This window comes from Tyto alba, unplaced genomic scaffold (assembly GCF_018691265.1).
Source record: "Tyto alba isolate M040663 unplaced genomic scaffold, T.alba_DEE_v4.0 Super-Scaffold_40, whole genome shotgun sequence".
In the NCBI taxonomy this organism is placed as follows: domain Eukaryota; kingdom Metazoa; phylum Chordata; class Aves; order Strigiformes; family Tytonidae; genus Tyto; species Tyto alba.
Window position 1 is genome coordinate 2,697,797 of NW_024881316.1, and position 144,179 is coordinate 2,841,975.

Sequence of the window (144,179 nt, forward strand, 5' to 3'; positions counted from 1 at the left end):
GGTGATGAGTGCGTGTGGATCCTGGCGGTGCTGGCACAGGGCTGGGAAGCTCTGCTGGGGGCTTTGGGTGACCCCAGGAGCCCCGTGGCCCTCGGGACCTGCTAGTGTCTCTCTGCAGCCAGAAGAAACCAATTGAAAGAAACTCTTGACCTCCTTTATTCTCCCACCAGCCCTTTCTTCTTGTATCCTGTCACTGTGCTTTCTGCCTTACGCTCTGTGGTGGTAGTGTTCCAGGAAATGGATGATTTTGGTTTTATTTTGAGTGAGTATAGCATATCTCTGCGTGACTCACAGGGGTGACAAGGCTTCTCTGGTTACTGCTTGTGGCTCCTAGCTGCAAGCTAATAAATACCTCATGTTATTTCGGGGCTCAGGATCTGTGCTTATCGGTGTGTTTTCTTCCACTACCTTCCCTGTTCCTTTTGTGTGTCTCTGTCTAGCTGTAGCTCCTCATATCTGTGTACCCATGAAAGAAGAGGTTAGGTAGGCAAGCTTTTTTCTCTGGAAAATTTCACCCGGAAATCCATCCTAATCCCTGCTCTGTGGAAAGCACTGTCAACGATGCTGATTTGAGAAACTTCTTGTGTTTGTAGAGAAAAATACCTGTTTAAGCCTCAGAGACGGATCAGCCTATTGTCATTCCCAGCCCTGAAAACTTACCAGTTGCCAGAGTGCTCAGAAAATGTTTATCTTGCAGCTGAACATGGGGAGAACCCTAGGCCCAGCTTTGCCACCTTGCCAAGTTGAACAGCAGGAAACTGTGAGTAGACAAAATACAGGAGGTTTTATGTCATTACCTGTAGGGATGCTGCCGTCTGGTCTAACAGCTGGAGGCGGGAACTGGGATTTCAACCCTTTCCTTGCTGCTTTCCAGGATCTGTGGGAGGACCTGTGAATCAGTGGGGGTTTCTAGGAGCAGGTTTTTACCTTCCCCTTTGCAACGCATGGCCTTTATCCATCTGGAAGTGTGGTGAGCTCTGATGCAGAGCGCAGCACCCAGAGGAAGGGTATTCTGCAGAGCTGGCTGTCACTCGGGAGTATTGGCTCAGGGTGAAATATTCTTAGCCTTTCTTGACTTTGGGCAGTGTGCTGGGTTGACCCTGGCTGGATGCCAGGTGCCCACCAAAGCTGCTCTGTCACTTCCCTCCTCAGCTGGACAGGAGAGAGAAAATTTAACAAAAGGCTCATGGGTCAAGATAAAGACAGAGAGCTCACTCAGCAATTACCGCCCCAGGCAAAACAGAATCAACCTGGGGAAATTAATTTGATTTATTACCGATTAAGTCAGAGTAGGATAATGAGAAATAAAATCAAATCTTAAAAAAAAAAAAAAAAACAAAAAAACAAACAAACAAACCAAAACCAAAAACTTCCCCCTCACCTCTCCCTTCTTCCCAGGCTCAACTTCACTCCCAGTTTTCTCTACCTCCTCCCCCACCAGCAGCACACAGGGACAGAGAATGGAGGTTGTGATCAGTTCATCACACATTGTTTCTGCTGCTTCTTTCTTCTCCTCAGGGGGAGGACTCCTCACACGCTTCCCCTCCTGTCGGTGTGGGGTCCCTCCCACAGGAGACAGTCCTCCATGAACTTCTCCAATGGAGCCTTTCCCATGTGATGCAGTTCTTTAACAACTGCTCCAGCGTGGGTCCCTTCCGCAGGGTGCAGTCCTTCAGGAAAAGACTTGCTCCAGTGTGGGTCATCCACAGGTCCTGCCAGGACCCTGCTCCAGCGTGGGCTTCCCACAGGGTTACAGCTTCCTTTGGGCATCTACCTGCTCTGGTGTGAGGTCTTCCCTGGGCTGCAGGTGGGGATCTGCTCCACCCTGGACCTCCCTGGGCTGCAGGGGCACAGCCTGCCCCACCGTGGGCTTCCCCACGGGCTGCAGGGGAATCTCTGCTCTGGTGCCTGGAGCACCTCCTCCTCCTCCTCCTCCTTCACCGACCTTGGTGTCTGCAGGGCTGCTTCTCTCACACTCAGCACTCAGAACAGTGAGGCGACTTGTTCAGCAATAACAGTGAGATTTGACTGGTAACAATGTACCTGGTGCTTCTAATGTAGTTTGTAGCTTGCTTTAACACCTGTCTGCAATTTTCTGAATTGTGTGACGAATTCTTCTTCAAGTTTGTTGCTCGTTTTTTGGCTGTTTTCATCCAAGAGTGCAATGCTGAGAAGTGCTTGGCGGGGGGGGGGGGGGGGGGGGGGGGAGGAAAAAAAACGGGCAACAGCCAAGCTGGTGGAAGGGAGAATCTAAGCCTTCCCCTTCCCAAATGCATCAGCCAAAACATTTGTGCCACTCGGGAAGCTGTACCTGCCCACAGCAGAATTCCCACAGTCTAACTGTCCTGTCCAGGGGTTTCAGGAGACCAGGGAGAAATGCCTCAGGGAGGTGGTCTAAACACTCCTCCTGACACGCGTGGTCTCTTTAGCATGTGAGTGTGTGTATAAGAAGTCACCTCCAAATATGCTCCTACGGCTAATGGCACTCTCTGGTGTGGGCTGAGAATGACTAGGAGCTCAACTAAAATGACTTCAGGGGGAACCAGGCTTTTAGTGTCAGGGTCAGCTTGGGGCCATCACTTCTTCATGAGTCATTGGGAGAAGCAACCCCAATCCCTGCTCTGGAAATGCAGCATTGACCACAGCGGGTGGAAGAGGAGCTGAGCCTATTGCTGTTCCTCGAAACCCCCTCACAGACTATCCCTAAACCCCAGGAGCTGCCAGTAATCCTATTTTTTTTCCAGATTCTTTGCTCAGAAGGGCTAGAAAACCTTACTCCCCCCCCCCACCCCCCTTATTTTTTTTTTTTTTTCTTCCCAAATCACCTGGTGCTGGAACCATATGTCTGCTTCTTCAGTTCTTTTGCTTTAATTCCCCTTGGCTTTTACTAACACAGGAACAGATCCTAGGGCTCGGGGCACACCGGGGTGGTGCTTGTGCCTGTCCCCTCTGCCCTCCCACGCTGCGGCTGCCAAGCAGAGGGGCTCTGCCAGGGGAGCCCCTGCTCCTCTCCGCACAGCTTTGTGCCAGACAACTGCTTTTCAGAAACTCTCAGGCTTGAAACTCCACAGAAGTTACGGTTCAGCAGGCTTGAGTGTGACTTTTTGTCACAGCTGTCAGTGTAGGTCAGGGAGAGATGAAAGAAACAGGGGCTGGATGGCAAGGAACTTGCTGCGCTTCAAGCCCCTGCCCTTGCTGTGCTGCCCTGGGGGAGAAGGAACATTTCTGCTTTCTTTCATAGGCAGCTTCTAAAATACTTTCAAATTTAACTTAATTTATTAAGTTACTCCAGTAACTTTCAGCCCGTGTTTCCCAAAATGTCTAGTTAGTCTGACTGCCTCAAATATTTTGGATGCTCCAACTAAAGGTTTGTTGTTTTTTTTTTTTATTTTTTTTATTATTTGGTTTGGGTGGAGTTTTTTAAGCTAATTGCTTTAAAGGACCTAGGGCATGATAATTCAGCACACTTCTAAAAGGGAAAGAAGACAAATAGTTTTCTAGAATATTAAAGACCAAAAGTGTGGCAGTGCAACCACCTGCCATATAAATCCCTGTAGTAAGCCAGAATGACTGAAAAACCTGACTTTCATGTAGTACTGCCAGTAATAAATTTACTCAGCAACGGCCAGGGTGAGTCCATCAATTTTTTTCCAGCTACAAACCAGTTCTAGACATTTAGTGTTTAAGATTTCAAAGGAAAGAAATAGCAGTCCAGCTCGATCCGCCCCATACCTTTGGGTGGGGGGGGGGAGATATCCTTCTGCTGGTTAATTATCTCTGCTGCTGGAAAACTCCACATACTCCTGACCCAGGCTTTTTGCCTTCTCTCCTGCAGGCAGGAAGGCAGTATTCAGCTTCCAGCAGTGGCCCAGTAAATGCTGTACTGCCATGGCTAGTAGGACTATGTTGTTTGGCTAGTGTCTGTTTTGGGTAACGCAGCATTTGAATCATAGTCTGCCTGACTAAAGACAGGAGGCTGGTTTTAAAGACAGAGCTGGATACACTATTCCAGCATCAAAGCTGAAGGATCTAGAGCTGGATACACTATTTCAGCATCAAAGTTGAAGGATCTGGAAGAGGAGAGTAGTAAGTGTCTCAAAATGATGATAAAAGAGGAGGCAAATCCTCATTAAAAAAAAAAAAAAAAAAAAAAAAGCTATTGGATCTTGTCTATCGTTTTAAAAAATAATAATAATAATAATAAAAAAAACCACCAGGTTTTGCATTTTCTCATTTTTTACTGTAGTGGACAAAGACAAAGAGCTGGAAGTTGAGGCCAGAGGAACTGGAAATGAGGCACTACTTGTTAGCAGCGGGTGGTCAAAACAAGCTGTCACAGAGCAGAGCATCTCTTTATTCTCAAGAGTATTCAGGCCTGATCTGAAGCCCAACTGGGAAATATGCATAAGGCAGCCAAACAAACAAGGCTCCGGTTAAAGCTGAGTGCTAAAATTCAATACAGTAGTAACTGCTCTAAATTTAATAGCCTGTGTCATGCAGCAGATCAAACTAGATAAATGACTGATACTTTTTGGCCTTGCAATTGGGCTTATTTGGAAAAAAATGGGTTGTAAGTATCTCAAGGATACGTGACGGATGGATACACGATCTCTACTCGTTACTCTTTCTGCCTAGTGCACCTTCTCCTGGTTGGTAAAATGGGAATAATGACACCACTTCATCTGCTTTGGTTTATGAACTGTTTGGCTGCTCCGGCCCAGCAAGTAACGCCCAGGGCCAAATATTGAATGGCCAGGAAACAAAAATCATCCAGCTGCGTGCTAACTGAGCATCGGCAGTCTGAAAATGTGCCCGGGGCTTGATGGCAACTACTCTGCAATCATGCAGCGGGCAGTGCTTGCAAACAAATGGGTACAGAGTAACCTGCTCTCGAGGGGACTGGTCGTCCCTGAGGTCAACAGCATTGCAGGCAGCCGATGCCACCGGGCACAGCACAGCGCTTTGCTCAACAGGTCTTTAAACTAATTAATCAGGCCATCACCTAAATGATACTGATAAACAGGAGCAGGACAGCCACAGAACGAAGGCCCTCCCCTCTGCCACGAGTTTCCTCCTGCGCGAATATGCAGGAGGGTTTTAAATAAGTAAGCAGCTTAAAACTAAATGGAATGATTTGCAACTGGGATGTTTTTATCAGGGAAAAGATCGACTGGTGTGGAGGGAAGGAGATAGATATGGAGCCTTTCATGAATTAAAGAGTAATTTTGAAATGACTGACTAGCGTCAACAGCTGTTGGTCCCCTCAGATTGCAGGAAAAGCATAATTCTTTCAAAAAAGGCTATATTTGTTTCGGCACTTGGGGTTACAGAAAGGCTGGAAATAGCTTGGAAGCATGCGTCATAAGACCTGCAGAACAGGGAAGCAGATGAACGTGCTGCGTTTGTAATGATTTCAGAGGGCTGCTGTGATTTTGATGTTACTCTGTCGACTGAATTTGGAAGCTTCCACCCAAGAATTTCTCCCTGCTGGCATGAATTAACGTTGCCATTAACGCCACGTGGCAGTCACCTCTTCTCTGCAAGGTTAGGTACTCCCTGATGATCTGTCTTTGCCTGGTGGACAAGACGTAACTTGCTGCCTTCTAGGCGCTCTGGGAGGGAGGTGTGCACGTTATCAGAGGCTAGATGGGCAGAACTGGCTGCTGCTGCTCTTCCAGGAGCTTTGCTTTCAGCCGCTCCCGGGCGCTGCTGGAGGGGAGGTTTCTCCATTTCCCCTGTTCCAAGGGCTGCTTACACCCGGGCCGTGCCCAGAGCTGCTCGCAGCTCCCCGAGGCGGCTTGCTCCTGCCTGTGCTGCCTTGCAGGGCGCTGCAGAAGTTAGATGGTGGCGTGCCCAAGGCGGTCCCCTCCCATTCCCCAAAAACTCTGGCAGGCCGGGAGCGTGGGTAACAACCCCGGGCGAGCTGTGGTCTTCAAAGAACACGCTCCGGAGGTGTTTTAGAGAAAGCCTTGTGCCCCGCGACAGGCCCAAGGAGTGGGAGATCTTGGCCACCGGGGTTCAGAGTCGCCTCGTCCCCTCTCCAGGGGAGCGATGAAACCGTTTGGCTAAAGGTTGGGAGCGGGGTGGGGACAGGACTGGATGTGATACGCCACGTGTTTGGGACGCCTGTTCATAGTTTGCTCTTTTTTGGAGGCCGTGAATTAGAGGCGGGGGTCGGGGGGGGGGGGGGGGGGGGGTAAGTAAATGAAGTTTTCTGTGACTGGAAGAGTAGATGGTGGAGCGAGGTAACCATTCGTGCAGACGTTTGTACCAATTTCCTGCCCTGTATTTAGTAGAGATGGTTACATTTTGCTATTAACCACCTATATGCAGAGCCCTGTATGGAAACAGAGGCACTGGAGCTAGCGTATACAAGCCCTCAAATATTTTCATACAGAACGATGAGCTAATGCTATCCATTTCACTAACACACTTTATGCAATTTAGAGACAGAATTTCCAGGTACTGGCAGATGACAGCACTTTCACTTCTAAAAAAGAAACAACTCTCCAAATCATTTTAAATTAGCATGTAACAGATATATGCAAGCTTACAGCTTATGGAAGAAGTAATAAAGATGGGATGAGACTTAAACACCAAACGCTTTTCATCCCAGAAAATAACCCAAGCATCTGATAACTTCAATGACCGGTGTATTCTCACAAGAGAGCAAGTACCAAAAGCTGTAATCTTGCAGTTTAATTTCCATAGCTGAATAGGGTTTAGGGTGCAATCTCTGCAGCACTGCTAGTGTGATCCAGGTATGCACTAATCATTTATCTATCCCTCCCACCACCACCAGCTCATATAACTAAACTTATCTTTTTCTGAAGATAATATCCTAAAACTAAGTGAACATAGGTGCATGTGAAAAGTCCGCCCAGTGACTGCACAGTGCTTTTTATCATGCATATAAAGAAAATCTCAAAGGCTCGCTGTAAATGCCAACGTTATATGTTTTATTTTTAATCAAGTAATTCTTTTAAACCTCACAATATCCATGACTGACGGGGAAAAAAAGACATTAGGCATGAAATGAGAATATAAAATACATGATATGTAGAAAGGCAATCAGTGCTTTAGTCCCTCGAGACAGTAAACAGGTGAAATGACCTTCAAAGCTTCAACTCACTGTCTTTTTCTTAAAACATAAAATTCAAGTGATTTTTCTTTTATTTCACCTTGTAAACAACATACAAGTCAAAATGGACAATGAGGTAATCTATCCTACAGAAGATAATTTAAAAACACTAGATAAGACACAGTATTAAAGACATATAGAAATCAGTGTTCACTTTGGTCTCTAGTATGGTTATTGTTATTATTATCACAAGCAACACATACTAGTTTAAGCCAGTCTGGTGATATTTGTCAGCCAGTTGTTGCTTAACTTAGTAATCCAAGAGGTAGTCAAAACCATTATCCTTTGTAAAGATGGTTGCTCTTACGTTTGGTTCAATGACAATGGTAGCAAATACCTTGGTACTTTTCAACATTCTCATAAAAACACTGGCGAAGCTGCTAATACGCAGCTCCAGTTTATATAAAAAAAGAAGCACGTGTTCATAGATCAACCTCTTGTTATCAGTCAACGGTTTTAACAGGGATAACACTACCAACGGATCTTAAAGAAGAGGCTGTTGATATACTAAGCAAAACAAGATCGATGCATTTAACAAGGCTCTGCTTGTTTCTAATACAATACTCAAATCTCAGTAAGACTTCTAGAAAATTAAAATCAGTGCATCTGCACATGTACATATCTTCCCAATTACTTTTATATCTAGCACAGGGGAATACATATATATTTTTAATGATAAACATTTCTTACAGATAAATTAATTAAATTAAATTTAAGACTCGATGAGATTTCCCATGTTCTTTTATAATTCTTCTTACAAAGAAAGAATGTTACAAGATCTATAAACACTTTTTACGGGGCTCTATTCACAAAACTAAGTACGATGTAGCAGGAACTCCAGGATAACACTGGTGCAGAGTAAAACTGGGCTGAAAAAGGTGGCCTGCAACGGGAAGAGGTAGGATCCAAATGTGGCGTTTGGCACTCCCTGAAAGCTGGCTAAAAGCAAAATATTGCAAATGGTATTTGTAAAGCCAGATTTACCCTCGACTGCAGCAAAAAGTTATTTGGCTCTTCCTCCAAATACAGGTCTTCTTTGTGGCCTAACTTTGGTAGCATGTAAATAAAAACCATGCCCTCTCCTTGGGGGAGAATAAAAAAATACCTCACATTGTTCCTTATGATCAAATCAAATTAAGTATTTTGGGGTGGGGGAATGGGAGGCAGACATATTCTTGTTCCAGGCTTAACCTTATCTCCACTATTGTTAGGAGAAAAACACATCTCTCTGAGCGGATATTTGAAATGCTTCTACTCAAACGAGTTTTTTTGTGAAGCATTCTGGCAAGGACAGGCTGGTGAATAGGGGAAATCTAGGCTGAGCCAACGCTGCAGAATATTAATTTTGTCCTTAGACATGACGGAAGAACCTCAAACTCCGTCTGTGCCTCCTCCTTTAAAGGGTTCTTTGCTTATTTGGAGCAGCCTATATTGAAGGAGTATAACTAGATTTTTTTTTCTACTGCAGCCCAGTGCTACGTAGTCACCTGCCACAGCTTGTGCTGCTGTATGTTTAACTCGGGAATGTACTTTTTTGTCTCTTCTGGAGATGTATTTATTTTCGTGAACAGTGCCCATAATCCTTTAGACAGAAAAATAAAAACTTTCAAAGAAATGTTTGGAAATGTCTCACAATTTCAAATGGATGCTTCATCTTAAACAAGTATTTGCCATAATGTATGCGGTGGTGAACTATCAGTTACATATTTAGTACAGATAAAAAGTATGTACCATAGATCAACAGCCACCTTTAAGGCTAGAGCAGCACAAAGGTGTGTTTATGCAGTAAATATGAGGTAGCCTTTTGCTGTAAACAGAATAATAATTTTATTGTCACCTATGTAAACAAAGTGGGCTTGATGCTTCTGTGGTTTTTATTCTTCTCCCTCCACCCCCCCTTCCCCCATCCCTCCCCTCCCAGAAAAGCTAAGCACCAGTAACTCCGACTGGAAGTCAGCGGGAGCTGCGGCTGCCCAGCATCTCTGAAAACTCAGACCCTGTGAATGTAAAGACACAAACGCTCACGTAAGCAACCAGTACAGAATACCACTTCATCATTTCACAGGAACTTATAATACAAAATGCTGAGATCTGATTATCAGAAATGTAGGTCTATGTCAACTCAGAGGTAGTTACTAATATCAGTACATAATACTTATATAGAGATAAAAAGGTCTAAGACTATTTGGTTTGTTCTGAGTAAGCAGGTCTGTAGACTATTCTGTAAAGAATAAACAACATTACATGGTATATTCCCTGAGCAAAGTTCTTTGTCCTGAGTTTGTTATGTAATAGTGATAACATTCTAATATATAAAAATAAAACCTTAAGCTTTCAACAATAAGATAGGGTTTGGTATGTGCTCTTAGCAGTTCAGTCTGACTCCGGTGCACACAGCGATTTCAAACTGCACCAATAAAAAATCTGCACGTTGAAAATATTTCCTTATCTCAGCTCTGAACTTCTTACATATAAACAGGGAATGACCAGTTTTCAAATCCACAATTGCCTATTTCTAGAAGGAACTTTGGTTTAAATTTTCAAAGTGACCTAAGTTTTGCATCTTTGCTGTTTAACCTGGTTTTTACACCGGCTAGAAGGTTAAGCAGTGCCACTTTGATTTGTCTACATAATTTAAATAAGTTTACTATCCTTACGTAAGGCAAGGAAGTTCTTCTCTATAGATATATCACATTCAATATCGTCAAAGGTAAGCTTTGCATTAGCATATTGAGAACTTCAGTATAAACCATCGAGATTCTCGCAAACACTGGCAAGGAATTCACACAAAATAATTTCCTTGAAATTGTGCCCTTCACTGAGGTGTTTGATTACTACCTGTTTACTGAAGCAGCAGCAGCAGCAACAGTAAAAGTCTCATCTGGCAGGACTAGCGGGAAGGGGAAGGCCACGTAACGAGCCAGCTGCATACCTGTTGCAACTATTGGCTGCAAAAGAGTTACCGTGGGTAGGACTTTGGCTCGCTGTAGCCTTTAATGCAGGCTGTTTCTTCAGTTTGATTATCCGAGCTTAAACCTACCCGACTCTTTCAGGCTTTAACAGCCTGTGTTTATTGCCAATGTTAAGGATCATACAGGTTTCTCTAATTAACTTACATCCGCAATGGGATTTGTCAAAGTACGTTATCTTACGTATGACTTGGTAATTCAGAAGTTACAAATGGAAAGCGACTTGAAGTTTTGATAGGCTCCAACTCTATTAACCCCGAGCAAGGGCTGCAGCCCAGGGAGTCTCACTCGGAGGCCACCAATCTTTCTCCTCTTTAATGCAGAGGTGTGTGGTCCCAACGCACTCTGGACCAAGGCCAGTCAGCAACAGTCTCCGGTTCACAAGAAGCAGATGATGCTCAGGGCTTCTGGCAAATTTGCGGGTCCCTTCACTCAGGCTCAGCCGCAGCAGATACCTGTCCTTCTTGGCTGTACACATGCTGCATCATCAGCAAGGGCGGCTGGCTGAGCAACCCCAAGTACCCATCTACCTTTATTCTTAAGAAACTGTTTATCCCAGGATCTCACTAGCTTTGCATTTTGTTTTCTTCAAAACCAAAACAGACACCACCAATAAAAATCCCTAGGGAGCTCTCTCCAGGGCATGTCAACAGAAAACAAGGGGGAGGTCCCTTCAAATTGAGGGGCACTACTTGGGACCAAGGGAAGTTGCTGCTGCTGCTGCTACTACTGCCGCCAAGGTCCCCTACATGTTCACAGAATACAAAGGGTCTGTTTGGTAACATTCTCCCCTACGCAACAGTCATCTAAATTACAGTTACAACCATATTAATTTAACAAAAAAGTTTTGAGAAACCAGCAGAGAAACTACACATTCATTGTCTTTTTCTGGAGCTTTAAACTCCTCACCAACAAGGGATGGTGGCAATGAGAGCCGTGTTGAGTCATGACACTGCCCTGCACGGGCACAGGGAGGGACGGGGTTTTGATATTTTGTGGCGATCAGAAAGAAAGTAACTCCAATTGATGGTATGGGGGATGTCTTAGTATCTTTAGTACCATATGGCAGCCTTAAAATATGAACGTATCCTTTGGTTCACAAGAGAAGTAACAGTCTTGATCTCGGTTCTCTGTGTGGTTTATCAGGTCTGGTTTGTTTCTGAGTGAGATTTCTCGGGTTCTCTTGTTTGTTTTTTCAACATGTTTAGAAACAGGTTCTAGGAATGAGTTCAGGAACATTTGTGGGTACTGTGCCTATTGCTTCACAGTAATGTCTTGTGGGAGCTGAAGAGTGGTCTGATGGAAAAAAATATATATTTATAGATATGTACACATACACACACGCGCGTGCACACTCATACACACACATACAGAAGGTAAAACGTAATGCACCCTGCTCAAATGTATTTTGCTTGGAGTGATTTGTCTATTAAAGAACAAAAATTCACAGTTCCTCAACAGTAGTTAAAATTCCAGGTCAGCTACTGATAATGAAATTATTTCCCCTGTACTTGCATGAGGTAGACATCCCAAGAGGATAAAGAAAATTGAAAGTTACGACAAATGCTTTAAGTTTTTTTTCTTTTCTGAACAGAAGGCCCCTTTCTGCTCGGTTCTTCGGGCGACGCAGACAACTTACTCGATGAGGCTTCCTGTGGTGACCTGCCCGAGCGCTCCGAGATCTCTGACCTGCCCTCCTGAGAGTATGATGGAGACGAGTAGCCGTGCGTTCCTCCCCCTTCTCTCAGGAAAGAAGCAGAAGTGGAAGGCTGCGGTTCAGCTTCGTGTCTTCCCTGAGAACTAGTGGGCTGCTGCAAGACAGTTTTATGGGGGCAGTTAGCCACCATGTGCATGATGCTCTGACAGTAATGGCACTTCTTTGGCTGTGGAGGTAGACTACATTCTTTAGCGTGGTGGTCAAGGCCACCACAGTTGTAGCATCTAAAAACAAGGAGAGACAGCCAGTTATAAAATGCACTGTCAAACGGTAGTATTTTCTACGCCGGGTAAGCTCAGCCTGAGGTCTGCCGGTGAGACAGTGGGGGTTTCTGCACCCCACTGCCGCAGGCTGAGGTACGTTTGAGTATTTCTGAGTCACTTGGGAGGCGCCCCTTTGCCGCACCGGTGCCAAAATCCACCTGGTGCTCGGGGGCCGGGAGCCTTTGGAGCCTTTTGCCGGGGACGCGGTCCCGCCGGCCCCAGCCCTCCCCTCAGGGCCCCAGCGCCCGGCCCCGCGAGAGGGCGCCAGGCGTTCGGCCATCCCGCCGCCGCCGCCGCTGACGTCTCTCCGTCTACCCCGGTATTCACAGCGTTGAACGCCCGCCGGTACCGGCGTTTCGGGCGCGATGAGCATGGCGAACGGGGGGCGAGGAGAGGAGGCGAGGCAGCCATCGGCGCCGGCCTCCTCACCCCTGAGGCGGCCTCCTCACCCCTGAGGCGGCCTCCTCACACCCCTGAGGCGGCTTCGCTTTGCTCCGTCATGCACCCATGCCGTAAAGAAAGGTGCAGAGAGGAGACCCTCGGCCCTGAGCGTGTCCTAAGCCACGCCGCTTTCAGCCAAGGGAACCCAAACGTGGCGGCGGGACGCTGTGCCCGGTCACTAGCCAGGCTCCCGCCCAGGGCCCGGTGCCTCGCCTCCTCCGGCCCAGCCGGGGCCCGGCGGGGCGCGGGTCTGGGCCAAACTTTTACAGGGCTTGTGTTGCTGAGGGCTCTTGACGGCTTTTACGGTTTCGACTCAAAAGAAAATAAATAAAGCCCCGGCAGTACTCATAAAACAGGGGTTGTTTGTTTTCTCTTGAAATTACCACGCCGCGTGCAAGTGGTTGTGACCTGGGGTGCCGTCTTCAGCGGGACATGGCTGCCCAGGAGCCAACGGTCACAGAGCGTCTCCTCGACGCCCCACGGGCAAGGCCTCCTCCCCCGTTCTCAAAAACGGCTAAAATCCACAAATACTCTTCTATTAACCTCTTTAGCCAGGGGAGCCCTGAAGAAATCTCCAGCAATTCCTTGCTGAAATCTCTCGCTTTGTAACATGTGCCGGGACTGCCAGTCCTTGCATTACATTATTCTAACACATGATACCCAGAATTACACATCTTTGGCACGGTGACCCTGTGCCAGTCGTGTTCACCACTGAGCTTTCTGTTTTGGCTGTTTTTCTATGGCTTCTGGTTTTTTGTTTTATAAAACTTGCACTGAATGCATAGACATTTAATTTATTGTAATCTGACATGCTACTGGAGAAAACTGAACCAGTAACTTAATTTGCTCTCCCTTAACCATCAACTAACTTAAAAAATGACTGCACAAACACTTAGGCCTGGTGGAGTCAACTGAAGGATTAAAGAAGACTGTAACTATAACTAACCATATGTACAAAATAGCGCAACATGTTCTACCTCGAGCCCACATCAAAATATTTTAAATTTTCAGATTCCTGGAAAGTAACACAGCACTGTTTCAGCTAGTATTTAGTGGTCACTACTGGACTATACAAACCCAAGAAGTTTAGTCCATGCAAAGCTGTATGTAGAGCTGGAGTCTCAACTACAGAATTTACTTTACCTTCCAAAGAAATGCTACTGATAAAACCTGTGTAATTTTAAAGAAGATTGCAAAATGGCTGTTAACATTTGCAAATCCACTCCAAGAAACAATCCCTCAGCTCCTCTCTCTTCACATCTCCTCTTCACTATTAGCAAGACACTAACCATATCTTCAATAGACGAATGAAAAACACAGTGTAAGTTACCCATGGCATGCTGTCGTGTCCTACAAGACTGACCCATAATTTAGAGAAGTTAAATGATGAACAGAACTTCATTATCTTTTCAGAAAACATTGTCATTAAATTGTCATATCTTCCCTAAAAATTAGTAAGAAACGAGTAACCAGACCTATTATACTGAACTCTGTACTTCTATGACAACTGCAGTAACGTATTTTAGGTGAACTGGTTCCAATTTTATGTCACCACTGCACTGAAGTTTTATGTGATTTTTCAGTGGAATTTGAAGACTATGCTTAGTCTGTCTGCATGTAATACAGAATAACCTGTGAAGAGACACAGAATATAAACCTTCCCTTGAATCAAGAAGAAAATCCCATGTACAAGCCCCACTGTCATTTAGTATTGATTTCCCTAGCATAGGAAGGGAAAGAACATACTAAATATGTTGTAAAATACAAACGTCCTGATCAAGACCAAAACATCAAGATTTTTTCTCCTATAATTAAAACAAAAGTTGTAAGTTACTAAACAATATCCATCTGACTACCTTTCCCCAAATCACTGCAGATATTTTCAAATTAGTGATCCCCACTTAACAGTAGCATTCAGCTACGTTTCCCTGAAGCGCTTTCTAAACATCTTCTGGATAAAATAATAAGGAAGTAAAACTTGCAATCAGAGAAACAGAAGAACAGCAGCAACAAAAACCCTTAAGTGTTTTACTTTCTCCTCCAGTAAATACACCCCAAAATTCACAAATGTGGTATTCACTGTAATTCAGGTTATATTAAACAGTGATGTTTATTATTATTTTCTTCATCGGTTTCTAGCAGTATACTTGTTTCTGGACTAAATACAGTGTAATACAGTATAACATGGGAGTGTGCACACATTCTGGAAATAGTGCATTTTATCTTCATTCAGAATACAGAATTTTATAGCTGTGAATGCATTTGCACTTGCTATTTCCCTTAATATCACCTGTATTTAGAACGGTTAAAAAATAAAAAGTTTGCAAATAGGTTAATGGGCCTCTGTAGCAGTGTAGGCGGTAGCCATGGACAAATCAATTTAATCAGTCACTATGGTATGCACTGTTATCCAATTCAGTGAACCATTTTACCTCACCAATTGACCAAGAACCTGCTGTCAGGGCTCCTGCTTCCACTCAAGAGGCCTCTGTCACCTTTTGCATATATATTTATCAATACATCCTATTTGCAAAATATTGTAATTCCCTGCATTTATTCAAATCACCACTAAAATGTCACCATAAAATAAAACTCTATCAGAAGCAGTTGTGATTAAACTATGATTTGGCTTTTCAGGAATGTTTTTTGTTACCAACCAACTCAAGCATCTGGCTAAAGTGTCGCACAAGAATATATATGTGCCAGCCGGGGTGTGCCTGGACTTAAACAGTGGGGTGGTATTTATTCAGTTCTTTTAACTATTTATTCATTCCTTGTCAATCACTCTTACCAGGAGAACAGATCACACCCCGCTCTGAAATGCCTTCCCTCTCAAGTGATTTACACCAAAATGGAAATGGTCAGCCACCTCAGAGTTCACAAATGATACCACATGGCATCATCCGCGCGCATTAAGGTATGGTATTAACCCTTTTGTCCAAAACGCTTCAACTCTTTGCTCCTCTCTGCCGTATGTACTTACAACATAATGCAACCTGATAGCATATGATACGGGCACACAAGCTTATACATCCACATCTCCACATACATAGATGTATCGAACAATATACAAGCTGGCTCCTGCTAAGAAACTGGCAAATTCTCATTTGAGTACGTCCGCAGAAACTCTAGGTTAGTACAACCATAACAAGTATTTCCTCACTTCAGAAGCACCATGGAAGTAATGTATGTTAGCTTAAACACACCACGGAAGTTTATATGTAAATTACATCGTCAGATGAATAAACCACAAAAAGCCCTTAAAAGTGCAATTATAGTAGAAAAAAGCAACAGCAAGAAGGCTTTGTTAAAATAGGACTGTTTTTCTCACAGTAGGCTCCCATGATTTACTAGGTAGCTTCAGGCTCAAAAAATAATGCAACAGAGTAAATAAAGAGATGGCAATTATCCTAACAGGGAATCCTTTCTTCACTACAGCACTGACAGGAAGGTGAATCAGGGTGATTTTTTTATATAAAAAAAGATGAACATTGTAATAAAGGAACACCTTGAGGAACTTGTCTAGAACTGTATTTCAGTCTTCTCAAGATAACGGTAACTTTAATACCGACTAATGAAGAAAGAAGAGAGCGTACAGCAAGGTTAAAAAACACTTCTAAATTCTCCTTCACTATGGATTTGTCACTGCACAGAACTGGAGATATCAAAGGAAACATGAATAAGCAAAAAGCGAACAGATTCCTACATAAGTTATGATGTATTAATTGCAATAAACTGATGACTGAGACTCATTAGAAGTACTCAATTTCACAACCACGTGCAAGCGCAAAATAAAATACTCTAGTTTTCAGCTTTTTCCCCCGTCTCAGCAGCCAGCTCCTACTTGGGAAGCACACCCTACCCCTACCCCTTTTAAAATGACAATACCCCTGCCTTGCAAATACATGCACCACAAAAACAGCCCAGCCGAGCTAAGCAGTAAGGAGGGTAAGCACAACTGCTTGCTTCTTCATGCGGCTTTATACTATGATTTAGATGATAATCCAGTATATACAAGTAGAGAATCATTTTTTGTGGCTCCACACTATTACCTGTTGAGACAAAAAGCTTTAAAATTACCCTGATGATTTGCCTTCTTTTGGGGGGTGGGTGGTGTAAACGTCTAACAGGGATAGCAAAGGGAAAAAAAGGGGTATAGTCAGAGGAAGCTTAAATAGTTCACCAAGATATTCCCTACACCAACTCCTCTTCTGTTTTTCCTTTTTGAATGCTATCAGACAACAAAAAAATGCACCTTGGCTAACAATGCTCCATCTAGCAATGTTAATGCTTTGAAAAATCGCGTGGTATTCTAACAGCATGTGCAAGTGAGATGTTTTTACAACACACTGAATGCCAACCAAGCAGTTAGAGCACAAAGGAAATGTTTAAAATTGTACCTAAATGTGCTGTCTTTTTTAGTAATTACTTTCTCAACATACCTAAAGAAAGGCCAGTTCTTGCAGACAGAATATACAGCAGATCACCTGAACTACCCTATTTTGCAGTAAAGGGAGGTTAAACTACTCATGATCTAACAGAAATATGGATCTTAGACAAAACTAAGACGTTTTCAAGGGCTTCAGTGACTTGTCTTGAAAATCGGGCCGTGGGGCAGTGCAGGGGGGCTACTTCTCGCTGGAGGATGTGAACACTTAGAAGAGCTTGGGGAGGCATGTGCTCATTCAGGCACCACCTGGGAGGAGTGAGAAACACCTCCAACACCTCCACAGGACTAAAGAGAGTCTTCTGGACTGCTGAGGATCTGCTAATTTCAAATCGTCTTTGAGACAAATGCAAGTATATTTGAATGGATTACTTAAATACTCCAGTAACCAAATCCTGGATATCCAATCTGTCACAGCAGCACTCCAAAAGCTGGCAGGATCACAGGGGATATCTGTTAAATGGGCACCTCTTATATGTTGCTGTATTATGAAAGGACTGATCATTTTTACTTAATACAGGTATAATACAAAAATCCTTCTTGCTGAGAAGCCTACACTTAAAAGTGAAAAAACAGCTTGAGTATTTTTTGAAGCAGGGCATTACCCTTATGCCTTAAAACTGCACATGCAGACCTCATCCTTTTAAAGCAAGAAATGCTGCAGCTAAATATGAGGCCGCAGTCACTGCACCTTAACAGGCAGCAACTGTCCCTGGGAAATAAAAAAGTTTGGTCGGCTGCCAGGGCAACAAGCTGCAGGAGCAGCAGCCTGTGGCAGGGGAGAAGCCGGGAGCCCTGTGCACCCCCCAGAAGCGGCCAGCGCCCACCAGCTGCCCCACGCTCAGCACCGACTCCTCTGGCATTTCACTCCTCCGTCCCCTGGTTTTACGGGGGGATTCCCTTGCAAGCACCGTTCCTGGAGATTTCTGACCCCACCCCCCACCCCCCCCCGAACATTTTAAGCAGCATTAAATCCCAGGAGAAATAAAGCCGGATTGTGCTTTCTAAAAAAATGTGGGGCGAAAGAGGGAGCCTCACCGCAGTGCACGGCTGTGCTCCCTCCCTGCCGAGCCGTGCCCCACAGCTGCCCCGCTCTCCGTACCCCGCGGGGAATTAACACGCAGAAACGTGGCCTGGCTTTTTGTTTTTAAATGATGAAAACTGCTGGTGAGTCAACAAGACATACACACCATACACTGAACGTACACGCTCTGCCCACACCCTCCGAGAGGGAAACTGCTGGAATGTTTTTGCTCACATGCTCGCCGCTGGGTTTTATGCCATTTTGTTATCAACCTTTAATTCTTAAGATGTAGCTGAATGCAGGAGAACTCTGAAAACACTCCAATAAGCTATTCGTATGCTAAACACTGCATACTGAAATAATACTGAAAAAATAATTTAAGGTCAAGTGACATTATCTTGTTAAACAAATTAGAGAACGGAGCATTCGGCATCTTCATCAGAGCATTTATGGTGTGTCCAAGCAAGGAGGGTCACACTAAGACAGAAAACTTCACTAGCACTCTCATTTATCAATCCATGAAAAAAAAAAGATCAGTTTAACTTTAAAACTGTGATTATTTTTAGCAAAATATGTTGGAAAATGGCATATTATCAATTCAGAAAGCAGCACGTAGGGGCCACACTGAGATTTGTGCTGATCCTATGAGTATTTGCTACCCTGAACCCCTCATTCATGCAAAACACTGTGCAGAGGCGACATGCTGGGAAAGTTAATTGCAGGCTGTTGTTCTTCAGTAAAATTCAGTTTTAAAATTTCCTATGCTTTACTAGCTTTTTGAGATTAACAGAAATACCATTTTCTTATAAAAAAAAAAACAAAACAAAACAAAACAAAAAAAAAAACACACACAAAACCAACAAACCATAAAGCCAACAACAAAAAACCAAACCAAGAAACAACAAAAAAAAAAACACACAAGAAAATCTTCTAAAGAAATGAAGATGCAGTAAAACAAAAATGCTCATCTATTTCTCTTCCAAATCCTGCAACGCATGATAATGTACCAGAGATCGGAAACTTTAAATATCGTGAGAAAAACAAGGTCCCTCTATTTCTTTAAGCTTGCCTTCTTTCATCTTACAGATAGCCCCAGCACGCTGACACAAACCCCCTGTCTGCAAGGTTTCCAATAACACCGGGTCGAATATTGATGATGTTTACTCATTACAAATAAATAAATAAATATGCTCCACTGTAAACTCATCAGATCGACTAGTTTTCTGGGGTTAGTTCTAAATCAATCTATTTCCCCTTGTGTATCACAGAAGTAATATCAATAGGTTGTGGTCTTTTGTTGCTTGGGTTTCCCTTCCCCCTCCCCCCCAACAAAGAAGCTGACAAACAACGTGGGGCATTTGCCAGATAAATCAGGCCTGACGGGATACAATTTAGCTTAAGTTTGTGAGGAAATAAATGTGTTTAAAATCTGCTAATATGATTTTATGGGAAGGTGAATTCTTTTTTTTTTTTCTTTTTTTTTTTTTGGAGAACGAAGAACAACTGTGAAACAGAAAGGTGGTTCAAAATGCACAAAATGCAGGTTTTTTTCTCCGCAGAAATGGAAGGGACTACATGGACAGTAGCTCTTAAAAAATAACCTCGACGATGTCATTTCCATTCTTGTTGTCCCTCAAACCTTATCTCTGCTATCCACTCCCCTCTTTACAGGCATTAAGGGAAATTATTTTTCACATAATCACATCAAAATCCTTATGAAATGCATCCTCACAGAGGAATGCTTTGGATGTACCTTCATTTGTTACAACAAAAGGGTTTTCTTTATATCCTGAGAGTTGAGAACTCCTGAAATAACAATTTACAAAGCAAGGTCTTTTTTTCTAAATAGCATGAAAGATGGTTTTGCTGAAATAGTATCAATATAGCATGGAAAGAATGTGTATATTTTAATGGCTTTAAGCCATATAGATAAAGCAGATACAAGATCAGTGATGGTTGAAGTAAGTTATGTTTTAAACAGACGTATATCACGCATTTCAAACACGAAATGTTATCCTGTGATTTTACATAGGTCTACTACTGTTAATCATTTTGCTTTATGAAACCACACACACGAATATTCCCAACCACAAATTTTCCCTTGTAAGCCTTAACTTCTGTGGGAGTAATAAAATAAACGGGATTATTAAATTAAAACAGTTCTGTATGCAGTACTTCTAAAACCCACTATTTTCCACAGTTCCCCCGGGTGGAAGGGCTGCCACAGAGGTTTGCTCTGGGGGTGTCCCTGCAGCGGGTCCCCAACGCCTGCACCTACCCCCAGTCAGCCGGCGTGAGGCACGGGGCCAGGACTGAGCGGACCTCAGCCGGCTGAGTTTGAAATCACTCCTCGGTGCCCCCGTCTACGGAAACACAGCTCAGTAGCACCAGAAGGTCTTCAGAGAAGGGGGCTCGAGCCTCCTGGCCGGGTGGATAAGGGCGCACGCTGCATCGAACCGGCTCGACTCTCCCTGGGTCAGTGAGGTGCTGTTGGTGAGCTAAGGGGCACGCCTCACCTTATCTGCTGCTCTGCAGAGCTGGTTGCGGAGTTTCTACATCCACTGATCAGCTAATCCGGGGATGAGATGAAAGGGTAGCAGGTAACTGGGAATTAGCTGTTAAAAACTGCTGTTTCCCTGTGGTTCCTTATTTTATCACTAATGTGAGCAGCAAATATAAGTAACAGCAACCCATCACAACAGCAGGAAACAGCAAATGGCATCCTGGCAGTAGCTTGGAGGACTGAAGCAAGCAGTGGTAGAGGAAGAGGAGGAGGAAGAAGGTGGCTGCTCTGAAAGTTCATAACTTACTTTTCTTCCCCAAATACCAGTTTTGTGTTATATGACTTTAGGTAACCCTTATAAATTGGTATCATGCACAAAGCTTCGGAAATATCTGGTGACAGGAATACTGTCCTGCATTGAGTGAGCAGTGGGGTTTTTTTTTGGTAGCAGGGGAGGGGGCTATAGGGGTAGGCCCTGTGAGAAGCTTCTCGAAGCTCCCCCAGCTCCAAGTCAGCTCCACCTCTGCACCAAAACAGCCCATCAGCTGCGCCTCTGCGATAACGTATTTAAGAAGGGATGTGGTGAGGAGCAGTGGGACTTGTGAGGAGGAGTTGCTGCAGCTGCGTGAACACCAAGGTCAGTGGAGGAACGGAGGAAGAAAGGAGGGGGGAGGTGTGCCGGAGCAGAGACCCCCCTGTATCCTGTGGGGAGACGGCAGGGCGGCCCCCCCCTGCCACCCATGGAGAGCTACGGTGGAGCAGACACTGATTTATGGCTTGTGGCTTCTGCCTGGTATAATCAAGGTGCTGTGCCCGAAGAAGGCCGGGGTCTTGTGGGAAGAAGCAGCCCCCGCTGCTGTAATTCAGCGCTGGGAGGATTGCAGCATGCGGGGGTGTCCCACGCCAGAGCAGCTCGGGAAGGGCTGCAGCCGTGGGAGGGACTCCAGTTGGAGAAAGTTGGTGACCTACAACAGAGCAGTGTGGGGAACGCTGCGGCCCATGGGAGGGACTCACATCGGAGGAGGTTTGTGGAGGACTGTCTGCTGTGAGAGGGGGACCATGATGGAGCAGGGGAAGAAGTTCCAGACACTCCCCTCACCGAAGATGGCAGAAGTGGCAGCGCTGCCTGCACCCCCCATTCCCTGCCCCTGCGCCACTGGGGGAGGAGGTAGAGATATCGGGAGCAGAGCTGAGCCCGGGAAGAAGGGAGGGGTGGGGGGAAGGTGTTCTCAACATGTGGCAATGCTTCTCACTGTCCTACTCTGTTATGTGTTGTTAGTGTCTGTGATAAATGTAAGTTCTTTTTTCCTTCCCCTAACGAGTCTGCCTTTTGCTCGTGCCCATAAAGGGGGATCTTTTCCCCATCCCAGTCCTATCTCGAACGCCAAGCCTGGCTCTCTGTCTCTTCTTATTGCTGGAAGACAAGGGAGAGAGAGTGGCTGCGTGGTGGTTGGCTGCCGACCAGGCTCAAACCACGACAAGTTCAAACTGACTTGGATCCTAGCCTTGAAATTGATTTTCCTATTACATTCACTGCATTTGATGACTTGCATGCATATAGGCTTCAGAAGTGTTGATTGCAGGATTTGACCAGCAACTCACATTGTCATTCTTCAGAACTAAAGGGATGGCTACTGTCTGACACAGCCAATATGAGGCCATGCCAGCTATCTATATAGGGGTTCCTTCCAGAGCTCATGGAATTGACAGGGTAAGTCATGTCACATGAAATACATGCAGGGCTTCCTTTCTCAACTGTATAACAAAAGGACATCAAATACAGTGGTTGGTTTCCCTTGAAATAGCACCGGTAAGTTCACATGCTCAATACCTGCAAAAACAATTAAGCCATTCAGATGCTCTACAGCCCCATTTTACTGATAAGGGAAATCTGTATCACTCCAGTGCACCAAGAAAGAAAGCAATCAGTTCCTAATTCACTTTTCCAAAGTTTCATCTTAAACTGTCTAAAATGGACTAGCTCCATATACAGACATTATTACTAAATAGTTGTGTTCAGCATTTTCTGCAACACATTTTTAAGAGGTTTTCAACCTCTTAAAAGAAAAAAAAATAATTTTTAAACTTTTCGCATCAAAATGCAGAAGCAACAGTAAAGTGTGAAAAGAGGATTTCAGCTGCAACAGAATTAAGCCTCATATGTTAAAGCATTTAATTTCCACCTGAGGCAGGCATTTCTGTTGTCCCACACTGCCTGATCCCTGAGAATGAAAAGTGAAATAATGCCATTTTCTACTATTCTGCCCTATCTCACCACTAGATTTATCTTCCTTGTTGATTCTCTCTATAATTGTGCATGTTAAAAGAAAAAACACACTTGTGCGCATAAAAACAACACTGTTAATTCAAAATTTGGTGTTTTCTTTTTCTTAGTTTGGCCTCAGGATGGCAAATCTCATGAACAGGTCCGGGTTTAGTACTTCTTTCTCTGAATTCTGTTAATTCCGTGTACAATTAAAAATAATGAAACATAACTGAAAGCATTTCACTACATGTGGTAAACTCTTGGTTGTGATTATGTAGATTAAGTGATATCACTCTAGGAAAACTGTAACAATGAGGTTAAAAAAACTTTTAAAAAATATTGCATCTTCCCAGAAACAGAGCAACTTAAGGGTCTTAATTCTGCTCTCAGCCACGTGAGTGTAAATCCAGAGCACTTCTGATGACTTCACTGAGCTTATTCTCCATTAACTTAAATAGTGTAAAAAGGAAAAGAATTTCCCACTGTGTATGAATACTGAAAAGTCACACTGCAGTAGCCGAGGCTGGTGGCAGAGGTCAGGCTGATACAACCTGCAAGGCAATGCAGCAATGCAGGCTGCAGCCCTGCAGTTCCACCTGTAAATCTGTGTTTGCTGGTTGAGGTAACACTTAAAAGTGTAATGCAGCATAAATCACAAAGTTGGAAAAAGAAAACTGAAGAATTATAGCCAAGGTAGAGGAGGGGTGATGTGTTTGATTCTTCTGCCCTTTTATGCTCAGCCTTTCAGGTTAAGGAAGAATGAATGGTTTCAAAAGTAAGGATGTTTATAGGCCAAGGATCAATTTTCCTGGCATGACTGATGAACTCTGCAGCAGGAGATTTAGATAAAATAGGAACCTTAGACTTAAATAAAATGTTTGAAAGCAAAGAACAATTCAGATAAGGGTACCCCAGTCGTGATCAATGCAAGGGGACAGCAGATTAGAAGTCGGACACTGAGTGCACTGGCCATAGAAAAAGGCAATGGATATGCTTACCAAGCAGAGCACAACCAGCTATCTGTACTTTTGATCTGAAATTCATACCCAAGCCACAACTTCAATTATGGAAGCCCTGAATTTACAATTCTGAAAGCAGTCACAAACCAGAAGAGCGATTAATGCCAGCGTTGTGTCTGTGCCTTAACAATTCATCTACACTCTAAGCCAAACCACCTTCCAGCTGTCAGTAGCCCTCACTGTGCAAGGCAGGAAAGCCGTATGTTCAGACTGGAATTGCACAGAGGCAGCAAGGGCAACGCATTTTTAATGCAAGCCCTGAAGCTGCTAGTGATGAATCTGACCTCTGGCAGGAGTGGAAGAAGGCATCTATGTCTCTGCAGCCACTTACGCGAAGTGTACGCAGGCCAGCAAGGTACTGAATTTCTTTAGGGGGAATGGTTAAGCGTTCTTCTGTTTTGGAGTGCAAATCCTGACTTCCAGCAAAATAAAGGAATATTCAGTTATGCTGGTAGCCTGTCTGCTCCCCTCCGATCCCAGGCTCTGGAGGCAGGTTAGAAGACAGAAAGGTGACTGGGACATACTGCGGTGGCTAGGAATCTAACATACAACACATCACATCCATAGGAATACAGAGGATTTCATTATCCCTGACTGAAACCCAGTTTCTTCCCGTTTTAGTGATAATTGGCCATACCGCTATGAGGTTACGGAGACAACTCTTGCTATTCATTGAGCAGTTAATTATTCCAGTACTAGATCTTCCACCAGAAAAACTGCGGGTATCCTTTTCCCACAAGACCTTACAATATCACAGGTGAACCAGCTGGGGCCATGGATTCGAAATCACAGCTAGATAGAGAACTGGATCTTTTTTTTCTTTTTTTTTTTTTCTTTTTTTTCCATTCGGGATAAATACCCATTGCTGGGCAGAGGGAGCAGGGAGTTTGCTGGCAGGCAGAGTGAGGGACCCCCTGCTCTCCAGTCAGCATCCTCCACTTGCGTGAACCCTTCCTCCCAGCTCCTCCCAAGGGGTGGCATACGGGTGCCACAACCCCCAGTCTGTGCAATAACAGATTGCATTGGGTGCCAGTGTTAGGTGTCTGTATTTACTGCGCCCTTGTAAAAAAAAAATACCACTGGCCTCAGGAGCGGCCGTACGCTTCGCAGCTGAACTCTTCACCCTGTCCTGCCCAGAGCCTCCGTCGCAGGCACAATCTCCCCCCACACCTCATGGTGCTGCTTCCACCACTGGGCATAATCCTCCTGGAAATTCTCCCTGACCCCCTGCTCCCCAGAGAGCGAAGATGAGACACCCCTGCCTCTTACCTCCAATCTACTAATCCTTCTTCAAAAGGCTGAACAACGACCATCTGGAGATCACAGCAACCTCCTGACAGAGGGAAGACTTGCATCCAAACATGTCTTTCACACTGAGCGAGGTATGTGGTGAACTCTCAGGGACCTTTTGTGGAGGTTAAAATGTGCTCGCTGGCTTGGGCCATACAGGTGAAGGGGAGGGCTCAGAGCCAACTTGATAATTTTGCAGAGCTCAGCTGTAAACTAGAGCGCTGAGTTGCTGTCTGTCCAGTAGAAACCCCATCTGACACAAGACACAGACAGCAAGTAAATTTGGGTTTTGAGGCTCTTGGCAGGACCCAAACATCTTTTGTGTGGTTACAAATAGTAACACCTGAACAGTTTTAGCCGTAGAAGACAAGGGACCTGACCTTCAGAAGTCTGACACTTCCCACACTATTCCTGGATACTTCTGGGAACAAGCCATTTGCTTATTAAATCAGCCTCACTATTGAAAACCTGGAATTCCAGAAATCCTTGCTCCTAAATCAAGACCCCTTTGGCCTTCCTCCTTACAAACCTTCTAAGTATCAAAAATAACTGGAAATAGCCAATTCCAAATAACCAGAGTGGAGAGAAACTGTCCTGCACCCAGGACTCCGGACCTCAAGCACAGCCCACAAATTTCCCTCATGGAAAGTCTCATCCTTTCCAGGCTCAGAAGCTGGTGATGCAGAGTGTGGCATCATGTTCCTCCTCTGTCACCGCCAGCCTGTGTACCCCGTCATGTGTAATCAAATGTTTACGGGTATCTAAATGCCTAAGTCCCACTGACTTCAGAGGCAAGCAAGATCCTTATAGTTTTGAGGATTTAAGTTTGTGCCATTACGGATTATATCTGGAAAAAAATGAGGGGAAAAAAAAAAAAAAGTTATGGTACACCAGAGTACAACTGTACGGTGATCAGGCCACAGGTTAACTGAACTAGAGTGGGAATCAAGCATGTTCTGGACAATGCACAAAATAACTGATTTTGAAATTGTCATCTTTGTTATGGCTATTTCACTGCTGTCCAACTATTGGGATGAAAAGTCGTTTTACTTGTGTCTACAACCCAAGCATTACATGGAAAATGAGGGCTATCAAGAGCTCGGTTGGACTTTGCACAAATGCAGAAAAACCCTCCACAGGTCTTTTTCATTCCCCGTTGGCAGGAAGCACAAAAATGAGAATCAGATGCAGAAAACACACCCTCTCTACGCGGTGCAAAAACCTGAACCAGAACGTCTTCAAATAAACTGTTGTGCTTAGCTTTCGTCCCCGTTTCCCACAAAGCTCTCCACAGCAAGCGCCACCGCTGCTTGCTGTCTTGGCAGCATCAGTGACAGCTTCTGGGGTGCCCTTCTGTTTTCACACGCCGTGCTGTGCAACAAGCCAGCAGCAGCAGCATGCTCTGCCAGGCAGGACTCGGGGAACTGCCAGCGATCCTGCTCAAGTGCTGCAACCCATCCAGAACTGTAAGCACTGACCAGCACTCCAGCTCAACCACTCTGCGTTTCATTCATAGCTTTCATGTGGTCATGTGAAAATAAACGGAAGATAATCATGCAGTAAACAGCCCCTTTTTCAAGAATAATACTTCCAAAGACAAACGATCTGCTTTCCAAAACGCCTGAGGATGATCCACGCAGTGACTGAAACTGGTAGGCAATTCTCAACAGCAAAAGTTTTCAGCTAATTCATCTACTTTTTTTTTTTTTTTTTTTTTTTTTTTTTTTTTTTTTCAGTTCGTAGTGTTTGTTTAGCTTGGTTCACATCACACTTCCAGTTTCAAGGCAAAAACATAATCCATTGCATTGGCACAACTGTGGGTGTGATAAACACTGGCAGGAGGTGGGAGGGAGTAGATTAAGCAGTGAGATTCCCATCGTCCTCAAATGCTCTTGCTAGAGGAACTGCAATGTGGTACCGCGCCCTGTGTCTGGGACTTACCCCTGGTCACAGTACATGCACAGCCTTTACACAAATCTATACTGGATTTCTACCCGGGTTCATTAATATATCAACCATAATATTTAATTTATCTGTTCTGCACCAGAAGGAGTGCGTATGTGAAGGACGGACGACAGAATCACGCATTGGAAGTCCAGGCACAAGGTACAGATGTTGAACTTAGTTTTGTAAACAGGGTGGCTGTGGCTGAATTCCCTTTCAGTTAGAGACAATGACCCGGAAAAGAATTTAACTGGCAAAAAAGTAGCCACGTTGGCTGCAAAGTGTGCACTGAGTTAAATACATGCTAAACACAGCAGACAGAGATGCATATTAAACGAATATGGTTTTACACCATTCTTCTACATATTCCCCATTAAATCAACCATCCCTATTTCAGGTTAACTAATCCTTTTTTTTGAACTCTCCCTCTACTCATGCACAGCACAGCTGGGGCACTTCCCACCTTATGTTCCAGCAAGTGCTACTTTGCAGCTGGACAATTTCCCTTCTACCTGCTTCACAAGTTCTGCCTTGCTGCATTACTCTTTCATTTCCCTTCCACTGCAATGCTTGATGTGGAACCATTGCACCTGTCCAGACTCAGCAAGAAGACCTCTCTGACTGTTTTATTTCTGAGGCTATGGTGAAGACAGGACTTGAGTCAAAAGCTGCTGCTTGTGGACAGAGAGCAGTCTGGTAGCTAAAAAGGGAGAAGGGATTGTCAATGGTTTGTGACCAACTAGTCATGAGATGACTTCTCAGCTCTATTTGCTTTGCCTGTAGATACCTCAAATGCAGTGAGCATGAAGCTTTGAGAGGACCCTGGCAATTCTGACATGCCTCTCAAATGTCTATGCCAATCATGGCTATGGACTGCAGAGTACAGTCAGAAATGGAAGTGCCATGTTTAAGGATATGCCTGTCTTTGTAAGATATGAAAGGGCAGAACTGAGGGACCATCAGGGTGGGTCGGAGTTGGACAACAAAGGAGGGAGAGGGATAAACAAGCACAGGGCCATCCACATCATCCTGCGTTTGAGTGAGTGGTGGGTTTTTTTTGGTGGCAGGGGAGGGGGCTATCGGGGCGGCCCCCTGTGAGAAGCTTCTCGAAGCTCCCCCAGCTCCAAGCCAGCTCCACTTCTGTTTGGAAACTGAGCCAATTAGCTGCGCCTCTGTGAGAATGTATTTAAGAAGGGACGTGGTGATGAGCAGTGGGACTGGTGAGGAGGAGTTGCTACAGCTGCGTGAACACCAAGGTCAGTGGGGGAACAGAAGAAGAAAGGAGGGGGGAGGTGTGCCGGAGCAGAGACCCCCCTGTAGCCTGTGGTGAGTCTGTGGAGGACTGTCTCCTGTGAGAGGGGGACCACACTGGAGCAGGGGGAAGAAGTTCCAGAAGCTCCCCCCACTGAATATGGAAGAAGTGGCAGCACTGACTGCACCCTCCGTTCCCTGCTGTCTGCACTGCTGGTGGGAGGAGGTAGAGATATTGGAAGCAGAGCTGAGCCCGGGAAGAAGGGAGGGGTGAAGGAAGGTGTTCTCAAGATGTGGTAATGCTTCTCACTGTCCTACTCTGTTAAGTGTTGTTGTTGTTAGTATATGTAATAAATCTATGTTTTTTCTTTCTTCCCCTAATGAGTCTGCCTTTTGCCTGTAATGGGTGATTTATCCCTCCCTGTCCCATCTCGAATCCCAAGCTTGGCTTATTTTCTCCTTCTCAGCTCTGGGGGGGAAGGGGAAGTGAGCGGCTGTGTGGTGCTCAGTTGCCCTCTGAGCTCCAACCATGACATACATCAACCCTTCTATGAATGGCACGTCACTGAGGCACACACACCGTTCCGTTCACCGTCAGTGACACTGGCTCACCAGCTGGCAAAGCCTGGACGGCATGAAGTAACCGCAGGGCTGTTCAGCACGGGTGAGGCCGAAGCCAACCTCCCGGCATCAGGCTTCAGAGGAAGAGTGCCCCGTCACAGCAGTACCACACAGCACACCAAGGGGGAAGCTCAGCGCGGCAGGCTGCTTGCTCGAGACCTGCCTACACAAGACTACTGACATCACCAGGATAACTGCTCGTCAGTGATATCTGCTGGTTTTATGATATACAAGTTTAATTAACTTCACGAGGAGTACGAAGTTCTGCTCTGTTATCGAACTCACGATTTGGGGTCGGAGGCAGATGAGATGGCTAGGTTTCTGCTATTTGTTGTGCAACACTTGCTCTGCTCTGTGTATTGCCTGGGGCATCTCTGCAGCCACAGCAGATGGATTCTCTCTCTGCAGATTACCTTAGGTCTTTACCACACAGTGAACTGCTCAAATGCTTGTCTTACAGATCATAAAACAGCTTCACAATTGAATTATCAACTTTGATACTCATTCAGTGACAACTGAATTTTTATTCAAGAATGGGGCAGCCTATAGGACAGCCAGGTTCCCTTGTCTTGGCTTTCAGATGCTTCAAAAAACATTATTTCTGTAAAATGCTGTGATAATTCCAGTGCTTTCTTACACTCAATGGCATAGAAATTAACAGGCCAACATACCTGTTGATACACCTCTGGCTCTCTACAGCTAAAGTGTTTTAAAGGTCATTATTTGCCATGGTTAACTATGCTATTAGCTAAGTATTTTGGTGGCTCTGAAGGCAGAATGCTTTACAACACAATAAATTTCCATGTATCAATATACCTTTTAGCTTAAAAGCGGTATGGTAACCTGAAAACTCCAATCCTGTAATGCTGGTGGTAACATTTCTCAGGTCTCTAAATTTCTGCCGTTAGCTGAATCCAGCCACCAATATTATAATGTCCTTAAAATATTTTGAGTAAACTATTTGACTGTAATTCTAGTTTGTTGACAGGAATTATGATTATTTTTTAAAATAATTTAGCCTCAAAACCTGCAGTTTCCAAATTGTACTTACAGATTATCTAAATGCTACCGCTCTGTATCTTTCAAAGAGCATCAATACCAAATGCACTCGCCACACATGTTAGGAGACCCTTGCCACGTGCGTTCAGAGCGGCACTCCCTCCAGTCCAGCTCCAAAGTTAAAGCATCTGAAGTGTAAATTGTGTGTGACACAGCCAAGGAAACCCACTTTACTTTAACCTTGTTAATGGCGAGCCAGATGGAACCGCTGAGGCCACCCATTGTTTGGGTTTGCATTTTTGTGTAATGCCATGGTGTAGGTCCATAGGGCCTCATGAATTCCCCTCTCTGAATATATACTGTGCTGTTAAAGGCACTGAAAGGATCAAGCTCTGCTCTGAGAGCAGCTGGCTTTGTATTTTTTTAATGGTTGTTAGCAGCAGCAGCAGGTCCATTCTACTCCCCCATTCTCCCCCTGCCATTCTTAAAATCCTGATCTGTTGGTTCTTGAGTGAAACCAAACGCTCTGTCCTATGTAGCACATCATACATTACCTCAGGTTCATTACCCCAAATATTCATCAAAAAAGTCTCAGATTCTCTCTCCCTTGCAGCCTCAGACCCTGTCCCAGCAGTTCTTAACCACACGAATAATCATCACCGCCTTCCTCAACAGTCACGTCGTAATTTCTTCCCTACCAAACCCAGGTAGGTGGTGCCTGCCTGATTTTTGTTACTGATTATCACCTTCTGCAAATTTGGTCACATTTCCCTGTCTTGACCTCTTTTGTGCCTTTAAGATGAAAATGGAAGCAAGAGGAGTTTTGAGTAAAGATAGCCCGCAGCAGATGACTCCGTCTGAGAAATAAGAGGGAAGCCTGCCAATTGTGACATGCCAAGACCCACCTGGACAGCACTTGTGATGTAGGAGACAACATCTCGCAGTGCTTGTGCCGCGATGCAGCAACGTCAGACATTGGCTGATGAAAAGGGGCAACACGCGATGGAACAGAGGTAGTGAAAAAACCCACGAGGCTGTGGCTGGTTGCTCAGCAGCGGCGTGAGATACCGTAAGGTTGGGAGAGGGGAGTACTGTTCTCCCTGTTCACTCCAGCTGTGGTGCACACTGGTCTGAAGGGGATGAGAAAAGCGTGAAGCCATCGCTCCAGCCCTTCCTCCCCAACGGGCCTGGCATTGGAAGAGCAAACTGCACCTTGCGAAAAGGAGACTGCAGCCAGAAATGACCGAATTGCACCACTGAGCACCAAATAACGTGTCTGCCTCTTTGGGAGAGGACTCTGACATCGTGGCTCCCGACGACAATGCAGTGAGCATAACCTGCGGATGGTATTTAAGGCATGCTGCGAACAATTATCTATTGTTACAAAAACTACACAGAGGCTTCTGCAACGCTGCGACTGATAATAGTTAATAACACTGGGCTTACTAAAGGGGCTGAGAAACCATCACCAGCATTTTAAAGCAAATTCCCTGGCCTGTTCAAAGTGACTTGCTTTGGCACTACACTGGCAGAGTAAGGAAATCCCACGACCAGATCCCCAGGTCGGTGCCTCATCTGATGTAGGAGACACGCTACTCCTTGGAATACATTATATTCCTGCCCTTCCCAGCTGGCCTATGTGCCTTTGGGAGGAAGAGCCAGGAGGCACCTGAAGCTCAGCAGCGCTGAGCCTGCTCTACTGTGAACCGGAGTAAAAAAACAAGGACCTGATTGTTTCTTTTCTTTTTTTTTTTTTTTTTTTTTTTTTTTTTCCACCAAGCTGATCAAGAAACCATTGGGAAGAGCAGCTTCCCCCTTCCCACGTGCTCCCCAAAAGGAGAAAAATGCCAGCCAAACTCCTTCCTGGGGTTCCTATAACCTGGCATAAAAGCTTTAGGGCAATCGTGGCTGGCTGCCAAAGGGGAAGACCAGTGAACTGGGGAACCACAGAAAAGACACATTGGCAGGAGAGGCAGGACATGATAACCTCTACTTTCTCTCCACAGCAAGAAGGTCAGTTTAAATTCTGTCTCTCACCCCTTTATCTTTTACATAAAAAGCAAGGTGCAACTTAGGAAAGTTATTTTTAAGTTGGATATTTCTTTAATATGGTTGCCCTTAAAGGCTGCCTAGATGCTACGAGGTGGCTCAGTGGGATACACTGCACAAGGCACAGCAGTTTTATACTCACTATATTGTTAAAAACATTTCTACTTCCAAATCATAAATCACAGGGGAGCACAGGAGGTTCAAAACCAAGTGAAGCTCTTGGGCTTAGTAAACTATTTTTTACTTATTTCAGAGTTCATGTGGTAAACCTTATTTTAACTGATAATTTTCCCTTGCATACTGCAACAGATCCTTTTTGAAGGCCAGGTTACCTTTAGTACATTTCCATTGTCTCAGAAAATAACCCAGTTAACAAAATACAAATGCTAGGTACGGTACAATAATAAAGATAAGGCACGATTAGCAACTGCTAACCTAACATTGCACTTCCACCCACTTTTTCTAATTTTTCCAGGTCATCTCTATTAGTAGGATGCAAGGCTGTCACACATATTTTGAAACTGGACTGGATTGATTGCCACTGCTTGCAGTTTTTATGTCCTTCTTTCATGAGCACTCTTTAGTCCTAAGTCTATATCCCAAAGCAAAAATTGTTAATAACCCTGGACTGATATGAAACTTGGTACTTCAGCACCCGAGGATGGAGATTTTATGCTCCCCTTGATTTCAGCATGTTAAGCTTCCTTGAAGCTTTGTTTCTTTCAGAGGCAGCTGCCTGCATTTCCATACCTTACCCTGCCTCTTGCCATCAGAGTTAAAAATCACACATGTATCAGTTAGAAAAAAAGAGCTGCAGAATTATTTTCCCATGAAGTCCTGTAGAATTAATTAGTCTATCTGGTAACTGTCCTCTGATGATGATAACAACAAGAAAACCTTAAGCTGTCTTATAGAAAGGGGAGTCATCAATAAATCAGAACTTCAGTTGTCAATAACACACTCTTTGAACAAAAGGAATTCTGAGTAACACTAATATCACTGTAGGGCTTCATCATAAATTATTTTTAAAAAATGAACTGGCTTGGTTGATTTTTTATTTATTTTGGGTTGTTTGTTTTGTTTTTTAAAGTACTTGTTTAACTTCCCTGGTAACGGAGGATAATTGAAAGATTTGCAATAAAACTAGTTTGCTATCTCAACATTGCAAATTAGCATTTCCTAACATACTTTTACACTTGATTAGTGTTTGTGAATGCTTTTTCATTGATTAATAGCAAGGAGTAGGAAAATATGCATATATGGAAATATCCTTTTTTTTGGAAGCCTGGAAAACACAACATTGAACGGATTACATACCAAGTTTCACAAGGTTACTGACACTTACGTATACTTTTCAGCATTATAGTACTACTAGATTTAAGCACTGATTTTATATAGTCCTTTCCATTTAGTGAGAAAATTTCCTTTGAAGAACTGAAATATTAACTCATTGTGTATTACACACAAACTATAATTGATGCATGTAGTAAAATTGGATGGAAATAATATGGTTTCTGCTACTGTGTGAAATTTATGTGGTGGTTTTTTTTTTCCTTGCCACGAGGAAGGCAGGTTATCATTTCAGTACATTTAAGCTCCACAGTAAAACTCTGAAACTGTAACACACAAGATAATATGATCAATGTGAAATAGCAGAACACTACAGTAACAAATGCTAGTTTTAGTACATATCTCCAATTGTCTTCACATCATTCACAGCAGTTCAAACTAAGCAGAAAAAAATTTAAACAGACTGCTTAGAGGAAGCTGGTGGGGAAGGAAGAGCTGTGGGTATACCACACGCTGCACTCCTCCAAGCCTACTGCTCTCACTTTGCAAGTTTTGAGGAACAGCTGCTGAAGGGCAGGAAAAGAACTGAGAAATGACCACTGCATATGCGCTGCTCTGCCATACCACAACACCAGACTAGAAGTTAACAGTGAATTAAGCCTGATCACTGCAGCTTTTAAAGGCTGCTCTTCAGTCCCACAGGGATGTCGGGCACAGAGCCGAGGAATGCTGCTTACCCTCCCAGTCAGTCGCCAACATCCTGGTACTGTACTTTTTAATAGACAAGTTAACGGTGTGGGGGCTCCAAAGCATTTAAAATAGGTAGGATTTGCTCTTCTCATTCTCTCTTTTTTTTTTTTCCTCTGGCCAGGAAAACCTCAAGCTGCATCCCTGCTAAAAGCACAGACCATCGTTCTTGTGGGGAACTGGTGTGCAGTGGGATCTGGTACTTCAGGTCTGTGTGGCAGGGGAAGCTTGAATAGAAAAGGTCTTGCCTGGGACACTCCCCAAGCCCCCTGCGAGGTCCTGCTGATGCCTATTTACACCTCTGGCCTTTTGGAGGCCAAACCCAACTCCCTGTTGGGTTTTGCGCTCCTGATGCTTTCCTCCAGTGAACACTGCCAGCTCTTAAACCACCACCTGCCACCAACCAGGGCAGAGCTCGCTTCACTCCTACCATAGGGGCCACAAAGGCACGGCCACGTTGCAGGGAACATCTCTGCCACGCCGAGCAGAGAACCCAACACGTTTCTTGTTGAGCCGCCCACAGGGGTTTGTACTCCAGATAAACCCACTGAACGTGGAGCTGTTATCAAGAGGCATCCCCCGCTCTGCCGCCACCATCCTATCTGTTTGCTCCTCAGTACATTTTTTTTTTTTTTTTCTCTCCCAGGATTAGTTTCTCTCAGTTACGCTCCCTGAACTGGCTCTCTGCAGGATTAGATCAGCACCAGCAACCCTGCGGGGAGAGGACCACAAAGCTGGCGGGGGTGTGTGTGGGGGTGCACGGCAGCCAGCCAGCCCCCGGTAATGTGAAACTGCACCCTGGCAGAGACCTGGCTTATGGAGCCAGGGGCAGCATCCATTTCTTTTAAAGTCACAGTTCCCCTACAGGAAAAATAACAAATGGAGATTCAATCTGTTAATGCTGCTCAGTACCTGAGAGATTCCAGTTTCTTCAGATTGTACAGCACAGTGCAGAAAAATCAACAACAAAAAATCCCTAGTATGCTTTATACTTAAAACTAGTGCAGTACTGCTTTCAGAAATGTACAATATTTTCAACTTAATAGTGTCTCTCGTTTGTCAGCCACAAAAAAAAAGTAATTCAGTTGGATTGTGAAGCGCAGCTGTCTGAATTTTTGGCTGAAGAGTTTTGGGGTGATTACTGGTGAGAGTTTTGGCAAGGCTGGATCAGATGTGGTTGAACATTAGATGTGTGTCCCCAGGGGACATCAGTGTGTGAAGAGGAAGAGCCCCAGGACCCAGCTATGTATTAATGGACCCAGACATGAGATACAGAACCAGCTGCTGGAAGTTGATGCTCTTGATATTTGGCATATAAGATTTACAAGCACGTACAAAGGGAAAAAAAAAAGTCTCAGGATATTCAATGTCTACATCAACAATGTTCAAATATGTTCACATATACTGCACGTTTAAGAACACCATTATTGATGCAAGAAATTTTAAGTTAACTGCCAAATCTGAAGGAATCTGTCTTGGATCTCCCTGAGAAAGGGTATAGCCTGGAGTTGGGCCAAGGCCATCTCTGTACCTTCCTGGTCTGCTGAGGGGTACATACCAATCCAATTGTACTTGGTAGGGGAACACTGACCCGACCAGACTGCAGACTTCATCTTTCTTCCAGAGAGGCTCTGTTCCTCTGTAGAAAGAGACTGCAGCAGAGGCAGAATTTAGTTCCTGTCGTGCTCTGCCAAACAGGTCGCTAGGGCTGCATCTAAGGCAGCATCCTCAGGAGAACACTCCTGGCCGCGTTGTTTGACCATGTCAGCAGCCTCAGCCCGCGGGCGTGCGCGCCTGCCTGTCAGAGATACCAAAGAGGGGCGTTTTACAAGCGCCTGTCTTTTCACAGGGACCGCCGTACAACCCACGCTCTCTCAGGAGGGGCCACCTGAGCCCGCTCACCCACACCCCCACGGCAGCAGCAGCAGCAGCACCCCTACCTCCAGGCCTCCTTCCTCAGACGGTCCGTGCACAGCCAGGAAAACCAGCCCACCCGCTGCCCGGGGCTCGCAGGGAGCCGGGTGCCGGCTGCGGCCGCCTTTGTGCTGGCTTTCGTGGCTAATGCACACCCCACGGACACCCGGGGCCCTGGGAGGGGGCAACGGGGTGAGCACGCGGCCTGCCCGGGCAGAGAGCTGCATTCCAGGCATGCAACCATCCCACCAGTGCAAACCCCACGGCTGCGGCCCAGCCAGCCCCAGTCACGCGTGTGCAAAGCCCACAGCCGCAGCCCAGCCAGCCCCAGTCACGCGTGTGCAAAGCCCACGGCCGCAGCCCAGCCAGCCCCAGTCACGCGTGTGCAAAGCCCACGGCCGCAGCCCAGCCAGCCCCAGTCACGCGTGTGCAAAGCCCACAGCTGCGTCCCAGTCAGCCCGTCACGCGTGTGCAAAGCCCACAGCCGTGGCCCAGCCAGCCCCAGTCACGCGTGTGCAAAGCCCACAGCCGCGGCCCAGTTAGCCCCAGTCACGCGTGTGCAAAGCCCACAGCCACGGCCCAGTTAGCCCCAGTCACGCGTGTGCAAAGCCCACAGCTGCGTCCCAGTCAGCCTGTCACGCGTGTGCAAAGCCCACGGCTGTGGCCCAGCCAGCCCCAGTCACGCGTGTGCAAAGCCCACAGCCACGGCCCAGCCAGCCCCAGTCACGCGTGTGCAAAGCCCACAGCTGCAGCCCAGCCAGCCCCAGTCACGCGTGTGCAAAGCCCACAGCCGCGGCCCAGCCAGCCCCAGTCACGCGTGTGCAAAGCCCACAGCCGCGGCCCAGCCAGCCCCAGTCACGCGTGTGCAAAGCCCACAGCCACGGCCCAGCCAGCCCCAGTCACGCGTGTGCAAAGCCAACAGCCACGGCCCAGCCAGCCCCAGTCACGCGTGGGCAAAGCCCACGGCCGCGGCCCAGTCAGCCAGTCACGCGTGTGGAAAGCCCACGGCCGCGGCCCAGTTAGCCCCAGTCACGCGTGTGCAAAGCCCACAGCCGCGGCCCAGTTAGCCCCAGTCACGCGTGTGCAAAGCCCACAGCTGTGTCCCAGTCAGCCTGTCACGTGTGTGCAAAGCCCACGGCTGCGGCCCAGCCAGCCCCAGTCACGCGTGTGCAAAGCCCACAGCCGCGGCCCAGCCAGCCCCAGTCACGCGTGTGCAAAGCCCACAGCCACGGCCCAGCCAGCCCCAGTCACGCGTGTGCAAAGCCCACAGCCACGGCCCAGCCAGCCACAGTCACGCGTGTGCAAAGCCCACAGCTGCAGCCCAGCCAGCCCCAGTCACGCATGGGCAAAGCCCACAGCTGCAGCCCAGCCAGCCCCAGTCACGCGTGTGCAAAGCCCACAGCTGCAGCCCAGCCAGCCCCAGTCACGCGTGTGCAAAGCCCACAGCCGCGGCCCAGCCAGCCCCAGTCACGCGTGTGGAAAGCCCACAGCCGTGGCCCAGCCAGCCCCAGCCACGCGTGGGCAAAGCCCACGGCCGCGGCCCAGCCAGCCCCAGTCACGCGTGTGCAAAGCCCACGGCCGCAGCCCAGCCAGCCCCAGTCACGCGTGTGCAAAGCCCACAGCTGCGGCCCAGTCAGCCCCAGCCACTCATGTGCAAAGCCCACAGCCGCGGCCCAGGCAGCCCCAGTCACGCGTGTGCAAAGCCCACGGCCGCGGCCCAGGCAGCCCCAGTCACGCGTGTGCAAAGCCCACAGCTGCAGCCCAGCCAGCCCCAGTCACGCGTGTGCAAAGCCCACAGCCACGGCCCAGCCAGCCCCAGTCACGCGTGGGCAAAGCCCACGGCCGCGGCCCAGTCAGCCAGTCACGCGTGTGGAAAGCCCACGGCCGCGGCCCAGTTAGCCCCAGTCACGCGTGTGCAAAGCCCACAGCCGCGGCCCAGTTAGCCCCAGTCACGCGTGTGCAAAGCCCACAGCCACGGCCCAGCCAGCCACAGTCACGCGTGTGCAAAGCCCACAGCTGCAGCCCAGCCAGCCCCAGTCACGCGTGTGCAAAGCCCACAGCCGCGGCCCAGCCAGCCCCAGTCACGCGTGTGCAAAGCCCACAGCCGCGGCCCAGGCAGCCCCAGTCACGCGTGTGCAAAGCCCACAGCCGCGGCCCAGGCAGCCCCAGTCACACGTGGGCAAAGCCCACAGCCGCGGCCCAGGCAGCCCCAGTCACGCGTGTGCAAAGCCCACAGCCGCGGCCCAGGCAGCCCCAGTCACGCGTGTGCAAAGCCCACGGCCGCGGCCCAGGCAGCCCCAGTCACGCGTGTGCAAAGCCCACAGCTGCAGCCCAGCCAGCCCCAGTCACGCGTGTGCAAAGCCCACAGCCACGGCCCAGCCAGCCCCAGTCACGCGTGGGCAAAGCCCACGGCCGCGGCCCAGTCAGCCAGTCACGCGTGTGGAAAGCCCACGGCCGCGGCCCAGTTAGCCCCAGTCACGCGTGGGCAAAGCCCACAGCCGCGGCCCAGTTAGCCCCAGTCACGCGTGTGCAAAGCCCACAGCCACGGCCCAGCCAGCCACAGTCACGCGTGTGCAAAGCCCACAGCTGCAGCCCAGCCAGCCCCAGTCACGCGTGTGCAAAGCCCACAGCCGCGGCCCAGCCAGCCCCAGTCACGCGTGTGCAAAGCCCACAGCCACGGCCCAGCCAGCCCCAGTCACGCGTGTGCAAAGCCCACAGCCGCAGCCCAGCCAGCCCCAGTCACACGTGTGCAAAGCCCACAGCCACGGCCCAGCCAGCCACAGTCACGCGTGTGCAAAGCCCACAGCTGCAGCCCAGCCAGCCCCAGTCACGCGTGTGCAAAGCCCACAGCCGCGGCCCAGCCAGCCCCAGTCACGCGTGTGCAAAGCCCACGGCCGCAGCCCAGCCAGCCCCAGTCACGCGTGTGCAAAGCCCACAGCCGCGGCCCAGGCAGCCCCAGTCACACGTGGGCAAAGCCCACAGCTGCGGCCCAGGCAGCCCCAGTCACACGTGGGCAAAGCCCACAGCCGCGGCCCAGGCAGCCCCAGTCACACGTGGGCAAAGCCCACAGCCGCGGCCCAGTCAGCCCATCATGCGTGTGCAAAGCCCACAGCCGTGGCCCAGCCAGCCCCAGTCACGCGTGGGCAAAGCCCACAGCCGTGGCCCAGTCAGCCCCAGTCACGCGTGGGCAAAGCCCACAGCTGCGGCCCAGCCAGCCCCAGTCACGCGTGTGCAAAGCCCACGGCCGCAGCCCAGCCAGCCCCAGTCACGCGTGTGCAAAGCCCACGGCCGCGGCCCAGCCAGCCCCAGTCACGCGTGTGCAAAGCCCACGGCCGCGGCCCAGCCAGCCCCAGTCACGCGTGGGCAAAGCCCACAGCTGCGGCCCAGTCAGCCCCAGTCACACACACTGTCTCGTTCTATCCAGTGATCCCTTTTACGTTTCCTCCCCATCTCCAGTTCCTTACACCCCCACCCTCACTTCCATCCCAGTTCTGCTCGTAACCGTCACACTTAGCTTTTACATACCGATACGTACGAACCATTTCAGAGGTCACAGCTGGCAACTTCAAGGAATAAGGATTGTTTTTATTCTGACAAACTTGAACCATTGTTTAATAAAGCAGTGCCTTTTTTTTTTTTTTTTTTTAAAAAAGGCAGATCTGTTTCAACTCTTTACACATAAACCTGTCCCTGTGGAATCTTTTGTTGTTTTGTTTTTTTTTGTTTGTTTGTTTTTCTTTAACTAAATGGGAATCTGCTTTAAGGAAACAATTCCGAGTTAACTGAAAATGTATTTATATGCCACACACAAACTGTAGTCCACTACAGGGCAACAAAATATGCAAGCTTAAGCAAATTTACCTCCTGCTACCACAGAGGGGGACCATGGTGGTATCCTGTTCCTAACACAGCATCCCATTATAGCAGCCGGATGTTTCCACTACAGTGATTAGTGTGCACAGTGTCACAATTAATTTCCAGTACTAACACCACCTTACATTCCATATACTTTTTCACTCACAGTCTCAACCATAACCTCTAATTCAGTAATTTTCTGCAGGTTTGTGGAAACTCTCAACTGACCTTACCCAGGCAAGACTGTAGATGCACAAAAGGGCATGTCATGACATTGTTACTTCTGTTGTTACCTGGCCTAATGAGAGCAAGCTAACACAGGTGTATTGGTATAGCCTTATTTTGTCTAATCCCTCATACTGCAAAAGGGGAATAAAGTAAAACAACGCACTCTAGGATGCACCAGCAGAGAGAACCGGGAGAAAGGAGAATACGCTGTGGCCCGTGCTGACTACACAGACACCGACTGGGGACTGTCGGCTGGTTAGAGGAAGATGGAACACACGCAACACCTTTTAGAAGCAGCCAGTCACACAGTGTCTTAGCTACCAGTGACTGAAATAAAACTAAACCGGGTTGCAACGCCAGGATCCGTCACATCCCACAGCGTCACTTCGTTACATGACTACCTGTACCAAGCTCACCTGGTGGAAGTTTGGAATAGAAAGGGAGTATCACTGTCAGCGTAAGAAAGAAGAACTAATCAGTTCCTGTCATTTTTACCTTGCAACTGTAAAAATGACATTTGGATTTTTTTTGTTGAGTGTTTTTTATTTTTTTATTTGATGGGGTCATCAATATGTACATCTCATTCCGAATTGACCTCTTAAGTCATCTTATTTTTGATAACCGCTTTCTTCAGTGCAGCTGAGGCAAACTTTCATAAAGCTGTTGTGCATACATTTATGTATATACTATATATGTGCATACAACACATGTATACAAGAGATTTAATAACTTTTTTTGGCTCTTCACAATTAAATCCAGTCTTCTATAAAATGCATCCTAACATTACACTAGCGTAAAAACTATTACTATTCTGCCAAATTCAAAAGCTTTCAAATTTGACTCACTCATACTTTATGCAAGAATTAAGCAAGAAGTGTGGGACATTAAGAAAAATGAGATATAACACCTTAGATATATTGCAATATACTTCTAAAGATTTTATGGCTAGCTATCACCTGAAGTCTCTCATAGACATTCATGTTCACCTGGCAGTTGGGAACAACTATAATCTCTACTTACAAAGAAACCAACACACTTCTTTGCTGGCTTCTCATTCAAATTAGCAGCTAGAAACAGATGAGGAACACAAAAAAAAACAATAGTCCCTTCAACAAAAAAGGCCACTAATAATCCAGTTTTCTGAAACACTCTGAACTCAACTGCATTACTACAAAAGGTATTTTCTGATGAGTTCTTATGTTGAAAAGGAGGGGGGCAGTGTAGGCTAAACCCTGGAAAGCAAGGCAGAAGAAATAATCTCTTTATGGGAGTTCATGGTAAGGAAGTGACTCAGCTGAGGCAAATTACAGAGCCCATTTGGAGACACTGATTCCAAGAGCACTGGGAGCTGCTGTTAGAAATCTGGCACAGCTGCACTGCCAGAAATTTCAACCTTCACAAGCACATAAACCTGAAAATACTATTTGTAGTAAATCTAATCAGTTTTGTCTAGATCTGCAGCAATTTTTTGTTGTGAAAACATGTGAGGGAACTGGAGATACATTCTCCACCTGTTTCTCATACAGATCAAGCAAAACTAAAGCAGGGTTTCATTATAAAAAGTCAAATATAATTTCTAAGTAATTCAGAAATGGTATTATTATTTCTTTGAGTTTTGATTTACCCCTTCCGCAAACTCAGCAAGCAGTCTACTCTGCCCTGCAAGCTACCACCCACAAAACTTGGGAGGCAGTTCTTAGTACGTTTAAAACTAATGCAACAGTAACTAAGGGATGAAAAACCTCCCGCACTCTATTCTCCACTAGACTGGTTTTTGATCTGCAGATCTCGGGTATCTATACACTACTTTTAAAGGGTGGCCAAAAGATAGTGAAGAAAAGCAGGCTTGTGGACAGGATGTCCAACAAAAATCCTGGGGAGCAGATCTTCCAGATTAAAAAAATGTGTGTATCACTGCTCTCTAATATAATTCAAGTAGCCACAAATCACAATTACTATTGTAATTAAAAACAGCAGTGATTTTGACTATTGTATGGACTAAGAAGGAAATTAATTCTGTGTTAGAAGTGTTTACCATCTAAACAGACAGGACAGAGGGAAGGTATGGAAAGGGCTTAGGCAAGCGAGGAAGTTACCTTAAAGCACATCAGCCACGCTATCGTTGTGGTTGCTTAACTTTTCCCCTTTATTAATTAACAAGTCCTCTGTTACCTCACAATGATTCGCCTGTTCTGACAACTGGGTAACCAAAACCATTCTGTAAAATGGAATTAGTTCTCCATCCATCGATCCTATCGATTTTTTTAACCACACAGAGGGCTGACAAGCCAGGATCACAAAACGGCTGATCAGAAGCTACCCCATTTCATCCCAAGAATTCAAATGGGGAGCAGATCTCCAAGATCCAACAGCCTTCAGGGTTGGTCCTGCCCCTTCAAATGCTCCCTGTTTCCCCTAGGCCTGTGGTGTTCCCGGGGATGCGGGCTGCAGCCGAGCGCGGCAGTGCCACCGGGGACGGGGGGCACAGCCGGCGGGCCCTCGCGGGTGGCAGAGCTTCGCCAGCCACCCCAGCGAAATGGCAGGAAGGAAACAAAGCTGTGGCTGCGCCCCTGGGCTGCTGCAGCCCACCACTGCTCCTCCTGCTTGTTCCTTCCACCCAGGAGCGAATCGCGGCGATCATGTTGCTCAGTTTCCCCTCAGGTGCAAGTCAGGGCTAAAAGCTGAAAAAAGAAGGCTTTTAGCCTTTAGAGGACGAGTTTGGAAAGTTATAAGCTTGCTAGATCTCGTATCTTTCACTACCAAATGAACCACAATAATGTCTGGAGCTTAGACTGAGGCTTACAGAGGCTGTCCTGCTCGAGTTTAGCTGTGTTTTATTTAACTAGTAACCATACTGCTAGGAGAAGTACCACAATCCATACACAGTTCGTCAGAGCCTGAGCTGTGAGATATCCGTAACTTTTTGTTTTCTTTCCTTCTAGGTGGGTTTGCGCGCTGAAACACTTGTCTGGCTTTTGCATGTGATACTGAAACCACTTTTATTTGCACTTTAAACAAGCAAGACAAAAATACGACTGCGTACACAAATGCTTGAACTTGCATAATTTTCAGATGTGGAAAGATGTCTTTTTCTAGATAATATCGCCTTCGAAATCAATTGTACAGATGAAAGATGAAGTGTTTGTTCTTCTAAAAACACACACTAATGAATTTTGAACTATAACAGACAAGAACAAACAGACAGTGCTGTGTTTTCTTGTAGATCAATTTACAATCTATGAAAGCACATTCCTTGGTGACAAGTTCGCATTGGAAAGGAATTCACATTTGAAAAGCTGCAACAAAAAGAGATGCTTACAAATGTTTTTCAGCATCAAAGTCAGGAAATTTTAATATGGGAATAATTTTTCCCATGTATGGAAAGCACCTGTATTCTCCAATGAGAACAAGGGGTCTTCAGCAGTCCACAAGCAAGATTCAGGTTCCACAACACTTAGTATTGCTGTTTGTAAGAATCAGAGCTAATTAAGTGCATACAGACTCTATGATCAGATCCTGAATTGCGATCCTAAAAAACATGGCACAAAAGCATTTAGTGTACAAAATACGTAGTGCATTTATACTGAACAGGCATTATGTTTCTCCAATAAAAAAAAAATTCTTCCGTGTTAATGTCCTCAAATAATATAAATTGCTTGCATCAACAAACACAGTACAATTAGCTTGTTACCCTTAAACTGAGTTTAAAATAAGCAAATTGTTTGATGACTTTGATGTTTTCCACCCAAAATGTGCTGGCTAATTTTTCCATTCCAGTTCCCATTCCAATCTTTTAACTGCCTTAATCTCCTGCCCTCAGATGTTGACCTCCTAAGAACAGAGGTCATAGGTTAGCACAGGCAGACCTCAAAAGATCTGGACTATCAATTCATGCTTGAAAGATTTCTCTTCCACAAAAGAATCACTAAAAAAGCAAATTCCAAAATCCAGCTCCACAGGCTGATAAAATATAAACTTGTTGATACGTTACATTCATAAATATTCTAAAAAGATTTGCTCTAAACAGTGTGAATTAATATCTGTAGGATACAAAAATAAATAAAACCAATGGCATCGCCATGGAATAGTGACTGAACTTCAAAGATAAAAAAGTAAAACTCTAGACAGGGGAGAATTAAGAGTCGGCATCTTTAACCACAGATATGTATGTTTTAAATGTTTCTAATCTCTATGCTTTAAAGTATCATTTTTCCATACCACACATTTTTAAACACGATTTGTTTTCTTGTAAGGGTGAAAGCATGAGATTAGCTAACTCAGAAAATTAAAGAGCACCAGTTTATACAAATTTTACTGATTACTAGTGAGACTACTACCTCATTTTCTTGCCATAATCAGCCATACAACAGATTCCTTGCTGCTTGTTTGGTCAATGAGCGTACAGCTCTCATTAAAAAAATGCCAGATGTTTCTTTTCTATGTATAAATGAAATGTATAGATTGTAAAGGAGAAAGATAGCTTCATGAGGCTCCAGTGAGTTAGAAATACAGGGCTAATAAGAACAAACCATTCGATAAAATTACTTCTGAGCTCCAAGTAAAATTTGTACATTACACAACGTACCTAAGGACAAAAATTCTAAAAGTGAAGTTAGTAATGATACTTTCACGTTTAGTAATATAAAATCCCATGGAATTGTTCAACAAAAAGTGAATTAAAGCGCTGTGGATTCTTTGTTGACTTAGTATGCTAAGCACTTTAGTTTTCTAAGTATTATTAAAAGGAGACGTAGTCACATATTTCTAGCCATTATTATGTGAGCAGCTAACCATGATTCTCCAAAAATACACCAAAGCACAAAAACATGGAAAAATTAGCTCGATCAACAGGAAATTAAAGATTTTTCATCTACTTACTAGAAAGAAGTGATTTACAACAACTAACTCAGGAAAAAGAATGTACACAAAATGAAACCTTTAAAAATGTAAATAAATAGGTTTACAACTGAACTATATACAATTTCTAATCCTATTGCCAACTACTGATGATTTCCTCCCATTAATGGAAGAAGTAACACTGCATAATTTTATAGAACAACTCATCTTCATTATGCAGACTCACACACACACACACACACACACACACACACTATTTTGGTCTACATTATTTGTTTAGCACAACAAAAAGGCAGAGATACTAATTTTAAACACTAGCAAATCTGAATCCGATTTTGAAACTCTGAACAATTTCAGCTTTTTATATTGGTCAAAAGATATCCATTTATCATTGAGGAAATCAAAGCATTCTGGTTAAACTTTGATGCAAAGGCTGTTGCAACATTAATTGCAGACAATGAAATAAGAGCAGTCTGTAGTTTGCTATTGTTTTCAGAGCTGTCTGAAGTAAATGAAATGCTTAGCATTTAAACTGTCCAACAGCTAAAAGAGTAAAACTCCAAGTAGCTTCTAGGCTAAAGAAAGCCATTCAGCACAAGACCAGCGCAATCAAAATCAATTTTTGTACTTTCAACTATTTATTGTAAAAGCTCCAGTGCCAGAAGACTCAACACCAATCAGATTATAAATGAATGGAGATCAAAGAAAGGAAATTGTTTAGCTCATTCCCATATTTCATAGTGACCCTTCACAACTCTTTCCTCCTTAACTGTTCCAAGGGTCTGTTACTGAGCAAACCCAGCTCCCTCTGCTCCATCAATAACGCCAGCCTCAGCTCGCTATTCCTCCAGCTCCACCATGGCCACCTTTGTTCTCTCTTGCACGTGTACGTGCAATTTCTTCTGTGAAAAACAGTCTCTACATCCTTGTTCTACACTGTCACAGTATGGTTTCAAAGTAAAAAACAGTCCAAATCTCCAAGCCTAGCTGCTAGTCAGAGGAGCATTCAGGCTGATTCCTACCCACTACCTACAAAATCAGCATTCGTAAGAGAAGAAAACAATTTATAACCTAGTAACAGCCTGTGAACCAACACGTGAGTTCTACATGGGCTTTTCTCATTTACTGCACAAAACCTGAGTTAGTTATTGTATACTTCTTCTTTAGCCTATTCCATTCAATGCTTGGACTCACCGCTAAATCCAGATAAATCTTGAACCCAGTACAGAAGTACTGACTCTGGGGCTCTCACTAAGATCTCTTAATACATTACAAATATTAATTACTTTGAAATGGCTCTATGAAATTGTGTGGTTTAATTGGTCTCAACGAAATGCACAGGATTCTGAAGCACAAGGAGAGGGGGAAAAAAAAAAAAAAATTCCAGAGGAGCCTTATTCTAGGTGCCCAATTTGAAATACTAGACCCTGTAGAGCACTTACTATTTTATAGCACCTGATACATTTAGGGCAAAGCTCAAACTGAGCAACTGTTACAGCTGGGAGCATTTGGTGGTTCTGCAAAACAAACTCCAGATGTGTCACGTTTGTCAGCCGGTAAACGAGGAACACACAATAAGTGGGCTACTGCAAAATGTCCCGTTTCAGATCAACCCTCCCAGATCGGCTGGAACCACCTCTGTCTTCTTCGCAGGGCTGCGAAGCTGGAGCTTACATCCCGCCTCCAATTCAGCTTCTTGTGCATCGGCTCTCGATTTGCAGCAATCTTTCAAAATGGAGGAAACTTGATCCAACCTCTGTTTCTGCTGGAGAGGATCCAGGCTTCTCTGAGCTCCCTGAAGAGTGCTCAAACTACCATCTTTGAGGGGATCATTTGGAGACTGGGAGAACTCTGTGCTGCTCACAGTGGCACCGTTTTCAGTGGTCTGTCCTCCCCTTCCCCAAGCCCTTCTCGTCCCTCTCCTTCCTCATCTCCCCTGTGTTTGTGTTCTCATATTCCTGCGCCGTCCTAATCCTCTCCTACCCATTACCCTTGAAATATCTCCCTGCCGCCCTGCCTGACGGATCATGAACATCACAGGGGCATTTCTATTTGAGCTCCACTGTCTCTTCTCTGAACGACTCCCCATACCAGAAAAAGCAGCTGCGAAGCCCCCCTCAGTCCTGATACTTCTGGATGGAGGATGCTGCGATGCCGTGCAGGGGCATCTTAAACCGGCACTTTTTTTTACCAAAATAAACTCACCTTTCCTTGTGTAAATATGCCCTTAAACCAACAATTTCTTTCAGGACAGAGCCTGTCTCTTATTACCTGCTTGAGAAGTGCTGTAGCACAGTGCAGGTGCACTCGGGGGAGTGGGGGTGTGCACAGTGGGAACAGCAGCAGCCCGCCTGTACCACCGTTACAGGGATGACTACCTCCGTGACACATTCCTCTTATATAACGAGCTGTTGAGCTTCTTGACACAATAAGATATTGAAGTAAATTCACATTTTTAAATGATTCATATTTAAGAAGGTTTGATCTTTAAGTGTCAAGGACAAAAAACACGAAGCCACAGCTAATAAAGGAAACAGCTGTAGTGATTTGGAATTATATTACTGCACAGACTTTATTAATTTGAAGCTAAAGTGCTCCAGAACTTTTATTCCTTCTGAAAAGCTTCAGATTCGTCAACAGTGGTAAACCAAAGGTAACATTTTGGGAATAACTAATTTAATAGCTATGCTATAATTCAGTTTTCTCCAAATTTCAAGTTCTTGGTATCTTTTTCAACTGGCCAAGATACACTGCAAATTTTTCCATCATCTGAGATCATCATTATAATCTTTCCTTAGTGTTACATATTTATCACATGCTTTAAGTACATTTGCTAGGTCATGCTGGAGTGCAACACATCAAGAAAAGAAAGGAAATGCAACTTTTTCCTAAAATAAAAGGGATTTGGGGTTTAATTACTTACATTGAATTCTTTCTGTAGTAAGATATAGCACAGACTGCGTGCATCTTTTAAAAAAGACAGTTTGCTTTGTGAGCCGTTCTGCTCCCAGTTCATTGATAGCTCATGAGCACAAAGCAGCAGTCTGCAGTCAAAGTCAACATCAACTTAAAAAGAAATTTCCACAATTGGCGAAATATTTTCAAATAATGCCTTCTTCCCTACTACTTTCAAAGCACAGGCTTAAGTATTTACTGAGTTGGGCCCTGAAAATGTATGCACTTTTTTGTTTAATTCTTGTCTACTTGAAAGTAGCATAGTAGTAAGAAATTAAACAGAGAGAAATTTGAATTAAGGAAGAAAATGCCAGCTATATTAGGAAGATTTTTAGAAACGGAAATGATGCTTTGTTAACCATTTACTGAAATACTTTTAACATACACTCTACTGAAGTTATGCATAATTTCTGTTAAAATGAGCAAAATTCTCAAATCTTTCTTGTTCCTAAATTCCTTCAGATACGGGGCATTATTGCTGCAGGTACAACTCCAGTGTGATCATTAGGCCTATCAGTACACCATAGCAAAACCCTGAATACATGCTGGTACTTTACTGTAAATGAGAGCTCATCCCTTGATGGAAGAGGGTGAAATATTCAGAAAACATGAGGCCTGAGAAGACATCCAATTAAAGAAAAATATTCTGCGTTCTGAAAACAGTGTATGTACTTAAGAAACCCATCTGCTGTGCAGGGACAGCTTTACTCTACATGAGGCTGCATAAAAACGACACCTTCCTACTCACGTCATCTGTTCCCTGTACAATTTCAGACTTGTGTCTACTTACTTTAGCATCAAATTTTGATTTCTTATTATAAACACTATGAAAAATTTGGGGCATGTCTCTTCTTAACTGTTCACGCATACAAACAGATACCAAAGACAACTTTATTCAGGCTCTACTCTGTTCTTAATACAAGCTTGCAGTGAAGAAAATTAGGCTTGGATATAACTTAGTGCCACCAGGCTCCCAGCTCTTGCTTTAGCACAGAAATTTGCATTCACTTGAAGGACATGAATACTCCTATCAGGAGGTACACCTGATGGAAAGGGAGCACAGATTTTTGCCTGTGTTGTTGATTTGTATGCCTAAGTGCAAAGGCAAATCCCCACTGGAACACCACATGGTCATCCAGGTTCACCAGCAACGCAGGGTCTCAAAAGAGCCCTTGCTTTCAGGCTGCCTTGTGATGAATTTGGTAGTTAAACTGTGTGAAACCAGAAAACGGCCTTTCAAATGAACGAGGAATTGCTCCTGTTACCACCCAGCACACTACAGTGTGCCGGGGTACCCCAAAATAACTCTAACTGATCTTGGTCTCAGCAGCAGCACAGCTGACAAGGGATCAAATTAAGCTTTCTAACCTGCATCTAACTATAGGCACTTGGCTTTGCAACTTAACGTTCTCTACTTTTAAAATTTGGCATAGGATTTCTTCCATGTCTTCTGAAAGACAAAACCTTTTATTCTAGTATTATACATATTGTTATGCACAACTGTAGCCATTTCTACACCTAGCTCCAGCACTCAAGTACTGATGTTTCGGCTCTGTATCCTGGCTCCTGACAGTTTGAGCTACAGGAATAGGAAGAGAAATCCATTATCTTTGGAGGAAGGCAACTCCTGATGCTGTGTGTTGGATCTGGGGGTGGAAGCTAGGCTAACCACAGCTTGCTCTCTCTTCTAAAAGGTGAGGCTTTCCTGCTCGTGCTTTCACTCTGGGGCACTTATTCTACCATAGCTCTGCACGTGGCATTTCCAGAAGTCTGAGGTCTAGCTGCACCCTAGGCTAGAGGTGAAAGCGTGCCAAATAGCATACAGTCCATAGATAGTGGGTGTTATACACACCAGTCAGTGGCAGTTGTTTTGTCTTTCCTCCCTTAAGCCACCTTCTTTTCATCTTTGGTGAAGAACATACTCAGTCTTGGAGATCTGATTCTATTCTCATCAGGCTGGACAGACGAAGTCCTGGAAGCACATCGTGTGTTTGGTATGTAGGAAGGCTGTGGCTGCTGAGGTCCCTTAAACATGGATGAATAATGCAGATTTTAACAAGAGCTGTCTAATGAATATATGCAGTAACACTTTTCAGAGGCTTCTAACTTAGACTTGGATGGTTCTGCACAAAGACAGGAAAGATTAACCTCCTGCCCTAGAGACCCATCTCCAAGCCAGCTTTCAAGTCTCTGATCCTCAGCACCAAGTGGCAGCTATTTTTAAATGTTACCTATTTTTTAACCCCATTAATAAAGCCCTACCGTTTTTATTCCACTCTTGGAAAAAATTAAAAAAAATTTAAAAAATTTTTTTTTGAAAAACCTTTCAGAAAGTTGTCAGCCCAAAAAAGAGAGCAAGTGTGGAAAACTTCGTCCCCAATGATTGCAGTCCAGCAAAGATAGAACCTTCTTAAAGTACCGGAGTAGTGCAAAGCTCTCATGCTTTTTTTTGTTGTTGTTGTTTTTTATTTGTTGTTTGTTTATTTTAAATCTAGCAGCATTCTGCTGCTCCTGCTAACAAGCCGTTCATATTAGTTCAGTGGTTATTACGGCACAGTCAGCAAATGTCAATAATAAGAACATGTAAGGAAGCACATTCAGACTGGTGTTACCACCCTTCCTAGCCTACTAAGTGTGCAAATTATTAACTATATAAAACTCTGCACAAATAATCTCAAATTTTGCTTGAGGATCCAAGAGGAAGTTGCATCCAGCAACTCAGGTACTTCACACACCATGTAACTGTCTCTTGCAGATTAGATGTTGATACTGAAGAAATGCTTAAACCATTAATTGCCCGAGATGGAAAGCTATACCTCCCTATTTCTTACAGTCTCTCCTTAAATACATGCTCCTGTTGGAAAGAGGAGAGTAGGCCAGAATGCCCTTGCTTCACATGGCAGTTTTCATGTAAGAGAACAAAACTAGTGTGGGTTTTGCACTCTGTAAGCCTCAGAGGAGTCTCAAACTTTACTGGAAAGAGGAACTAAACACCCAACAGAACCACTGCGAAGCAGGGAATGCAAACAGCCAAGAAAATGGCCTACGCTTGAAAAAGGAGAAAAGCAGGATGAAAACTGGAAAGAAATTCTTACCATCTAAAACCAAGTGAAAGAGTCAGAGAGGAGAAGGAGGCGCTCACATTTTAATTTCTGCAACACCATCTTCAAGTAAGGTCCTTTTGCAATGCTGTATTTTTAAGAAACCTGTGTAAAAGCCATGCACCTTCTGTGTTACTTCTGTGCCAGCTTTCTCTTTAGAAAACGGCAGAACTGTGAATGGAATCTACCTTGGACAGGAGCAGGAAGATTCAGCCCTTTGACAGTGACATGCTGACACCATTTTGTGCCAAAGACTACGACACCCTGAACTTTTCATCCATCTCCCTGGTCACTTGGGCACTCTCGCTTTGTCTGCCCCCCATTTTGCCCCAGTGCTGTTCAGGAACTGCCCAAAGTGGGTCCCCCGGGCTGGTGGAGGGCAGGAGCGGACGTGCCCCCCTGCACTGTAGCTGTGTGTGGTGACCACCAGCCTGGCCTTGCCTCCCAGCTCTTGGGTGAAGGGACTCTGATGGGCTTTCCCCATCCACCTCGGACTCATCCATCTGGTAAGCACAATTTTGATGAGCTTCTCCCATTTCTGTACTACTTCAGGGCGCTCCTTCCCAGCCTCTACCGTTCCCATTATTCACAAAAATCTGCTCAGCTCAATCTGTAGGATGCCTTTCTACAAAAATTAAATTATACACCTGGGTGCGATTTAGTCACTAGACACAGAATTGATATAATCTCAAGTTTGAAGTGGCTTTGTATCATATAACTTTGCTGTCCTAAACTAGCTCTCCTAGTCCTGTTAACTTCAAATAGCACTCCACCGTGCCGTCACCTCCACCTGCATCACACCAGTTTAGTGGTTGGTTGTGCAGATCACAAGCTTTTACAGAAGACTTTTAAGATTTTCTTATTATAGTCTGACTTCAGATCATCCACAGAATGTCTTCAGATACTAAATTTGTTTTCTGTCTGACTCGGACACAAACTAATTTTAAGTGACAATTCATCAGGGAAGTACTATATTATTTAATAACAGCCCCCTTCCATAAGTGTCTGTATTTCCACCCAATCAGTGGTTTAGAAGTAAGTTTTTCTTCATTTGAAAATTATGCTTTTGGTCATGCCCAAGAGTTGCTGGTACACACTATTACATCTTAACACAAAACCACTTCTTTCCTACATGTCTCTCCTTTGTAGAGATCTACATTGGAAAAAGTATTTTGAAGTGTTACGTCGATGCTGCAATGCTCATTACTGTTTAGCCACCTGAGCTAGAAATACACAGCTATTTCACTAGTCATATTCCCAGAACGTAATTCAGCATCACCATTTGTCCAGTGGCAATGCTTTGCTAGGCTCCCTCATTTCCAGCAGCTCCCAACGCCTTCCTTCACAGTTTACCTGGAAGGCTGCACTATAAACCAAGTGAGTGAAATGTTCCATGTCAAACCCGAAATCTTACAACATACTGATTATTTATTACACGTTTAAATCCACACCACTTACTGACACAGATCACCTGTGCTAGAAAGCTTCCCTGCCACAAGTGTGATGTTAGCGGAGAGTAGCATAGGACTGAAATATGACAAATTACAACTAGGAGATGGAGCTATACCCTTAATTATTTCTTGCTTGTCCCTTCCTTCTTGCTTTATTTTCTTACTTCCATTTTAGTGTAAATACTCAAAACTAAAAAAAAAGAAAAAGGTGTCACCCTCCCTGTCCTCCCCCAAAAGTTCCATGTGAAGCATGTGTCAAACTGAGCAGATACAGCACTAGACACTCTGCTGAAAAAGTATCCAACGCTGAGCTCCTGCTAGGAATATTTACAGATACTGGATAATACCTCTAGGTCCCAAAGATAAGTCTAGCTTCTATTCCGGTGCGCATCATACATCATCTTTTTTAATATTGTGCCAAAGGTCTGTGGGTCAAATTTATTTAAATATACACTGCACTAAAGAATATTTTCCCAGCTGTATACATTTATAAAAATAATCTTAAATAAAAAATTGCAACCGATAAAATGGTCCTTTAGCCACTTTCATTTTAGGTCACATGCAAACAGTGTCAGTGTTTGTTTGATTTTTTTTGTTTGTTTTTTGTTGTTGTTGTGGTTTTTTGTTTGGTTGTGGTTTTTTTTTTTAATAACGGCAAAGTTTTTTTTTTCCTTCCTCCCTTTTCCTTCCTCCAAACTTTATTCTGAGATGGTGGGCTAGGTTCTGATTTCATTTATTCTACTCTAAGTCAAGATTTCACAGGCTTCTCTGCAAGTTATTGAGCAGGTGATCAAGGTGTGAATTCACAGTACTTTATCTTTTCTGCATCAGCTCCCCCCAGAGTCATTCCTAGAGAGCAGAACAGTGTGCTTTTGTGTCAGCTCACTATCAAATCTGAGCAAAACACACCGTGTTTGTCATGTGTCAAGAGCTCCTACGAAGACAGCCACAGCCTGCTGCAGTGTAATGCACTGGAAATTCATCCCCTGGCCGAGTTAGGTAGACACCAGCCCCTCCACTGTGCATCTCTACCATAAAACACCACTTCTGAACCCAGAGCCTCTCAGATGCACACCCCAGCTAACAGGCTCATTTAGAAACCTCCTCTCTAGCCCAGATTACTTTAGACACTTTGAAAAAAAAAATATATACCTAAGACACATGGATATTACAATAGCTTAATGTAAGGTCTGGGAAACTAAAGCCTGCAAAAGACTTTCCCGTCCTCGTACTGGCATGCACTAGCATGCTGGCTGAGAAAGATGCCGAAGTGGCCAGTATCACAGGCAGCAATTAAAAGCCTTCACACCTATGTTAAAAGGAGAAATATTATCACAGCAACAACGCTCTGCAAATTACAGAGACCCTGAGTCTACTGTAGAAGCCCCACAAAATCTACCAACAAGCATCAATATCGGTAACCTCAGTGTCACGTCTTCTTTCCTCCTTCGCTGCACGTACCGCCGCTTTTCCCTTTCTTCTTCCCACCTCTGCTATCTCTAACTCCTTCTGTCAGTCTCCCCTTGCGCCACAATACACCATTAATAGAGTCACGGGATCCATTCAAATAGGATCCATATAAAAAGATGCACTGAGGCTGGTCCTTACATTGTTAACGTTGATAATGCAGAAAAGAGATGAACACAAGAAACTGAAATTAGCTTTCACAAACGGAGGCGGTTCTCATAGTACAACATCAGTCTTCAAGAAACTACACGTCGGAGATGCACTTTTTTATTTGGCTACACATTCAATCAAAACTAATCTTCCCCCAAGCAAAGCCACTGCTCACTGAGTGATGTCACTGCTACTTCAAACCCTTCAAATTTCACACCTTTTTGGTGTCATATGCCTTAGGCGTAAGAATTTTGAGACAGAAGCGAGTAGATGTTTTTGCCCACATTTTAATATCCAAATTAATTCAATCTAATTTTTAATTGTTCCTTCTTTAAAGGCAAACGAACATTAAAGAGTACACTGTCTCATAGATCACCCCTCCGCATTGTTTTTCAGGCTGTATCTGTTCAATTTTTTCTATGCTTTAGCTATGAAAAAACATAATTGAAATTAGGATTCATCTCACCTAACTTTGGAGATTTATAAGGGAAGTATCTACAGGATTGGAGCTAGACTCCCTTAGCAGTCCCTGAAGGGAAACAGCCACAAGGCAAGATACATCCCCAATATATTAGATGCTTGCCTAGAATGAGATGAATTGCACCCTGGAAGCACTGCTTCCTCTGCATTGACTGCACTGTGCACTATAGATACCTACGTTTGTTCAAACCCCTGTCTCCTTCAATATGTAGTTTTTCCTGTCTACTTACAACCTGTTTATTTAAATTTCAAGGTTTTTGAAGCAAGGACTGTCTTCCTTCATATACATGTGCAACGAACAGGACAACACTATCACGACTGCATGACTGTGGCCTTTATTTGCTACTGTAGTATGAAACGCCAATAACAATGGTAATGATAATACCCTAAATAGATTAGTAATTATAGTCCATGGAAAATCAACGGTTTAAATAAGAACTATATCGGAAGCCTAGCTAAAAACAAAAAGAAGAAAAAGATTGTTCACAGGCATTGCATGCAACACAACTCTGAAAGGCCAGATATGGTGAGCAATCAAAAAGAAAGCTTTGTCTGGCTTACAAAGTCTCTCCTTGTGGTTATGGACTCTGATCTGTTACAGCAGCAATAAATTTTGTTCATGGCCTTTAGCTTTTACAAAAAAGGTGAAAGAGGCACAACTATCATGTTGTCTCCAGCCTTTAATTAAAAAAAAGAGGAAGAAAGAGAAGAAGAAAAAAGAAGCAGCCTTTTAACAGAGGTGGGGACAAGTGGAGTTCATCTGTAGCCAACAAAAGCTTCTGATCCCCTCTTTCTCGAGGCTGGGCTTCACTGCCTTTCCAGGTGACCCCCTCTTTCCCAACCTACTCTCCGCTTCAGAATTTGCAATGGAAGAGACACATCTCTCAGCTGTGCCACAGATCAAATACTGCAGGCAAAAAACTTGGCTGTTTGGATCTTACTAGGATGTTTCACAAACTATATATCCCCCTTGATCGCAGTCATTACAGCCACTGGGTTGGGCAATACCATGAAGAAAAAAGGAAAATTCACCTAAATACAAGAGCTTTTGGACAGGAAGGCTGTCCTCGGGGAACTAGGTGCAGGTGGCTTCGTAGTGAAGAGAATTACAGAACCATCAGAGGCAGAAAGTAAAGCAAAGCCGTGCAAGCCAGACTGCTGCACTTGTGTATAAAGAAGTGCAGCTCTCAAGACTAACCTGAAATTTGTGAAGTGTTATTACTACAGTTCTTCAGACCACCAGGCATTAAAACCTTTGTAAACACCCAATACTCTGTTCACAAAGTAACACTATAATTAATCAAATTATGGATATCTCAACCCAGACTGCACCCCCTACACTTTCTTCCGTATAAAACTACTGATGCACAGTTTAAAACCCCACTGCACACAGCAGTCTCTTTAGCATGCACAATTCTCACCTAAACATGACATTATTTTACCTGTATTCAGAATGAACCGTTCTCAGTCTAACACAAGTATTTTCAAATAATATTACATTCCTTTGCAGGCTTCCTCTAATTCAATAAAACCTCCTCAAGTAAAACCAATCAAGTGTGTGATTTATGTAGCTGTATAGATACAGTTTCGTAAGTTTAATCAAATTACCAGGCTACATGTAAAGGCCAAATTTACATAAAAGGTTCTTTTCACAAATGAAATGCTGAAAACATCATTTCAATAAAAACTTGCACAGAAAAAAAAAAAAAGTGGGGAATAGCGAAGTAAGGTAATTACCTATCTCCCTTTGGTTTTCTTTTTTGTACTGTCTTCCCTTTGGGTCGTCTTTCACTTCCTAAACAGTGGCTCCCACCAGGGCCTGTTACCCGTATTGATTCAAGGCCTTTGGAAGATTTCTTAAAAGTAAATTCCACTGGTTCTCCTTCTTTTAGGCTTCTAAATCCTTCCATGTAAAGCTTGCTCTGTAAATAGGAAAAATACTCTTGGTTACCATTGCCTTAAAAACAATATTTACATTCATAATCAACAGGACAAATTATCCTGTCTACTATCCTAGAATACATACAGGTTGAATAATAGTTTTCTCTGCATGAGCTATAGCAGACAATACTACAAATTATAGTCCTGGATATGCTGAAAACACTATTCAACACTAGACCAGTGACAAGAACCTATTTTCAGTATCAGCAAAACAAAAATAACATTTTCCTTTTCTGTGATGAATGCTATACATGTAAAAAGCAGAGAAAATGCTGTATTCTTAAAACCCCTGTCTAACAGGCATTGGGAACTGAAAAAGCTTTTTTAATAAAATGGAAAGAGTAAATGTTCACTTCAGAGCTAATTTGTTTTTGATCAAAATTATCATCATTTATATTCTTTGTATCTGGGACATGGCTCTGCTGCTCTGAAAATGGATCAAAGATACAACGAGCACAAGAGGCAGAAGGAACGCACTCTGAACAAAGTCCACTGAAATGGGCGATTCAAATATCACTAACGAGCTGCTAAATTCCTGCTCACTACCCCAAAAACCTTATTTAGTTAGTGTGACTTCGGTATGGATTTGTATATTCATTCACAGAAAAGGAAATTATTATAATGAGGGCAAGTGAAAGAAATACTAAGAAATCGTTTGATATTACGCTGTAGCAGCAAAATCTTGGACAAGCTGAAGTCGAGCTCACCATTGATTCTTATGCAATGAAAATTTTCATCTCAATTCCTAATAAATTATGTACCACAGTAAGTCTACATCCCAGGACAAATCTGATGAATCAAACTCTTAAATAAAATTATCATCAAGTTAAATAAGACTTTTTTTTTGGGGGGGGGGGGGGGGTGGGGGGGGGAGAGGGAAGGCAAAATGATAGACACTAGTTGCACTAGGCGTTTATTTCACAAGTTACACATTACATGAATGAAATCAGTTGGACTCACAAGAAAATAAAACCAAATCCATCAATTTCCAAACACTTGTAGTTTTTGCAGGAGTTATGAAACATGCTTTCTTCCTTTGCTCATGAACTCTTCGTAGCAAAGAGAAAAATGTTTCTTATTGATTCTGAATTTCTAAAGAAGATTTATGAAGAATCTGACAGATTCTTACTCCACTCTCCAGCATTCACTTGGCCAAACCATGGAACCAAGGGGATCTTCACTGCAGGTGCCATCCCAGAGCGTCACTCACCTCTGTAAGTCACATCTACTACCCAACAAGTGCAATTAGGGAATGTGTTCAAACCAGATGTCGATCCCCGACGTGGGCCCCCTGTATTCATGTTACAGGTATGGGAGGTCTGCAGCACCGAGATGCTATTTTAGCAGAGTGCAAGAACGCACAACTACAGAGTTCCTGGTTGATACACAAAGAGGGAGCTGGTCTCTTCACAAGGATGCACGAAAAGGAGAAGAGGACAGGAGGCAACAGGCCCGAGCTGCTGCAGGGGAAACTCCATCCAGACACGAGGAGAAGTTGCTCATTACAAGAAGAATTGAACAAAGGAGCCCACAGAAGTAGTATAGTGCCTTTTGCTGGAAATAGCTAAGACTCAGTTTACCAGGGCACTGAATAACCTAATCCAAGACTGCTTTCAGCAAAAGGTTGGACCAGACGATCTCAAGAGATCCCTTCCAGCCTAAACTTTACTGTGATCCAGGTATCTTAACCTGGAGCTGAATCACACTCCCTGAGACTGGAAAACAGGATTCCAGTTCCTGGTTCTGCAGCAGAATTACCTTGGGGGACCCGTGTCACTTAATTTCTCTCTGTCTTTCTAACGAGGGACACCACTGTGAAGTCCATTTCCCACAGCACTAATAGACTAAGTTAAAAATTATAAAATAATTAGGAATATTTATTTTACTGAAACCATGTGAAAGCACATGCACCTTTGCTTCCAAAAAACCCAAAGTACTGGACCAGCTGAGTTTTCACAGTCCACCCCAGCAACCATTCATAACACAAGAAGACACTACCAGTGCCAGTCTGACTGAGGGACTCGTTCCTTCTATCTTTTCCAGCAACCAAAAGCAAGTAAGAGCACAGCTCCGCTGGTTAGGATGAAGGCTGGCTTTGCTTATCCAGTGGTGCAGCTCTAGTACACGTGGCTCTTCCACCAAGTGTTGCAACAGTGTGAAGCACGAGACACACAGCTGACTTTCTAGATGAGAGGTTCAAAAAGTGGGGGGGGATGGTACTGGGGGCCGGGGAAGAATACGCATGACGGGATAACTATATGATATCTGTTCCCTGAATCATAAACTTGACTTTTTTGAAATCAAAATTTAAGGTATGAAAAAGGAAGAATGCCAATTTTCTCACTAATACAACTGGAAGACAGCAATTCTACATAAACCAATGAAACGAACCACCCAGGAAAGCAGTATTATTTCAAGCAAGCCCTCCACTCTGAAATGTCTGTAGAGCAATAAGGGGACCTTTGTCATGATGAAGAAACATCCAAGTTCTGAATACGCCCAAAGAAGACACCACCACTCATCAACTGAAATAACAGATTCTGCCTGTAGCACAAACACATCGCCAAGTCCATCCACACCTCTTCCGCCTTCAGCAGCCACCAAGAGAAATATTGTTAAAAGGAAAAAACCTGAATAACGCGTATTTCGCCCCAAACTAAAATAAATAGTTAAATGTTTCAAAGCCAGACAATCATGACAACACAGATAGGTGCTTATCACAAGGGAAACCTCAAGGAGATAAACATAAGCCCTTTTTTCTCAGTAATACTGAACGTGACATGGATACTTTTTATTTCTTGTTTAATTACAACTTAATGAAGATGCAGTTAAGTCTCAGCAAGACTTACGCATTTTTCCTTTCCCAGTTTCACTCTAATAAAACAAACACCAAAAGACTGTCATCTGATAAGCACATAACGTTATGTCTTCTACTTTACTTCAAAAGAATGAAGTACTTCTTTTAAAATGCAACCTAAACCAGGGCATTATTAGTACTCTAAAATGTTTTTTATTTTTCTCATTTCACTTTTAGCAACAGAACTTTTATTTTCAAACAAAGTGCTACATTTACAAGTGGGATTTTAAAATATATTTAAAAGCCAAAGTAATGGAACAATTATGCTTTCATAAATCACATATTATGCAAGTGTACATTTTTTTGCATGTTTATTTTTTTCAAGCAGTTTTAACAACAGAAAATGCTGAAAAAAACCCACTCCAAATGACTTGCACAGTACTCTCTTTGAATACACCTTAACAGCTTTTCAATGTTATAGGTGGATTTGGTGCCATCTGACTGACTGTGTAAATGTATACCACTATGCTGTCAGCTAGCTCATGGTGAGATTCTCTGAGGGTGCAATAACAATTCAAAGCCATAGTGAAAAAAATGGCATTTGGAAACCAGCAAAACCAATCTAAAACCCGAATCCCTCTTAAATTGTCTGAAAAGCTGGACAAAAAAAAATGTCTCTAAAGTTGATAATTTAATGTTGAGAGACCTAGCTCAGTATTTTCCTCACATTACTTGAACAAATAAAACCCATACAATTAAAAGCAGCCAGAGTTTCAAGTCAGCGAACCATTTCTAGAGCCCTGAATGGGGTTTATGGGCACAGCGCCAATGAACAAAGGGAAAAACTTAAAAGCAACATGCTTTTCCTCCTTTCTCTCTTTCAGCTGTCAGAGACTTTGCTGTTATTTTTACCAGCAGTCAATACAGTGACTTCAGACTAGAGCTTTTTTCCTTTTTCTTTTTTACCTTGACAGGGCCATTTCTATTTTTTTTTTTTTTTTTTTTAGTAAGTATCCTATTATTTCTTGGTATTTTACCCTGTAACATAAAGTCTCACACATGTCTGTCACAAGCAATGGCTTGGTCCAAAACGCTGGCAATTTCGTAAGAGTATTAGCAATAGCAAAAAATAAGAGTGGAAAAATCCATTAGCACAAGTTCTTGGAAAGCATTTCCTTCTACAAAATGAAAATCAAAACATAACAAATATAAACTGTATTAGGAAAATGGTCCCAAAGAAAAGTACCATTTTCTGGGCAGCGTCAGGGAGTGCTTACAACTCTCACCAGGCTCCACAAAAGAAAGGAAGTTTGGAATTAAGCCTCATTACAGGGGCCCGATCACCTCCCATACATGTGCAGTACTTTTATTAACGTGTGGGGAGGGGAGGGAGAACAGGGTCCCCACAAGCACCACCTCACAAGAACTTTGCCATTTCTAGTCAGGGCTGTGAACAACCGCTGTTGCAGACACAAAATTCTTTATTGGGGGGAAAAATATTATTCAGTGACATTCTGCCTAGATTGTTTATTTTCTGTATCTCTCATTTCTGCCCCTTTTTATCTAGTGATTGATTGCTTGGTACAATGACCAGATGCCACCAGTATGCCAGGTTTCCCAAAGTAAGAAAACGGGTTTTCCTCCAAAATTATCTACAATTAAATCCAGACATGAAGGAAAACACAGCCTGAAGCCCAACTGCACTGAAGATCCTAAGAAATTCTCTCCAAAACAATCTCACACAGTTCCATCAAAAGCCAGTAGCCTTTGAGCACAGCAAGAATACAGAGTAAGAGGACACAGGAGAAAAACAATTTACACCGGATCTATACTAGTGCTCTTACCTACGTTAGGTCAAAACCAGAATTTAACTGTTGCACGCTGCAAAATAATATCAGTTGCACAACACAAGCCCTGCTGTAAGGACTTGTGCTGTTCACCAGAAGTTCATTTTAGGAGTTTTGTGAAGATCATGTATTTTTGCAGGCAGAATGCTAAAACAAACAAAAAACCCCCACTACACTGAACAACAGCCCCTCTGAGAGCAATCTGTAGCTCTGCTGCACTACCACAGGATTCGAAGGCCCGACACCCACAAGACAACTCACCATTGCTCCCACTGACCTCAAGGGTTTTTTCCTGCTCCTAGAGGCTTATCTTGCATCAAATCTGGCACTTCTCGGTCTTCCCCCTAAACCAATTTAACTCACTAATCTGACAGGAAACAAGCTCAGTTTAAAAAAAAAAATGGGGGGTGGAAGGATAAGAAGAAGAGGAAACGGGAGTAGATTTTTGTTTTTCCAGTGAGCTAAATCTGTTCACAGAAAGGCTGAATGAGCTCCAGGGCATACACAGTGGAAATGGCAACCTTTGAGATGAGAATGTGTTCCTTAATATTTTGTGTAAGAAAAAAATCTACAGTATTATGAATATTTTTTTAAAGCTCAACATAATAAAAATTAACTTTAAAAATAAAGTTATAAACAACTTTATTTCTCCAAGATTTGCACTTCACCTCTTAGGCAATGAAGAGTCATGTACACTGCATGTATACAACATTTATTGGAGTGAGCTATCGCAAGTACCTTTACAGGAGGGAAAGAACTTGCACACAGTCAGTCACTGCCATGCAGCTGGTACACTGCAATTTCGCATCCTTATTTTCTTGGAATTTGTTTCTGTCTTGAATTTCCACCTCGACCGTAGTCATGTTCATAACCTTGTTTCCATTCATCATCCTGTCACTGTCCCCACACTGTTATTCTTCTTACTGAGAAGTGTGCAAAGGTATTTATTTAGCTTTTGAACAAAAGGCGCTCTCTAATTCAAACCCCCCCTCCCTATACAACAGAAGGATTTGTTTTTTCCTCAATGTATTTATGTCTAAAGAAACATTTACTAACGACTTTCTAAAGAACTTTAAGTAAATTCTAACTCAGCTTAATATTTTAAGTTCTTGTTCCAACACAACTTCCAAGAAGTTACTTCCTTTGATAATCTACTCCTCCTTCCTTTCACATCACTTCTCTACCAATATCCCTCCCAGGGGAAGGTTGTCTGCTAGAAGGATTAGGTAATTTCCCACAATTCTCCTTTTCCTTTACTTAGGATTCAAGTTGAACCTTTTCTCCATTTAAGCCTCCAGTATTTCAGCTCACCTATGTTCACTAACCAGTTCTCCTAATTTAACAAATGCTCGCCTTAAAAAACCTGTTCCTTTTTATCATTTCATTTAACTCAAATCAAAATAACCCAGCTCATGTTTTGTCTTCATTTTTTTAAAAATCAGGTTTTCTATAAGGTCAGCAATTCCGTCCCAAGTCCAAAATAACACAGCTTCTATTCTGAATCACTTTTTTGGTAAGAAAACTATTGACCAATATTTATAGAAATATCACGTCATTATAATATTGTTTCTACTCAAATATAGATATGGCCTACTCTATAGCCTACCTATAATGTTAGTATTCCTACTAGTATTCCTCTCTCGTAATATTGTTATTACATTGTCTGTTCATAAATGCTAAAGTAGAGGTCAGGTGTACAACAGGACCTTCATAATTCCTTCCCAAAGTGATTTTGACCGAACAGATTCTGCTGCGTCCACGCCGCTGTTAGTTTCTTTACGTGGTGCCACTTTGTTGATGACACCTTACTAATTTTCTGCATAATTTTCAGTATTTGTGTTCAGGCCATGAATGCTATTTGACCATGTTTCCGCTACCTCCATATCTGGTTACACTGTCAGCACCAGCTGTTCTAGTTTTGTACACTAATGAAAAGAGCCTGGATAATAAACATCTCATTTGCTTTTCTTCCCTGACCCCCTTTTCTTGCTGTAGTAAGTATATCTTTTTTGTTAGTGTAGCACCTACACAGCTAGTCTTCTACTGCTAGTTTTCACCCTTCCTTTGCTCCTTTGCATGGACCATTTGTGTTACCGCATGTGCAGTTCTCATTTACCCCATTTTCCTGCTTCCGTGCTTTAATACCAAGCGTGAAAATCAAGCCATCCTCTTCTCTTATTTCTTATTTTAAGTATCTTCTCCTCAGTCATGCTAGGCCCAAGATAGAGTTTTAGGACTCGGTTCAGTCAATTCAAACGGATGGTTCCTCTTCGCCCACCTTAGTCTCACACTGACTCAGGAAGAAAACTGTTTATCTCTTCTCAGTAATGTCACATTTTCTGCTGGTTCTGGTCCCTGAATCAGTTCTATGCAAAGTCAAAAAAAAGCACCAGCACACCTCAAAGCTGTGCAAGTGTGCATCCATGGCAGGTAAGGCTGTCCTGTGCAGCACCGTGCCAATTTACCACTTACACTGCCTCCGTGATCTCCTGAAACCACACTGTTAATCCCAGTTTATAATACCCTCTGAAGTCCACCGACTGAAAAACGTCTTCTCCTCTTGACGGTCTCCCAATGGTCAAACACCTCCAAGCTCCCTCCTCACGAGTGCTCCCTCCTGGTTGACCCGTGGCCTCCGGGAGCCCCACAGATCCCCCCAGGATGGACGGACGCCCTTCCCTTCCTTCACTCCCCACTGAGCTATTCTACCCCCAGGCAAGCACGGCCACTTCATGCACCTGAAACCTCCTCATTTTCTGTTCCAAATACTCATCTGCTGGAAGACAGTTTTGCAAAAACCTGAAGGCTCTTTCTACAAAAATTAGTAACAAACAAACATGACCCTTTATGCAACCAATAATTAGGGCAGATGTATCCTCTTTCTGTTTCCATTGCAGGCAGTTTTTTCCCCGTTTTTTCCTCCTTTCATGAGACGACGGCCTGAGGTCCAGATGAACAGGCTCTCTCCAAGGCACCCTGATATTCGATTCATTTTAGTGAAGTCTCCAATGCAAAACTTCCCAATGGCAGAGAAAACTAGCATGACTGTGGGCACAGTGTACCTCTTCCCCTGACAACATGCTGTACACTGAAAAATTCATGACAACGGTGAGCTGCATACTTTTGTAGTGTCTACCTAGGCAGACTATTTCTCAAGCCTCCTTTCTGTTAAAAACCCAAACCTCCACGGAAGGGGGGTCAAAACAAGCCATTCTCTTCTATTACCTGAAGAAAGGAGGTGCCACACAGAGTCCTAGACCTCTTTTTTCCCCAACTTCTGGAAAAACAAACAAACAAAATAAACAGGAAAAGGGGGAAAAAAAAAAAAAAGTGTGGCCCCAGAAAATCCATGAATGCCACCAAGTCTCTCATTTCTTCTGCAAAGGATAGAAATACACTGAAACCTGCATAGTGGATGTGGCTGAGCTGTCTCCTGTCTAGCACCTCTCCTGTGAGTTTAATGGTGAGGACAGAACACAGTATGGCTGTGATTCACTCATTTTAAAAAGCACACTGAATATACTGTAACACAGTTCTCATCTAACAGATCTAAAAATCAGCCGATTTCAAAGTAGATTGTCCCATAAACACAGGTGGAAGTGCCAAAGCACAGGAAGGCGCAATGTGCAACCCACACAGTTTGCTGAATTTTGCAAGTACTGCAAACGTACTCCGGTAGAAAGCACAGACTCAACAGTAGAGTTATTTTACCTAAAACTAAACCACAATTTCCTCCAGATTTACTACACCTTTCTGGTGTCGTTAACCACATTTCCAGAAACAACTGCAGCACCTCTTTTTCCATGCCTGCCCTACGATGTCTCTAAGCTTCGTTTCTGTGCTCCTCTATACACCCCGGTGCAAGGGAATGACAATTCCCTATGCCAGGAGGTGTTTTAGCTATATAAAGGTTTCCTATCCACCTCCCTCACCACCTCCTACCCTCCCAAGAGACTGCATATAATTAAAAAGGAATTAGGCACAGGCTGTGCTCTGGTAATTCAGGTGTAGCAGGATCTCTCCCTGCACATGCACTTTTCCCTTTCCCTGCATAAAAGTTGCCTGAAAGAGTCATGTTTTCTTATTGCAGATGCTTAACATGCCTCTCCAGGAAGCTGACCTTAGCAGTTAAATTGGATACCAGTAGTGAAAAACAGTCCCGAGAAAATATTGAGAAAGGGGTTCATTCACATTGTTGCATCCCAGCTTTACATGAGAAACCTGAGTGGCTCACATCTCCCTGTTAAAACAGAAGAACAGCTAACACTGTGGGCAACTACAGAAGCCAGGAGCTGACCCTGAAAAAAGGCATTTACATATAAATTTTATATACAAATAATTCAGCAAGTCAGCAGTACAGAGGGAGTCCTGAACCTGCTGAGACAGTTCAGCTCGCCCTATTCTCATGGCAAAATATACCCCGATGATACCGACCTGCCTCTTTTTCCCCCGAAGCGTGGCGTAGCAGTTGGCAGCTCCCAACAACTCTGCAGACTAAAAGGGGAACAGCAGGTTGGGGAAAGGGTGCTGGGTTGTGTTGATAGATACCAGCTCGTACATACCCAGGACAGAAAGGATCTTCCTCCCTGTGATCAGTAAAATTGAGGTAGGCCTGTGGCGTGGGAAGAATGGAGGTGAGAGAGAGGATGACGGTTGGATCGTGCTGGAACTTGACAACTTGACTTTCTCAAGGGGCAGGGTGGTGGAAGGGCTGGGACATACTGCCAGGTGGTAGCCTACAAGGAATGAGCGGGGGCAACTGCCTGGCTGACGATTTGGGCTAAAACTGATCTGTGGAAAAGAACTGGCCGACCACTGCAGTGGCTACAGGTTCTCAAAGCCGCAAAACGAGCCAACTCCTCTCTTCCCAGGCTGCGAAGGCACAGGAGCGGCTCAAGTCCTGGAAGCAGAACGAGGGTTTAAGCCCAATCCTGACTTGGACTGCGCTAGCGGTCCACCCTGGCCACTACCTCGCTTTCTTTCTCCTTCTCCTCTGGTTGGTCCCAGCTACCTCCAGGCTGGAGCCTGAAGAACTGTCCTCATACCACCACCACCACCTCTCCCGAGCCGTGGGCTGAGAAACGGAGCCTGCCAGCCCAGCACCGTGCCATGACTGCAACCTCACGGGTCCTCGCCTCAGAAACCCGAGATCCCAGCTGTGGAGGATGCTTGCTGAAAATTACCATCAGCTGCATTAGTACAAAGCCCCTCCGTGCTTCAATGACCTCTTCTAATTGTTCAGAGAGAAAAAAGCTGTCTGCCTGAAAGCTACTGCGAGCTGGGGAGCGAAGGAATAAATGAGCACAGATGATATATTGGCCAACTGGGAGTAACTATGCCCTAAGCAATCCCAAGATAAAAATCCATTATCTTGTAAACAGGAACCTCTCTTGAACTATTCTCAAGCTTTTGGACAAATATTGGTTTTCTTTTTATGGTACAGGTGTCCTTAGTTCCCACCGAGGACTCACATTGCACTGTGCAAGGTCCTGCACAAATGATACAAATAGGCATGGTTTATCAACTGGCAATACACCAATGCTGCTACATCATTTAGAGGTTGGAACCTACATTTACTATTTCATTATTAATTAAATTTGTTTAAAATGCCAATATAAAGGAAACACAAAAATAAAACACTAGTTAGAATATTTGTTTAATAAAATCAAAATCGCCATGCACTCAAAAATAAGACAAGAATATCTGACAAAATTGGTAGGGTTCAAATGTCATTACTTGTAAAGCAAAGTAGTGATATATAGGCTGAAATTTTTATTGGGACTGGTTTATTTTAAAGTTGTAGTTTTTTTCAAAACACTTTTTCCTTCACTATAAAAGCAAAATTATACAGCAGCGTTTATACTGTATTAACAATTCCTGATGTAGGATTCAAGTTCTTTAGCATTTTTATGCATTTTTATTCTGGTTAATCTTCCTTAGCTATACTTGTACATTTACTACTTTTTTTAAAAAAAAAATTTTAATCTAGCACTAGATAATCTACTAACCCATCAGTTCTACCAATTTATAGTCATCTATATCTTAGATATAAATTTATCAGAATTACAAATATTGATTAAATATTCAGATATTTGAATAAAAGAACACTTTTGTCTTGGAGTAAGAATGAGTACGAGGTTATTCTATACTTCAAACCTGTATCACTTTTTTGGAGGGAAGGGAACGGCAGATCATCTAAATACACGACAGTGAAGGTACTAGAGAGCAGTGAAACTAGTAAAGTCTAACACAGTCTGGACATAACAGGAAATAAGTGGGTGACTTCAAATTAAATTATTTTTTAGAAATACAGAGCAACAGAAAGAGATAGCGTTGATGATTCAAAAAGTAACCTTGCAGAACCTTTAAATTATGACTTAGAAGAGTATTTAATTTGTAACTTTATTGTGAAATAGTTAAACAGCTGCATTTTAAAAGCTGACAGAAATGGTTTGGAGCCACTTCTGTTATCAAAGCGTGAGTTATATTCTGTTACAAAGGACACAACCCATGTTTCAGTGAAACACCTCTGAATTTGCAGTGGTACAAATGAGAAAAGAGCATTTAAGGCAAAACCCTTCTAGAGTAAATGGAAAGCAGATTAAAGTGATTTTTATGGAAGAGGACAAAGGATTTTAACTATAAAAGATAAACTATTTATTATCATAGGTATTGAGGAAGTACTCAGAAATGCTTGGAAAAACTTTAGCATCTTATTACTATAGTGATGTTTAGATTTATTGAGAAAGCAATTGTGAAACTGGAATATCATGCGTACAACTGCATTAATCAAATGACAGTAATGCTTGCTTCTGCTCAGATTACACAACGCGAGACTACTTAAATATTATTTAAGACTCCAATATTGAATCTGTCATTTTTATGCCCTAATTTTAGCATGCTCTGCCAAAGAATGTAAATGTTTTCTGAGGCCTCCTAAAAGAGGGTCAGACCAGCTGCAGCAGGAAGACACAAAGGGGTTCCTTAAGGACAAGTTCTTCCTCTTACAGTCTGCCGACACAGCTCCCACCAACACTCATGGGGGAGAGCAGACCCAGAAGTATCAGCCTGTTCATGCTGAATTTTGCTTGCTTTTGTGGGTTGGTTACACCTCAGACATGCCAGACACATCTCGTTAGGAAACGCAGGCCCGCGACTCATTCTGATGCTGTTGTAAGGCAAACATTCCACAGGAGAAATCCTTCCAAACACACATTTACTCTTTAGCTTGCATCACCTAGCAGTAGCCTTCCAACATCATGATTTGACCCGTAGACTCTCCCTCAATACTAGAACCACGCTGTTTTACAGGGCACCAGTGGCATACATGGCACACTCAGGTTTCCACTGCCCACCTGGGTGCAGATCCAGGCTGACAAAAGGAGCACAAACAAGTATCTTCACTTCTAAACACCCTTTCCAGGCCATCGTATTGCAAGACCAGGGACAGTGGCTTTGCTGGAGTTATGTTTTCTTAACTTCCAAAGAGTTTATTTCTATTGTTCGCATCTGTGAAAACATTAAAACAGTCTTCTACATAATGATTTTATTCCTCCCACTTCTGGCTGAAGACTTTTCCTCTTCGTAACATTATACTTTACACAGGAGAAAAAACAGAACTATATAGAAATTGAAGTCTTTTCACTACAACACATTTACGTTTCCACTCAGACTTTCTTCTGCATTACTGCAATGGTGTGGTCTCACAGACTGCCTAACACCATTGAAAGTTGCCAACCCTCCCCTCCCCACACCAATAGCTCAGTATCCGCCCCCCCCCCCCCCCCAAAAAAAAAAAACTGAAACCCATGATAAACAAAATAGAGCCTGAAATCTCAGCCATCTATATTACTCCTTTACAGGTCCAATAAAAGTTGCCTGCTCCCTGAGCTGTTTGCTTTTAATACCAGAAGTAAACAAATTCCAGGCTCTGTTTTTATTGGACTGTTTGAAAGAGAAAGCTCCAAAGGCTAAAATCAGAGGTACATCGCATAGTAACTATGATGCAAGAAACACTGCTGAATTGTGGGAAACAATAAATCCTCTGTATTATTTCTTTATTTAGACTCCTTTCAGTGACATGCCTCATGACCATATTCACACCAACATTTACTTTCTAGCCACTAACGTAAGATGCAGCCATTTGTAGTTGAAAGTACAACACACTACGTTGGAGGGGTAGTAGGTGATCATAAAATCAAGTATGTACAAATTACAGTGAGAGGAATAAAAAGGGGTTAGACTTACAGCTGTATGTGCAACTCCAGCTTCAGTATTTTCTAAGTTTTTTCCTCCTCGGTTGTACAAACTCAGTTCCACCTTACCACAGTTTATATACATGTGTATGTGCACGTGTGTGCATGTGCGAACACATGTGTAACTTAAAGCCAACTCCATAACCTGGCTTGACCAAATAGATAAATCAGAGGCCAAATTAAACACTAGGCCACACAAGATGTCCATTGCAAAGCATAATAGAAGGTTAGCTAGGAAGCTCTTGCTGACAGAAAAAAATTACTTGCCAGTAACTTGAGTTCTGCAAATGCCTGTTGTACATATCATGCTATGGGGGAGCAGGTATGTTGCAGTATTTAAAGGCTTTGTTTAATCCAGGCAGTACCTACACTGCGTGCCCGTGCCCAGCAGCTCTTGCACCAGCAGATGCTACGGAGAGCGTCTGTTGGGAGAGCAAGTGAGCAGAATGGGGAGGAGAGACGCAGGAGAAGGCAGGCTATTGAACAACTGCTCAAGCATGTTCTTAAATGAACCCTAACGGCTACCAGCAGGTTCACCTGAGCATGGGGTCAACATCCATTCGTGCCATCTTCAACTCTCAGTTATAGCTACAAATAGCTGTTGGGATGCAGTGAAGTAAATTTACCAAGAAAAGCTGAAAAAAAACTGAAAAACTATCTATGTGTGGGAATGACTCAGCTTTTGGTAAATGTGGTTTTGGAAGATGGTAGGTGAAATTGTTAGGTGAAATAACTTGAAAACCTTGAGTAGGAACACAGCGAATCCTCAGGGAAGATTTGTTGTCCCCTGCAATCCCCAAAATACCACACCACTTCCCAAAAATGTAGTAGTAGCAAGCAGGCTGTCATCAACACGAGTGGCAGTCCCACCTAAAAGGCCACTTAAGTTCCACCTTAATTAGACCCCTGAAAGTACTGTAACACAGAATTAGAGAAGATGTAAGTACCAGTGGTGAGAACACTGAGTAGACACTGTGCTCTATTTCCACCAGGCTGGGGTAGCTGGAGAACACGCTCACTTTTTTTTAAACTGAGTCAGATTTTGCTCACTTGGTCAAAAACTATCTCCACCTTCAGGTGGAGACTCCAAACTGCTACAGACAAGAAAGAAGACAAGCAGGATCTACCAGTTGTTAGGAGTCATCCAGGCTCCATACAATGATAGGGAGGAAATACAGATATGGATTGCACATCCCCCTCCTGCAGTAAGAGGAGGCCTGAGAGCCCTGGGGTTGTACAGGGGGTGCACAGGGATAAGCTGGGGAGCAGACCTGCCTGCCTTGGCCAGATAGGAGCACGAGCAAGAGAGAGTCTCATTTTCTCTTACAAGACACATGTAGGATTAAAGGTATAAATAGGTGAGCAGGTAAGAATTTAATTGGCTGAAGGACAACGAAGGTATTGATACCCCAATGAGGCTAAGACCTCCTCTGGAAAAAAAAAAAAAAGTTCCAGCAATTTTGGAGAATGCAATAAATACGTCTCTAATTAAAGAGGCAGAGTCTAAGAGAATGTTCTGTGGTAGAGCTCTTGCATTTCGGTTCACTATGCTGACAAATATAACTTAACACATCTGCTTGTTTGATATTCTAAAGGTTCTAAAAAAATAGACTACTAAGGGCTGTATCCACAAAGAAGTAGTGCACTAATTCCAGAAGCTGATCACCGCCTTACACAGCAGGGAAAAGATGACAAAGGTTTTTGCACCACCTTTTCAGTGTCAGAGAACACAATGATTATGCGGGTGTGGGTATGAGGCTGCACAGAGCACTGCATGAAGACTTGGGGGGCTGTGCAGCAACGTGCCCAGCAGGAACCGTGACATGATCACAGCTGGTCAGGAGACTGGGCACCACGAGCTTGAGGTATACTCGGACTGTGCTTCCACACCCCAGGGAAAAGCTTGCCCAGGACAGTTATGACAGAGGAACAACAACCTCTTCCAAGATGCGTATAAGTAACATGGTCTACAGGACCACGTAGGCTCAGTAAACGCTCTGCTCGTGAGCAAAATGTGCTTGTGGACAGAGACATAGGAAAAAAGCCTACCACAACCCAAACAAAAACAAAAAAACAAAACAAAACAAAACAAAGAAAACAAAACAAAACAAAGAAAACAAAACAAAACAAAACAAAAAACCACAAAAACCACCCCCCCCACCCAAAATCAAACCACCATCACAAAACTTAGGAGACTTTCCTACATCTGTTCAGGTAAACAGATGTGAATCATTTTGACGCCAATCCCACACAATCAATCTCACTTTCTTAAACATATACCCCTTCAATTAAATGGATCTTAAGGACAAATTAGTAAACCAGCTTTTTTCTTTGTAGCAACACAGTACTTCTGCACCTCCCAGACCACTTAGACATGACCACTGTGTCATGTGAATAGTTATTTTAAGAATGTCGAAGGAAAGCATAAGATTATGTTCATGATTAGTGACCTGTCAGGTTTTTGCAGTTTCTATACCATGTGGGATTTCTTACAGCTGGCTTTGTTCTGTGGACACAGGAATATTCTTCAGAAGAATCAGGTGCATAAATGTCTGTTATGTAGACAGGCAAGATATGTTTGAGATAAGAAGTTTTAAAGAAATGTTAACAATAAAATAGAAATGTTAACAAGAAAATATAAAGTCAAAACTATACAAAATTAAAGACAGACGGTTTGGTGGTTTGTTGTTTTTGGTGTGGTGTTTTGTTTTTTTTTTTTTTTTTAAAGTTAACACAAATTAGCTTGATTAATCACCCTTGGTGTTTCCAGAGAATTAAGCCCCTGGGGCTAACAACAGGCATGAGAAACTTGAGAGGGAGGGGACAGCTCCTGGCAGAGTTAGGACATTTAAACACAAAGAAAAGAGACACCTTAAAAACGGATGCAGAGCTGGGAGATGCATGATTCTCCACAGACTCGACACCTCAAGCTTTGCTCCTGTAAGCAACCAAACGTAGGAACAGCTGAAGATGCGAGAATTAGTCTTCTATCAGTAAAATGCTCATATTTTCAGTTCAGCTGTTGATTTAGAAGAGTTAAAGGAGTATAAGCCATCAAACAGATACACCAGCAGAGCTTAAAACCTGTTTTTTTCTCAAACAACATAAAGTGAATGTAAAGCTTTCTTAGAGAGTACTAATGAAGATTGACTGCTGTCCTGTAGATGAAGCTTTTGAACTAGCAGTTCCTTTGCCTTGTCTTCCAAATGGTGCAGAAGGAAAATGGGCAACTAAAAACTTTTCTTTCTCATCTAAGACGACATATACTGGAATGTACTCACAGACACCTAAGCCATGGGCATCTCTCCTGGGAAATAACGCATTTAGCCAATCCATTTTTCATTGCCTGATATGATACAGAATGAAGGCCTATCACATAGAACATCAAAACCAGTGGCAAAGTCATTTGTTATCCTGTGAAAGGGAGATAGAACCAGCTACACATGGTCGAGTAAGCACACGGCCAGGGCAGTGACAGAAAGCTCTCCAGCAGCACTCCACATAAGAAGAGCCCCGCAAAGCAGCAAGCAACAACCTGTGACAAATGCTAGGATCCAGAATGAAGTAACACAGATACTCCACTTGGAAATTAAAAGTTAGAAAGGCCCTTCTCAATGGAAAGGGCAAGGTCACTGTTCCGAAACTATAAAGATGGACTGGCCCAAAGGGACTCCACCACAGCCACCTAGAGAAACTGGGTGTTACTTAACCCAGGAAATTACATGGCATGGCACTTCATTCACATGTTCTCTGTCTTATGGCTTCTGCGATCCTTCTCTCTCTGTTGCTTTTTGTTCTATAAAAATTATACTTCTGTTTGAAGGTCCTTTCTGGTCACTGATTACCCCATCACTGCTCTCAAGGGACTAAAATGGCCGTTTATGAGCCCAGTTGCACTTGCTGGGATTGACACCATACAGGAACATTGTGGGATCCTTTTACAAGAGACAGGATGACTTGGAGCCAGGAGGCAGCCGGGTCATGGCTTCAGCCTGGAGAGACTGGCAAGACAACCTGCCTCAGTGCTTGTAACATGGGATGCTTCCCTGCTTTGGGAGCAAAAATTTTGCCAGGAGGACAGGGTTCTGAGTATTGTTAAAAGTTTCTGTATATATGGACCCCAGAGCTTGCCTGCTGGAGGTTGGGATTGCTTGTACTGCAAATATCACTGGTTTATTTCAACACAGAGAGTCCCCCTCCCCTTGCACTGGTCCTTTGGTTTTCTGACTCCTCCCTGACACCCGCCCCTGCTCCCCAAGCCCCCCTCCCCATGATTAAGACATAAAGGCAGAAACACTGGGTTTATCTACACAAAGATTTAGACAAGGCTTCATCTCAATCACAGTTGCTGATGATTGAACAACCATAGGTGTCCAAGCCCTCGACTTCATGGGAATCACTATTTTTTTAGCTGGTCAAAATGGCTCCTGCTTCAAGCCAGAGTAAAACTCAGAGCCAACAGCAGCTTCACTCAGCAAGTCTCAAATGACCACTACTAGATAGATGGCCATCAACAGCGTTTTCCTGAAACCTGAAAAACTCTCACCTGCCACAACCCATTATTAATGAGCTGTTAAATATAAAAACATTTGTTGCATTTGTGTTCCTTTTTTCTACATCAAATAGTTACGCTGCAACATTTCTGATACAGCCTGCCCCCAAGACTTGAAAACCTTCTGACTCAGTCATGCGCTATCTAAACATCAGGAATATTTTTAGCTTCCTTAATGTTTCAACTCCAGGGCTTAACTGGAATGTCTAATAAAGAAATGGTAATATACTAATGATGTTTCATGCTGCAACAACCTGTACTCACAATTGCATGTAATGTGTTGGTTTTGTCCCTGTTCTTTTCTGCTCCATTTCACTCAGTATTTTTTGGCGAAATATGACATTTTTGTTCTTAAAAACAAACCAAACCAACAAACCAAACCAAAATATTACAAATGAGCTGTTCATAAAATAAAAATAGCTGGCTCTTTAAACAGCAGCTTTAATCTACAATATCTTACTAAATTCCTAAGAATACATGTGGACAAAGACAGGGATGTGGATCTCTCTATGTAGAGAGTATCCTATTTTCAGAAACCAAGTACTTCTGGAATGACAGCAAAACTAAAATGCTAGAGTTACTCATATAAACTCACTAATGTAATTTTTAATTTAAATTATGGCCTTTTCAGGAAAAGGGAGCTGCTGCTCTCTCCTGCTCTTCCCAGCTGCAGAGGCAGGATTCCTTCTTCCACCCCCTGTACCAGGTTTGGCATTCATCTGAGTCATCACTAGTTTAAGTAGCAGTGCCAGCACAAATAAATTCTACAAAAAAAGGGTGGGTTTTTCATGACTTTTGATTGGTTTGTTTTTAAAACAGGTTTAGCTTGCTGAACTGACTCATGCTGGAGCCTGGGCCAGTGCAGAACAAGCAAAGCAGGTAGGACTGCTCCTTCTGATGCAGCTAACCTAAATGGGCTAAACTGTAACATCAAATCAGACCCTGAGAGTACCAGTCACCTTAAACTTAGAAAATAAGTGAAGCTTAGTAAATAACAGTAATTTTAAAATATTTTTCTTTGTGGGATGTTTCATTAAAGTAGTCACACACTATGGTCAGAACTCAGAGGGACTCTTTACAGAAAAATTGCAATTTGTCTCAAATCAATAACAACAAAGACCAGTACAGACCTCTACCCAAAACAGAAAAAAAATTTCCAAGTGAAAAAACCCACACTTCACTGGGAAGTAAATCTGTTTGCATTAACATAATATACCAAATCTATACAATTCGTATCTGATAAACTCATTAGCTGATGAGCTAATCAAGATACTGACTTTTTTCAGCCGCCTTCTTGCATCATCTTCATGCATCCATTGCCTCCAAAATCAAGGATTAGTAAATGCTAACGTACTGAATTAGAGACGGCAACTACTGCTGGAGTAAGTCTAGGTAAATAGCTGAGCTTCTTAGTAACTGGAAACTAATATAAAGCAAGAATTAAAAACATTTCTGAGAAAAGATCAAGCTTGCGGAGCAGTGAACCACAGGGCTTTAAAAATTATTGCCATGAGATCCCCCAAAAGCAATTAAGTGACAAGAAAATGTATTTCTACCTCAGTATCAGAACTCAGTCTACAGAAGAGCTAATCAAATAAAACGGTGCTGTGCACAGCGTGCTGATCCCTCCCACTCTGCAAAAGGTGTATTAGAGATAGCTCACACAGTATTTGGAAAATATGTGTAAAGAAACAAAAACTACCACCCTGGGTGAGTTCCACTTGGACTGTGGATGTGGCTAAAGTTAAGCACATTCTTCATTCACTGTATTATGAGGAAAATTTTCAGCCACCTGCAAGAATCAGTAACCCTGACGATCAAGTATGAACTCACATTTTAGACTGTAACTGTGGGCTCATCTTCACTACTGTGAAATCAATTGTACTTAACTCAATTACAATGAGGTAATTACATTAACATGAGTCAGTGCATCCACACATGGCATTTGCACGTGTGCTTAGTGAATTGCTGTCACCTCCCACATGGCACAAGTACTTCACTCAATCACGTTAAACAGTATGCGGCTCAGGACACTTTCACCTGTGGTACAAGCCGAGGCAAAACCACACTGCTGCCAAATGCCTCTATCCCCCTCGCACAGGGTCCCCGTCTATTGCAAAGCTGTCCTGAACCAGGTAGAAACTAACCCACGTGTGGGTTTGCCGACCCAACGTAGGGCCTCATCTTTTGAAATTTACTATGCCCTTTTTGGAAAGGGAACGAAAATACCCGTCTTTGCAATCCGTTATTATTAAACAGAAAGGTGAAGAGAAAAGGAGTAATAGTAAATAAATAAATAATAATAATAAAAAAAAATCAACAGAACTGTGTGGGCTACAAAAATTTTGCCGTTACCACATGATTCATGGGCTCCTGACTACATCTGCAGGCAGCCACATAGGCACCCATTTCAAACCCTCCCCTGCCTCGCCGTCCCTCCATGTCTCAGACTACATACATGTTGCTAATTAAACAGCTCAGGCATCATTCCCTGGCTCTGAAGCAAGGTGGCACAGCATCATTTAACATCCATCTGGCAAAATTCTTTTCTTACCCTCCCCATCAAGGGTAGCTGTGCCTCAGACTGCTGACTGGAGCAATGCCACTGGGCATGTTACCCTTCTGCCAGATGTGCCAGATGTGGTGGCTGTTGCTGTGGGGAGAAAAAAAACAATGGGGAACAACACGCTACCTCTCACGCAGCACAAAGGATCAACCTGCATTGCCTCAGCCTGCTCCTGGCCCTGGTTTAATTTATCATTAGATGCAGTCTTAGAGCCCACAGAGTGAGTAATACTGGTTGGGTTAATAAGGGAGACTTTCTGCTACTGATCGGGCAGATGTTTGCAGCAATTACGTTTAGCTAAACCATGCCTTAATTTAAGCAAGAATCTCTACCCTGGTATCTGTTAGCACAGCTCAGCAGCAGTCCTCTCTCAGCCTTGGATCCTGACAGAAACCTCTGCGCAAGTTTTTAATATAATCAACAAGCAGTTGCCAAGAAACTGAACCCATAGTCAGACGTGTAAAAAGCAGACCCACAGGTACAGAAAAATAGCAAACTAATGCAACACACATTTTCTCCTAAAGGACTTGTTTAAAGTTACTGAATACAGTATGCAGGAAATTCTTTAATCAGATACTGTACCTGTTTCACAAAATAGTGAATGCTTCCCCTCATTGCACATGGAGAATCATGACTGATAAACATGGAAATGTAATACCAACTGCAGAATACGTTCCCTGGTGTGTCCAGGTGTATGACACACTTAACAAATGGTAGTGCTAGAATCCTATCAAAGGAAAGATGAAAATCAAACTAAAGATGGATATGACTTCGGAGACGTAAGGACAAGAAGAATGTAAATTTCTTATGTCTGTATAAAGAAGCACTTTCTAAAACACTTCTAACTAGCTTCATAATCTACTCAACTAGGCAGGTATAAGCATACTTTATCACAAAAGTACAAGTATTTTCTGCTTATATTCTGTAAATGAATACACTGTTCTACAGAATGCTAAACCTAGAATACTATCGCCAAGAAATAGGTTAAATATGTTAATATATGTTTTTAAATACCATTATTAGAAAACACTAAGTTAAGGTCAACTTCTGAATGAAAAAGTATACCTATGCATAGATCAGAGATGTAATTTCTTATGAATAAATAAAAAGCATTTATTTGTAAGGGCCGATTAATATTTAAATGGTATCACATGGTTTTCAAGGATTTATTTTAGGGAAACTTGTTTGAGACGCAGAAAACTAGAAAGGAAATAATTATGCTATTTGGCGCCTGCTTGCCTTTTTAGACAGAGTGCTTTTAACTATTCTTATTTTCTCTGAATTGTGATAACAAATCACAATAGAAAAAACAGATCTTAACGAAATCTACTCAGGGATTCTTTACAAATAGCTGTGCTATCTTTCAATATTAAACGTCAAACAATCTGTACAAAACCTAAAGCCCTGATTAAGACTACTGCATTATTTTATAGCTAAAACAGTAGACCTTCACTTTGCTGCCTTTTCAGTTTTTTTCCTGACTTGGGCATTCCTGTTTTAATCAAACAGTAGTATTCTCTGATCTTACCAGTGTCCTTGTGAGGCTACAAGCTCACACAGGGGGGTCAAGAGAGAGCACAACCAGAAAACTTGTGAAAAAGGAAAACAAAATGGAGGAGGGGCACCCACAGAAGATGAAGGAAAGCCAGCACAAATGCCTACAGCATACACTGCATTTTGCTCAGCTCTCCCGAAGTAGTGCTTCCTTAACACTACTTCAGAATTAAAAAAAAAAAAAATGTTAAAGAAAAACTCTTCCTTGGTCAACCTCCTCAAATTTCCAGGGACAATTCTGAAATTATTTATTTACCATAGGTTGTATCCCATTCATAAAAAAATCAAGTTTATGGTAAAATGCTGACCCACAAATGCCAAACTGATGAGACAGAAAGTAAATCTATAGTTTCCTCTTTGTGAAATTAGAGATTTATATATTTTTGCACAGAAAAGGTAGATATTGTCTCATTTTGTAAAATAAAATCATGTGCTATGCAAATACCTTTAAATGGAAACTAAATTTACATGTTATAGTTGTAAGTTTTTAAAACATTACTTACACAGCTAATATTCCCTTAAAAAATATTTTCTCACATGCAACTTACTCTTACATTAAATTTTCCATTTGTTTGCAACATACCCTCCCCCAAGCACTGAAAAAAAAAGATCAATTGCTTATTGTTCATGTCATGGTGGTAACTTATAACTACTTGAAATTTGGAAATCAATAATGACCAGAGTAACAACCTACAAATACAGATAAATGGTATTTTGTTCACTTAACACAATCTTTGCTAGAATAATGTGTCAAATAATTAAATTTGTTACAATATACCCAATAGCGATATCCTCCTTATTCTTATCTGTGTGCCAGAAACAGCCATAACTACTTGGTTCAGTCTTACATTAAGGCAACCGTGTACAGTTGTGATCCACTTAGACCATGTACGTAGTATCAGTGCACAAGGCACACAAATTATTGTTTGCAAGAGAAAGTGCCAAATTACTTTAATCAACCATTAATCAATGCAATAAGTGGAAGTTACTGAGAGTGTAAGGATTTCCTCACCGTTACAGGTTGCAGTTGAACAGAATTTTTTGAGAGGCATTTGGCAATTTTTCTTTCTAAAATTCTGGACTTCCATTTGAAACCTGGAAGCGTTTACAAGAAAAGCAGCCACAAATTCAAACCATGCATAATTTTATGTATGAAAGACAACTTCAATGTGAGGCTCCTGATCAAATGCTATTAAACACAGAGCTTTGCTACCGGGTAGGCTCCATTCATCAGTGGCAATCTTATCTGTTTGAGAGAAGTATTGCCCCAGATTTCAGGACATACTTTTTTTTTTTTTTTTTGCATTAGGACCGGCCATGTGCAGCAGTTTCCGCCGCGCCACACCGACCTCGCCCTGCGCAGGCTGTCAGCAATGCCCTGGAGAGCTGCCAGGTCTCTTACACCCCTACCCTGCCCACCCCGGCGGCCCGAGGCCACTCGCGATGGGCTGACCGACATCACAGTTAATGCCTCAAACATCCGACGGGCAACTCTGGCGAAGGAATCCGTCTCTGGGGTCGTGCCCATAACGACAGGGAGATGCAGGGAGAGGAGGGGGGTGGGGGGGTGGGGTGTCCCACGCGGGTGGGCCTGCACCTTTCCCAGGCTGGATTGTCCTGTCTTGAGCGAGTCCGTGAAGAGCCGATGGAGAGGCCGTTTTCACCACGCGTGCGCCGAGGGGAAGAGCGCGACGGCAGCCGTACCGGGCAAGGAGCAGGAAAAAAACTCCCCACCGACCCATTTCCAGAGAGTTCTGAGGGTACAAACCACGCGGTCACCAGGGCCCAGAGGGGTCTAGAAGCACAAACTGTGCACGGCACCTAATTAGCTTAATGAATGCCTGGAGGAGGGGCAAGGCATTATAAAAAGACGCGCGTCAACGTCCCATGTGGTGCCCCCTCTGGAACTGGACCTCTAGGCTGGCTGAACCAACGCTGGAACCAGGACTGGTGAAATCTCTCTCACTCTCTTTTTCTCCTCTTCTCTCCCACTCTCCATTTTCCACATATACGGCTCACTGGTACGTGTTCTAAGACTTCAGGCTTGCTGGTATATGTTACACGTTGTACGGTTTGTTGGTGTATTTATGGTTTGTTGGTATATGCTGTAAGTTTTGCCTCAGCCACCGCTTTCATTGTATTTGCAAATTTTGGTCGTTATACAAGTTTTTGCCTAGATGCTATACTATCCATTGTGCCACTACTGAAATTCAGGTAAAAACTTGCTATCTGGAGAAACCTTTTGGGTGATTGTCATCACTCCTCGTACTGCACAGAGTTAGAAACCACCTCACCCCAGCCCACAGAGTGGGCCAGGACACCACTCGACCCTGACAGAAATTCTAACTATAATGTATACAGAATATACATATATAAGTAAAGGCTATGTCAGCTGATGTACATCTGTATTACCTCCTCACCAAACAGCGCTCCGGGAGAGGGGTGGGCTCTAACATACAGTAGCAACATACTGTATCTGTAATGTGGTGCGCCTTAGACAGCCACAGCACAACTTGTGCCATTAAACAATCTGAAGATAATCACTCTTGCTTTTTATTAGCTACAACATCCTTCTGACTTAATGTTACGTTAGCAGCAACCAGGCCTCCTCAACATTTTCAATGCATCTACTAAATCTGCCCAGGTTACGTGTATGCAGCGCCCAGTATAATTTTACCGACTCTGCAGAGACAGAATTCAGTCCCACCTGCTCTCACACAAATTGAGAGCCCGTCCTGCAACTTGCCGTGCGAGGGAGTCCTGCAGAGAGCCCAGTCTGGGACCTCGATCATCATCTGCCAAATTGAGTGAAGTCCAAGTGACTTCCTAATTCCGTAGGTATGGCACAGGTAACCCAGTGCTCTGCAGCGCTGAACTAATACCATGAATGACAAACACGGGCACGTGTGTGAAAAGTATTTATTTAAAAACATTTCTCAGTTCGTTCAGGACATTGCAGTAGTTTATTCTGGTGAAAGTATTTTTCAAGTGCCCTTAAAAGAGAAACAAAAATTACTGCTATAGCTCACTTCGAAGCAGAGCTCGGGCACCAGGGAAGAAGCTGTTTATGGCTTATTTGATGTTCACACTGGTTGGCCCCGAGCCTTAGTCGAAGTAGCCACAGAACTCAGCTCCTATACATTACATTTACATGCTAAGAAAGTTTCAATCATGGAGACTCTTCAAGGAAGCTTAACTTGATCCTCCTGTAATACTAAGTAAAAGGCGTGCCTGGTAGAGGAGACAGTTCAATTATACCAGCTAGTTATACACCAGCAGGGCAGTCACAAATGTCGCCAATGGCAACAGGAAACTCTCAAAATATTTCTATTTTTAAAAAAGTCACATGAATTGACACAGCCGCTAATTGCAGGACTGGACTGTTCTCACATCTCTTTCTAAGGAAACTGATGCCAGAGCAAGCACAGCAGTGATACAAGGTGCAGTCACCATGAGCGGATGCCAACGAAGACGGAGGCTGTGCGAGATGGAGTCGTACAAAGTCTCACTCTGCCATTTCTTCCTAGCTAGCAAGTTAAATCAACGAGGTGGAATAGAAGTTCAGGGAACAAGACCTCCCGTTTTATTTTGGCTCAGTCCCTCAAAAATTACACTCTACCCCTGTTCTGACGCCAAACAGAGTGGTTGTATTCTGAATTTCCTCAGGCTGCATGCTTCCACTGCTTTCCTCAAGTTACCTTCGATTTTCACGTAGCAAAATCAAAGTCCTGTGAGCTTGCTGATACAAATTAAACTCAAACATGCAAAGTAAGTTACTAGTTTTCGGCTCAAAGACTGTAACTCCTTTTACAGCTACAAGGCAGTGGAATTGACACTGGAGTCCAGCTGGGAACGTGGGGCCAGGGTGGAGGAAAGGGTGGGTGGGATTGCCTCTTCTAGCACAAGCCTACAGCTAGGTGGCTTAAGCAAGCAAGGATTTTGTCCAGGAAAAAAAATAAAATAATAAAAAACCCACAAAAATACTAAACAGAAGCCTAGCGTGGTATCATCTCCAGCAAACATTTTTTTCCTCAAGATTAATAAAGATGCTTACTTAATTTAAAAATAACCATGCAGCCTAATTCTGGGGCTCACAAAAACAGCAGTGAAAAGTTTGATGGGTATCAAGCAAATTGACATTAAAGCACTGGTGTATGGAATGACAATTATCGGGCTCTCTGAGATGTGTGATTTTTTGAAAAGTATTTTTACCACTTGGGTTTATAAAAGCAACATTTCACATTAACGTTAAAACCAAAGAATTTTACATAGAAAGGTTAAAATAAATTGCCAATCCCAAAGGAAATATTACCGAAACATTTCAATTATCTGACATGGACAGTAAAAAAACTGTACGTTTTGTAAAACAACCTTATGTTTAATTGAAAATCTGCAGCCAGACAGCACACATGAATTAATTAAAATTACAGAAAACCTGAGACAAGGTTATCTGTACTTGAAATGGGAAATATTTCTGCTTGACACTTTCAAAAACCATGTGTCACCTATTTGAAGCTAACTATACAAGTAAAGCAGCCTTTAATCCCTAAACTATTTTGAAACAGCCAAAGCTACCGTAGGGTTCTGTCAGTACAAATTCCCTTCATAACATGCATCTAAAAAAAATCGTTTGCAAGTAAAAATGTTATCAAAAAACCCATGAGATTCCAGCGAGCTGGATGCTGATGAGGGAGGAAGGAGCAACTGACCCACATGTATCATAGTCAGTGGCACTACCCCAAACTCATCCCACAGGAGACGGTCCCAGAGGGGTGAATCATTACACACCGTTCACAGCCTAGAAGTGCATCTGTATTTTCAAATGTAAAAAAATACTGGTTTTAATTATACTATTATAAACCACAGTCAGAGAGCTTGTAAAATAGCTTTACACAACTCGCCCACATAGATGGAAAAATCAACATATTGAGACCCACGCGACTAAAGATTGCTTGATTTTATTTCCTTTGCAGCAGAACTGTTGTTATGGAAGAAAGTATATGTATGCACATAGCGTTTTTTGCTTTTAAAAAGAAGATGCCTATCAATTATTTCTTTGACTAAGAAAGTCTTAAGTAGTGAAACTATAGTTCTTACACAGGAAAAAAAAAAATAAATATTCCCCTGTGGAACCTTGCTCAAGGCCAGACTAAAGCAGAAGACCATTTTTAAGGGATGAATGGTTATAAAAGTCGCATATTTAAGGTCCTAATCTCAAAACCTTTATTTACATGAATAGTTCTTACTTTAAAGAGCAAGTGTTTGCAAGATTGGAATCCTGCAATCATTAATCTTTTTGAATGACTTTTTAGCATGAAGGACTACGTTCACCTTCAAAACTAACAAGAGCAGATAATTCCGCTGAATATTTTGCAAAGCCTTTGTGTTGTCACATTACATTAAGAGAAATTGTAAGCCGCAAGGTAAAATGCCGCTGAAAAGTTCCAACAAGTTTAAGGAAACTTATCGGTGGCTGGTAAAAATTTATTCACTTTAAAACTGGAAATATTTCTGTAATTATGACTACGTCGATACAGCGTGCTATTTAGTAGCATGCTTTGCTTGATCATTAAGAGGGGAAGCCCAGCTACTTGCTGAGAGGTCTAAGAAAATCCCTGACTGTCTCACTCACTATCGTACCCACCAGTTTAACTCCCCATCCAGAATTCCTTCCCCTCTAAGCATCAACGAAGCGAGCAACAAATACAACGCTTAGCCCGGGTTTCACATGCTCCTTAAAAGGAGGTTGCGTTTATTTTTGAAGCCGTTTTTAATGTGAAACGGAGGGAAAAGACGTGCGTCCCTCCACCTACCCCCCCCCCCCCCCCCTTTTGTAGCGCTGCCCCCGGGCCGGGGAGCCCCGGGGGTGTCCGACGGCCCCGGGGGAAAGGAGGGGGGGAACGACGACGAGGCGGCGGTTCCCTCAGCGCCGCCGAGGCCGGGCGGGAGGCCGCCTCCGGGGTTTCGCGCCTTTCAGCCCCGTTAAAACGGGAGGTGTCGGCGAGGCGCGGCCCACCTGCGGCGGCCGCCTCAAACCTCACCTCAGCGGCGGGCAGCCGGCGGGCGCGCCGTCCCCGCCGCGGGGCGGAGGAAGGGGCAGGACACCCCCCCCACCACCACCACCTCCCTCCGCGGCCGCGGAACAAAAGGGTGGCCCTGGCCGCCCTCCCTGGGTGGGACCCGCGGGCCGAGAAGCGGCCCCGGGCGGCGGCTCAACCGTTAAGGGGAGGCCCCGTGCCGGCGGCGGGGGCCGCAGGTGGGCCGCCCTCCGCCGGGCCGCCCGCCCCGCCGCCATCTTGGTGGGCAGCCCCCGCGGGGCGGCCACGGGTGGTGCCGCGGGCCCGGCCTCCTGCGTGGGCTGCCGAGACGAGAACAAAAGCGGTGGGTGCCCGCTGGAGGAACCGCGGCTCCGTCTAAAGGTGCTTATGGCTTCCACAGCCCCCCCCCCCCCCCTCCACACACGCTCCCGGGCGGACACGTGCTACCCTGGCGCTGAGCGCCGGCATGAAGGGTTAGGTTTCCCCCCTCCGGGGGAAAACGTTTTAATTGCCAGCTCTTTAATCCGCGTTTGCTGTGTATTATTAGTTTGTTCTGATGAGGCGGGTGGTAAATCGGTCCTCCGGCATGGGAAACCGCGATCGTCCCCACCGCGCCATGCCGGCAGTCCAGCGGATGGCAAGCACGCGTTTTATTGCTGAAAAGCCACGGCGCAGCATTAAATCGATTAATTTCAGAGGCACTGCCCCTCCGGACAATTCAGACCCTCAAACTGCTGGTTCTGATCTGTCATTAGTTCGATTCTCAGAGATACTAACCAGCGTTTCCAGTTCTGCACTGCGTGCTCAATTAGCATTTCTTTTTAAAGAACAAAACCGATTTACACCGTATTACGAAAGGAACAACAAGAAAACCTTTGAATCTTTCACTTGGCTTCCTCGGGCCACAGCTAACTGCCAGGGGCGGCCCAAGGAAGCGATGGGCGATGAAGAGCGCTGACCCTGCCCTCCCCGGTTTGGCCGGGGGGGGCTGCAACCCAACACGGAACCCCCCCAAACTGGCAGCATACCTCGCTTTCAGATACCTCAATTCACCTACTTCAATCCATTAGCTAAGCTTTAACACCGGTTATGGGTTTATACTGCGACATTAAAAATATAAAGCAACACCCCACCCCCGCCTTCGTGCCTGTTTTGCCACTGGCATGAAAAAAGAACAAAATTGAATCATCTGTCTTTGCATCAGCCAACCACTTAATCTGCCTTTTATAAATCTGTAACGGAGAACAGGATTTCAGATGTTTTGCTTACTGTAGCGGTAACATTTTGCTGTTATTTATGTTCACAGTGATGATCTGTGACCAAAACAGGCATGAGAACGACAACAGAAAAAGTTCTGCAGTTACTCTATTCACGCATGTTTTAAATGAAGAGAGGTATTAGCAGCACTTATCCTGCAGTCCCTTCATTACCAGGGCAGTCCAAGACAACTTTGAGGAGAGAAGCAACCTGCCCTACTCGAATATTACCAACTGAACATACAATAAATACAATACCTATACAAGTAAAAATCCATAGCACATTCTTTGCAAGACCAGAGGTTTTCCTCCACCCACGGCAACAGCTGAACAGAGTCAACAGCCAACTGGCAAATCTTCTCAGCAAGAAGAAAAATTAAGACCTAGCACCTTTACTTTTGGCCCCTTCTAGATATTAATTACATGGATTTGCAATGCACTGATCCAGAAGGGGACTGACAAACATCAAAACCACTGTTACAATTAGCAACGGTCTCTGCCATTCCTTTGTGCAACAGAATCCAAACTGACCTACATTGTTAAACGTGTTTCCTGAAATAGGCATGAACACTGTAGAAGATGAAAACAAGGCTTGTATGAAAATATTTAAGAGATCTTGTATTAATTTTTGATTGTGTTTTTTTCCATATCGAAATTACTTTTGCTAATTTCATTTCTTAATGCTTGAATGTAGCTTTTAAATAGTAACATTTTAATAGCAACATTGTTACCAGAAAGTTCATAGTAAAATTAGTCAAATTCATGGAAACTGGACATTTCAAAATCTGAACATCTGCTTTTGACACGAAAACATTTTGTCAGGTAAGTGTGTCAAAACTATTTTACAATAACATAATCAGTATTTTTCAACAAACCAATTTTTAAAGGAAGCAAGGATTACTGTCTTTCAGATATATTTAGCATGTACCTTTATTGTTTGGTAACTTACTTCCACACAGATTTAATAAAAGGAAATAATTTGCTTTTTTTAATCCATCATCTTTAAAAATTTGGCAATGAAATATGAGTGTGTCCAGAAGAAGAGTGTGCTAGCAAGACATATAAATTCAGATTAACTTTGTTAAACAGTTGGAATTAAACAACAGAAAGCCCCATACTAAACTTTCTGCACATTAACTTAAACGGAGAAACAATTAAGACTGGTACGTATTTTTATTCTCTTATATATCCTCAGTAAATAATTATCTACCAAGTTAGTTCTCTTTCAGACCTGAAATGCTGGGAATTTAAAACTTCTCCACAAAAAGGCAAAGCTATGCTTAAACTAATGAAGACCCTGGGTGAAAGCAGACAAAGGAAGCCAACAGAATATTTTCTGCCACATAAGATGTAAATAAAGAGGAATCACGTTTCTCTTGACGCACATGGTACAGCAGAATGTGCTGTAAGAAATTTAGATGAATATTCATATATGATAATTTCATACAAATAACTATTCTATAATTCGTTTCAGGGCCATTTTAGAGGTTTCAAAGCACTCACATAGTAAAAACAAGTACACTGAATGATAGTTTATACACTTCTCCCTTACATTTATTTAATCGAACTTTTTTGCTTCAAGTATCTAAGCTCCCAAATGAAACTATCAGAAAAAAAATCCTTGAGAGAAATTGTGCATGCCCATTGACACTTCTTGATGACTATTTCACTGATTTCACCCGGCTGAACATTTCAACCCTTAGTAACATTTGATCCTTGAAGTGTAGCCACAGTATACTGTACCTTTAAATTGCAAGTCATATGGAAGAGGAGAACAGAAATTAGGCTAAAGTTTATCAGTTTTTAAGATTTTAACAAATAGATTATACTCATCATCCTAAACCCAGAAATATTACAACAAACCCAACCATTTTATGTCAATTAACTCAATACTTCTCAAGAGAATATAATATACTATAAGTGCATTTCATGACACCTATTGTGGTCAGTTCTGATTTAGCTCCCTTGTAATGGACATGCTATTATTAATCAAAAATAAATACTAAGTTACATATGGATAAAAGGAAAACAAATTTTAACTATAAAAGCGTAGTACTGATTTATATATAACTTTTTTAAAAAATACCAATTCCTATATTAAAAAACTTATATTAAGATGTAGAAGATAACTGAAAATGTTAAACAATGATTATACTATCGAATAATGAACCGTAAAACCAATTAACGTTGGCAAAATTACAATGCTTCAACTGTAGCCATTTTAAGAGTCTAATTTTGGTCCATTTAGAGTTGTCACAAGTTAAAGAAATGAGCATCCAAGGAACAACCACTCTCTGTGTGAAGACTAACAATAAACCCACATAAGCATGGAATGGGCTATCACTTTCCAATAAACTATCAATAATTGTCAGTAAAAAAGAACCTACGTTACAAAAATACAGTCATCTGCCATTTAAAAAATACGTAATCGGTTAATGAAAATAAATTAATGAAGATTTAGGTGAAAATTCTTTGGGGAAACTGAATCCACCAATTACATTATTAAACTTATTTTGTCGCTCAGAGCAGACTGCAGATTAATGTTGAAAAGTATCTGCTGTCTTGCAAAAATGTTATGCAGTCATTAAATGCAAAGACATCACATAAAATTGAAAACACATTTTTATTTTTACAGAAGTCTTTGCTAATTTCTACTGAAGACGGTGCAGACATAGATCAAATTTAAAGGAACTTTCTCAACCAGGGTGTTTTGAATTTAAACAGTTGTAAACATTTTCAGGTCTGATAGATCAGAATTTGAATTTTTTTTTTTTTTTTTTTTTAAATTCTTGAGAAAGAGAAGGCATTGCTGAGAGGAGAATCCAATAGCCTATTTTCTTAGTGTAGATAATAGACTACAGTCTAGGAGAATTATGCACTCCGTAGTGAAAGATGTGGTATTCACTGCTGCATTATGTGTTCACAAAGGCATAAATTAACACTAACAAAATCCTATTCCAATTAGTCTAAGCAAAGATTTTATCTTCAGATGTACTGTATTTTTGCCTGAAGATATTTAGTATAATTTTCATCTTGACAATGCACCTTTAAAATCTTTTGTTCTCTTATCATCTACAGTTCAATCCTACAGTCCCCTCCTCGTGACTAGTCCTTTAAAGTCAACAGTGACATGAAAAGTTCTCTTTCAAGAAACTCTTCATTTCTGATATTGTTTATTTATGCATCTGCTTCACATCCAGATCAATCACTTTGCCAGTAAAACGTCTACCTTTAGCAAGTATCACTAATTCCTGAAGCCAGTTAAACCAGCTTCGAAAGAATATTTTATCTTTGTTTCTAGGTCGCCATAGTTTCTAAACCAGGATCACACACAACGCACGGGACGCCCTGCCGAATGGCCCGGTGGTTAAAATCAGCGTGCGTGCTACGGCCACACAGACCCCCCCGCATCAGAAACCACGCATTCCTCACGGGGTCAGCTTCTGCCCTGCATTTCCCATCCGTTAAACAGTTTTTGCAGAACACGCTGCACGGAAACATTAAACAGCTTTGGTTTTGATTCCTACAAAGCAGCCGCTGCAAAAGTAACATGCTTTCGTTAATTAACACACGAGCACAAAAGCCCCCCCCACCCCCCCCCCCCCCCCAACCAAACCAAACCAAACCAAACCAAACCAAACCAAACCAAACCAAACCAAACCAAACCAAACAATGAAGCAGACAAACAAAGCAGGTTTGGCAAAGCCAAATGAGAATGCAAGCACTGCAGTGGAGAGCTATTAAGCACCGCGGCGAGATGGAAACTTTTTGCCCAGCTGCATTTACAAACGTTCGAGGACCATATTATGCTTCCAGATCGGCTACCCGTCCACCCCCTCCTGCCAGGGCAGAGGGTCCGGCTGCTTCCCCCTCCTCACAAATCAGTGCTCTCCCTTGTCGCGGGGCCGGAGCTCTCAGCCCTAACGGAGGGGCCTGGGAAAAGGGCAGATCGGGCAGGACCCTGCCAGAGGATTCCCATCCTGCCCCTTCCCAACACAGATACCCAATACTAAAGTTACAAAGTTTTCCAGCAGTTTTCCCCCCCCACACACCCCCACCCACATCCCACGACCCCTGCCAGAAGTCGAAGGCCCCGCACAGGTGGCCCCAACTGCCTCTAGGTTACCCCCCATGGCTGTTCAAGAGCTCAAGGCGCTTTCGCTGCGAGGGTGAGCTCCAGTTCCCTTCAACAGAACCTGCCTGCACCCACGGTGAGGGGTCTTTTTCACATACTACTGCTACCCCTCTTCCCTCCTGTGAGGGGATGATTTGGGACTGAGCAATTTTTCAACAGGAAGATGAAAAAAAAAAAAAAACAAACAAAAAACCACATTATCAGCCCAAAAGCCTTGCATCAAAGCAGACTGGCAGACTGCTGGTCAGGTGAATTTAGGTAAGACATTAGGTATCATACATTCGCAGTACAAAAAAAAAAAAAAAAAGTAGCGTATTGTGAAAAGTAGATACAAGTTCCATAAATGTCAAGTTCATGCATACACATTATGTTAAGGTGTATCGTTTTAAGTTAACTTTTAATTAAGCAGCACTGACCCAAACCCTAAGTTTACTACTCTGCATTTTAGGCAGAGTACAGGGAACACATCAGATCACAATACAGCCCAGCCCTCAAGTTTTAGAGCACGAAAAGCACACTTAAGAAAAGGATGTAAACTACATACTTCCAGTATGAGCATTCATTCAAGAGACTTAAAGTCCGCTCCTAATGCTGTCCAGTTTATTGAACAAGTTTCATAGGTCAGTGGGACCACTTCATGTGAGAAGATTGACCAGAATTTGGCCCATCAGGTCTTCAATATCCACAAAAAAATAAAAGAAGGGATGTCATGGTTTTTCATTCCATTAAGGAGCAGGTCTTATTTACCGTTGAAACAATTCTCAAATTCCCATTCACCTGATGTACTACTGTTTTTAACATCTGGGGGAAAGGGTAGCAAACAGGTTTGAGAATTATTCTACCTTAGTGTCAACAATGGCTAATTCTCAAGATGTGCCATCTACGTGTCTTAGGCCAGGTAATTAAACAGGGTAAGATAGCAATATATATCTGTCAAATACAGGGAGTAGTTGGGGGTCTAATCCAAAGTCTGCAGAAGTCAGCTTGGGTCTATTAGGTACATTCTATATTAAAACTTTCATATATTTCTTTTATTTCCAACATAACGAGTCTAAAAATATTCAGAAATTACTACACATGGCCCACAGAGGCTTTTTAAAACCCCGTATTTCCACTAAGATTGTATTATTAAAAATAGCCCATAAAACCAACCAAGATTTTGATTACTAGCTTGCAAAACACAGTTGTAAAACGAAATAAAACATTTTTAAAATTATAGCACACATGCACTATTAAGAGATTTTAAAATACACCTGTACTTTGGAAAAATACAAGTTCATGCTTATTCTAGTCTACTTAAAGTACACAAGGGCTATCACTTTTACTCTCAGTTTCGGCACAGGGATTATTTTGGTTCATGTATTTATATGACCATAAACAAAGAAAGTTGTAACACAAATGTTAAAAGTAGCCTCAAGTGGCAGTATAATAAAAGCAATCTAGGGGGAAAAAAAAAAAAAATCCCTCAACACTGCATACCTATAAATTACCATGACTAATTAGAAGAGGGCCTCTCTGGGAACAGATTATCTTTGATGGGAAAGCCACTATCAGCTATGTTCATGAGAAGTACAGACGAACATAACAACAACATGAGTGTTTTCTAACAGAGCATCATAAGATCCGTAGCAGTCATGGAGTATTACTTTAATTTTGTAAACAAATTCATACACTCAAAATATTGATTACATATGCATTCACTCACGTTTTACCTGTCAAACAATTTTAATAGGTGAAAATTCTAACCTGTGATGATAAGAAAGCCAAGCCAAACCTTTCAGCCTCCCTCCTTTCAAAAAATTGTAATTCTAGCACTAGATTAGAATCTGTCTGTATCTGTGTGATTTTTCTTGGCTCCTGCAGTGATAAGAGAACAAGGAGATTCTGCATACTCTCAAACAGATCACTTTTTCAAATGTATTGATGTATTTAATTTTCAAAGATATACATACGGAATAATAAAGGAGTTACACCTTTCACATTAACAACTAATTTCGCTATGCTCTCACCTATCTGCTAAAAATGATTATGAACACGTCCTGGAAATATACTTACTTCTGTTCTGTAGAAGAAATACACTTTATTGTCATGAATCGAAAATTCCTCCTAATTTTTCTTATTTTGTTTTGCAAGTAGTGCTGTTTTAAAACTGCAATTCAGTGTGTTTCAATGCCACGGCTTACTTGTAATCAACAAGACAAGAAAAAGAGAAACATGTAAGACTGAAGTGCGACTCAAAAGAGATTCCTGAAACATTCCACTCCCGAGGACAGCTCAGATGCTGGACTCATTCCAATACCCACAAGTGCCCTCTTTCTTTAAAAGCCACTAATACTTGTCTCTCCAGCCCCAGCTGAAGGTAACACCAGTATTCTGCTATTTTGCACCAAAGGAGACTGCAGTTTCATTCACATTTCTGCAGCAGCAGCTTCTGGCTCTCTTTCCTCCCACACCTTCACCTCGCCCTGGAAGCTGCTTGTTGGCATCCCTGGCTGCCCCTCCATGGTGCCAGCGTTGCTCACCCTTATTTGTTGGGATCACAGAGTTTCTCTGATAGGACAAATGATAAATATCAGACGTGAAAACCAAAATTTCCCAGCTGGGTTTGCCATGCAGCTTCACAGGCACTTATGCCAGCCCAAGAGGGAGAGCGCTATAAAAGCCCTTGAAGCTTACTTAAGCAGCAGCGCTGATGCCAAATGTAAAAGTAAAATGATGGCCGTAGGACTCCCCACCAAGAAGGGTGGCTGTAGGAGTCTCAATCTCCACCTGTTCACCACTGCTACTGCAAAGCCGACTCAGCTGCCTGCAGAGCAGCTGCTGACCTGCTGCATGCTACAGCTTTGCATCTCAGGGAAAAATTAAAATCAGGGCGAGTTTTCCTTAATACAGCAGACTGTAAAACTTACAGCAGTTTCCACAGCTGCTCTGCAAGCAGCTGAGCCATCTCTGGAGTGGGGATCTGGAATTCCCTCTAGCCATCTCCCAAGGAGTCAACCCCCCCCTTATAAATCAGGACCAGCCAGAATAATCCGAGGAAGGGCCTGGACACCAATTTCTCCAACTAATATGCTCAAGCAACCTGAAGCACTTCCCCACCTTCCAGGCAGAGGTCTTTAGCGATACTCTACTGATGTAAAAGCAATTTAAGGATTCACTGCTTTCACCAGTGATATCCAGAGCAAGCAAAAGCTAGTCCAGACCTGTCCCAAGTCACTGTCCCTTGGAAAGAGCTAAGTATCACAAAATACCTTCCTATCAGTCATGGTAACTTTCAGCTGATTTAACAAAAGGGAGGGAAAAGCATCCTTAAATACAGGGAATAAAATATGTAAATGGTATGTCCTTATTTCTTTGTGTTCATTGAAGAAACATCATAAACAGCTTTACCCTCCACTTTTTAGGATCTACTTAAATTATACCTTTACGGTCACTTTTATACACCTTCGTAGAAACTGATGGGCCTAATTTTGCTTCTGTTGATAATTACTGGGGAAAGATGACAACCCTTTACAGAGGTGGGTTACAGAAGGAAGATTAATCAAACAATATTTACATGGGAGTATACTTTGTAAAGAGTCTAAACCAAAACTCTGGATGGCTCTAGATATACTTACTACCTCAGCAATGTAGTTGCAAACCAGGACAAGCAACAATAACAACATTTTTCCCAATTTGACAATTCATTTCCTTTTAGCTTCGGTTCATGTATCTGCTTTGATATCTTATGTTTGTGCCCCAGACAAAATATCCTCTTCCTTCCAGTATCCCAACCCCCGTGCACAACTTCCTCGGTCTTGGAGAAAAGGAGGATAGCGTGCTCTGGAAAGGGTGTGCTTACAGCTCTGCCAAAGAGGGAAATCTCTCTTGAGATATAATAGTCCCAGCAGAGGCCCCAGTCTTTGGGCCGCTTGTGATTTTTGCTTGTCAACATTTCACGTTTAAATTTCTTCAGCAAAATCTGATCTGACTCAACACCATTTAGGTTTAATGGGACTTGCCGTTCACTTAAATACTGCGTACGTCTATCAATAAAAATGTGCCGTAATGTTGGGTTTAGATGTAAATAGATGAAATCTGGAAGGCACTTCCACAGATGGCAGCTCTGTAACTTAAATACCAAATTACAGGTTTCTTCAGACAACCAACTTAAAACCATCAAACTCTTAGTGAAGTATTCTGCCATCTGCCTAGGACTTGAAATGTAGGACTGGGCCTAATTAGTCGCCAAAATAAAGAATAGGAATAATAAAATCCCAAACAAGGCTGTACTGCTCCACACCACAAATCCACGGACCCCACAATTTAAAGTCAATTTTGTCTGTATGCCCCAACACAACTGGTGAGTACCGGAGCTTGGCTCTGGATCTCCAAGTTACCCATTACAGATCCTACCTGCGTTGAGGCTGCTGAGCAGACTCTGACACCCCCATTTTTAGCGTAGGTCTGATCTCTGCTGGATCTTCGATGCACATGCTCACCCAGACACACGCTTACTGCCCATTCGCTTCCTTCCTCAGATTCCCTCTCTAACTCCTGCTAACCACTTTTGTTTTAATTAGGACTGGGCTTGCCTGGTCCCCAGCAGAAGTCCAAGATGACAAGTTGTCACAGGTAACAACAAGGAGCAATGTAATATTGATCCCACTTGCTTGCCCAGAACTTCCAGTTATCCTGAGCAATTAAGTAGCTTTTTACAGGCTCCTAATAATACAGAAATGGAAAAGATGTGCTAGATGAATGAATGCATCCTTGCAAAAGCACAGGATCACATGTGTCTACAATATAAGAAAGTCAGCAATCAGTGCATCATGCCACGCCCAACTTCATCCTAGACAGAGTAGTTCAACTGTGGCTAAAATACTAGGAATTTGAAGAATAGGCACCCGAGTCACCATCAAAAAGGATGGTCAGTCAAATTAAGGGAAAAGACTTTTCAGATCCTGCTTACCTGTCTAGTTTTCCATTTATTCTTCTAATTACAATCCTAACTGAACAGTCGAGTAATTTTCCCTCCTTTTGTTATAGGTACTTGCAACAATTAGAGCAAAATTTATAACATTCAAATGATAGTGCAGTGCAGGAGGACTCAGTGAAATAAAAAAGGCGCTCTTCCATTTTTATCAAATCTTGTAAGAAAAGTAACTTGCAGCAACAGTAAGAAAGTTCAGATGAAAGTGAAAAATTTCAAACCAACCATGTTGCTTTTAACGAGGAAATAAAATACACCAACTCCTGCATGCTACTCCTCCCTTCCTTCCTCTCCCCATCTCATAAAAGAGGATCCCAAAGAAGGATCATGTTTAAGGTCCCAGTTCAGAAATCCTGTATCAATTCCTTAACACTGTAAAAATTTTGGACTACAGAAACAGATCCCAACAAACATCTTCAAAACGAACAATCCATCTCATCCTGAAAGATGACATCACTCAGTAACAGAAGGCAAAATTATAACCTTTGATATTAACAAACATGTCTTGCATCTATTTACACCCAGCACCCTACCCTTCATTATCATCTTTAACATCTGGGCTTCACGCTAAGCAAAGGAAAACAGATACACTTCTAACATTGCCCATACAAAACGTGTGCAAAAAAAGAATCTGCAGCATTTCTGCCTTACTGCCAGCATTCAAGTAAGTTGTACGCATCCAAGTTGCATGTACCATTTTGAACATGCAAAAAAATGTTAACAAACATAATCCTTCTCGCAGATTTTATAAAAACTCGAGCTCTTCTCAGTTCTTAGCAATGAAGACCTTTTTTCACGTACACCACAAAAGCTTTCACTCACTTCACCTCTCCGGTCTGCTTTACCCTTTGACAAAAAGACCTTTTTCTAAAATTTAACAAGAGCTGTTCGCACATAACTATGTGCAGAATTCACATTATAAAAGAGAAGCAAGCTATATTATTCATTCCATACTAACCTATTAAAACTCCAAATGACAATACTGAGCCAAATTCAGTAAGGTGCACATTCCTTGGATTTAACAGTTACAGAGGACTAACATTGATACTTTTTTTTTTTTTGGTAAAAGAAACACGGTGGACTAGGCACATTGCTGCATTGGGCATGGCTTGTCTTTGAAAGATCAAATAGTTTTTAGGACTTGTAATTTTTATATGACACTGAATGACTCAAACACATGACTTGAGGGTCTAAGTTGTATCAGAATAAAGCTAAAAAAGGACAAGTGTGGATGTTTCTAAGTGTACCTTATTTACACTGTACACACACACAGATGCACATATGTAATGGCTGATGTGTTTCTACCTTAAGTAATGCCTCCAGCTCTAGGTACTTCATTACCAGAAGAGTAAAAACAACCCGAAGAAGGTAGTTCAGAGAAGATCAGTCAAACTGATTAGTGCTGAAGGAAGGACTTAAAAGGTAGTTAAAAACTCGATACTACAGCTGTTTCATGAACAGAACACCTTCCTTGGGTAAAAGGGAAGAGAAATCCAAACAAAAGCATCATCCTCTAAAAAGATATCAATATATACAATTAGTGAAGCACTGGCTTTAGAAAAACATGGCTATACTCTGCACACAACCAAGGGCGAACTCCAAGAAGAAAGCTAAATTAATTATTGCAAGCTCAAAAGTCTAGGTGTAGCGAGCTTAAACTATTACAGGAATTTTGACTCGACATCCAGTAAGTTTCTGCTCATAGCAAGATCTCATAAACTTGGCATAACCTCACCAAGAAAAGATAGGATAAGGACGTAAAAATACTGCTTCAGCGTTCAAGCTAGCTTTGACAGGACTCGGACTCAGTAAGATGGAAGCTTCTTCCCTCCGCTTAGACTGTCTGATTCTATAAAATGATATTAGTAGCTACAAACATTGCAGAATGAGTGAACACACTTAAATAAACAACCAAGTGTTTTCAAAGCAGTTTTGAGCAGCAATATTTTGTTTCAGCAGATTAAGAAACTATCATATTTGCCTTGAAAAGGACTCTTCACATGAGTAAATTTTTCAAATTCATGAAACTAGTAGGAATAGGGTCCAATCACTGTTCAGGCAACAGACTGTTGTACAAGCAGCACTGTTAAATAAAATTACTGATTTAAAGACATTTTTATACTTCGGCTGTTACTGTTACCACTGTTCAGCTAGTCAGCTAACACAAAGCATTCTCTACAGCAATATAAATTACCTAAAATGTACTCTGAAACAAAATAGATACTGCTTCTCCCCATTACATTGAACAGAAAAATTCTGCTTTTGACTGATGGAAATATTCATGTCACCATGAAGTTTATGTATATCCTAGAGTTCATCAGAAAGAAAAAGGTGAGAAACATATTTTCTTTGCTGTGAGAGCAATCCATTGCAGAATACTAGTAACTTCACTCAGAAGGACGTATCTCTAAGCAGTACTTAAAATGAGTGAGGCACACAGTTTATGTGCAGTAAAACATGCTATTTTCCACTGAATTTTACACTGTGATATGTCTTAGAAACCGAAGGATATCGATAAATTGTAGATTATTGAAGTGTAAACAAAAACGTCTAACATTTCCTTCTTGTCCTCTCCTTTAAGGGACACAACGGAATAGATACTTCCGAATTTACCACATACTTTTTTTATTCTTTTCTATTACTACTTTCTGTTATGGAACATCACACCTTGTCTAGTATTACTTAACGTATCACGTTATCATGCAGTTCAACACTTCTCTATTTCCAGAGATCTAAGAATACGTTTGTTTCCAAATGCTTTTTTTTTTTTTAATTAACAACACTGCTATGCTTCCTATGTTTCTCTTCTATTATTTGAGAAGCAAAAAGAATGACATGTACTAACACAAAATTATATTGTTTATCTATAAAGTAAGTTTACAGAACTGTAAAGAGCAATTTCACAACTTAAAAAAAGGTACAAAGGGAAGAAAGGGGGGAAAAAACAGGAGGAAGACTGCTCCCTCTTTGGTAAGTTTTTCATTCATTCAGTTCTAAAAAAAAAAAAAAAAAGAGCACCAGAGAGGGGGGCACCTCGTATGCCAGTACAAAGCAGGAAGTGTAAGAATTTAGTAAGTTCACTACCGGATTCTACACTTTGTAGGCAATTCCAAATGCAAGCGCAGCTAATATTGATGTGCGGGCCCTCAGGCGTAGGGTACATCTAGAAATCCACTCCACCAGCACAAGGAGCAAGGCAACATGAGGCAGCAGCAGCGTTTTTTCTACTTTTCAGTCACCTTTTTATTAACCTCATGATAAGCGTAGCCTTTAAAAAAAGCCTGATAAAGGTTACCGCAAAATAAGACCGGGCCATCGAGTGGAACATTAAAAGGGAATCACAGTATAATCATGGAACAACCCCCCTGCCCCGTCATTGCAAACGTCATAGAAAATGGACAACCACGTAAAAAGTTAAGATGACTTTTTGCCTTCCTAACATGGCCCTAGCCAAACCCAAAATGGTCTCTTTTACCTGACACCGGCTCTTCTTTTCTCTGGTCGCAGAGAAGACGGGTGAAATTCAAAATAGCGTTGCTGCAACTGGAGACTAACAGCAGGACCAGGGAAGGTCTACACATGCTCCTTCTCTGCAAACCCACGCTACAGACCTGGGGAAAAGTTCCCTTCACTTTATAATTTCGTACGTATCTTGCATCTGAAACTCCTTTTGCGTGAAGGCATTCATGCCAGCTTCCACGCTCAAAATACCAACACCGTTCCCTCTGCGGGGCTTAAAAACAAAAACAACGTCCACATGCCCCTTCTCTCCCCGACAGCCTGACTGCTTTTGGTCTGATTCCTTAATCGTTACTTTTTTTCCCCCCCACCCGCCCACCCCCCAGGAAGGAATATTTAAAACTCAACCAACCCAACCACATGCACGCTGCAGTGTATCACCACAGGGACGCTCTCAGGTCTGAATTACTGCAAAACAACACTATAATTATGTCTTAATTTCACTAACTGATCTCAGATGAGCTTTTAAAAAGCAATTCGAGGTTTACAAGAAAAGCGTTTAAAACTGTATTCAAATGTTATCTGAATGAAAAACCGACGTTTATTTATCCTTTTCCGGGCTTAATTTTATTCCGTTTCCAAGGAAAGGCATATATATGCTCCTGATCAGTCTGGTGACAAGTGATAAGCCTTATTAAAAAGAAAAGCGTGGCATTCGAAAATAAATAAAAAGCACAGGAGAAGTTTCTAACCAGGGAGAAAACCACGGAGAAACGAGATGATCCCTTTGCAGAAATCTCCGGACACAGAGACTAAGCACAACCTGACCACCTTCCTTTACTCGAATTGTAGGCTGCCAACAAAACCACTACCTAGGGCAACTTTTTAAATACAGATGCACCTAAATACCTAGGAAAAAATAGGTTACTTCACGTGAAACCGGAGTCCCACTGAGCTCAACCAAATGTGGCAGGCTGAGATGGAAGACAAAAATGGGTCTTACTTGGTGTACAAAGACATCAACCGGAGACTCCAAGGGGCTTCCCTCTCGGTTGCTCATGGAGATGAACCCGAATCCCATTCTCACATTGAACCATTTGCAGTGGCCGGTTCCGTGCAAAACCTGGGATTCCTCCTCTTCCTCCTGCTCCGGCAACTTCCCGGGCTCGTCTCCACCTTTACTCGCCCCTGCTGAGGAAGAGGGAAAGGCGGGGGGGGGGGGGGGGGGGGGGGGGGGTGGTGGGGGGGAAGGGAAGGGGGGGGAGAAAAAGAAGGAAGGAGGGGGGAACAAGATGCAAAGCAAAGAGTTAAATTCTGGTAACATCCTTCTGCCACCGTATAAAGGAGTTACTGCAGAAGAAACAGGGAAAAAAAAGGCAAGCAAAACAAAATCAAAAAGCAAACGGCGAAAAGAGCTCATTTTTCTCTAAAGCTTACAATAATCAACCATCTCCCCCAAATACGTAAAAAAAAAGTAAAATCACCGGAGGTTAGAGAGAGGAAACACTGCGTACGGAGGCTCTCCCTCTCTCTTTGCCCAGGGCAGCCCACATTTCTGTACATACGTGTATTTTTCCATATAACTCCATCTTTCAGCCACATTACAGCACGGAACGCGATACTTTACTTGAATATTGCTGGTTTAAGACCGATCCCATTTCTCAAGAGAAATTCTCAGCCCAATTAGTCTCTCCTCGCAAGGCGCAGGACCGGGGGGCGAGGGGGCAGGCTGGCCGAGGAGGGGTGGAGGAGAGAGACTAAGCAAAATTGGGTAGATTGCACAACTGGTTATTGCACATGCAGCGCCGAAACCACTATTTTCCAACGTGTATCCATCCCTCCTTGGAATAAACTTTCGATTAAAGTTGGGACAGGTGTACGGCCGTTTTCTCATCCCACCACTGCAACTGTGCTTAATCAAACAGGAACAATTCAAACAATAGCCCCCTGAAAGCTTTTCAAGTTGTGAATCGGTGTGGGCGGTACGGAACAGTTTCTGAGCTTGGTAACAATGGGTTTGGAGAAAGCCCCCTTGCGCGAGCTGCTAAAAAAGGGTAATGCATAGTTGGGTTAAAAGGGGGGGGGGGGAAGAGGAGGGGGGGTGGGGGGGGGAGAGAGGAAGAGAGCGAGCGAGCGAAAATCATAGTAAAACAATAGAAAAAGAAAATTAACCTTCGGCCATGTTGCCCCACGGGCCCTCTGCTCCAAACTCGTGAGATGAAAACTTTCCCTGTGGATCGAAGTGGTCTTCTGCATTAATCTAACATCCTGATTTTGAACGATCGCAAATTTAGCTCGCATGGTCTAATGTGCTTTCCCTCTTTTGATTTTTTCCCCTTCTCTCTCGCTCCGTTTCTGGCCCCCTGCGCACACGTGACTCGGTCAATTACATGCTTTCTTGCTACTAATTTCACATCGGATCCTTAAGGGGTTGGCAGGAGGCAGGAGTAGCCAATCGCCATTTCAACCAGGCTGACACACCAAAATAATTTATGAATGAACAAGAAATTTCCAACGCGTCCCTTTTTTTTTTTTTTTTTTTTTTTTTTTTTTTTTTTTTTTTTCCGACAGCTAATCTGCACGCTTCCTTACGGGAAATCGAGATGACGTATATATTCTGGGGTTCCTGCACTCCCGTGCACGGCACAAACACGGAGGGAAGACCCGCGTGTTTCTAAACGCGGCGCCGGAGAACAACACCCACGGGCGGCGGAGAACGCGCGGATGAGGTTATTGGGGTGTCCGCGCACGCCCTGGGTGGGGTACGCGTACGCACCCGAGCGCAAGATGCTTACAAATGAGATACACCCATGCGTATAGACATGCACTAGGTATGCTGGGGGGGGGGGGGGGCTGCGTTACCCTCTGCGCGAAATGCCGGCGTACGGGTCACCGATCGCCGCTTCCACCTCGAGAAAAGCCCCCCCCACCCCCCCCAAAAAAAAAAAAAAAAAAAAAAAAACAACAACAAAAAAACGGGGAGGGGGGGGAATCTGCCTCTCCCTACGGGCGTGTGCACGCGTGGGTGTGTGCACGCGTGTGCCGCCGCTCACGCCTACTGCTGCACGTTAACTAATTTCGCATTCAAACTAAAAAGCGCGCCGGAAACGCGAGATCACCTTAATATGGCCCAGAATGTGCGGAGGTTTAGCGTTTCAAAACATTTCTGGAGGGGGGATGGGGCGAGGAATTGTACTTCACAGGTTTCTCCGCCATCTCTTTCCGGGGGAGGGGATGTGATTAATGACTTCCTAAATAAGAGCCCAGTTTTCCAGCCTAGTATTGGAGTGAACCTCAATCAGCAGCGATTGTTCCCCAGGAACGCGGGGGAGAGGAGGAGGAGGAGGAGGAGGAGGAGGAGGAGGAGGAGGAGGAGGAGGAGGAGGAGGAGGAGGAGGAGGAGGAGGAGGAGGAGGAGGAGGAGGAGGAGGAGGAGGAGGAGGAGGAGGAGGAGGAGGAGGAGGAGGAGGAGGAGGAGGAGGAGGAGGAGGAGGAGGAGGAGGAGGAGGAGGACTGACAGAGAAAAGGATTCGCTGGAGAGGAGGAAGGCGGAAAAAAAAAAAAAAAAAAAAAAAAAAAAAAAAAAAAAAAGCCAGAGGAAGAAGACAAAGAGGGAAGGAATAACGCTGATCGGGGACTGCTGTTTTAAGTCTTCGCTGCCAGCGGGAGGGGGGGATCCAACTCGGAAAATAAATGTGTTGCATGTAAGGGGCTCGGTGAGAGCCTGAGCGCAGCCCTGGCCGGAGGCACTCGCCCTCGGCAATCCCAGGTACACGGCCACCAGCGTGCCCGCACGCCCCTGCTATTGCTGCGCTTACGGCCAACGGCTTATTTAAAAAAAAGATTTGTAGAAACGTACCACCCCACTTCCCCCGCGCCGCAGTTGGGTGAGACTCCGTTTTCTTCACCGTCTGTCCCACCTCCTTCAGTGTAAAGGTGCGGATGAAGGCATGAAAACATTTTGCCTCTTCGGTCCTCACCACCGCCCACTCACGTATAGCCTCGCTTTACATCGAGTATTGGATAACCCTCCAAACGGTGCCTATTTCTTGTTAAAACCTGGGCTCAATTACTTCCTTATTAAAACTCCTTCCCCCTCCCTGTCCCCCCCCCCCCCCCCCCCGGCATCCTCTCTTATCCCAAGGACACACACAAACAAAAGGCAAAGCGGCAGACGGATCCGTGCAGAACCTGAATGCGAGGAGTTTATGCATTTGCAAAGCACTTGCTGTTGTTTGGGAAGTGGCGTCGATCAGTCTGCCCAATTCAGGGGGACGCCTTTGCCCCCACGGGCCTGTTTACTCCTTTTGTTGCCTTTCAGGACAGTGTAAATTCCCCTGCTAGCGCCTCATTTCTGTGTGAAATACCGAGGTGCTCGGTTTGATCGTTTGCTAGGAAGAAGCGAGGGTGGGCAAAAGTGTACAAATACGAGCAGCCAGGCGAGGGGAACAGAAGCTTTAAATCCTGAAATTCCTTTGCAGTCTTCAACCGTAAATTTCCTATAGGTTATTTCAACAGTGGAGGTCGACTTCCTACACTGACCTGCCTTACGCATTCGTGCAACATACCACTTCTTTTTACTCGTAGCCTCCCTTCCCCCTTTACAATAGCGATTATTTTACAATATTAAATCACCAGTAATTTTATAGGCTTGGATCTTATGACCGGGACGATATCCAATATATAAGAAACGTGCGAGATTTTAACACACGTGAAACCCCAGCTATGCACAAGAAATTAAGGTTACCGGAAAGGAGAAAAAAAAAAAAATGCTTACACCGCTTATTTGAAGTGTCCAAGACTACATTTCTTGTAGCTGAATAGCACATTTATAAAATACGACCCCTTTCTGGTCCTCCCTTCGAAAAGACATCAAGTATTCTAATACCGTTTTAAAAGTCTTTATTTTTTCATATTGATTTACTGACATTTGGTATAAAAATTCCTTAGAGGCTAGAATATTGGTCAAACAGACACAAACGAGTTGATTGAGTTCATTAAATGGACAAAATGTCTTGTTAGCAAATTTCAGTTAAAAGAAAATTCAGTATATTATGTTCTTCGATGAACAAATGAAAGACTACAAAAACACGTAACTAGATGAATGTAAAGATATTTGTTGCAAAGTATTTCTTACATCACAAAATAAATGCAGATTTTGTAAAATGGAGGGGGGTGGGATTTGCAAAGGGTCTTTAGTGAGATTTTCAGGCCTCCAGTATTAGTGGAATTAAGGTTGGGGTCACTGGACTGGTCACTGGTGTCAGATGTTATCGACTCATTCATTTCCTGCAAGGGACATCAGCCTTTCAAGTTTTGTGGAAGGTAGAGAGCTGTTGCCAGCTGGGAACTCTCCGGAAAAAAAAAAAAAAAAAAAAAAAAAAGAACCCAATCCACTAACACCCTTCCAAAATTCATTCGCAAAGAATCAGGGGGAGGGGAGGGGGAGCCAAGGGAATAAAGCCCTACAGAACAAGCTGATTCGTGGAAAAATTAGTTTAATGTTAATAATTCACATAGTAAAAAAAGATATTTCTATCTTTACATTTCGCTAAATAGATACTAATTTTGGTAAGGGCAATTATAGGAAGCTGGAATCGTCTGTTCAAACGCACAGTAAGAGCTCACTTGAAACTATGTAACAAAACCTAGTGGTGTTGGGTTTCCAATTTGTCACCTTCCTAAAACTTTTAAAGTCCGAACTCTGGTTTCTTCTATTCTCCAAAAAAAAGACGCCACTACCAAAAAAATAAAACTAAACAGAGGGAAAAATAAAATAAAATAAAATAAAAAATTTTAAAAAAATAAAAAACAACCAGGAATGGAAGAAAAAAAAAAAAAAAAAAGGAATGGGGGAAAAAAAAAAAAAAAGAAAAAAAAGGGAAAAAAAAAAAAAGCAGCCCAACAAACGACCGACCCGCGAGCCTGTGAAACAAAACGCGTGTTTTACACTTGAAAGCAGGGCTCGGGGTGCTGCCGCTACTTCCCATTTCAAAGCGCAGCCAACATTTCTCGCCGACGGGCAAGCAGGAAAAGCGCCGGAGAGCCCCTGCGCCCCCCCCCTCCACGCCCCCCCCCTTTTCACGTGTTGGGGTTGGTTGCTTTGCGCCGCGGCCGCCCCACGCAGGACAGCGCCGGCCCACGCGCGCCGCTCCCGTTGATGTTTGGACCGAGTAAGACACTCGTGGTGTTTCCTAGACGGTTTCTATCGAAGCCGGCTCTTCCTAAGGCTGGGGGGGGGGCTTCCTCAGGGCAGGGGGGGGGACCCCCCCCCGGCCGGGGGTCTCCGCCGGTGCCAAGCGCTTCCCGCCAAAACCCTCTCACCTACAATTTGGGCGCCAAAAACCGCCTTCCCTTTCCGCCGCGGTGGAGCGGGGGGTCTGTTCCCGCAACCCTCCCCCGGCGCGGGAATTTTTGTTTTGTTTTGTTTTTGTTTTTTTTTTTTTCTTTCGCGTTTTGTTTAACATTTCCAGAAAAACGCGGTTTCTTTCCACCGGGGAACGTGGCGACACGCCTTCCCGCGCATTTCGGAGAGAGAAAGGTCGGTCGTGCCCAACCACCGCCCGGCTCTGCCTTTTGCCTTCCTTCAGTCCCACGACCCTCCCTATTATTGCCGCAGGATTATTATTCAAAATTATTTTTGAACAAAACACGGCTCCGACCCAGCCGCGCGCTCCCCACGGCTAGGGATGATGAGGGACGGGATTTGCTCGACGTGCATCTGCGGGGTATGAAGTTACCGTGGGGGTTTTTTTGTGCTTTTTTTTTTTTTTGGGGGGGGGGGTGGTGGTGGTGGTGTTTTGTTTGTTTGTTTGTTTTTGTTTGTTTGTTTTTGTGTTTTTTGTTTTGTTTTGTTTTGTTTTTTTCCCGCCTTCGCACTGCGCCCATCTCCGAACGGCGGTTCTTTGCGGGAAATGCCCTTTCAAGGCGCAGCAGGCGCCTCTTTCCCCCTCACCCGCCGACTGCAACCCGAGCTCGGATTTTGGGAGCCTTCCCCCCCACCCCCGCCGTTCCTCCGCCGTTCCACCCGAGGCGGGCGGCAGCCTCCGCCACCCCCCGCGGGCGCGCACGGCTCCGCGCAGCCCGCCTCTGGCCTCCGTTACCCAGACGGGGCTCACGCCGCGGTTTGCCGGCGCCGCTATTTGTGCTGGACCAACGCGCGGTTTCCTGAAGTTTTCCGTGGAAATGAAACGCGGCGGCTGTCGGTGTCCCCGTCGTCGTCCCCCCCCCCCCCCCCCCCCAGCCCTCCGGCGTGATCCCCCGTGGAGCACTGCAGGCGGCTTGCCGGGCGGAATTTGTAAAATACGGGAAACTGCTCCAGTCCCGAGCGTGATCCGAGGGGCGCGGGCGGCACCCACTCGCGGAGCCACGGATGCTCTTGCCGGTGGTCGCGGGAGACCGGCCCGACGGGGCTAAATCCCCGCGGGGAGGGCCGGCTGCCCCGCCCCACGCGCGCGGTTTCCCGCGTCCACTTCCCGCGTTGCGCGCAAGGGCTCGGAGCGGGCGGGCCGGCGCCTTCACCCCTTCGACCCCCTCTCGCCCCCCCCCCCCCCCCTCCCCCGGGACCGCTGCCCTCGGCAGGGGAACCGGGGAGCGGCCCCCGCGCGGCTCCTCCCGCGGACGCGCAGGGGAGCTCCGCGCCCCCTGCCCGCCGCCCCGCGCATGCGCCGCGCCCGGGCTGCGCGGCGGGAACGGGCGGCGCCGCGGCGTGGGAGCGATTCGAGGGGTTAAAGCGGCGGTCGGGGGGGGGGGGGGGCGGTGGGGCGGTGGGTGTGTGCGTGGCGGCCCCACGGCGCGCTTACAGACGCGTGGGCCCCCGCAGCAGGCAGCTGGCGGTACGGTACGGCGCCTTCAACCTTCCCGGCGACGTCGCTGGTCGGTCTTCCAGAGGCGGAGCGCTCAGGGCTCCATCCAGCACGACCTCTCGAAACCTGCGCGCCGGAATTCGCGATTTTTTTTTTTCTTTTCCCCCCACTCCCCGCGAATTAAGTTAATCGGGCGCAAGTGCCGCAGCACCTCGGTTTGACAGATAACAAAGTCAGCCATGTAAGACGCTACAGAGAAGACTGACCTGGGCCTGAGGAGACCTTCTTGAATGACCTCATCGTCTTCTGAGGAACCTAAAATCAGAGAGCTGGAGTCAGTACTGTGTACATTCTACCCGAGCACCATATTTAATTACCTCTTCTCCAGTTTAACGGCTCATTAGAAGGCCATAAAATGCCAGGGCATGGACTCTGTGAAGTGACCTGTAAACTTATTAACTGTTTGAGACTTACCTAGCTCATCAGAACCACAATGAGATAACCAGGGCGTAAGATAAAAGTCAGCCGCCTTTTTTTTTTTATTTTATTTTTTTATTATTTTTTATTTTTTTTTAAGCGTCCATAAAGGCATTGCCCCTTTCATTGGTCTCTTAGGAAAGCTACGAAGGCAGTGGATGACAACAGAGGGAAAAGACACAGATTTGCAGGATATGGGAAGGTGTTTGTTTCCTCTATGAATATTTAATTGCAATAGGTAACCTAAGAACTAGTGAGTTGTCCTTCCTATACTTAAATTGTACAAATTAAACCGTCATACACTGTATATGACTTAAAACAATAAAAATGATTCTTCGGCATTCTGTCATGGTAAGAATTGTAACTCGATGCCAGTTTATGGGTATCAATAGAGAAACGCTTTCAATTATGTCAGTTACAAGGTTGCAGAGCAGAATATGCACTAATATTAAACTCCAGGTCTCAAGCTGAACGAAGCCCATTAATCACAAAATTACAGACGTGTGACTTGACTGAAACGAGAGGTGTACATGTCATCTACTTGAGGAAGGCCTGGCTAATTTTGTATAACACCAGTGAAAATATCACCCAGAAAATGAACATCGCAGATGGCAGAAAGCATGAAGGAAAAGACCTGGCGTTTGGAGTAAGGTTGTTACTTAGGCTGTCCAGTTTGTTTAATAAATGAAAGGTGAATAGCTAGGAGCATGCACGAACTCACCTGCTACAAGCCTGTCCTCCCGTCACCCGCTACTGTCTTCTGAATAATCTACTTTAACTAAGACCCATCCAAAACAAAGCAGGAGTTCTATTATCCTCCTGTTTAGATACAAGCCCAATTCTCTTCCAGAGAAATCTGAGATTTGTCTTCTTCCAATTTATGAGCACATCCTGACAGTTATCCTCCTCCCTTATTAAAAAAACGGGATATTCCACTAGGAGTGGGCAAAGCCAGAAGAAGAATGACCAAAGACAAATGAGAATCAAATTTCTCTAACTTCTCCCCTACAGTCAGTTACCCCGCGTCCTTTCCAACACCAGGAATAAAGAAAAGGGGATGGTACAGAACAGTATTTCTTTTTGGTGCAGCAACATTGGCAAGCTGATTCAGTTCCTCTTTGTAGCGACTAAGTTTTCTGCTGGAATTCTGTGGGCATTTGCCTTGTATTAAACCTAGATCTGCTTTTACACCTTCAAGCACTGAAGCCCAATCTCTTGTGGCTGCTGCTTTGTTCTGCCAACCTGTGGCTATGTGGCTTTTGTGGCTTTCGGATTTACTTGCATTATTTATGCAACATAATGAAATATGCAAGCATAGAGTAAAAGATCCGTTCTTGGCTTTGGCACGTGGTCTGCTTCAGTTTATGAAGGGATTAAAAATAAATATTTGGGGGAGCTGTATCAGGGCTCAAAGGGAAAAAGTACAGCTCTTAAAAATTGCGGCAGAAAACAGCACAAGCTCCAGTTATTCGTATTTCCAGTATTGCCATTTGATAACACATTTGTAAGCAACACATATTTTAGTGTCACATAAACATATCAGATTGTTAAGTAGAAAAAAGGAGACATAATTTTTTTATCAAGTAGCTATAAAAAGCTTCCCAATACGATGCACAAAACTTAGTGTAGCAAAGCCTGGGCATTCCAATTCCATTAACTCATTTAAACCAGACAGTTTAAATGAGTAACTAATTGGCACGTATCTTACTGCATCCTACTGAAAGCCATAAGAAATCGGTCCCTGATTATAATGGAAGCAGGTTCAGGCTCTGAAATGGCTCATGGTGAACTCTCCTATGGCTCTTTATGCTGTACGAGACAGAAAAATATTTTGGCATTTTCGTTCTGAAACTATCTTGGCATTTACATTAACTTTGTAACTCCAAATAACCAAATAATCTGCCACTTAGGAATTATGTACCAGACGGCAAGATGCTTTTAGAGAAAAAGTTACTTGCTTTGAAAGCAATCCTTATTTTAACTATGTATTCACAGTATCTGGAAGGATACTGTAACGGTAGGCACAAAAAATAATGCAACAGAACACCATATGGAATTATTGCAGGATAGGAAATACAATGAAAGGGGTGGTAGCAGTTAAAGACACATTGACAGAAATCCAACAAAGGTAATCTACCTTTCCTTACAGGTAGCACATTCTGATTCAACTTGCTTAACACCTTATATAGTTTATTTTATGACAATGTAGTGGTCAGTGGAAAATAAGTTTCTATGTGTGTAAAGAGAATTCTCTTTGATAAGCACTGTTTTGAATTCATTAACTTCAGCAAATTTGCTGCCAAAAGATTCAGAAACATATTTGCTTGGATGAAAGCAAAGCAGACATATGTAGTTACCCCCATTTAAACAAGTTATATGCTTTCCTCCAAACTAAGTTGAAAAGACAAAAATCAGATGTTAAACCTGTTTCTTTCAGAGTCAGTGGTAGCCAGGGGACTAATTTCTTCCACAGAATAAAGCCAGCAGTATTTTTTTGAAAGAATGCTGGATACTGTATGTACAAGCAAAGTGCAAAAGAACTAGAAAACAAACCCCATCAATACTTTTATTTTATAACAAACAAGTATGACAGTGATACAAAGGAATAGAGGAAACCATGCTGATATTAAAGGAGCTCTTTTAGTTAACTCATCAGGAGTGAAGACTTAAATGGATGAATGCTGTAAAGTATATACAAAGTTTTAAAACTCTGTGTACAGAACCTGAGCACAGAAAGAGCATAAAACGTCAGCGTTTTATATATCTATATCTATATATCACATATATACATACATGCACACATATTGGTCAGATATATTAACTTTGAAAAAGCATTTTGTAATTCACAAACTTTGCTGCCTGTCTTTTGAAGCAGGCTGTAAAAATTAGCTAAACACTATTCTCCCTTACAGTTCTTGACTGCTGGTAGGAACACTATGCACGCAGTATTTTGATTTCAAACATCACAAATTAATGTTGTCTGAGACTCTGAATTAACTTGTTTTTTAAGAGTATGCACATGGATTCCTTAATATACAATTCTAAATAATGGATTTCCTCCTGAGATGTTCTCACTGTTTTAACTCTCTTTATGTTTCGTTCAGTAAAATACAGTTTGACATGCATAAATAAGAAAAATTAAAATTTCCTGAAAATGTACACTCGGGTGTCAATGTAATTACGGGGAAAAAAAAAAAAAGTTGAAAACTCTCACAAATTTATTCTTAGTCTAGCTATAATTTTATTTTCTTCCATACTTTTCTTCTTACATCATTACAGTATTTTTCTAGCAAGTGAAGATAAAAGCAAGCGCATTTTTAAAATGCTGATTCAAGGAAATGAATTGAACAGCCAGAAAATTAAAAGTCTGTCTTTACTAATTTCACCCAATTTTGTCACTGATCTGAAGGAGGGGCAATTACAGTTTGAAGAAAATAAAATACCTTGGTAACAGTCCAGATATACTTTTCTCAGATATAAAAAGAGGCCAAGTATACCTTAGTTTTTAAGAAATGAAGTACACATTTTTGAAGATCAAGCATCCAGTCACATACCTTTTAACTGCTTATAAGAATGTAATTTGACTAGAGTGAGAACAGGAACAGAGACAGGTAAAATATGCTTCCACTGTTGCTACAAATCTGACTCTTTTGGGCGATAAAAAGGAGTAATAAAGCCCACTGTATCAGAACTGGAGCGAATGGAAGCCTGCCAACTATTTAAATAGGATTGAAGTTTCTCTTAAAAATTAAATACAATTATTATATTAACAATTATTTCAGCATTAAAAGCTAGGATTTATTTAGGTTAAAACTTCAATTATATGTACTAAAGGAACACACTGAACAAGATTATTTTTGGTTTAAGGATTGAAATTAGGTATACACAATTCTCATATTTAGTGTATTTGATTTAGTATAATCTGCAATTTCATGTAGTCTGCATTTGAATGTACATATATTAAGCAACTACAATAGCTATTTAATAAAAAGCTATATAAAATAAGCATGTTTCAAACAGTGCTTTGTAAGATTCAAAGCTGACATTTTTTAAATACACAATTTAAAAATAGAACACATCACCCTCTACTTCTATTGTTTTTCCACTTCTGTCATATGTGAAGTATTTTGTTCCCAGTTTATTGTTGGCATGGGCGTACTGAAATTGCCACACATTTACTTGCTATACAGCAGATGAAACAATGAGAAAACTACCTCAAGGATTTTTTACATTTATTTTCAGACAGATTTTTCTTTGTATTTTTAAAAGTAATTAGTATCACTACTTTGTAAGGGAAAAAAACCTTTTAAAGTCAGAATTCTCCAATAATAGGTAGATCAACAAATTTTCCAGAGCTCACTGATTTATTTTGTAGCTATTTATTTCTGTGAGAAACTATACATATATATATAGTAAGATTTTATTTCTCCACTTGAAAACTATTTGCAAACAAAACAATGCTAAACGAAGCCCTAAAAAAATACATGTTAAATGTCAAATTAAGAAAGAGCCATTATGACAAGGTGAATTAAATATTTAAGTTTTAAGTTTAAAGAAAAGATGTGGTTTTTTTTCCATTCTTCCTGATTACACTACATTGAATATGTATTGTTCACATTTAATGTAAAGATCTTACATTTTTAATCCAGAATTGTATGTGCTTTTACCTCAATGCAAAACCACTATTAAACCAAGATTAAATCTATTCTAGAAACAAATGGTGTAACTTAGAACTTTTGTTTCGGTTATAACAATACTCTAACCAATTAAGACTTTAGCATCATCCTCTCAAAACTGATGGCACTACAACAAATTTTATTTTAAAAAATATATTCTATAGATTTTTATTTGCTTTCATATCAATTTCAGTATGCTTTGTTGAGACATCTTTCTGAGATGTTTTACATTAATTTAATACTTATTTTCATGGAGTTTACACATCTTCTGCATATCCTTTCCTTTGCACAGGCTTTTTGTTTTATTTGTACCTGCCATTTACCTATAAAACGCAAAATCTTCTTTCTTTTGTTTTGTTTTTTTTTAATCACTGAATTATTACTTGAGAGAGTTAATAAAGATGATTTTTTCTTATCATTTGTAATTCATAACATGCTCACCAAACACTGCTATGGATATTGTGGATTAAAACAATCAAACCAAAGGATATAAAAGTTAAAAAAACAGATGAGTGTCTGTATTTTAAACACCAATATTCACTTTCCTAGAAGTATGGATAGTACAGGGTGTTTGACATTTTACTCATTTTAACTGGAGTAGACAGTAGTCCTGTGTGTCATACCTTCTGACCAAGTCTCTGTTTAGAGCAACTGAACAAATGAAGTAATGCAATGGTCATTTTCTTATAAACTTTAGTGCAGATAGGTCATTAATTCAAACCAGAAAAAAATGCACAGGAACTACAGCGATACATAACCAAAACTTCACAATCTATAAAATCAAAGGTTAAAATCTTTAAAATTGGTGCACGGTTTTGTATTTGAAGTAGGTATAAGATACACAGTGCCTGAAATAAAAGCAAAAACCTACTATGTGATACAAAAATACTAGTGAGTGTACAAATTTTAACAGCATAATTTGTGGGCATTATCCTTAGGTGTTACAATACTGCATGTGGTATAAATATATATCAAATGTTACCTATAGGATATTTATTAAATATCTTTAGAATATTTGTGAAAACATGGTTTAGTGTAAATGTGAAATTATCAATATAACCATTGAAACAATCCCTTCCAATTATTAAGAATCCCGAATCTTAATTAGTGAAATACTACGCTGCATATAATAAAATGATAATTGCACACACATACTAGTTAAACAGCCAGTTTTTAGGTCTGTGCAATTACCTGCACAGTGACAGAGAACACTGCAGACCAGAAGAAGGATTTTGCGGAAGGAGAGTGCTTTCCTATAAATAATAAGTATGTGCACGAATGCCAAAATGCATGGACCTGCAATTTAACTTCACTGAAATCATAGTATGTATCATCAGGATTGGCCTCTTTTTTTGCTAAGAGCACTGAAAAAGCAGAAAATGGCTACACACTCTTCATTCTCAAGTACAAATACAGATTGTAGACCATTAAATTAAGAAATGCATTTCAATGTTTAAATTTAGACAGACCTATTTTTCTATCACTAGCAGTAGCACAAACAGTTCCGTATTACAGCCACATTCAAGAGGAGAGGGAATTGGGTAAAACTATCTCTATTTCTCTGTTAAAATTGACTAGTTAAATATTACAGTCCTCGCTTTTCTGTATAATTAAGCTTTTGTTCAACCATGAAAAAAACAGAAACTGATTGCTTGAAAATGAGCTCCATGACCTTTGTCCCAGTTTGTCACCTCTGACCTTTAATTTGAAGACCCTGCATATCAATTCATTCTATTTTTAGAAGCAGAATGTTAGAAAGTCCGTGTATTTTTAAAATAGTTACCCTCCTATATGAAACACATCGGGTTGTTTCTGGGTTTTTTTAGCCTCTACACATCAAACCAGAGTAGCATATTTGCTCTTTATTATGCAACTGCATTTGAAACAGCCAGTGTGCAATTACAGAAAATGAACACTTGTCTCTGTGGTGAAAAAAAGCTTTTTTATTTTTTGTAATGTACTGGAGATGCTGAAGCACATTAAAGTGAATTTAGAAAAAAAAAAAAATCTTCAGTGTTGCATGCCTTTAGAAATTTCACTGGCTTTTCTTAAAGAGAGGAAGAAAGAAAAAAAGCTCACGTTTGTGGGTTTTATTGCTGCTAATGGATACCTGTTTTTTTTCTTGAGCCTTCCCCATACTAGCAGTGTTTTTTTCGTTCTCACTGATGACAGGCTGTTTTGATATTAGCTTTCAGAACGTCCTTTCATAAACTGAACCTGTGGTTAAAAATAGCAAATAGCAAGTTCCTGTCTAGTTGCTGGTTTCAGCTGCACTCCCATTTTACGTAGGTAACACTGTGCTCCGCAAGTCGTCTACAAAAAAAAAAAAAAAAAAAATAAAATCTTTACTGCTGGAAGGGCTCCTTTTCTAAAGAAGAAAGCGCTATAGTGTTTCTGTCCCTGCTGTAACCCCCAGCATCCAATACCGCAGCGACACCGCGCACCGGCTTTCGCCGAGAGCCTCTCCCCGCCGTGACCCCGCGCGAACCCGCGGGGAACACGGGAGGGGCGCGCCCCCCAAAGCCCCGCCGGTGCCGGTGCCGGTGGGCGGGCGGCAGCCGGGACCAACATGGCTGGCGGCGTTCAGCACCCGGGACAGCGCCGCCGCCGCCGCCGCGCCCGGGGGCGGGGCCGCCTCCCCCGCCAGGCCCCGGCCCCGGCCCCGGCCCCGGCCCCGGCCCCGGCCTTCCCCCCGGGGCCCCGGGCCCCGCCAGGCCCAGCCGCTCGTCGCCTGCGATGCCCGGCACCTCCTCGCGCTTCTGTCCGCCCGGGGAGGGTGGCCCGGGCTCCTCACTGAGGGGAAAATGGTTCCTCCGGAGACCGCCTGCCGCCCCAGCGCCCCGCTCGCAGCCTGGCCTGTTCCCTCAGCCGCCCCCTTCGCGCGGGCTCGAGCTGCCATCCAAACAAAACGCTACCGCGAAGATACCGGAAAAAAAAAAAAAAAAAAGAGGAGGAACAAATATTTTAACCGCTGGGGCTTTAAAATTCACTTCTGTGCTTGGGGATGCGAGCTGTGCTTCGTAGCAGTGGCTGAGGCAGCAGCCACCCGGGGCCTACAAGGGAGATGGTCTGGAGTTTCCACCTTCATTTATCATCATTTTTCCTCTTCTGGAATTTTTGATACATACCAGCTAATACATTTTCAGATTTAAAAAAAAAAAAAAAAAGTTTTGATAAAACTGAAATGGCAGTACATACCCTTTACAAAATGTATTTTGAAAAGAGTGCAAGACAGCTATTTTTTGTTGCATGCACACGGGCAGTCTGTACTACAGCTGCATTTTTGTAACTACTACACGGGACAAACATCAGCCATAATCACTACTTTTGCCTTACATACATGGTTCATTTCACTACAGCAAAGGAAACTTGGCTTCCTGGTATATTAATAATTCAGGTCATAATTTAATTCAATATTGATTCTTACTATTCTATACCAAGGGGAAAAAAAAGCCTTCATCATTCTTTAAAGAACTATGGCTTAGTTGCATATGTTATCAATAGTTTTCCAAACAAGCTTGTTACTGTTGTCTCCTCCAAAGCTTTAAGGTTTTTTTAGTGTGTTTTAAAAAAATAAATGACTGGTAGTTTTGTAAAGCAAAGCATACAGTTATCACTCTAAGAGTAAACATGCACTACTGCATTTGTAGTACAATATAACATCCAGATACCACTGAAACTATACACAAATTTGGTTGTAGCTTATTTAAAAGTAGCTAGCTATAATTATTTTCATAGTATCTGATGACTTGTTCATGACAGGACATGTCTCTGTACTTGCAATTATTAATAGTGTTTCCCTGCAAGATGTGAAATTCCAAAACAGGCAATTAGATGGAGGAAAAAAAAAAAAAAAAAAAAAAAAACAACACAACAAAACCCAAACCACCAGCTCTCTGTATGGCCTATTTAAAGAGAACCGTGAGATCAGTTATATAAGGAAAAAGCGTAAAGTCTGTAAACAAATTGGTAGAGTGTACTACTGTTTCATCCCAGCCCTGTAAGAACGTCATACATAATTTACTCACAACCACTAACAAGCTAACAACTGGTAAGAGAGAAACAAGTAAATGAATGAAATCTCTTTAGGCAGTATGGTTATCAGATTAAAATGGGCAATTGCCTCGTGTTAAAGCAAAAAGAGATTTAAAACTACCCTCGAGTTCTAAGGTTTATTTAGATACGCCAATGCCGCGTTGCTGTAATAGCTTGGGCAAAAATATTTACGGGCGCTGCTTCTGTTTGCTTATTTTTGAATTCATTCGCCAGCCGTTTGGCCGAGTCGCTGTGCGATTTACCACAGCCCGGCCGCTGCAAGTTGCCGGCGTCCGGCCCCGGTCGCCGCCGCCGCCGAGGCGCGGGAGGAGCCGCGGTCCCGCCCAGCCTCCTCCGCCCCCCGCCCGAACCGGCCTCCCCGCCCCGGGCGTGCAACCATACAAGGAGAAACGAGGCGTTTCGGAGGCATTTCTGCACTTTTATTTCTTCTCCCTCGCGCTCTGCGTCCCGTCGACACCGCCAACTCCGCCTCGGACCCCAGCCGTGAGGCGACGGGTGACCGTTACCCGCAACGCCCGCTCCGCCGGGGACGCGGCCCGGGCACCGCCGCCCCGTCCCTCACCCCGCGGGGCAGCCGCCGCCGAGGGCCGGCGGGCAGCGCCCGGCTGCGACCCCGCGTTCCCCGCGGCTCGGCAGGGAGCCATTCAAAATGGCGGCCCCGCCACCACTCCCGTTTAAAACACACACACACACACACACACACACCCCCTCGCACCGCGCACACGCCGCGGCGCCTGACACCCCGCCGGCGCCGCCCGGCCCCCTCGCCCCGGTAGTTACCACAGGGCGGTCAAACCCCGCGCCCTTCGGGGCGCACCGCCGCGGCCCCATCCTCCGCTTTCCCCGGAGGGGGCTGCCGTGCCGCCGTCCATCCACCTTCCTCCCCCGGCTTTCCCTTCCCTTCCGCGCCGGTCCCCGCCCGCTCGCCCCCCCACCCCGCCGCCCCGCAGGCTCCGGCCGGGCAGTCCCCGGCACCCGGCGGCGGAGCGCGGGCCGCCCCCTGGCGTCGGGCTGCCGCACCGTCCCCGCGGCCGCTGCCCGCCCGTTACCTCGGCCCCGGCGGCTCTCGGCGGAGCCCCGCGCCCCGCTCGGCGGCGAGGGGAGAGGCACCGGCCCCTGCGCACCCTCCCTCTACCGCGCCCGCGGTCGTCGTTCGCGTTTGACGTGCGGGGCGGACCGGCATCCCCCCCCCCGCCCCCCCCGGCCCCGCCGCCGCCTTTCTCCCCACGCTGGAGCGGGGGAGCCGCGGCTCAAGGCACCGACAGTGGCCCCGCTCGAAGGCGGCGGCGGAGAAGGAGGGGGGCGCGGAGCAGCGGCTAAAGGTAGGAAAAAAAAAAAAAAAAAAAAAAAAAAAGGTGCGAACCCGGAAGTACACCCGCCACGCCGCCGCCCGCAGGGAAACACCCGCGCCCAAACACAACAATGCGGAGCCGCTCCGCCTTCGCCGGGCGCAACTTTCCCCCCCCCCTCCCGCCCCCCCATTTCCCCCGCCCGACCCCCGGGCTGGGACATCACCCGCCCGCCGCAGTCGCCCGGGGCCGGCGGCAGGCGGAGCTGCCGGCGCCCCGCGGCAGGTGCCGGTGCCGGCGGGAGGGCGAGACCCGCCGCGTCCGCGGAGGAGAGGGGAAGGGAGCTCGCTTACCTCCCGCGCGCCATGGTGGCCGGGCGGAGCGGGGCTGCGCCTGCGGCTGCCGCGGAGGGGAGGCGAGGCGAGCGCGGCGGGGGGAGGCCCGGGGCACGCACCCACCGACGGGCACCCCCGGGGGAGCGGGAAGGCGGAGGGAGGCGGGTGGGTGGGGTGGGTGAGAGGAAGGAGGGAAAGGGAAAGGTTTTTGCCTTCCCCAGCCGCTGGGAGGACGGAGCGGCGGAGGAGGAGGAGGAGGAGGAGGAAGCGAGCCGCAGCGGCAGGGAGGGAACCGGTGCTCACGGCGGGGAGGCGGCAGCCGGCGAGGAGGGGCGGCGGCGGCGGCGGCCAGACGCGGCCCCAACACCGCCTCACGCCGCAGACCGCCGCGCACCTGCCCGCCGGCGGGCGGGCGGGCGGGCGGGCGCCCGGCGGCTGCGCGCGGGGGCGCTCGAGGGCAGCGCGAGCCGGCTGGGCGGGGCCGGGCGGGGCGGCACCGCCCGCGCCCCCTTTCCCGTGAGGCGCCCCGCCCGCCTCCCCTCCGCCGTCCCAAACGTGTCCGGAGCCCCGGCCGCCCCGCAGGGCTCTCGCCGTCCCCTCCGCCCCGCGGGGCAGCCGTGGGGCCCGGCTTACCTCGGAGCCCCGCGGCCTCCCGCTCGCGGAGGTCGAGGGGGGCTTCTTCCTGCGGGACACAGCCCGGAGGGGCACCGCTCGCCGCCGCCTCCCCCGGCGTTCGAAGCCGCTTCTTTGTCTCAGGGCCGCGTGTCGTGGAGCCCACTGGGCTCCCTTGGGGCGGGACGGGGGGGGTGTTGCACCTGGCTCCAGCCGCCCCGAGGACCGGGACTCCTCCAGCTGCAGCGCCTCTCGGGCAGCTGCTCACCCTCACGGGGGGGGGGGGCTCCGCTCTTGTGCCGAGGGTCTCGCACCGCCTGACGCCGCCGTAACCGGCTGCAGCCCCGCGGCCCGCTGCTGCCGCTGGGCCTCACGCGATGTGCTGGCTGTGGCCCCGAAGCAGGCACATCTGGCCGCGCAACTGGCTCATCCAGAGCTCGTCGGTTCCCAGTTACCTCACACCGCGATCGGGTTCCTTTCCCGGCGCGTGAGACTTTATTAAACCCAAAGTTTCGGTTTTTTTCTAGCCCGTTATGACTTACCCGTAGAACACCCCAATGGCAGTTTGTGTACCGTCATGAGCACACTTCACCCAAGCATATATATATAACTATATATATATATATATATAGTCCATTGTTCTGGAAATAGCAGGGTTAACAAAGCTTGGTTACCTAGGGATTAATGTTCCACATTCTTTTTCTACGTGTCCCCTTTACGTAGGCTCCCACAGTCCCCGCTTCCCACATGCACTAGCAAAATGGAGATGGTTCCCAGCGGCGTGTATGCTGGCAGGCTCACCGGGCACCTGTGCAGAGGGGAAGCCAACGGGTAAGTCGAGCGGTAGGTAACTGGTGAAATGACACCCTCTTTCCTCTGGTTGGGGACACTGATTAGCAGTCTCCTTTCTCTGACCCCTGATTTTCTTGACACTTGGTATTTTTGGGTCCTCTATGTTGAATGCGCTGAAATTGTAAAAAGGGTTCAGAAGTTATTTGGGAGCAAAGAGATCGTGCGTTTTCTTAAGAGACCAGGATAAAAATGTTGTATGTGGAAAAGATGGCTTTCTGAAGTGCTCGTTTCTTATTCAGTAGTGAGCCCAGTTCACATAGGTTTCTATGACCGGGCATTAGTATGCCTGCCTTGATCACAAATTCCCGTTCTTGGGCTCTGTGGATTTAATTTTTGAAGCTCCAGTAAGCCTTTCAAGAATTTATTAGCACTGTTTGAGTGCAATTAAGGGCACAGTCAGTGCTAAAATACTTAGCGTGCATAGCTTTTTAACTTCTTTTTCAGAAAAAATGCTTTATACTGAGTTTTGCTATGTGATCTTAACCTGTGATCAAAGAAGCTACGGAGCCTCTCGAGCCTTCAAATACTGTGCCTTACTGAGCTGAGAAAGGTTTTGCGGTGGTCAGAGAAATATTTTCAAGGCTCGGGACAGAGTCTTGTGCAGGGAGTCACCAGATTATGCCGTTCTACTTAGACTTCTCTAGGTGCAGCCCTAGAAAGTTACTTCATTTATGTTTCCCAGATGACACTGAAGTAGCCACATTTTGCTAGTACTCCTAACATTTGACTCTATTACCTAAAATTTAGCGCGCACTCTGTGTGTGTGTATATAAATCTAGCCCAATATATAGCTATATTATCCCAACACAGCTCTTGCTGTATTTTGCTAACAGTTTGAGAACGCGTGATCATTTCTGAAAAACAAAACCAAACCACGATCAGACTTGATTTCTCACTTAATTTGTTGTTTATTTCTAATAGATGAGGAAGAGTTCCTTCCTGGTCCCTGTTATTTGTGCTGGGATATTTTTGCAGAAAAAGAAACCTGCCCACCTGCTTTGTTTTTGTACCCTCAGCATCTGACATGATCTAATTTTATAGCAACTTTGTATAAATCAAGTTATATACAGGACATAAGCAGAATTGAACTCTTTCAATAAATTAGAGAACTGCAAACAGTTTGAAAGGCTGTGAAAACATTGCACATTCCTTTCTATTGCTTTCCATTTCTCAGATTTTTTTTCCCTGGGCTTGTTCATAGGGTTTCCCCTGAGAAATTGGTGAAAAATTTGTTTCTTCCTACACAGATTAAACAGTTCTAGGCATTTTCATGAGGTATGATATTTTTCCTTAAGGTGACCTGTGAAAGTGACCTGACATCCCTGGTTAAAAAGAAAAAGCACTGAAGATACTTTGGAAAAAAAATTAGTACTTCAAAAAGCAGTTTTAATTTTTCATGCTGTATGTTCCACAAAACTCAAACCATTTAGTCTGTTTGTGTTGTGCTGCTATCAAAAAATGATTTCTGGAATTGTTCACGAAAACGTGTAATCAAATCATTATATGTTTTTCTAGTGAGGTCTACTAAAGCTTTTTCACTTTTGTAAAAAAAAAAAAAAAAAAAAAAAGAAAAGATTCGGTAAATAGTGCTGTTTTCCATTCTGTAATGGTGTTTCCAACTGTGGGAAATACTCATTGAATGTTTGAAAAGAAGGAGCTGAGATGTTGACTGTGGGGAGGGAATTTCTATGGTTCCGGGTAACACCTTCTCCAGCACGTTCCAGGGTTTTGGAAACCAGTCCAAGAATGGTTGCTCCTATTCCACCCCACTGCTATTTGGACCAGAGAACACACTTACTCATTTTATCCTGCAGAGAGTTCTTTGTGCTGCCTCAGGTTTCCCATCCTTCCACGTTTATCCTCTTGGCACTCTGTTTTGGTCATGCTATGCTGCCTGTCACGACAGTATCATCTCCCAGTTGCCAGGCCTTTCCTTCATTAGTCTTGCTGTATGCCAGCTTAATCAAGGTCTCGGTAGGCACTTCTGGAGATTGTGTATAGGTTTATCTGCAATATTTCTACGAACTGTTACTTGTTTTAAGTGGGAGTGTTTGTGTCAGCTATTATTAAAATTGTCTACAAATTTTCACTTAGAAGATGGATTTCCAGTTGCTTGTATCTTTGGCAAGCTAGCTCTTTGGTATGAAATGTTTAATGCCTCCTGTTACAGGCTGTTTACATTTTTTTTCCCAGTCATTTCCAGGAAGAAGATTTAAAAAATACCTGTTTGGTCCATGTTAAGATACTATTTTATTCAAAATGATCTAGCAGTCCCAACATTTAGAGCGGGCACTTAAAATCTGGTTTAACGATAAGAAAATGCCTTCTGTTTGTGCAGGTACTCTGTCCAGACGTGGCTGAGTTATAACCCCTTGCCAAATCACAGTTTGCACGCACTGAGAGATTTCTTAACAGCTAAAATCTGACAGAGCCTTGGGTCCAACGAAAACACAAGTCACTTCCAACACTGAACGCTGAGCAGCCTGTGTGCACCGGGTCTTCTGCAGCAAATGGGTAGTTGACATACACACTGCCCCTCCTTGCCCGGGCTACAGAATCTCAGGTAAAACTTTCCATGGATGCTTTTAGCTTCTCCATTTCCCAAACAGGTTCTTGTTTGGAAACTAAGAACAGGGAATTTCTCTCTTGTCCTTTTAGTGACCCTGCTTGCTAACATCTTGGAAGCATGAAGGAAGAAGCTGTCTGAGTCAAATGGAAAAAAAGACAAATGCCAGACCAGGATGAGATAAAAAAAATAGATTAAGAGGAGGAGTCTCCTGAGATCAGGACTGTTCAAGGGGCAAAAAGCTAAGTCTAGGAATGGGAGCAGAGGCAGAGACTCACTGCCTGAGAGCATTTCACTTCGTGTCAGCGTGTGTATGTGCCAGCATAGTGTAATCCACAATATGTGAAGTATGAGTTAATGAAGACCAGGGTTACTGTTGGCTGGAGGAGCTGCCATGTGTATCTGTGGGAAGTAGCAGCATCTCTCCTCTTCGTTGTGAGGGGCAGGGACTGGGAGTATGCGTGGGGGAGACTGACTACAAAACCATGAGTGAAGCATGGGAAGTTAGTGGGCGAGCAGGATACACTGAAAGAATAAAGGAAAAAAAAGGGTCTGGGAATGCAGTGGAGAAGAAAAAAAGTGATTAGACGCTTGTCCGCAAGATGGGGGCTACAAGAGTCTTGAAATAGATTTGATAAGGAACCGTGGTAGACGAAGGCAAGATAGAAACATGGAAAAAAATTGGGAGTGGAAACAGTATACGCAGCTGATGTGTGTGTGTGGGGGGGGTCCTGTGTGCAACCCCCTTCCTTTCTGGGTGTGTGGCTGCCTGGGCTCAGGGCCAGCTTGGAGATAGTATAGCTGGTAGCCTTGACAGAAAACGCTAGAAGAAACCTCAGTGAGGGCCTGCCGCTCCTTCGCCCGGGAGCTGTTTTTAAGCTGAGGCTCTCACCCTTGTTCCCGGCTTACGCTCCACTGCAGCTGCGCTACAGGCCACGGCCACGCCTGTTGGTCTGGGCCCCGGCGGGTGACGGGCTTGACCTCGGGCCTGCCTCATCCCCATGGGCTTGATCTGGCTGGCTGGTAACTCTTGGCCGGCCTTGGTGGCCACCAACAGACCTGCTCTGTGCCCTGGTCGGCGAGGCCCCTGCCCCGCAGGCCTCTGCCGTCGCCCGTGGCTCCCGGCTCCCCTTCCCCAGCCGAGCAGCCTCCCCTCGCTGCCTCTGGCACTGTGGACGCGCCGTGGAACTTCTTCTACAGTTTCGCGTGCCACCAGTGGTCTCGGGAGCAGTAACAGAGGAAGATTGCACCTTCAGGTTTGGAAGGTGTATACCAGCTATCTACCCTAACGGTCTCAAGCCTGGTGATGCCTCATATGACTACCATTTACTCCATTTAACCCCCTTTTCATTTATTTTTTTTAAAAACATATCGAGTCTACTGTAAAACTCAATCAAAGGAAAATTACTGCAGTTGCAAAGCTAAGTGTTCCCTGCGTGTTGGCAGCAGAACTGATATAAAATGTGCTACAGAAGGACCCTGGTGAGGGTCTTGTTTTCTGTTTCCTGTTTTCTTTCCCCCAGAACTGCCCATGCGTCAGGAAGGTCCAAACTGTGCTCTGTTTCGTAGCCTGCAATGGCTGGATGCAGTTACAGAACTTTCTCTTTTCTTCTTATAGTCACTAGTCTCCTTCTTTGCTCTTTGGGATTGTTCTAATTTTTTAACGACCCAATGAAAATGTTAGTGGCACAGAAATTTCCTATTTTTCTTCTGTCTTCCTCCTGTTTTATTTGGTTTTGCTAGTGGGGCCAAAGAAAGGAAGTGATTTTTTTTTTTAACTTAGTGTGGAAAAGCTGTTCCAAAATATGCTGTTCTGCTTTATTTTGTGGCCTTGTGAAAATCATGCAGCATTTTATGAAGCTTTAATTTTTAATATAAGATTCTCAAGAACGTTCCACTTGCAAACCTAGACAGATACCTAAGTACATGATCATTCAGTGTGGTAATCAGAGAAAAGTATTTTATCATAAATGACTTTTTAGACATTTATTTAGTTGCATCTAAGTCAATTGCATTTCAGTCAAGCCTTTATTCCAGGCACACTAAGAGTACTCTGCCAAGCCTCAACTGTTGACTTCTCCACACCTTTTCTGAACCAATATTTACCACGTTTACAAGACTGCATTTAATTCCAAACCAATAGCTACTTTACCTTCTTCAAATGCTTGATCATTTCTGTCCTTGTTCAGTGGCTCAGATACACTAATTTGAAAGTTGAGCCTATGCTCGTTGTTTAAGCTGGTGCAGAAACTGCGTTGTGTGCATCCAGAAACTTGCCACGACATCAACTGGTGATGGGTTGGTCAGGAAGGCCAAACCAAAGAGGAAGCTGTGAACCCTCTCAGTCAGCGCAGATCCTGCTTTCTGCTTTGTAGACCAAGGCCACATGTGCAACTCCAGAAAAAGTGGTGTTGGCTTGGACTTTCCTATTAATGTGAATGAGTGTGCCGTGTGTTTGTGTCCTGGGTTTGAGTGACTGGTGGGGTTTTTTGGTAGCTGGGGAGGGGGCTATAGGGGCGGCCCCCTGTGAGAAGCTTCTCAAAGCTCCCCCAGCTTCAAGTCAGCTCCACCTCTGCACCAAAACTGAGCCAATCAGCTGCACCTCTGTGATAATGTATTTAAGAAGGGACATGGTGAGCAGGAGTTGCTGCAGCTGCGTGAACACCAAGGTCAGTGGAGGGACGGAAGAAGAAAGGAGGGGGGAGGTGTGCCGGAGCAGAGACCCCCCTGTATCCTGTGGTGAGATGGTAGGGCGGCCCCCCCTGCCACCCATGGAGATCTACGGTGGAGCAGACACTGATTTATGGCCTGTGGCTTCCACCCGATTGATCAAGGTGCTGTGCCCGAAGAAGGCCGGGGTCTTGTGGCAAAAGGCAGCCCCCGCTGCTGTAATTCAGCGCTGGGAGGATTGCAGCATGTGGGGGTGTCCCACGCTGGAGCAGCTCGGGAAGGGCTGCAACCGTGGGAGGGACTCCAGTCAGAGAAAGTTGGTGACCCACGATGGAGCAGTGTGGGGAATGCTGCGGCCTGTGGGAGGGAGTCCAGTCGGAGAAAGTTTGTGGAGGACTGTCTCCTGTGAGAGGGGGACCACGATGGAGCAGGAGGAAGAAGTTCCAGAAGCTCCCCCCACCGCAGCTGGCTGAAGAGGCAGCGCTGACTGCACCCCCCATTCCCTGCCCCTGCGCCACTGGGGGAGGAGGTAGAGATATCGGGAGCAGAGCTGAGCCCGGGAAGAAGGGAGGGGTGGGGGGAAGGTGTTCTCAAGATGTGGCAATGCTTCTCACTGTCCTACTCTGCTACGTGTTGTTAGTGTCTGTAATAAATGTAGGTGCTTTTTTTCTTCCCCTAACGATTCTGGCTTTTGCTTGTGCCCATAAAGGGGAACTTTCTCCCCATCCCAGTCCCATCTCAAACCCCAAGCCTGGCTCTCTGTCCCTTCTTATTGCTGGAAGAGAAGGGAGAGAGGGTAGCTGCGTGGTTGGCAGTTGGCTGACAACCAGGCTCAAACCACGAGAGTTTGTCACAGGTATTGGTTTTATATTGAGAAAAAAGACAAATATTTTGCTCTTGACTAAACAGGGTATGTTGGACTACTGCTCTCGATCCGTCTGTTCCCCCCGTTATGTTTTGTATCATGGATGGAAAATCCACGTGCCCAGGTGTTCAGTGCTGATTTACATGTTCAGGGATGTGAAGACTCTTTGGCCACATCTGCATTAGCACAATGAACAGAGCCAGGGCAAAGGCCAGAGCGCTGGTTGCGCGCAGTCCGTGAGGTGGTTTTGTGCCACCCAGGCCTCGCTGAAATGATCGGTGCCGGGCTGTGCTTGGGGAACTAGCATGGGCCAAAGCCAAGCCCTAACATGCAGCTTGCTTTTGGCCTGGTGGCGGGGATAACTGGTTTAAACCCATGTATGGCTGTGAGATGTGCCAGCTAGTTAGCCACAGAGCCAGAAAATGAGCTCTGTACTGTTTTATTTATCAGTATAGACGTGGCCTTTGGGTCTTGACCCCACAATGAGGCTGGTGGGAGGAGGGGAAGGGGGTTCTCTACTACGAAGACCCCTTTTGTAAGGGCCAGCTCCAGAAAGAGACGATTAATTAAGCGGTTGCTGGTCTGAATTGCTCCTATATTTCACATTAGACTGTCACTGAAGAAAAAGAAAAATAGCAGGGTAGGAATAAGAGCTCAGGTCTCCTCGTGTCCAGCTCACTACCCAAAGTGCTAGTCTGTGGCCAACTTTTTAAAAGTTTATTCTACTTCTAATCCCAGGATTCTGCTTCCTGTTCAATCCAGTTCAAACAGAAAGGTTTGAGCATGCTTCTCTACAGAATAATTATCAGAGTGGTAGTTATGGCACGTTTTAAAAAGAAAAAATGATATGTAGCTTTTCATCTCACGTTCATCAAAAGCACCATCAGGATGAGGGATTTATGGTAAAGCAGAATCAGTGCACAAGATCTTCAGACTTAAACAATTATTTCAAAAGGACCACAGTCATGTTCAAATACTTTTTTAGGAATTCAGTGACATATTCTTGGTTAACCATTAACATTTTAATGCTTTTTAAATCAGTATGTATAGCCTTTAAAAATAACAACCATAAGAAAATGTTAGTTTAACATTAGGAATAAATTTTATTTTGTTATGACTGAGACTGGTCTGTGGGTTTTATTGCATTACACTGTATGCAGTTTTCGGCAGCTCAAACTGTCTGGCTCCTTATAGCAGCTTGATTTAAGGAGTTTGAACTAGCTTCCTCAGGGAATGGCAGGCTCAAAAAATTGAATTGTTAGCTGGTAGGAAAAAATTACAGAACATTTTTCAAAGTATACAGTGGTGAAGAAAGGAAATGATTACGTGGAGTTGGGGGCGTAGAGTGAGAAAGTGCCTGCCTCATGCATCTGTGGGTGGTAAGCCACAGTTGGTTTATACATTTACTTTGTTTCTTCATCTACCATTACCCCAATCACAAGAACTAATTACAGTCATTCAGGTCAGCATTTCCCTATTCTACTGAATATTGAAAAAACAGGTAGAGAAGTTAACATGATTTGGAAGGAGCTTCTCTGCATCTCCACTGGACTAGAATAATATGCAATTAGAATGATAATTTCCAAGCATTCATTTTCAGCATCACTTTTATTGTTTAATCATGAATTTTCAGAGTGAAAGCTTAATTGATAAGCAAGGCTTAAAATGCTCAAAAAAATTGTCTCAAACAATTTTTGTTTTACTCCTGGCTTACCTCTGCCACTTCAGTTTGAGTCAATCAGAATTCACTTAATTGCAGAACTAAACCACATTGCTAAAGGGTGAACTGATCGAAAGCCACGCTGATTCAAATGGAGACTGCTTTCATACAAGAGAGCTTCCCTCCACATTTCCCATACCCTTTTAAATAAATTATTATTTTTAAAGACAAGGGAAAGAGAAGCATGGTGTTTTAATAGATTTTGAGCTTCTTGAAAAGTCGATATAGTTCAAGTCTCGTACTTGCTATCAGAACTGTTTTGGAAAACTATTAGGCAGACACAGTCCAAGTTAAAATGTGAGTGGGGAAGGAAGCATGGAATGGAGATCTTAGCAAATCCTACCTATTTAATCTTTTAGATATGCAAAAAAAAAAAAAAGTGACAGATAACAGCCAGAGATAAAAAACCACAGAATGAAAAGAGAAAAAGAGGTGCTCCTTGGCCCAGGTTAGAGCTGAGCTAGGAAGTGGAGGATCAGTTTGCTGTGGGAACAGAAAGATCTCGGGACTTTTTCCAACAAATTCTGGAGTATAAATAACAAAGGCATGTCTGAGGCTCAAAATAAAGCGAACAAATCAGTTAGCTACAGAATGGTGGTGGAGGCGAAGATTCTCCATGAAATCAGGGAAGAATTACTGATGATGAAAAGGAGGGCAGAGAAACTGGGGCGTTAAAAATCTGACAAACACTGAAGGACCAAATAGTGTGAGTACTGGCAATATTTGTCTGGTTAATGAAGCCACTGAAGAGAAGACTCCATGCCAGAGCCAGGTGGACATGGGGGAGACGGGAGGCGGGGCTGACAGCAGCTGGAAAGCTGCATGATGAATTGTGAATATATACAAAAAATCCAGGAGTCTGGCATTTTTATCCCCTAGGAACAGAGCACTGGCATCATCTGATTGAAATTCTGAAGTTATCAGGCTTACTAACATAGGCTACGAAGGTGCAGAGCTAAATCCATTGGTAGAAAAACTCCACTGCAAGCAATGGAAGTATCAAAGAAATTATTCTGGACCAGCAGTACAGCAATTTATATAGATTGATGCATATTTAAGTAGCCAAGTGTGTAACTTCTAGCTTTAAACCCTGTCCTTTTCCCCAAGTACTTTATCTGAATTTCAGCAACACATCCTTCATCTAAGGAGCTGAAAGCTGTTCTTTTTGTCTTTCTTTAAGTAACGTTCTTCACTTTTCACGTGATAAAGTATCCCTTCCTAATCTTAGCTCTATTTTAATTTATCAAACCATAGAGACCTGAGTTTCCTGTTCCTCTCTTATAACCAAGAGATGAAAATGGAAGTGACACAAATCAGCAGAGAGACCTTTCCACCCTTACACATACTATTGATTATTCATACTGGGAAATTTTACCCAATAAGTAAGTGTGGAAGAATCTAATTGTTTGTGAATTATTTTGATGAAAGCACATTCATGTATCATTTTCAGGTTATTTATTAGCAGTGGCTGCCTGTGACCCTAATGAAAGTAATAGTTGCGGCTGACCCAAAAGTGAAGGAAGAATGATCATTTCCTGTGGCCCAGTTTCATGAATGCATTATCTTCCTTTAAACCTAGACTTCTGCATTGGGAGCAATAACATACCAACACTGTCTAATGAAATCAGCCTCAATTGCCATGACCTTTGGTTTACTCAACCTTTTGCTTCCATCGTTAATTATACGTGTGTTATATTTAGTGTAGAGGGGATGATTCGGTCATTATTAAAAACCTGTCAAGCTTATTTTCTGCTGAAGAAAGGGGAAAAGCTAACAAACAAGCCTGGAAAGAATACAAGAGATAAAGCATTCATGAGAGAGATGAGAACTGAACTCTCTTCAGCCTGGAAGAGTGAAGAGATACAAAGCAGCTAATGGATAAGACATTCCTGGGAAAAGCAGAAGATACTTGTTGATATACGTAAGATTTGTACTTGCTTTGTTTTTTTTTTTTCCTTGCATAATCAAGTGTAACACCAATAAAAAAGCTACAGACAATCCTCTGAAAGATAATCAGGTATACGGTAGCTGCAACATGGGAAGTAGCTGGGCTCTTGCAAGACACCAACATCTTTTGTTCCTGACCTAGAGGATCTGTTTTCACAAATAAGAGTACAATTTGGAAGAGGGTGTAGTCTAGATGACATGATATCTGCCTCAGAGGTAGGTTTTTGTTCTTTTCCCAGGTCTGGTCTCTTTTCATAGTGACAGTTTCTCATGCATCAAAATTTGAGCCATTCATTAAGCTGGAAAGTGCACTGAAAAAAAAAAGTACTCTGCCTCGAGCTGTTTCTGGCACAAGTGGTGCCTTCCTTCACTGGGAATTGGCCTGGGGAATGGGCATGTCTGCAGTACCTTTTTTTTTCAGCTAGACACTTTTTACAGAGAGGTGATTTTTTTCAGCTAGATAAGTCCCGTGGTCGTGATTCACTGTGCAAGTGAACGAGAGTGAGTTGGGTGGGAAGAGGGGGAAAACAACCCCACCTGTCATGCTGATTTAGTCCCTGACTTGCTGCGTTCATAGGGCAGGAACAGATCTATTGAAGGCTGCTGTGGACACAGCAGGCTCTGAGCTGTGACAGCAGCGTGACTGGACAAACACTTGGGTGAGAGAGAGTCACAGATCTCTTCCTTCATTCCGTCGTGATGCAGCTGCTACTCAGTTTCCCTTTCAAATAAGGCAGCGTAGCTCAGTACCATAAAGACAAGAGGCCTTCAGGATGCCTTAACACTGTTCTTCGGTGCTCATTCAACAAAACAGTCCACAGACAGGGTCACAGAATGGTTGAGTTTGGAAGGGGCTTCTGGAGATCGCCTAATTCAGCTCCTCCACTCGAAGCAAGGACACCTGCACCAGGGTGCTCAGAGTCATGCGCCATCAGGCTTTGATATCTCCAAGAATGGAGACTCCACAACCTCACTAGGCAACGCGTGCTGGAGTCCAAGCACCCTCACAGTAGAAGCATGTTTTATGTTTTAAATGTAATTAGCCATGTTTCAACCTGTGCTCATTTCTTCGTGTCCTGTCACTGGATACCACCGAGAAGAGCCTTCTCCAAAGCCGAGCAACCTCAGCTCTCAGCCTCTCCCTGTATGATAGGTGCTGCAATCCCTTAATCCTCTTAGTGACCCTTCACTGGGACCTGCTCAACTTGCTATATAGATATACAGGACTATAACATCACAGAGAATAGTCACAGCTGACAAGTACTTTTTAGAAACATATGCCCTTCCCAGGTGACAACCACCTGGTTTAACTGCATACTTCAAATATGTGACCCTGTTTAGCAGCTCGCAGTGCCCTTCTCACCCTTTCAAACATACTGATAACCTCCATTGCTTCAGAACCTGCCATATGTAGAAGTTAACTGGGGTATTGCCTTTTCCAGCTTCTCTTCAAACACTGATTGTGTCCAGGAAAAGCTGAAAACCACTCTAAATATCTCTTCAGAGATCTTGGTCTCTACTAAGTTCCTTTGAGCCTGCAGGATTTTATCAAAGATTCAGTTTTACTTTTGAAAGGAGAGTTACTAAGAGAAATGACTTTATTTCCTGGCATCAGTTAGCTCCCCTGTGTAGCGAAAGACCCTTTAAGGCAGATTTATAGCTCGCAGCAGTCTTGTTTGAAGAACAGGTCATTCTAGGATTGTATCCCAGGATTGATGGGAGTTGTAAACTTGAGATGCATTCTACAAAAGGGGACGGACATAAAGAAAAAAACTACAAAAATGTCTATCCCTTTTCTACTTAAAAGTCACGCTAGTTTTGATATTGATTTTCACGGGGAGAGAGCTGGGTGGCTTTATTCTTTCTATGAGGCAAACCCTGGAAAGAGCCTGCATGGACTAAAAAGTGTCTTAGAGAAATGAGAGACTTCATAAGATTGAATTTCAGAGTGTTAGAAGAGTTGTTTTTTTTCCGCTCTAAGTGCAAAACTGGGAGGAGTGGTTGACAGATCAGATAGTTACACCGCCAATCAGAGGGACCAAGATGGGCTGGAGAAACGGGCTGAGAGGCATCCTCTAAGTTCCAGAAAGAGAAGTGACAAGTCCTGCACCTGAGAAGGAACAACCCTGTGCACCAGCACATGCTGGGGGCTGACTGGCTGGAAAGCAGCTTGGCAGTAAATGGGATGGGGGTCCTGGTGGGTATAAATTTGAACATGAGTTGATGTGACCTTATGGCAAAGAGGGGCAACGGTATCCTGGACTACATTAGGAAGAGCATCTGGAGTGCTGGATCCAGTTCTGGGCTTCCCAGTAAAAGAGAGACGTGCTGGTGTGAGTCCAGCAGCGGGCCACACAGATCAGTGCATCTGCTGTATGAGGGGAGTCTGAGAGAGCTGGGACTGTTCAGCCTGGAGAAGAGGAGGCTCAAGGAGATCTGATCAGTGGGTGTAAATACCTGATGGGGAGAAGGAGAGAAGACGGAGCCAGGGAACCAGGGTCTTCTCAGTGGTGCTTAGTGAATGGACACGATACAATGGGCACGAGCATAAATACTAGAAATTCCATTTAAACACACTCTGAAGATGATCAAATACTGTCACAGTCTGCCCAGAGAGGTTGTGGAGCATCCATCCTTAGAGATTATCAAACTTTGGCTGGACCCAGCCCTGGACACCCCACGGTAGGTGACCTTGTTTTGAGCAGAGGAGTGGGACTAGGTGATCTCCAGAGGACCCTTCCCACCTTGGTGACTCTGATTCTGTGATCCACGAAATGAGGCAATGTGCAACGTGTAATATGCAATCAGGAAATGTGTAAAAGATACCACAGTAGCTACAGTAAGAAATGCTAACCTGAGTGAAAGACGGGATATTGAAAGAAATTAGTTTGACTCTGAAAAGTTCAATGGATTACTTTAAAATTAAAGAGAAAGGAAAGGAAAATGTTAGCAAATGGAGGGAAAGAGGGAAATGCGTCAAGGTGGAAACACCTAGAAAGGCAACATAGCAGAAGCAAGACTGTTCTGTAATGAACATGGGGTGTAATAAACACTAAATAAAAGGGTCCTGCAGAGGATGGACAGCAGAGGAACGTATGCTGCAAAACCATAAATACATAATCATCAACACAAGGTAAGAGTTTGTTAATAATGAAATAGTAACAAAAGTACTTAACTCAGATGGTGCCTGTCTTCTGTTGGTCTCCAGGCACTTTCACAGAAACAAAACCCAAGCATAAACACACAGATGGGAGGGAAGAGGCTTGATGCAGAAACAGTGTTTTGCTAGAGGAAGCTCTATGACGGACTGGGTTTAGTCCTGGAAATAATATATAAGCAAAAAGTGAATCGCAACCTAGAAAATGGAGCTAAGCACAAACATAATCAGAGCCAGCAGAAACGGTATAAATCATTCAACGTTAGAAATGAAACATAAACCTGGAACTCTACCCTGAGGGCAGATATCTGCAGCTCAGCTGGAGCTGTACGTAGCTGCATGGGCTCATCTGGGTGGAACAGCTTGTGAGATCAGTGCTCAGGTAAGGCTGTGTCAAAATTAAGAAAAGTGAGAAAAAATTAAGGTTTTTTTTTAACTTAGGTTAAGAACTCATCTGGCCAAGTCACTTGGGTAACTCCATGCTGTCCGACTACAATTTGTAATGGTGGAATACGACAGAGTCAGTGCAGTTAAAGTGCATTGTGCAAATTGGAGCTGATCAAGTATGTCAGAAGTTGTCTGCCGAATTCAGACTACAGGTTTAAACTGGTCTCTCAGACACATTTTTGGGAGCAGAGGCAACAAGCATGGCAATTTTGTTCTCTGACTTTGAATTAAAAAAAAAAAAAAAAGGAAAATTGGAAAGTCCTGTGTTTTCCTCACAGTGCAGAGCAGACCACTTTCCAAAAATTCATTGCCATGGAATGGGAAACTCTTTCCTTCCTCAAATCTGCTCATATAAACCGGTGATATACTATATATTGTGGTACATAGATCTAATTTTGTCACCAGGAAATATATTAATCGGATAAGTCCTATTGGAACAGAGAAAACAGTGCACCTCAGGACCAACAAGCACCGTGTTTTTCTCTATTTCTTGGCCAGTTGACTTGGGGTAGCCAGGCCAAGGTCTGTATTATTAAACTCCCTAGATTTCAAACAGTGGCCTGATACAAACTCAGAATTGGAAATGGTGTGTATCCCCCGCTTTGCTAACTTCTGAGCTGTTCCCTGAAATTGCTGAGAAAAGAGCTAATTGGTTCAGTGTGTGTGAGTGGATGAGTAAGTTGCTGTGTTCAGACCCATCTTCTGGCACTATTTATTTTACTACTGCATGTGTATCCACATGTTTCTCATCCCAGTATCTGAATGCCTCATAGCCATTAATGGATTTTATTTCTTATGACAGCCATGAAAAAAAAAAAAGAAGTGTTCTTCTAATTTTACAGATACGAGATATAGACGGAGAAAATATATTTTCTTGTTATTGCTGATGGCTATATGCCTGAGTTGGAAAATGAACTACTATCACTTTATTTTTAGCCTAGTAGCCTACTCATTAGTCTATTTTTTCTTATAAAGTAAAACCTTAAAAAGTTAAGCAAATTAAATTTGATTATACCAATTTAGAGGTTAATTAGGTCATTAGCAAAGCTGAAGCAACTGAGCATTTAAAGATTTACTATAGATCACAGAGATCTGAATAAATAAAACATCAGCTTTGAATGCTGCTCCGAGAGAACATCTGAGCACGTCATGTGTAGGATTTTGCATTTAAGAAAGTGTTCAGTTCTGCATTAAGCCAAAAGGAATCACAGATCTGACCTGATAAAGTAAGCACAGGTTTCTGCAGCTTTCGTCACCTTTCAGTTAAAAAAATATGTGTACATATGTTTATGCATTTTGTCAGAACTTTTATACCACTGATATACTGAGTCATCATATGTTAGTTCTTCAAGTTCTCTGTAAGGATATTGTAACATCAGATTATGATCTGATTTGAAGTAAACCCCCCCAGCAGTATGATATAAATTAAAAAAGAAAAAGAAAAAGAAAATTTACAGTGCACTAAAGACAAACATATCAAACACAAGATGTCTTAAGTGAACAGGATTGAACACCACTGTAATTACATGAAATAAATGTCCTACATCAAGAGAATTGGGGTGAATATTTGAACAGTTTTGAAGAAAAATGTCAATTTTTAAAAAGGAGAGTATTCCAAAGTTATAGATAAGGTGTAACATAATAAATACACTTACTTTTACTTACTAAAAGTAAGTAAATTCACTACCTTAAGTTCATCACAATTAAATGTTCATTTGGAGTGCTTCATGAATGTAGTTCAAGAGATAATGACTGAAGAATTCTTTTTTGATGGCTGAAGAAGTTATTTTTTATTTACTGGTTACTGCTCTAAGATGATAATCAGATAAGATCAGTGTTCTCCTAATTGCACGTGCTACACTATGTGACAGTGCTACTTGTCACTTAGCATCCTTCTAGTGAGTTACTTTTAGTACTTACAAAAATATTAGCTTCGCTCTAGGGATACAGAAATTGAGACATAAAATAATAAATTGTACAGCACCACTCAGTGAATCAGTGACGATATTAAATGTAGAACCAAATGGAATTTGGGGAATCCATCCTGCCTGTTAAAAATTTTCTCTCCCATGGGAATTGGATTCCCTCACTGTTCTCTTTTTATAGCATGAGAATAAAAACATCTCTTAATGAAAGACTTCAGAGAAAGCATTTTTTCACAAAGTTTGTGAACCACAACTCTCACCTCCTGCCCCAAAAAATAATTGCCAACCTGAAGAAGAGTCAAGAAAGCCTAGAGAACTGTCTCCCTCAGCATGCTATTTTCTTAGTGACAAATACTGGGATTCACAGACTTCAGCTTGGTGACATGCTGTGTATGCTGCTTAACAGCTAATAGTGGAAACCTCAGAGGAAAATTAAATGGAAACCAAACCACAACGAAGAGTCTTCTGTAACTCCTTAATAGATACAGATACAGAACACTTCCTACCCTTAATTACAGCCCTTCCCAGGTCTGGATGTCTTAACTCTGCTTATAAATTCCTCTACCATTCAACCATAATCTGACATTTAATAAGGGGAGACAAGTCTCATACCGCTCTGCAGAGCATCTTATTGTGCTGTGCCGGACCTGGGAACATCTAAATAACAAATATGCTAACACAGCTGGAAGCCTGAAGAAAAAAGGATTCCTTTTTTTTTTTTTTTTTTTTTTTTTTTCCTTTTATTTAAGTAACCAGTCAGCAACTGTGAGGGGGGAAATAGCAAAAATAAGAAAAGGAGGAGATAAAGGCTTTATCCCTTCATTATCTCTATGGTCAGGAAAAAAAAAAAAAAAAAAAAAAAAAAAGAAAGAAAAGAAAAAGAAAAGAATCCGTTAAAAACAGAAGAGATTTTCAACTGAGCCTGCACCCTCCTGCACAGATTCGACCTTCAGGCTCTGTTCATGAAAGCTGAGCTGCAGCCATGCAAGTCTTCTACAACTTCTGTTTATTCAAGGGGACCTAGTGCTTAAAAAGTAAGTGAAGCAGGCAGAGAATAGGTGAATTAGATTACGTGGGATGAATTATTTTTCTTGCTTGTTTTTTTCCTACCTGACATCTAAGTGTCAAGTCTATTTGTGTAAGGGTTCACGCAAATAGAGAGAAAAAAAAAAAAAAAAAAAAGGCAGTGTCTTCAGTAAAGGGTTTACAATTCAAAATAAGAAAGAAGATTGATAAGAAGGTATCAGGAAACAACGAGAGAACAGTGATCATGGCACACCGGTAATCTAACTGTTGTCATATTTTCTGCAGGCATTATGGGAGAAGTGTAAGGGATGTATCTGAAAAAGGATAATGAAATGGCCTTGCAGTAGAGAGCTCCTGCTAAATGTGTGGAACAACAAGGGAAGAATCCCAGGTTTTTTTCTTTTTTTTTTTTTTTTTTTTTTTTTTTTTTTCCCCTAACAAATAGGCAATGTAGAGCCCGACCTGAGACAGGAACAGACATTTTACTAACAAATGACTTCATCACCACAAATTGAGTTCAGTGGGGAGCGGTGAGTGGAATGGCAGGCGGGGATGTGACAGTACCACCCCCTCCCAGAGCCAGCAGTCCTGTCACCTGCTCTCTCCTGCATGAATGCGCCGGCTGAATCACTGTTGACACAGAAGAAAGTAGACTCGGAGCAAATCAAACTCTTTGAAATGAAGCTGCTCTCTCATTCCCCCTCCCTCCCCCACCCCAAGGCACTCCTGACATCCTCAAAATTTTGTATAAAGCTAATTGTCCCTTCTTTCCAGTCAAACAATGCTGCTGTTGTCTCAGCCTTCCGACATGCCTAGCCCAGGACTCGGCAAGGAAAGTGAAGAGCCTTTTTTCAATGTACTTTGAAGAAACTAAATAATCTGTTATTCCTTACCTATTTACATTTTTTGTCAAATGAAGTTGGACACTCTTTCTACTGACTTTCACTGGTACTCACCAAATAAGTCCGTTCTTTGAAAAAACATGTAAGCGATGTGCAAACTGTGTAACAGTTGGTAATCCACTTTTGTCCAAAAAAACTCTACCTGGCCAGGAGGGGTCTAGCAGCCGACCAACTCTGCTGTCCTCTTGGAACCTCAGACAAAACCACAACAAAGCACAAAGTAAATGAAACTTGGGACAACCACTCGCTCTGTGTATGAAAGCCACCACAGAAATTAGAGGCAAACTTTTATGGAGTGAAGTACCATTGTTCCACTGACTTCTGAACCCATTCATCTATCAAATGTGACCTATATTACAGATTATGTCCTGACCTTTGAAGTATCACCACAGCTGTGCTCCTCTTGGCCAATTCAAAGCTCTGGTTGAAGTAAGGAAAGGCTGGAGAAAAAGCTTTCTCTGTCAAAGAGATACAGAGATAGAGCAAACTTCCAGAGAACAGAATGATCCGGAGTAGAGAATATTGCCAACCCTTCTCTTTTAAAGACATCTTTCCGTTGTTTGTGACACTGATCAAAGCCAACTTCAATTACTTTTGTCTTCAAAGGGAGCGTTAAAGAATTTTTTGTTCTGCTGTTCCCTGATAACTGTTTCACCTATCAATAAAATACTACAGGAATTAGGTTTTCCGACTACCAAATTGCTAATTTCAACAGGAAAGGAATTGATGAGCAGTAATATGTTTCATAACTGTGAAATTGCTTTCTTCCCTTTTTTAGATTTCTGGATACTCTTGAACCCGGTCTTCAGTTCTCCTTCATAAAAGAACAATGAGAAACCCCTCATTTTTATTTATTTATTTTTTTTTAAATTTACAGGAGGAGATTGGAGGTTTGGTGAAATTTACTGATTTTTTTTTTTCTTTTTAATTTTATGTGGAAAGTCACTTTCAAATTCACATTAGCAAAACTCCTAAGTTTCCTAGTTACATCTTCTGCATCACATCAGTGTCTATGCTTGTCCAGTTAGGCAGTGAAACTTTCATTAATGGACCTGTCTGAAAGGTAAGCCTATAAAGTCATCTAGAAAAGCAAAAGATATTTGCACCTATATTATGTCTGCACTTAAGACTGTCAATTATCTGGATTTATGTGGGAAAGTGTTGAAAAACATAAAACTTAAATACCAAGCATAGGATGAGTTTTCCTCCTCAGCTGAACTGTGTCTTGTCTCAGTCCCCTCGAAGAAACTCATATATGTACAAGATGCCACCTGGAAGGCTCCTTACTTTGGTCTTTGGCAAATAAAAAAGATATCAACTATTCAGAGAGCTCTTCCCTGACTGCATGTTTGGGAAGGTTCAGCTGTGCTGTTGAGCTCACCACCGGCACGGGTACACACGAGCCCTTAGGGACGGTTTATGCGCCGTGGAACGTGAAGGGAGGAGAAAACAGCACGTGCTGGAGGGAGATGCAAGGGAATTGAAAGCTTTGGGATGTCAAGGCAATATGCTTGGAGGCCTGCACATTCACAAGGCACAGCACTCATCTTGCTGCCCTCTTGTAACTCTGTGCTCGTTGTCCTCTCGGGCAGTTCTGCCCGTCCCACTGGCTTCCCCCCATCTCTGAATTAGCCAGCGCTTCCACCTTACTGATGGCAAATTGCATTGCCCTCAGCACCCGTGGGCAGATAATTTGGCACATACGTCTTTTTCTAATATGATTATTTAAGATATTAATATAGAAATGAGCTCAGGAATGGAATACATCGCAGGATGCATTTCCAGCATTTCTAGGGACTGCTTTAGTGCCATATTTGGAAATAAAAACTTCACAGGACTGCATTTAAGATGCCCTTTTTCCCTTTAACCAGGCGATTACTGTTTCCATCAAAGTATCTTTCAGTAATACACATTGTAACAGCTCTGTGCATACGTCCCAGGCTATTCCTCTGTGGACTGAGGACTCAGTAATTGCACAGATTTGTTCAAAAGAAAGTTGGGGCAATAAAGCCTAGCTGGCTGATAGCTGTAGGGCTTTAACTAAGTCTAAGGTTGCGCAGACAGCATTATTGCTTTAAATGTATATCCTACAGAGGGGAAAACGCTTAAAAAGTACAGATCTGCACAAGCTCACTGGCCAAGCTTTCAGGTGGTTAAGGAATAAAAAATCCCTCCTTTGCCTTGTATAGTTTTAGATGGTGTGCTGTTTTTCTTGTCACACTCAGAAACATATATGCTCTGCCAGGGTTTGAAGGAAGGAAGGAAGAAAAAAAAAAAAAAAAAAACCAAACCAAAACAGTATGATGAACAGATGGAAAGAAATAGGGCAAACTTGTTCTCGCTGCTCCGCTTAAAGATCTGTCAGGATATTAAATAAATAAACTTGGTGTGACTTTGTGTCTCCAGAACTTGCTACAATGATGCCCATTCTTCTGTAACTCACTTGCTGAGGGTCTAATTTAGCAGAAACAGGGTCCAGAGCTACATAAGGTCAAGCTTTTTCAGTGTTGTTACTGAAGTGAGTCATCAGCTTAGTTGGCTTGACTTCGTTAATTCCCGAATTGTGGTTGTGAGTAGAAACCGTTAGAATATCTTTTCTTCCTGTGAAACACTAATCTCCAAAGTCAAAACTCACCATACACAGCTGCTCAAGCTATTTTTGTATGCCCAAAGTTAATCCAGCTCTGAGTTACAGTAATGATGATATATCCCTTTAGCAACAGGCATTGAAGCATTACTCTGTTCTTTGAAGACTGTTCCTATCTTGCATTCAACTGCACATCTTGGATACCCGGCAGGCCAGTATCTGATGAGGTGCTACCATTCTTCATCAGTTATTTGCCTTTAAATAAGGCAAAAATCCAAACCCAAGATTTTTTTTGGATAAAGCCAACTTGAATTTTCATTAGTGCTTAAGCTCTAGTTAAGGAACATTCATTAACTAAGATGATTATATTCTAGACATACATTTTTGATTAATCATGTTTAAGGAGCAAATGTTTGAGTCATGAGACAAATATGTAAATAGTGTTTGCACTATAATTTGTAATTGCATTAATTAACACACGTTAAAACAGACTGAAAGTTTATGAAACAGCCGGTGGAAAGTCTAATGAATAAGGACAAAATGGACAATGCAAATTATGGCCTGGCAGTCATTAACAATTAACTCTGTAATTAACTAAGCAATTAAGTCTGTTGGAGAATAGACAATAAGAATGATTTTATTAATTTGAACATAAAGCCCGATATCCTAATGTCAAGCAATAGTCATCATGATTCATTTAAACAGTGGCCTCGTCCACTGGCATTTTAGGGCCAGTGTTATGTCCAGGACTTTGTGTTTAACAGCCTTTGAAAAACTTTTTCTAGGAACTTCTCTAGATGCTTTTTGAATCCATATCTACCTTGGTCTACCACAAGGTCCTGTGCTAATGAGCTCCGGTTTCCCGCGTGCTGTCTGAAATAATCCTTCCTTTTGTTCATATTCAGAATGTTGCATGGAAACTTCACTCGATGCTCCATAATCACTTAGTGTGCACCTTTTCTGTGCTATTCCTGAATTTACAGAGCTCTATTATACCTTCTTCCTCACCCCCAGCTTTGTTTTTGAGTATTTGAAAACTTTTCAGACGGGAGCAGTTTCATAACCTTGACCATCCCTGACATCCTTTTATATTCTTTCTGAGCTGGGTGAGGGGGTACAACTGCTCGCAGTATTCAGTGATGCAACGACATTTTCTATTTGTTTTTTCTTCTCTGTTGATTTACCCAGGAAAACGGGTGGTTCTCCCATGCAAATACCATGGGGTATCATTGCTGCCTGCACTTGGAAAAGTCTTGGGATTCCTTCTACCAGACCTAGCGCAGGACTTTTGTTAGGAGTCATCATTAGCTCTTCAAAATAAAATTAACTTGCATTTCATCCATGAAGGAAAGGGCTCACTAGTCAATTAATTAGCAAACTAGTAGTTCTCTGGGGCTGACAAAAAATCTGGTGTTGACCTTTGTTTCTAAACAAGGGTGGCCATGTGTATGTCCCGTTGGAAACGGTCCCTGGCCTTGGCCAGGTCCCAACTTACAGACTGGGAATTGCTTGGGAGAGGTGTGCCTGGGCAAAGCTTTTCCAAGGACTCCTTCCACAATTTAGCAATACAGACACTTCAGTTCCAGTGCTCAGCAACAGTCCTAGCACTGATTAACTCGTGCAGAGAGAAGCTCAGGGGTGGGTAAGATCAGCGCTGCGGTGTGCATGCTGCGTGGGTGCAGGTCCCCTCAAATCTGTGGCATTGCTGCCATCTGCATTTGCTCTGTACTTGGAGCAGGAGAAAAATGTTCAGAAATTAGACGAGTCCAGCCGTTTTCTTCTACAGTGTACCTAGACTACCTAGGAGACATAAGAGAGCAATGCTTAGGATTGAGAAAATGAGAGATAGGCCATATTTATGTCAAATATATATTTAAAGAAGGAAATGATTCATGGTAATAAGCAGTTAGGTATTTATAAGGTAATCCAGGAATCAAGATCAGGTGATTGCGGAGGGGAGGGGATGATTTTCTCTGATTTAAGATTAGGAATAATCAGGATTAGATACAGTCATTAAACTGTTGGAGCACACATGTTCTGCAGAGTAAGCATATGCAGAAATCAGATTTTGCTTAATAACACATTACAGAATTTTTAACATACATAACCATATACAAATCTGTCCTTGCATAGAGATAAAGATCTACCCAATGCTATATTTAAATATTTACATAAGGGCATAATTTGTGTGTAAATAGATATATATTAATTCCTTTATGGGTGGATTCTGATTCCCTTACTCACAAGGAAGAATATTCTGCTCGTTATCCGATGCCCTTGCTATAAATAGAAAACTGACAAAAAATATTGTTCAACCTCTGTTCCAGTTTTATTGAGGGGATTTTTTTAAGGACAGAGACAACAAAAATAACATATTTCTCTTGTATATATATGACTGCACGTACCTTTGTAGATGAATATGTTTAGATGATCATTTTTGTTTCTTGATGAATTATTTAGGTATGGTATGAAAACCAGTTTCAGATTAAAATAGCTATTGTCTGCTTTTACGAACAGTCAGAAACTAGGTCATTGCAAGAACTGAAAACATCCCAGTGGTCTGTCACAGGTCTGTCAAATTCTGTATTTTTACGTGTAGGTAATACAGTATATTGTTAATGTGAGATCTGGCGTGTCTTATTCTAGCATAGCCTAATTTAAGTTGTGTCAGCTGTGAAACTTGCCAAGGAAAGTAGAAGCCAAGCACAGCCTGCGGGTGCTAGGCTGCCTTAGCAATTTTTATGTGACAGCTCAGAAGGCTCTTGACCTCATGCCCTGAACCTCCTTGCAGATGCACATGAAAGTTTCAAAACTCGAGGTTTCTGCTCCATCCGTCAAGTGCAGCCCTGCAACGTAACCAGGACGTGTGGCCTGAGCGTGGGGCTCCGCTGGTAGTGTTTTGTTCCTGGGAAACTCATTCCGGTCCCTGGAAGACAGTGGTAGGCAATAAATTAAGCTCCTTTGTGGCACTCATCTCCCTGCAGCCTCCTGCTGCTGGTGTTTCCTGCGCATTCTCATCTTCTTGTCCTGCACGGCCGCTGTTATCATGGGCGTACCGTGCCCTTGCTCTTTGCTGCTGGGTGCCCTCTCTGGCATCCCATGTGTCTTACAGGCAGCTGCTTGCTGGACAGTGTCACTTTTCCTCGCTTCTGTAACTCAGGTTACAAATAACCAACGTATAAGAAAACTTTGCCAAATGGTCTGAGGCTGTGTGCCACTTTTTGGCTATGGCTAAGTCTTCCAGCACTTTACCGTAGCTGCTTTTATCATAGCTTCATTTTCCATGGGTTAATTTTTTTGTACATACATTGTCTTCAGAAGAACCAACCTATAAATAGGGAAGGTTTTTCCAAAGTGTATGAAGAAGACCATTCACCTCACTGATTTCTCTTAGGTGGCCCCCAAAAGCCCCAAAACAGGGAAATGAGTAACGGCCTAAAATAACACCTTAGGGTGATGTAAAACATTCTGCTTCTTGTCCTGCACACCACTTCTTCTTTTCCCAGGATCCACACCCCCGTCCTTGCTCCAAGGAAGTTACTGAGATAAGCAAGGGTGACAAGACTGGGTATTCTATACAGTTATTTTCCCCAACTATATATATGTTTTATTGCTTCATTTACAATGTTGCTTTCACTCCTAAAGTTTAATTGTTTGGCAGCAGACACAACTCAATGACAAACCTCTCTGATTAATAGTAGATGCTATAAGAAAGAAAAAATACTATAATTAGAAAAAATAATAATGATTATACTTGTGTTCTAGTGCTCAAAGTTTGTCAGGTGTTTAGAGAGTAACAGAGGAGGAATGAACTTCTCTCTCAAGCCTGGATATGCCAAATCATCCTTTTAAATTGATGCTTGATCAATCTCCACCCGTCCTATGCTCCCAGGCCATGGTACCAAACAATCAGCTACCTCCAGGACGTTTCCCCAAGCTAACCCGCATCTGTTTCCAGATGCCCAGAGTCCCACAGCCCTGGTGCAGCTGAAAGGCCAACCGAATGGCTGCCGATGGCAAGGAGCACAAGGGAGGCCACAAGGTTGAGGAGCAACCAGCAGTACGTGCTGGAAAACAGACTCCCCAGCTACGGTTTCACCCCTCAGCAGGTCCCTTGTTGCACGGTCCAGTGATTTAAGGAGGGAGTGAGCCACGGGAAGCTTGCCATGTGTCCAGATTTGGGGAGAAAAAAAGTGGGTGATGAAGATGTTGAGAGGTCCGAAGATTTCAAAATCCAAATATGGGTTTCATGCAGTACAGGAAAACACACACATGCAAAAAAGAAATCTGAAAAAACCAGGTTTTTACGTGATTTTTTTGGAAGCTGAAACCAGGACAATGGCAAGAATCCTACCATTCCCTGGCCTTGCCATGAGCTGTTAAAAAGAAACCTTATCTTAAAGTACACGACATCCCCACTTGGCTGGCTAGCTCTTTAGACACACTACTAAGCCACATCCAGCCCCCTGGGAAACACTCTAGTGCAAGGAGGAAAACGAGACTGCAACAGAAAACTGGTAACCTTGCATGTCTCATTGGGCTTGGGTTGGTTTGTTTTTTGCCCATAAGAGCGTGTCCTGAAGGCCCAAAGTGATACTGGAAGCTGATGCAGAGAAGGATGAGGGTAGTGGTTATGGGTGGGCAAGTTTTTAAAATCAAAATAAAGTGGCAGAAGAGGAAGATCAGGAATGTGATGGGTAAGCTTAGGAATGCAGGGCAGGAAATGGATTGTGAATTAGTGTCTTGCCATGGGGGGAAAGCATACATCATCTATCATCATCACTGTCAATGGTTAAAACCGACGTTGAAAGAAACATCAATCTATAACTTTATCTTAAAATGTTAAAACCAGAAAATCACATACTGAGAACAGGTGAACAAGTGAACATTTAAGAAGCTGATTAAGCATCAGGCAAGGAAAGAAAACTCTCTTAATGGAATACAGTAACTCTATTAGCTGTCTTCAGTGAAACCTGAGCTCAGGTTGTACTGACTAATGTAAAGTTACCCTTGAAACCAAGTGTTCTAGGAGCTTCTGGTGTAAGAGCTGGGGAGTTACACTAATCAATTTTGTGACATGAACAAGCTCTTTAAATGGCAAATTCTAATAGACTGTGTTTAGCAACATTGAAAAATATAGATATAATTGACTGGCCTGAAAATTTTATTTTTGTATGTTGGAAGCATTGGACTTTCTGCAGAAAGTATCTATGTCAGATATAATTTTAGATAAGTTCTGGTATTTCATTGTCTTGCTGACATTTGCATATATCCAGTGGTACTCATTACAAAATAATTGATGAGTACTAAATCAATGTATGTTAACTCCTGAGTCTGTGATTCTGTATCCCTTGTGACTGCAGTAGTGGTCAATACGTCTATCTGCTTTCCAGAGAAGAAAGTACACAGGAATGAACTGATTTTGTACCAAATTCCAGACAGATTCCAGACAAATTGCAAGACAGAAGTTGAGAGAAACAACAGCTTTTCATCCTTTACCTTTTTATTTTTAATATTTGTATAGGATTACTAGAAGTAAAGGATACTGTTATGGTAAGTGATGTATCAGGAAGAAGCTTTAACATCCCACAACATTTTCCCTCCTTAATTTTGAAACATCCTACCATAACACGTTCATTTTACAGAGCACAGAACAGATCTCAGCAGAACGTGAGTCATCTTTCAGCCACGCACACAGACGACCTAAGTTTGCAGACATGCTTCTCCCAGATGGCAGGTGACTTTCAGCCATGGGATGCAGATCCGGATTTCTGGAGGCTCCACACCAGTTCACCTCCCTCCCTGCCCTGTATAGGTGCATTTTGGCTGTCCCTGATTTATTAGGCAGTTGCAGGGTGGGGTCTCTGCTCTCTGTCAGCTTCTTACCACCGGAAAGCCCAGAGCCAAGCCCCACGGCACCTTTAATCTGTATATTAGGATGCCTGCTGTCTTCAGAAAGCAGAAGCAAACGCTCCAAGGGAGTCTGGCAACCCTCAAACAGTGCATTATGAAACCCGAAGACACAGCAGGTGACTTAAATTTTAAGGCCAAAGTAACTTCAGTAAAAGCGCTTTCACTTAGTAGCCGAGTGGCAAGAGTCGGTCAGCTCCAGTTTGTGAGAGGTTTGTAAGGCTGGAGGTGCGAGGTGCAGGGGAGGATGACAGCCCGCGTGAGAACTCTGTAAGGTGCGAGCCTAGAGCCTGCCTGCCTGCAGCGGGCTGAGAGCCAGTGAAGGGACTGAAAGTTCAGGGGCTTCATTTCCTGAGAAGTGTTGTGGTGCCTCTGGGTGCTTCAGCTCCCGGTTGATGTGTAAGGGTTTTATTTGCGTTCTGGACAACCTATGTGTGACGGCCGAGGGAGCAAATGCTTCAGCTTGCCATTGCATCTCACAATGAAGGAACCAAAAGCAAACCTGAGTCAGAGCACCTTTTGGTATTTTCTCTGTTTTTTTTTT

General features: G+C 43.6%; 1 protein-coding gene and 1 long non-coding RNA gene across 4 annotated transcripts; one reads left to right on the forward strand and one right to left on the reverse strand.

Annotated features, from left to right (window-relative positions):
- Window positions 1-10,881: 10,881 nt before the first annotated feature.
- Window positions 10,882-116,528, reverse strand: LIN28B (lin-28 homolog B). 3 transcript variants are annotated; one of them, XM_042803282.1, is made up of 5 exons: window positions 116,468-116,528; window positions 105,883-105,931; window positions 98,815-99,002; window positions 56,177-56,361; window positions 10,882-12,051 (listed from the first exon to the last, which is right to left on the reverse strand). In XM_042803282.1, the coding sequence occupies exons 2-5, from the start codon at window positions 105,914-105,916 to the stop codon at window positions 11,679-11,681; spliced, it is 780 nt and encodes a 259-aa protein (XP_042659216.1). In that variant the 5' UTR covers window positions 105,917-105,931; window positions 116,468-116,528; the 3' UTR covers window positions 10,882-11,678. The 3 variants fall into 3 exon arrangements, with proteins under 3 accessions (XP_042659216.1, XP_042659217.1, XP_042659215.1); XM_042803283.1 differs by lacking the exons at window positions 105,883-105,931; window positions 116,468-116,528 and adding an exon at window positions 99,984-100,153; XM_042803281.1 differs by lacking the exons at window positions 105,883-105,931; window positions 116,468-116,528 and adding an exon at window positions 99,296-99,374.
- On the forward strand, window positions 116,060-119,375 carry LOC122154508. Its single transcript, XR_006166437.1, has 3 exons — window positions 116,060-116,147; window positions 117,785-117,892; window positions 119,209-119,375. It is a non-coding gene; the product is annotated as an uncharacterized LOC122154508 (long non-coding RNA).
- The last annotated feature ends 24,804 nt before the right edge of the window (window positions 119,376-144,179 follow it).

Bases quoted from the DNA above. Each gene is read 5' to 3' on its own strand.
- LIN28B (XM_042803281.1), bottom strand. From the start codon at position 99,374: ATGTACAGAAATGTGGGCTGCCCTGGGCAAAGAGAGAGGGAGAGCCTC. The intron at 99,003-99,295 runs GTGATTTTACTT...CCTCTTCCTCAG, and splicing joins TTTCCTCTCTCTAACCTCCG to CAGGGGCGAGTAAAGGTGGA. The intron at 56,362-98,814 runs GTAAGACCCATT...TCCTATTTACAG, and splicing joins TTGATGTCTTTGTACACCAA to AGCAAGCTTTACATGGAAGG.